Source organism: Primulina eburnea, chromosome 2 (assembly GCF_022965805.1).
Source record: "Primulina eburnea isolate SZY01 chromosome 2, ASM2296580v1, whole genome shotgun sequence".
In the NCBI taxonomy this organism is placed as follows: Eukaryota; Viridiplantae; Streptophyta; class Magnoliopsida; order Lamiales; family Gesneriaceae; genus Primulina; species Primulina eburnea.
In genome coordinates, this window is record NC_133102.1 from 31,877,432 (window position 1) to 32,021,610 (window position 144,179).

Below are 144,179 nucleotides of genomic sequence, written 5' to 3' on the forward strand. Positions count from 1 at the left end.
TGTTTATTCTTGGACACCCCATTCCCTCGGGGCAGGCCTCAGGTTGGACAGCTCAGGAGGAGCAGGAGGAGGACGTTGAGTAGCTGGTTGGTTTAGTTTATCGGTATTGTTTTGATTCGATATGGTTGTATTGGGTATTTTTATTTTGAGTTATTCTAGACTTCGATTGAGTTGTATAATCGGTATTTTTGTTGACTTTTTCCGCTGTTATCTCTGATTATTGTTGATTAGGTTATTTGCATGCTTAGTTTTTGATTAGTAGGTGATTCTGGAACGGGTCACTACATTTATGGTATCAGAGCATGCATACGATTTTGGGATATAGATTCTGTTTTGGGATTTCCGTTGACCAATTTACTAGTTTCCCTATTCTATGTTGTAGCAATGGCTGACCACTTTGGTGATGAGAGTAGTCAGGGAAGTGTAGGTCGTTGGGGTGACCAGGACGATCGTAGGCGTCATCGTGAACATCGTCATCGTCGGGATGGTCCTAGGCGTTTCGATATGCATCGTTTCATTCAGATGGGGCCTAAGCCTCTAGTTGGTGGAGAGACTCCTGATGATGCTGAGGATTGGATAGAACGCATGGAGAGTTGTTTCCGCGCATTCCAGTGCACCGATGAGCAGAAGATGGAGACCCTTAGTTTTCTTCTCGAGGGCCGTGCTCGCAGGTGGTGGCGATCGACTTCTGCGCCGATAGTTCAGTCGCAGGGTAGAGCGACTTGGGTCGATTTCCGTGCAGCGTTCATGCAGCTGTACTTTCCTCCAGCCCTTCGCCAGGCCAAGACGATTGAGCTCCTGAATCTGAAGCAGGGTAGTATGTCTGTTGATGAGTATCAGCAGAAATTCTTCGAGTTGTTACCCTTTGCGCCTCATATCAGTGGCAGTTCTGAAGCCAAGTACGATCATTTCCTTCAGGGCCTTAACCAGGAGATTTTTGATCGTGTCACCGTCTGTGATAATCCTACTTCTTACGATGGGTTGGTGAACCGGTGTCGCCAGGCAGAGATCAGTCTCCAGCGTGGTAGGGCTATTTTTTCTTCTAGACCTTCGCATACTTTGAGCCCTCGACCTCAGTCTTTCAAGAAGTCAGGTTCTTCTTCTTCTGGATCTGGATCAAGGTCTAGCGGTGATGTTCGCTTTGGTGAGAAGAAGGATGCTTGTGTGCATTGTGGGAAGAACCATCCATCGGAGCAATGCCGAGTAGCCGCAGGAGCTTGTTTTCAGTGCGGAGAGATGGGTCATATCAAGAAGAATTGTCCTCAGTTGCGAGGTGGAGCAGGATCTGGTTCTGGATCCCAGACGACTGTTCAGCAGAGGAGACAGGGTCAGGCAGTGGGTAGTTCGAATCTTCGACCTCGTGCCCAAGGTCAGGTTTTTGCGCTGAACCAGGATCAGCCTGAGATGTAATTGTTATACAGTTGTAATGAAGAATATTTGCAGTGTATTACAATGGTGTTTTATTCTCTTGCCTAGATTTCGAGGACGAAATCTTTTTAAGGGGGGGAGAATGTAGTAGCCCGAATTCCAAACTGGGTAATTAACGGATTAATGGTGATTAAGAAGGTTTAATGTGTAATTTTGACCGAGTCATGATCGGACGGACCGAAGATGGTTCAGAAGCACCGAAGAGTTCGGAAGGTCCGAAGTGAGTTCGGTGGATCCGATCATTAGGTGTCAAGAGTTGATCGACACGTGGGAGTTCGGAAGGTCCGAAGTGGGTTCGGTGGATCCGATCATGAGGTGTCAAGAGCAGCTGGACACGTGCATGTTCGGACGGTCCGAAGTGTATGATCGGAGGATCCGATCATGAGCTGTCAAGAGCCAATGGACACGTAGCGTTCGGACGTTCCGAAGTGTTGTTCGGAGGATCCGAACATGGCCTATAAATAGTGGTCGGATTTCCTCATTTTGACTCGCCAATTCAGAGAATTCCGTAGCATTTTAGTCGTTTCTGACAGGTTCTAGTCTTGTTCCGAGATTTGGGCACTAGCGGGGAGCTGCTGGTCTTGTAGCAGAGCTGTGCTCTAGTTAGGAGCTAGCGGCATCAGCGGGCTAGCGACGGACGAAGGTTTGGAATTTTATCAGTATTTATCTCAGGATTATCTAGTTAAGTCTGGTAGATAAGTTTAGTGATGGTTTTCACTTGATGAATAGGCTTGGTTTAGACCTGTTGTCTGGTTGTTCCAGTGGATTAGGATTGCTGTGATAGAGGTACGAAAGTACTATCCGAGATATCCTGGTTGAGTATACATTCATATATGTGTTGCATGATTATGTGGTGCATTGATATATGTCATATGATGCATGCTATTATGTCACGTTTATTACTGCACGTTGCATTTCATGTTGAGCCGTATTCTCCTTCGAGATAGCCTTTACTGTTGAGCTGTATCTCTTTCGAGATAAGCTATATCTTGGGGCCGCTCAGCCCTGTCTTGTGGACGCATGGACACCGAGAGTACACAGTGGCCGACGGGTCGGGAGGGCTTCGGTGGTCCGGGACATTTTAGGTCCACGTCTGTCTTGTAGTGGATGCAGTGACCCAGAGGTTGGACCGCGCGGCACTATCCACTTGGCGCCTCTAGACTGAGCATTGTTGAGATCCTTTTGTGATTCCTGTTTCTTGACTACCCCGGTATCATGATCATAGCATGTGCATTTCATATAGGTCTGTATACTCATACTTTTGTACTGGGCGTTCTTATCGCTCACGTCCTCGGTTTTGTTTATTCTTGGACACCCCATTCCCTCGGGGCAGGCCTCAGGTTGGACAGCTCAGGAGGAGCAGGAGGAGGACGTTGAGTAGCTGGTTGGTTTAGTTTATCGGTATTGTTTTGATTCGATATGGTTGTATTGGGTATTTTTATTTTGAGTTATTCTAGACTTCGATTGAGTTGTATAATCGGTATTTTTGTTGACTTTTTCCGCTGTTATCTCTGATTATTGTTGATTAGGTTATTTGCATGCTTAGTTTTTGATTAGTAGGTGATTCTGGAACGGGTCACTACACTATCAATGATCACAGTAGGTAGTGCTTGAGGTACAACTGCAGCAACAGTAGAAGAGGTAGTGGCAGTAGCAGTAAAAGCAGTAGCAGTAGCAACAAGAGCCTTGGTAGGTAGGCTTGAAGGCTCTTCTCCACTTCTTACTTCCAATTCGAACTCGTAAGCTTTCAGATCTGCAAATAAGTCGTGTAGTTCCAACTTGTTCAAGTCTTTGGACACTCTCATAGCCGTTGTTTTAACATCCCATTATCTGGGTAAGGCTCTCATCACCTTGAAGGCTATTTCTCTGTTACTATGCTCTTTACCCAGAGTTGTTAGCTCATTTACCAAGCTACTGAATCTTTCATCGAACTCTTTTAGAGTTTCACCAGCTCTCATTTTTAGATTTTCGAACTTCTGCATTGCTACAGACAGTTTGTTTTCTTTCGTCTGTTCATTTCCTTCACATATTTGATTGAGCTTTTCCCAAATATCTTTTGCAGTAGAACACATTTTGATCTTGCTAAAAGTGTTCTTGTCGAGAGTTTTATACAATATAACCTTTGCAACATTATCAAGGTTGGCCTTCTTCTTATCTTCACTGGTCCATTCACTTCTTCATTTTTCAACCATCTGCGGTGCACCCTCAGTAACAGCAACAGCTGTGTTAGGCTTTAATATTTTCAATGGACCATCTGTGATGACATACCACGTGTCATCATCTTGTGCTGCAAGATGAGCTTGCATTCTAATCTTCCAATCATCAAAATCTTCCTTAGAGAACATAGGGATCTTGCTAAAGTGTGCCATCTGTTGTAGATTTTCACGAACAAGAATAACCTGCTCTGATACCAATTGTTGAGGATCGAAGTTGAGTTTAGAGGGGGGGGTGAATAAACTCTACTCGTTTTTATTTCTCTTCTGATGAGGTACTAAAATCCTGTTAGAGATAGTAGTTTATCTTGTACGTATACCTTCACCTAGATTACAATAAAACGTGCGGAAACAATCTGATGAAGTAATTGAAAGACAATAAAAACAGTAGGCATCAGTTGTTTATGGAAGTTCGAAGATAAAATCTTCTACGTCTCCCCTTCTTCTGTTTCCAGAAGGTATAACTAAAAGACTTTGGAAATTACAGTACAACTCTTGTACACACCCACTTCAGAAGGACTTATACCTCAGCCTACTGAAACTCTTAGTTACTCAACTCACAAATAATGTGATACACAAAGTTCTGCAAAGACTCTTTTCAGAAACTCTTCCTGATAAAGTATAAGTGATGTAAAGATTGTGAAGAGTGTAAAAATCAGTAGCACAAGATGATCTTCAAAAGATCAGATATTAGCTATGAAGCGTGTGCTACTTTTCTTTGTGTTGAACTCTAAGTACTCAAGGAATTTCGAGATTGTCTGATCAGTGAAAATAGCTTTGATCCTTGAAAATGATGTTAAGCGAAGTGTCGTGTCGTATAAGGATTTGATCCATGTATATATAATCGACTGAGTTCAACGTTCACAATCAGAGGATGTCTCCAGATAACTGATACAATCAGCTTTATTACCAAAAGATGTTCCTGCAGAAAAGCTATAAAACAATCAGTCTTGTTTTATACTTAATTGGGTAAAGTGCATTAAATGACTCCGTATAGTATTTAATGCTGCAATTAATACTGGTACTAGGAACTTTAACGGTAACAATTAAAGTAGTAACGTTAGGCAACGTCTTCTACTGGTTCTGTATTTCTATCCTTTCTACTGCTTTAGTTTTACTAGACCAGTAGCTTCTGATAAGTGAGTCTACTGTTCTGGTCTGCTGGTTTTAATTAACATCGCCACAATAAAATTCATTTCTAACAAATAGCTTTGTTCTCCATAAATTTGGCAGCTGAGGTTTGTAAATAGCTCTATTCTCCGTAAATTTGGCAGTTGAGGTTTTAAATTAATATGGTTAATTATGTTTCAATATATTATGATTAATTTATTTTATTTTACATACATTGTATCTAAACTTATTGTTATAAAAATAATTATTTTATTATTATTTGTATTATTATTAACTTATAAGATACAAATAAGAAATACATTTTTTATTTTTAATCATAATTGTTGTTTTACATATGTTGTGCATAAAAAATTAAGTATTACAATTAATTTATTTTTGTATTATTATTATTAATTTATAAGATACAAATAAGAAATACGTTATAATTAATACACTCAACGGTGGATTATAATTAACAAACTACAGTGAAAAAGTCAAAAAATAAGTCACGATGTATACACTCAATGGTCACGATTAATACAGTTAATGGTGGATTATAATTATTATACTATAGTGAAAGAGTCCAAAAGCAAGTCAAGCTTGATTATGATTAATACACTCAACGGTGAAAAGTCCAAAACCTCAGCTGCCAACGTGACTTGCATTTAAAATTTTCTAACAACGCCTCTTCGAGAGGCGTGAAATCTCAAAACTAGTTTCTGTATGCGTGTTTATATAGGGTTATGAGTAAATTAAATAGCTCTGTTCTCCATAAATTTGGCAGCTAAGGTTTGTAAATAGCTCTATTCTCCGTAAATTTGTCAGTTTTAAATTAATATGGTTAATTATGTTTCAATATATTATGATTAATTTATTTCATTATTATTTTATTTTACATACATTGTATCTAAACTTATTGTTATAAAAATAAGTATTTTATTATTATTTGTATTAATATTAACTTATAAGATACAAATAAGAGATACATTTTTTTAATTTTTAATCATAATTGTTGTTTTACATATGTTGTGCATAAAAAATTTAGTATTACAATTAATTTATATTTGTATTATATTTGTATTATTATTAATTTATAACATACAAATAAGAAATACGTTATAATTAGCTATTTGTTGGTCGTGTTGCCATGATTGGCTTTGCTGTGAGTTTACTTGACAATCACATCTTCATTTGTTGGATCTCTGTCAATTACTAGATTGTGGCATTTTTTACTTGTGTCAAATGTCACGTGATTCAATTTGCAGGCATCACTTCTTGGAGAAGCAATTACAGGAAAGGGGATCTTAGCACAATTGAATTTGGAAACTGGGATTCCAATCTACGAAGCTGAGCCTCTTCTTCTATTTTTCATACTGTTCAACTTGTTAGGAGCCATCGGAGCATTAGGCGACCGCGGCCGATTTGTCAACGAACCTGCCGGACTTGACAGGGCCGTTATTGCTCTTGGGAAAGGCTTCAGGTCTACATTGGGTCTTGGTGGAGGAGGTATCTAACCATTATTTCACCGCTCTCTCGAAATTGTTTTAAAATCAGTTCTCTCTTTTGGTATTGAATAGTGAGTATACATTTTGAAATTGTGTGTAGGTCCTTTATTGGGATTCACGAAAGCCAACGAGCTTTTCGTTGGGAGACTGGCACAACTTGGTATTGCATTCTCAATAATCGGAGAGATCGTCACTGGAAAAGGGGCTTTGGCTCAGTTGAACATCGAAACCGGAGTTCCCATCACCGAGATCGAACCCCTTATTCTCTTCAACGTGGCCTTCTTCTTCTTCGCAGCCATAAATCCTGGCACTGGCAAATTTCTTACTGACGATGGAGATGATTGAATGTCATTGTTATCGTTACTGCTTAGGCAAAATTCATAACTGGATGAATGGCCTGTGTACTTTATTTTTATTTGAATGAAGTTCTGTGTTCAGAACCCCGATTCATTTCTAAGTCGATCTATCTTTATTTTTCTACTCTTTGCAAAGTATTTGTTTTGCAGTGATGTAATTCATAGACCAATACGACTTCTTAGTGAACCGTTTGATGAAAGTTAATTTGCCAAAAAAATCATTAGAATTCCAATAAAAAACATACTGCTAAATTCAGTTCAGCCTGATCAACCACGGCCGCGTTTGAATAACTTAAGCATTGCATTCGAGTGTTTCTGTGTCACATGAACACACAGCCCGTATCGAAACGACTTCACCTCTTCTCCGCGCACATGCATTTAGCTGCTTGGAGAGCAAAATAGGTGAGAATGATATCTGCTCCAGCTCGACGAAGACATAACAGAGATTCCATCATCACTTTCTCCTCATCAATCATTTTAAGAATCCCTCCAGCTGCCTTCCCTCCAGCTGCCTTGATCATCGAGTATTCACCAGAAACCTATGTACAAAAAAAGGTAAGTAAGTCACTCATTTTACTCGAACATCACAAATTGGGAGCACCCCATTACCCTTTCATCTCATTTTATGCTCGACCAGAAGCAAAACATTGGGAAATTCATTTGAGTTTCATGTGCCATTCAAACTTCGCCTATTTAAAAGAACTCCTTGTGATTTGGAATATGTTGCCAAAAACGGGGTATCTTTTTTTTTTTAAGAAAATGACCTCTTCAAGTATATTTCAAATACATTTGAGGAGGTCATTTACCGAGGTTATTTAACCAATTTCTCCTTGCCAAAACATGCATGCCTCACAATAATATGTCATCATGAACCTTTTTTCCCTCTCTTTTCCTTTTTAACTTGCATCTAACATCTAGAAGGCACCACTTTTCAGCCAAAATACATTTCCCGAATTTTAGCGAACTCAAAACATTTTAACCATTATCTGATATGCAGCGACTGGCAAAGAAAAGTAATTTCTTAAAAGCCTTATTATGTCCAAGTATGGTTGACCCGGCTTCACCTGCAATCAAGTAAAATTTAAAACGGGCTCATCAATTTAGACAAAGGCAAACTCTCAAAGAAATTAAAGACAAAGCCATACTAACCGGAAGAATGTCAGCTCCTTCGGCTTCATCCTCCTCGGCTTCGACCATTGCTTCTCTATAATTAGCAGGATTCATTTGATAGCTATTTTTGCATTCATGCAAAAAGCAAGTAAGGTTATTGCTAGTGAATTCCAAAACGAAAAAGCGCAATCAAGATTTAAAAATTAAGTTTGATGAGAAGATACATACGTTTTCTTGTCTCCAAAACGTGGATTCGAATCCAAAGCCTCTCTAAAAGGACCGTAAAATGAACTTGCATATCTGGAAAATGAGTCAACATTGTAGAATTGGGATCAACTCAAAGAACGCTAGGAGGAACGAATAACAAAATCCAGAGAAAGAGCATATATATCACTCAGAAACATATCGAAAAAGAATTCAAAATTTAATTGAAATTACCTGGGCAACTGCCTGCTTACACAGCTGACGCACAGTTTCGTCATTCATAATAACTCCTGCAATATATGGCAGTAATTCAAAAGTAACTCAAAACATTCTATCTTGTTCAAATGCTCAAATTATGTTCATTGTCCGTAATCAATATGATAGACAGCACAGAATGTAACATTCATAAAACTGTTATTAGTATCATATTCAAGTCTCTGATGATCAATCAATCTTTGATAATATTTCCAGACTTATCATTAGTTTTTACTTGTAATCTGGGTTCTTAATTGTTTTCCTGAAACACCTATTCTATATCAATCCGTTTTCTTTCATTTATTCCAAGGCAAGAATTCACCAAATTGACATAAGTATGTCTTACCATCTTCTCTAACGATGCCATCGTGCCCATCGGAAGAATATGGATATAAAGCAACATCAGTGTAGATAACCTACAAATATACATCTCAAAATTATCACATACAATAATCAAGATTTGATTAACTTAAAAAGACCATAATCAGAAACACATATATGACTCCATTGAGAAGAATAGCATACAAGATCAGGATACTTGTCTTTGAGCAGCCGTATTGTCCGTGGAACTAGCCCATTTTCATTGTAAGCTTTATCGCCTGTGGAGGACTACAGTAGAATCCAATCAAATCAAATCAACCACTATAATTTAACTACATTCACAATATGACAAAACTTCAAATAAGAACCTTCAAAGCATCTGGAACTTTTGGAAAGAGCACGATGCTGTTAACACCGACATCTTGTGCCTTAGCTACCTGTAAAATATGACCTTTATCAGAGCCTAACTATTGTAAGCCTTAAATCATGCACAGAAATAAATAGCAAAATAATGTTTGTTTACCTCTTCAACAAGTCCATGTCGCCATCCAAGCCTATAACATCCTGGCATTGCTTCAATTGGAGTGTCTTCCTCACCTGCATATCTTGTAAGAATAAGGACATATCAAGAGCATCTATGAAATATGAAAATAACAAAGTGGAATCAAAAGTTCTTTTTTCATTTTTTCCAAATTGTACATCAGCCAAAACATACCCTCATGAATGAAAAGAGGATAAACCAGATTTGCGGGACTTAAACTCGTTTCTTGGAATGCAGCCCTCACTACTGGGGAGCTCCGGTTCCGACGAGGTGGGCGATAAAGTCGCTGGACAAATATCATGATGGCTTAGATAGATCATAATAATTAGAAAATGAAGAATAGAACGCCTAAATTATTGATATAGATACCACCAAATTCACTACTGAACCACAAACTAAATTACTAGATATCAAGATTTGTCATATTTAAAACATTCTAAGTTCCAGGCAACTCATAATTATTTCTAGATTAAACCCTGTAATAAGCATATGTCAAGTATTGCAAAGCATTAGATCATAATTAAATGTGCATGTTTGAACCTAAATGACTGAAGCGGGGAAAATTGCATTCTGTTCGAGGAGTTAATAACCAAGGCAAGCAAACACTAAGACAATATTTGTAATCATATATTCGGATGGGCAAACCATCATTTAAGCGACTGCAAACCATCATATATTCGGATGGGCAAACCATCATTTAGGCTTGGAATTACCTTCTGTTCTGTTCTTTGAAAGCGTACATACGTAATGGTTAAAACCCACTTGTGATATTGTGCGCTTTGATCTAAGACCTCACAGCTTTAAAACGCGTCACAAGGAGTTGCTACACGCTCATTGAAATCCCCAACATCTCTCTTGTGGTTTAGCGATGTGAGATTTTGCCTAAGGGCCTTCACCCTCCCTTTCGGGACTCAGCGTCCTCAATGAGGTTTGCTCCACCATCTCAAACTCACGCGGGCTCGCTCTGATATCAAATTTCATGGCCCAACCCACTTGTGATATTGTCCGTTTTGGATCGAGGCCTCACGATTTTAAAGCACGTCACAAGGGTTTGCTACACGCTCATTTAAATGCTCAGCATCTCTCACGTGGTTTAGCGATGTGGTATTTCGCGTAATGGCCTTCACCCCCCTTTTCAGAACTCAGCGTCCTCAATGATATTTCCCCCACCATCCCAAACTCACGAGGAGTCGCTAGGATACCAAATGTCAAAGCACATCCCACTTGTGATATTGTCAGCTTTGGTCCGAGGTTTCACGGCTTTAAAACGCATCACAAGGGTTTGCTACACGCTCATTTAAATGCCCAACATCTCTCCCGTGGTTTAGCGATGTTGGATTTTGCCTACAGGCCTTCACCCCCCTTTCGGGACTTATCGTCCTCACTAAGATTTGTCCCATCATCCCAAACTTACTCAGAATCGCTTTGATACCAAATGTCACGGCCAAGTCGACTTGTCATATTGTCTGTTTTGTCCCGAGGCATCACTGCTTTAAAACGCGTCAAAAGGGGTTGCTAACGCTAATTTAAATTCACATCATCTCTCCTGTGGTTTAGAGATGTGGGATTTCACCGAAAGGCCTTCACTGTTTCCTTTCCTTCACCTACTTGGTATTTTTTCCATATGGGTTCGTATGCAATTTCGGTTTTTGAGACATGGTGACATGTCCATCCGAAACAGTAGAGGAGATATCTTTGGTCTTAAATAGAATACGTAGTGGTCTTGCAAATTTTCAAATTGACGTTGAAATTTCAATTTCTGCATACGGGGTGAAGAACAAAATCAGCCGACAGATGGAAGCTCGAATAAGTAGAGAACGCATCGAGATGGGTTTGTTCTATTCAAGTACGTGTATATGTTTTCATGTAATTATTTTTTGTTAACTTTATTTCTAATTTTATTATTTTTTTGTTAAAAATGTGTTCATCATAAGGGCGTGATGAATTTCATGCAAAGCATAATGAGTTTGAAGTACAACGTTGGTGAAAGAGAAAAAATAGCTTGTGTGCTCATAAGTCAAAACAAAAAATGTGCTTCTTTGTTTCATAATCTAAGGTGGTTAGGTGAGTACATATTTTTTTTTGGATCCTCATAATGATCCAAGGACACTTGCAGAATCATGTTTAGTGTGTTCTTATGAAAATATTTGGTCTTATACTGGTTTGTTAAATTGAGTTAGACCAACTTAGTTTTTGAAAATTCTAATGTGGGCCAGCTAGAGTGCATTTTTCTTCCCGAGGCCTCACGGCTTTAAAATGCTTCACAAGGGGTTGCTACACGCTCATTTAAATGCCCCGCATCTCTTCCGTGGTTTAGCGGTGTGGGATTTCGTCTAAGGGCCTAAATGTCACGGCCCAACACACTTGTGATATTGTCCACTTTGGTCTGAGGCCACACGGCCTTACAACGCGTCACAAGAGGTTGCTACATGCTCATTTAAATGCCAACATCTCTCCCGTGGTTTAGCGACGTGGGATTTCGCCTAAGAGCCTTCACCCCCGCCCCCTTTGGGGACTCATCATCCTCGTTGAGATTTGCCCCCACCATCCGAAACTCACGCGGAGTTGTTCTGATACCAAATGTCATTGCCCAGCCCACTTGTGACATTGTCCACTTTGGTCCGAGGTCTCACGGCTTTAAAACGCGTCACAAGGGGTTGTTACACGCTCATTTAAATGCCCAACATCTCTCCTGTAGTTTAGCGATGTTGGATTTCGCCTACGGGCCTTCACCCCCCTTTCGGGACATATCGTCCTCACTGAGATTTGCCCCACCATCCCAAACTCACGCGGAATCGCTCTGATACCAAATGTCACGGCCCAGTCGACTTGTCATATTGTCCGTTTTGGTCCGAGGCATCACATCTTTAAAACGCGTCCGAAGGGGTTGCTAATGCTCATTTAAATGCACATCATCTCTCTCGTGGTTTAGCGATTTGGGATTTCATCGAAAGGCCTTCACTGTTTCCTTTCCTTCACCTACTTGGTAGTTTCTCCATATGGGTTCGTATGCAATTTCGATGTTTTGGGATATGGTGACATGTCCATCGGAAACTGCAGAGGAGATATCCTTGGTCTTAAATAGAATATGTAGTGGTCTTGCGAATTTTCAAATTTACGGTGAAATTTCAATTTCTTCATATGGGGTGAAGAACAAAATCAGCCGACAGATGGAAGCTCGAATAAGTAGAGAACGCGTCGAGATGGATTTGTTCTATTCAAGTACGTGTATATGTTTTCATGTAATTATTTTTTGTTAACTTTATTTCGAATTTTATTATTTTTTTGTTAAAAAGGTGTTCATCATAAGGGCGTGATGAATTTCATGCAAAGTATAATGGGTTTGAAGTACAACGTTTGTAAAAGATAAAAAGTAGCTTGTGTGCTCATATGTCAGAATGAAAAATTTGCTTCTTTGTTTCATAATCTAAAGTGGTTAGGTGAGTACAAAATTGTTTTGGTACATCCTCGTAATGATCCAAGGACACTTGCAGAATCATGTTTAGTGAGTTCTTTTGAAAATATTTGGTCTTATACTTGTTTGTTAAATGAAGCTAGACCAAATTAGTTTTGAAAATTTTAATGTGGGCCAGCTAGATTTCATTTTTCTTCTCGAATTAAATTTGTGTCCATTGTATTTGTATATGTGCTTCGGTAATTTTTATGAATTGATTTGTTTGGCTAGGTTTTCAGTTAATCTTTTATATTTTTTCATGATTACTTTTATAGACTTTTTTAATGTTAACGTGAATTAGAAAATTATAACATATTTATGCCACATAATTGGTCATCAGAAAATAAAATTTTAGTTGGTAAACTTAAAAAATCGTGTTTTTATCAAAAATATGTTTAAAAACTCTCATTTTCTAATATGTTTAAAAATATTAAAAAGTCACTCTGATACCAAATGTCACGTCCCAGCCCATTTGTGATATTGTCCGTTTTGGCTCGAGGCTTCACGGCTTTAAAACGCGTCACAATTGGTCGCTACACACTCATTTAAATGCCCAGTATATCTCTCGTGGTTTAGCGATGTGGGATTTCGTCTAAGAGCCTTCACCTTCGTCCTCGCTGAGATTTGCCCCATCATCCCAAACTCACGCAGAATCACTCTGATACCAAATGTCACGTCCCAGTCGACTTGTGACATTGTCCGCTTTGGCTCGAAGTATCACAAGCGATGTGGGATTTCACCAAAGAGCCTTCACTGTTTCCTTTCCTTCACCTACTTGGTAGTTTTTCCATATGGGTTCTTATGCAATTTCGGTGTTTTTGGACATGGTGACATGTCCACCCGAAACAGCAGATGAGATATCCTTTGTCTTAAATAGAATACGTAGTGGTCTTGCAAATTTTCTAATTTACGGTGAATGTTGCGACTTTGATTGTTGCACTCCCAAGAGCAGGTTGTCCACAAGTAGTATAATTCGGTGAGTCCGAATATCGTATCCACAGGGAAGCTAAGGTAATTACAAGTCCACTACAATGTCTTTTTGTTTTTGTTTTTGTTTCTTTTTAATTTTAATTGAATCTTTAATGGGTAAATTTTAATTGTTCAAATTTAAATTTAAGTAGTTGAGATTAAAGGATCCACTCTTGGTATTTTAATAAAGTTAACATTAACGAACAATATTGAAATCCACTTAATAAAATGGTTCCAATATATTAAATAATCATATTTATATTATGTTATAAATTATAATCTTATAAGTACATAATATATACCAAAACTTATAAATGTGGTCAAGTATTTATTGTGCTATATATATTTGTAAACACTAAATCAAGGTTCCCACTTTAAATGGTTGGTAAAACCAAACAAACATTTAAATGGTACCAATAAATTAATACTATAATATATTCATATATAATAAATCAAGGAATCCAAGTTAAATGGTTGGTAAAACCAAACTAACATTTAAATGGTTCCAAGAATTTAATATTATAATATATTTATATATAATAACTCAAGGCATCCATTTTAAATGGTTGGTAATACCAAACTAACATTTAAATGGTTCCAAGAATTTAGTGTAACATATAGCAACAATAAATCAAAACTCCCACTTATAAGTAGGGTATAAAAATGCTTAAAGAAATAAATATAACATAAACAATAAATAATGATTAAATAATATAAAACATAGATTCTTACCTTATAATAACCTTATTATCATGCCAAGAGCTTCACCTTATCATCTCAACTTTAGGAAGTTAGCTATTCATTATTCAAAGTGTAAAACTTTGAATATGAAATTAACATGCTAATTATATTTAAATGAAGAAATAAAAGAAAAATATAGAGAGAAATATTATGAACTCAAAGATTTGTTCATAGAATGAGGGATATCTCAATACATTACAATGCACCCCTATTTATAGCCAAATTTGGGGAGACAACCACAAATAAAATATTATTTTTTACACATAAGTCTTCATTGGTGTTCCAAGAAATTAATATTATATTGCACATCACTTTTGACAAGCATCTTCTCCGAATTTTCTTCTTCACATAAAATGAAACATGTGGATAATTGAGTTGTCTAGTTGTGGTATTTTTTTCAGAATATTTGACCAAGTAGTTTGAGAGATATGGTCAAAATACTAGAGCATGGTAAAACTGCCACTCCTTCGGTAACTTTAATTGTTGCTTAATTTGATCCCAATTGTGAGAGGATTTTTATCTCATGCTTGCCACCAATATTGTAGATATTAACATCAACTTTCTACAGGTCCAAGAATCATCTTAATCCCATTTGCAACGCCAAGGTTATTCTTGTTTTATCGAACCTGTAAAAATAGTAAAAACTTATAATTACACAACAACTTATATTTTATACAATTTATTATAAAACATATAATATTTAAAAATTTAATAAAACAAAAACTATATATTTATATTATAAAACATTTAATTAATGTACAATTTTTATGTTTATCACACCTCCCAACCAGCTTATTGCTAGTCCCTAGCAATTTAAGCGTTAATAGCAATACAAAACATATTGATTAATTTAAATAGAAATGTAATCAGAACTATCTAAGTGTTTAAATAAAATTTGAAAACTGTCAAAGTTATATCAAGATCATCATAATTATAATTTATGAAATAATTTGAGATGATTAATTCAAAGCTTATTTTAGGTAGTTAAATGTACACGGCCTTCAGAAATTCCTAGTAAGAGTCTCAACTCCATATCCTCACAGGTTAATAAATGTTTCAATTTATGGCAACGATTTCTCTCATGGAGTTGGAATACAGATAAATGCTCAGAAAAATGGTTTACAGAATGCAGACAGACAAACGAGCCAAACTAATCAAAATATAGAAAATCAATTGATTTAAAATCCAGTTGTTCTTATTATATTTTTTTTTCCTGATTTTTTTTTTTTTTACATCATGGAATCAGACTAAGTTTATGCTTTTTGACCACATATTTATTTAATTTGTACAATGTATTTCTCTCTTTCTTTTTTTATTTTTTTTTTATTTTTTTATTCTTATGAGAGAAAAATGGGTCGCAGCATATAACTTAAAAATTACATAGATCTTCAACATCTTTCTTTTTGTATTTTTCTTTTTTTTTTCTTTTTTTTTTCAGGAAATATATATATTTTTTTTTTCAAAATAAGAACTCAAGATCTAAACAATAGATAGTCTCTCTCATGATCAATAAAGGCTCGAAAGCTGTTTTCTCAGTCCTCTCCACTCACTCACAAAATATGTGTGAGTTCAAAAATTTTAGGCACTCTTATAAGGTATATCTTGGGCCATATACTTTACTACCTAATTTTATCACAATGGTTAATCACTCAAAAAGATTTCATAAATCATATTTTTATATTGATCAGAATATTAAAAATGACCTTTTTTCAAATAAAATTTAAACATTCTTAAATAGATTAATGCATGTTCTAATTTAAATCTTTCAAATATGTAATGTATGACATTTTTGCAAAAAATTACTAAGGTACAAACAATAAACATGGTTTTATTTTAAAATAATATTTAATTTTTTTTTTTAAATTTGTTTTTTTTTTTTTTTATATGTGTTCTCCCCCCAATCGGAATATGACATTGTCCCTAATGTCAAAATAGCTATTAATAAAGAGTACATAATGAAAGAGATATCACCTGGAACTTTATTGAAGATAACAAACTGAAACAAACGCAAACCAATCCACGACTTTTGAATCAATGATCCAACTTCCTTTTCTTACTGCTTGATTGCGACCAATTGATCTTTGTTATCATCGGATCAGGCTTATGAACAAAAGCTTCCAAATCATCAATTAATTGATCGGCAGTCGAAGCACAGATGAGCATCCGTCGTGAATTTTCTGAAATGAAATTCTGTTCCACAGCTTTATCAAGAAATGTCAACAAACTGTCATAATAATTATTGATATTCAACAAGCCCACGGGTTTATTATGGATATTAAGTTGTGCCCAAGAAACAGTGTGAAAAATTTCTTCTAATGTACCAAAACCACCTGGTAGTGCGATAAAAGCATCAGAATTTTCAATCATTTGAGTGATTCTTTCATACATAGAAGAAACTTTTAATTCCTCCCCAATCGTAACACCTGTAATATTTCCTTCAGCTAAAGCTATAGGAATAATACCCAATACCTGACTACCTCCAAGATGAGCAGATGTTGAAACAGATCCCATTAACCCAATATTACCTCCCCCATATACCAAGTGAATTTTTCTCTCAGCCAATATCTTTCCAAGATTATTCGCTGCTTCTACAAACACTTCATTTTTTCCAGGACTCGACCCACAAAATACACAAATATTTTTCAATGTTTGTGCAGAGGATCCAGTCATGTTTTTACTTTCCTTTTTTTTTTTAATTTTCCTCTGGTTTTACGTCCAGAAACGGCTTCAACGCCTTCTATGAGTCGAGGATATGCTTCCCATCCAATTTTCTTATAAATTGGCAAACAGGGTCTTTTTTAGTCAGATTCCCAAGACTATGACGCTCATCTTGAAATTGTTTCCATAAACGGAGAAGTTCAATATGCACATGTCCACTAGAATGCGTCTCAAGAGTCAATAAGATGTTATCTAAAGACTCCTTACTCAGCCCATTCTTAATGAAATCAATTTTATCTTCTCTGTTATTGGAAACACATCCCAAAGATCTGCATCGTTTGTCACAAGTCCATCTTGCACACTTATGACAAACCCCTAAACTTTTGGCCCTTCGTTTTTTCGCATAAGTGCTTTTTCCTAATCCAGGCAAATACCGAATAAGCAATGATTGTGGAACTTCTCCTCCTAATCGGACCTTAGCTTCTATTACAAGACGAATATCTTCTGGAATTCCTTTTTGCATTAGTAATCTCAATCTTTCACACCTTCCTGCATAAATTTTTCTTAGAACATTTTCAGAAACAGAGGGAAAATATTTACAAATTTTTGAGAGAATTTCATCCATTTTGAAAAGAAAAGAAATGATTTTTTTTTTTTTAAATTTTTGTATCAGCAATTGTGGGAAACTGATTTAACCGACTATGAGAGTCACGGAGTACCGTTATCCGCCATTTAACCGGGAAAATAAAAAGATTAAGAAAACCTGAAATAAAAACAAACAATAATCAAATGCAACACAAAAAAAAAAAAAATCAAGGATCAGAAAGGGAAATAAACTCTTCTTGAAATATTTCATTTTCCAAAAATGGTTTAAGCCTTTGTCCATTCACTTTAAAAACATCACCATTTTTAGGATTTTCAATATCCACAGCTCCATAAGGATACACATGCTTTATAACATATGGGCCTGTCCATCTTGATCGTAATTTTCCTGGGAATATGTGAAGTCGAGAATTATAAAGCAAAACTTTTTTACCAATCTCAAAAGATTTTCTAAGAATTGTTTTATCATGAAATGATTTGATTTTTGCTTTATAAATCCTTGAATTCTCATACGCATCATTTCTGAGTTCATCAAGTTCATTAAGTTGCAATTTACGCAATTTGTTGGCATCATCCATGCTTGAATTTAAAGTTTTTATCGCCCAATAAGCTTTATGTTCCAATTCCACAGGCAAATGACAATGTTTTCCATAAACCAACCTATAGGGAGACATATTCAATGATGTTTTAAAAGCTGTTCGATATGCCCACAGTGCATCATTAAGTCGCAGAGACCAGTCTTTTCTATTTGAGTTAACAGTTTTTTCCAAAATTTGCTTTATCTCCCTATTAGCTAATTCAACTTGTCCATTTGTTTGAGGATGATAAGGAGTTGTTACTTTGTGAGTAATACCATATTTTTTCATTAATGAAGCAAATGGTTTATTAACAAAGTGAGTTCCCCCATCACTTATCATAGCTCGAGGAATTCCGAATCTACTAAAAATATTTTCTTTCAAAAATTTGATGACGATTTTATGATCATTTGTTCGACATGGAATTGCCTCTATCCATTTGGAAACATAATCAACTGCAACTAAAATATACAAGTATCCAAACGACGGTGGAAAAGGTCCCATAAAATCTATTCCCCAACAATCAAATATTTCAATTTCAATGATAGGATTCAAAGGCATCATTTTTCTTTTTGAAATCGCACCCAATTTTTGACAATTTTCACAGATCTTGCAGATTTCGTGGGTGTCTTTAAACAAAGTGGGCCAATAAAATCCACACTGCAAGATTTTTGCAGCTGTTTTCTTTGAAGAAAAATGTCCCCCGCATGCTTCTGAATGACAAAATTTAATGACACTACTTACCTCATTGTCGGGTATGCAACGTCGAAAAATTTGATCCGGACAATACTTGAACAGATACGGATCATCCCAATAAAAGTTTTTTACCTCATTCAAAAATTTTCTTTTATCTTGGGAACTCCATTGCGGTGGCATTTTTCCTGTCACAAGAAAATTTACTATGTTAGCAAACCAAGGTGTAGTAGTAACTGAAAATAGATGTTCATCAGGAAAATTATCGTTAATTGGTGTCATTTCAAAAGATGATCCTGTTACTAGTCTCGATAAATGATCGGCTACGACATTCTCGGTTCCTTTTTTATCTTTGATTACAATGTCAAATTCTTGGAGCAACAAAATCCATCGTATCAGTCGTGGCTTTGCATCCTGTTTGGTCAACAAATATCTAATAGCAGAATGATCAGTAAACACGATAGTTGTTGATCCAATCAAATAAGAACGAAATTTATCTAATGCAAATATTACAGCAAGTAGCTCTTTTTCAGTTGTGGAGTAATTCATTTGAGCATTGTTTAAAGTTCTACTTGCATAATATATCACATAAGGCTTACCGTTTCTTCTTTGACCCAATACTGCACCGACTGCATAATCACTCGCATCGCACATGATTTCAAATGGTAAAGACCAATCAGGAGGTTGCATGATAGGAGCTGATGTTAAATGTCGAATGATTTTATCAAAAGCATTTTGACATTCTTGAGTCCACTCAAATGCACTGTCTTTTGTTAAGAGGTTACAAATGGGTTTAGAGATTAAACTAAAGTCCTTTATAAACCTCCTATAAAATCCAGCATGTCCCAAAAATGAGCGAATTTCTTTAATGGTTTTTGGAGGGGGTAAATTGGCAATGACATCAACTTTTGCTTTATCGACTTCAATTCCATGAGATGACACGACATGTCCCAAAACAATTCCAGAAGTAATCATGTAATGACATTTTTCCCAATTTAAAATAAGACCTATTTCCTCGCATCTTTTTAAAACTTTTTCCAAATTTTCAAGACAATTATCAAATGTATTCCCAAAAACAGTTAAATCATCCATAAAAATTTCCAAACAATTTTCAACCATGTCGCAGAAAATGCTTAGCATACATCTTTGAAATGTTGCTGGGGCATTGCATAAACCAAATGGCATCCTTCTGAATGCAAATGTTCCAAAAGGACATGTGAATGTAGTTTTTTCTTGATCTTCGAGTGCAATGGGAATTTGATAATAGCCTGAATATCCGTCAAGAAAACAGTAGTAGGGATGACCTGCTACTCTTTCTAAAATTTGATCCAAAAATGGTAATGGAAAATGATCTTTTCTAGTGGCGTCATTTAATTTTCTATAATCAATACACATCCGCCAACTAGATGGGACTCGACTTGTTAACAATTCACCTTTTTCATTTTTTATCACTGTGATGCCAGATTTTTTGGAACTACTTGTGTTGGGCTTACCCACTTACTATCAGAAATAGGGTAGATAATTCCAACATCAAGTAGTTTGAGAACTTCAGTTTTCACAACATCTTTCATGTGTGGATTTAATCTCCTTTGTGGTTGTTGAGATGTTTTTGCATTTTCTTCTAAGTGAATTTTGTGTGTGCAAATTAGTGGATTAATGCCCTTAAGATCTTTTAGTGTCCAACCAATTGCATTTTTATGTCTTTTAAGCATATCAACTAATTTACCTTCTTGATTACTTGAGAGTTTGGAAGAAATTACCACCGGATATGTTTCATCTTCTCCAAGAAATGCATACTTCAATTCTTCTGGCAAGGGTTTTAACTCCAATACTGGTGGTTCGTCTTTGTTCTCATATTTTTCATCAAATTCTTTCTCTGATCCTGGTAACGAGTGATACCTGAAAAAATCGTCAAGATCAATTTCAATATTTTCTTTAACAGTTTCAATTGAACAAATATCTAATTGATCACGAGTACTCCCTTCTTGAATGTTTTCTTCCACAAGAGTTTCAATAAGATTTTCATCTTCACTTTCATCTCCTTTGTCATGTGGTTGCTTACAAAGATTAAAAACATTGAGCTCCAAGGTCATGTTACCAAATGACAACTTCATTATTCCATTCCTGCAATTTATAAGAGCATTAGAAGTTGCTAAAAATGGACGACCTAAAATTACAGGAATTGCATTACAAGCTTCAATAGGTTGTGTATCTAAAACTATGAAATCGACAGGATATACAAAGTTATCAACTTGGACCAACACGTCTTCTACCATACCTCTTGGCACTTTAACAGATCTATCAGCAAGTAAAAGTGTTACCGAAGTAGGTTTTAACTCGCCTAGATTGAGTTCTTGATAAACTGAATATGGAAGTAAATTCACACTAGCTCCAAGGTCAAGCAAGGCTTTTTTAATCTTTCGTTCTCCAATAATACACGAAATAGTAGGACAACCAGGGTCTTTGTATTTCAAAGCATTATTATTTTGAATGATTGCACTTACTTGTTCGGCTAAAAATGCTTTCTTTTTCACATTCAATTTTCTTTTCACAGTGCACAAGTCTTTCAAAAATTTGGCATATGATGGTACCTGTTTTATTGCATCTAATAAAGGAATATTAACTTTTACTTGTTTAAAAATATCATATATATCAGAATTCAAATTTGATTTTTTTGTATTTTTCAATGCATGAGGGAATGGTGGTGACACTGTCTGTTGAACCTCCTCTTCGCAAGTTATGGGTTCCACTTCCTTACCCTTTGGAGTTGATTTATCATCATCTTCACAAGGTTCAAGAATGGATTTTTCCACAACCTTACCACTTCGAAGGGTAATAACAGATTTTACCTGATCCATCGGTTGAGTTCCAGAAGTTCCAATTTGTGTATGATGATCCTTGGGATTAGGCAGAGGTTGTGAAGGAAATTTACCTTTTTCATGAACATTAAGTGCAGATGCAAATTTAGCAAGAGTATCTTTCAAGTCTGTCATGGTTTGAGCAGTTTGAGTATTGATAGACTCTTGCTTTGCAATGAAAGAATTCAATGTATCTTCCAAATTTCTTTTCGGCGGAGGAACATAAGGTGCATAATTTTGAAAATTTTGTTGATTTTGAAAATGTGGTTGCGGAAATTGTGCAGCATTATCATTCCTCCAACTAAAATTTGGATGATTTCGCCAACCTGGATTGTAATTTTGAGAAAATGGTTCAAAATTTGGCCTTTTGAAATTGTTCAAAACATTGGCTTGCTCATGGAGACATTCTTTAAAAGAGGGCAAAGTGGGACAATCTTTTGTAAAATGATCACTTGTATCACAGATGTGACACACAATTTCTTGAACAGATTTTAATTGACCATTCTTTTTCAATTCAAGTGCCTCAACTTTTCTTGCCAAAGAGGTAAATCTAGCTTGAAGATCATGTTCATCTTTGAGAGTGTACATACCTCCACCAGATGTAGGAGATTGAATCTTGTTTGATGGTTCGATTGTACCTATAGTGTCCCAATTTTGAGCATTTTCAGCTAATGAATCGAGATACTCAATTGCCTCGTTCGGATCTTTATCTTCAAATGTTCCATTACACATAAATTCAACCATTTGCCTATCTTTAGGTGTTAAGCCTTCATAAAATTGAGAAACAACTCTCCAAATTTCAAAACCATGATGTGGACAAAGATTAAGCAATTCTTTGTATCTATCCCAACACTGATAAAAAGTTTCTCCTTGTTTTTGAGTGAAAGTGATGATTTGCCTTTTGAAAGAATTTGTTCTATGAGATGGAAAAAACTTTTTCAAAAATTGTTGTTGCAATTCATCCCAAGTTCGAATGGATCCCGATCTAAGATTTTGTAGCCAAGTTTTATCTTTATCTTTTAAAGAAAAAGGAAAAAGCTTAAGGCGAATGGTGTTCATGCTACAATTTAGATCATTATATGTGTTGCACACTTCTTCAAACTCTCGTAAATGCATGTATGGATTTTCAGAATCTAAGCCATGAAAGTTGGGTAAAAGTTGGATAATACCAGGCTTAAAATTGAAATGAGATGCATCAGGGGGAAAAACTAGACATGAAGGTGCACTAGTACGTGTAGGATTCATGTGATCTCTAAGTGTTCTTCGTCTATCATGATCATGTTGAGATTGAATTTCATCTTCATTTTCTTGGATGGGTTCTTCCGCCATGTTTAGTAAAAATAAAGGGTTATTTCGAATGAGTCGACCACTAAGTGTACGTGACCAAATGCTCATGCAAATGCAAAACAAAAAGAAAAAAAAAACACACAAAAGCAATAAAAAGAAAAATAAACTTTAAACAATATTAAATAGACTTGAAATTAAATTATACTTCCCCGGCAACGGCGCCAAAAACTTGTTGCGACTTTGATTGTTGCACTCCCAAGAGCAGGTTGTCCACAAGTAGTATAATTCGGTGAGTCCGAATATCGTATCCACAGGGAAGCTAAGGTAATTACAAGTCCACTACAATGTCTTTTTGTTTTTGTTTTTGTTTCTTTTTAATTTTAATTGAATCTTTAATGGGTAAATTTTAATTGTTCAAATTTAAATTTAAGTAGTTGAGATTAAAGGATCCACTCTTGGTATTTTAATAAAGTTAACATTAACGAACAATATTGAAATCCACTTAATAAAATGGTTCCAATATATTAAATAATCATATTTATATTATGTTATAAATTATAATCTTATAAGTACATAATATATACCAAAACTTATAAATGTGGTCAAGTATTTATTGTGCTATATATATTTGTAAACACTAAATCAAGGTTCCCACTTTAAATGGTTGGTAAAACCAAACAAACATTTAAATGGTACCAATAAATTAATACTATAATATATTCATATATAATAAATCAAGGAATCCAAGTTAAATGGTTGGTAAAACCAAACTAACATTTAAATGGTTCCAAGAATTTAATATTATAATATATTTATATATAATAACTCAAGGCATCCATTTTAAATGGTTGGTAATACCAAACTAACATTTAAATGGTTCCAAGAATTTAGTGTAACATATAGCAACAATAAATCAAAACTCCCACTTATAAGTAGGGTATAAAAATGCTTAAAGAAATAAATATAACATAAACAATAAATAATGATTAAATAATATAAAACATAGATTCTTACCTTATAATAACCTTATTATCATGCCAAGAGCTTCACCTTATCATCTCAACTTTAGGAAGTTAGCTATTCATTATTCAAAGTGTAAAACTTTGAATATGAAATTAACATGCTAATTATATTTAAATGAAGAAATAAAAGAAAAATATAGAGAGAAATATTATGAACTCAAAGATTTGTTCATAGAATGAGGGATATCTCAATACATTACAATGCACCCCTATTTATAGCCAAATTTGGGGAGACAACCACAAATAAAATATTATTTTTTACACATAAGTCTTCATTGGTGTTCCAAGAAATTAATATTATATTGCACATCACTTTTGACAAGCATCTTCTCCGAATTTTCTTCTTCACATAAAATGAAACATGTGGATAATTGAGTTGTCTAGTTGTGGTATTTTTTTCAGAATATTTGACCAAGTAGTTTGAGAGATATGGTCAAAATACTAGAGCATGGTAAAACTGCCACTCCTTCGGTAACTTTAATTGTTGCTTAATTTGATCCCAATTGTGAGAGGATTTTTATCTCATGCTTGCCACCAATATTGTAGATATTAACATCAACTTTCTACAGGTCCAAGAATCATCTTAATCCCATTTGCAACGCCAAGGTTATTCTTGTTTTATCGAACCTGTAAAAATAGTAAAAACTTATAATTACACAACAACTTATATTTTATACAATTTATTATAAAACATATAATATTTAAAAATTTAATAAAACAAAAACTATATATTTATATTATAAAACATTTAATTAATGTACAATTTTTATGTTTATCAGTGAAATTTCAATTTCTGCATACGGGGTGAAGAACAAAATCAGCCGACAGATGGAAGCTCGAATAAGTATAGAACGCATCGAGATGAATTTGTTCTATTCAAGTACGTGTATATTTTTTCATGTAATTTTTTTTAAACTTTATTTCGAATTTTATTATGTTTTTGTTAAATAGGTGTCCATTATAAAGACGTGATGAATTTCATGCAAAGTTTAATGGGTTTGAAGTACAACGTTGGTGAAAGAGAAAAAGTAGCTTGTGTGCTCATAAATCAGAACGAAAAATTATCTTCTTTATTTCATAATCTAAAGTGGTTAGGTGAATACAAAATTTTTTGGTAAATCTTCATAAAGATCCAAGGACACTTGGAGAATCATGGTTAGTGTGTTCTTTTGAAAATATTATGTCTTATACTTGTTTGTTAAATGGATTCAGACCAAATTAGTTTTTTGAAAATTTTATTGTGGGCCAGCTAGAGTTCATTTTTTCTTCTCGAATTAAAATTGTGTCCATTGTATTTGTATATGTTCTTCGATAATTGTTATGAATGAATTTATTGGACAAGGTTTTCAGTTAATCTTTTACATTTTTTCATGATTATTTTTATAAACTTTTTTTATGTTAACGTGAATTAGAAAATTATAACATATTTATGCCACATAATTGGGGATTAGAAAATAAAATTTTGGTTGGTAAAGTTAAAAAGTCGTAGTTTTATCAAAAATATGTTTAAAAACTCTCATCTTCTAATATGTTTAAAAATATTAAAAAGTCGCTCTGATACCAAATGTCACGTCCCAACCCACTTGTGATATTGTCCGTTTTGACTCGAGGTCTCAAGGCTTTAAAACGCGTCACAAGGGATTGCTACACGCTCATTTAAATGTCCAGCATCTCTCCCGTGGTTTAGCGATGTGGGATTTCGCCTAAGGGCCTAAATGTTACGGCTCAACCCACTTGTGAGTACAAATTTTTTCGGTACATCCTCGTAATGATCCAAGGACACTTGCAGAATCATGTTAGTGTGTTCTTTTGAAAATATTTGGTCTTATACTGGTTTGTTAAATGGAGCTAGACCAAATTAGTTTTTGAAAATTTTAATGTAGACCCAGCTTGAGTGAATTTTTATTCTCGAATTAAATTTGTGTCCATTATATTTTGTATATGTGCTTCGGTAATTGTTATGAATGGATTTGTTTGACTATGTTTTTAGTTAATCATTTATATATATTTGTCTCGCTCGAATATTAGAATCAAATCTCCACCATTCTGAATATGCCTCCATATGTTTCGAATAACATATCCAAATTTCAGCAAAATCCAATGGTTAGTTTTTCATTTATAGCTTTCGTAAGAAAAACTGCTCAGATTCTAGACGGGAAGAACATATCTTCGGTTTTTCGTCCATGAACAGGTAAAAACGACTTCTAACCTGATCCTCACCATTCATAATATATTTGACTTACTTGTGAATATAATGTTCAAGTGTGAGCCCGATCCAACTGTTCAATAAGGCACAAAGAATTTTTTAAACGGCTGATTTTTCTGGCGATGTGCTGCTACGTTTTCGAAGTGTCAGGTGCATAATTATTCTATGATTTTTGAATTCTTCATTTTTTCTTTTAGGTCTAAGGTAAGTGGGCTTGTTTTAAATATTTTATTTCGATTATATGCATTTTTTCGTTCTTGAAAATTCGATCGAGTGCAAATTTCCATGATCTCTGTCATTGACAAGCCGCTTCGATGCATCCTACTACCACTTGCTCCACTGCTGCTTGCTCCACTTATAGTTACTGTAAAAAAAAAAAGACAATATCATCCAAACAATTTTATGTATTCTTGGTGGAGTGTATTGATGATTCACATTCCTCTTAAATAAACATCACACACACAATATGAGATGTAAAGTCCGTAATGAAAGAATTTTTTTTAAAAAAATTTGATGGCCGAACAAAATAAATTTTATTAGAATGATCAAACATTATAAAATAAAATTTGGTAAGGTGAGAAATAAGAAGTTTCTGTAAGAAATAATATAAAGATTTGGTGGGTGAAAAATAAGAGGAAGATCGATGAATATTTATAGAGGGACGGAATTTTACGAAAATTTGAATTTTTTTTAAAGAAAAATTCATAATCACTTTTTTAAAAACATCTGCAAAAATTGATCGTATTTGTACGTAATTTGAATTTCCATCAAGTTTATTTACATCGTATTTGTACGTAATTTCCGAGATTAGTCGAATGTTGATGATAATCAAAAAAAATTGATGGCCGAACAAAATAAATTTTATTAGAATGAATTTGATGGCCGAACAAAAAAAATTGATGGCCGAACAAAATAAATTTGATGGCCAAATAAAAAATTTATGAAAGACGATGAAATTTTACGGTTGGTGTGACTAACACATTAATTTTACTAACACATTAATTTTACTTATAGTGAAAAAGTCCTAAACAAGTCACGCCGGATTATAATTAATACAGTTGAAAAGTCCAAAAGCAAATGCATTTATAATTTTCTGATCACGCCTCTTTGAGAGGCGTGAAATCTCAGAAGAAGCCATAAATTGGCAGCTGAGGTTTCTTCGGCTTGAAACACACATTTACAGAAAATTTAAAATGTCAATTGCCGTGCATAAATGCCCTTCCCCCTCCCCTAACCCTTGCACTGTTCATTCTCATTCACCCAAAATCATCCTCAGTTTCCTTTCCTTCTTTTCCATATGGATTCTTATAAAATTTCGGTGTTCTGGGACATGGTGACATGTCCACCCGAAACAGAAGACGAGGTATCCTTCGTTTTAAATCGAATACATCTTGGTCTTGAAAATTTTCAAATTCACGGGAAAATTTCGGTTTCTGCATATGGGGTGAAGAACCAAATCAGTCGAGAGATAATAGCTCGAATAAGGAGAGAACGCATCGGGATGGATTTGGTTGACTATGTTTTTAGTTAATCATTTATATATATTTCTCTCGCTCGAATCTTAGAATCCAATCTCCACCGTTCTGAATATGCCTCCATATGTTTCGAATAACATATCCAAATTTCAGCCAAATCCAACGGCTATTTTTTTATTTATAGCCTTCGTAAGCAAACTGCTATGATTCTAGACGGGAAGAACATATCTTCGGTTTTTTGTACATGGACAGGTAAAAACTACATTCTAACCTGATCCTCACCATTCATAATTTATTAGACTTACTTGTGAATATAATGTCCAAGTGTGAGCCCGATCCAACGGTTCAATAAGGCACAAAGAATTTTTCAAACAGCTGATTTTTCGGGCGATGTGTTGCTACGTTTTCGAAGTGACAGGTGCATAATTCTTCTATACTTTTTGAATTCTTCGTGTTTTCTTTTAGGTCTAAGGTAAGTGGGCTTGTTTCAAATATTTCATTTCGATTATATGCATTTTTTGTTTTTGAAAATTCGATCAAGTGCAAATTTCCATGATCCCTGCCATTGACAAGCCGCTTCGATGAATCCTACTACCACTTGCTCCACTCATAGTTACTGTAAGAATAAGACAATATCATCCAAACAACTTTATGTATTCTTGGTAGAGTGTATTGATGATTCATTTTCCTCTTATATAAACATAACGCACACAATATGAGACGTAACGTCCATAATTTTCTTAGAAATTAATGAAAGAATTTTTTTAAAAAAAATTTGATGGCCGATTAAAATAAATTTTATTAAAATGAATTTGATGGCCGAACAAAATAAATTTTATTAGAATGAATTTGATGACCGAACAAAAAAAATTTGGTGGCCGGATAAAATTTTTTTTACGTCTCTGAATGAGACAACAAGGATTATTTAGAGCTAAACAAATCTCACGTCACAAGAAACGTAAAAATACACATAAGATGAAAGGTACCAGATATTAAAAACAAGATTATACCTCCACTGTCTGCACACGGTGAGCTTTCCAATCGACAATCCCTCCGAACTTTGAAACAGCAGCTTTCACGGATTCAAAAGGGGCTGCTGTGTCGATTTGACCTCTTTCAAACTCTGAACTACGGAGAAGTTTAGACTGTTGCGCAGATTTTGAACTCCCACTAGAAATTGAGGGTACTTTCAGATGGGACCGCCCAATGCTAGCATTAAGATAAATGTTTCAGAAGGAGATCAGTGAAAACAAATACAATAAATGAGTCTCACTGTATAATTAGTTTCGCACCTATATAAAGAGGAGAGCATTGAAGACAAAAGAGAGAGAGACCAACACAACCCTAGAAAAGAAAGGGCACGCTAAATGCTTATCATCTTTCAAGAAGCAAATCAGCCCAGAGGGACACTTCAACGTGTTGTAGAAGCTCATTTCCCATAGTGTGTGAGAACATCCTTGTTCAGTTCTCACACACGTACTCTCTCATAACCACTCAAATACAGTCTTGCACAAAGAAGTTAAATTTGTGTATGTAGTCTTTGACACATAGACGTTAAAGAAGTGTTGGCTGGAAGGTGCTGCCTTCAGTCTAGACTAAGAGTTCAGTTAGGCAGTGGGTAAGTACTAAGCTGGGTGGGTTTGTACAAGTAATGGTATAAATCAAAGTCTTCTAGTGGATCCTACCCGAGATGGAAGAAGGGTTGATGTAGGAGCAGTTGAAGTCTCCGAACATTCATAAACATATCTTGTGTATTTAACTAATTAACTACTGTTTTCAAACTGATTTGATCCGTTAGAGCATCATTCGGTTCAGTTTCTTGCCATAACTGAACTGATATATGCGAGAACTGATCACTTGCTTTTCAGTTATTCAGTTTATATAAGTTAAAATGTTTCTAATTTAACAGTATTCTTTACGAAGGATTACTTCGAGTTTCTTACGCTTGGTTTTTACCCAAACTCGATTTAATTCATCGGTGTTAACATTCTTAGAACACGAGCTATTGCATCTTGTTGGAGAATATTGTGTTTGAAGCATTTTCGAAGGTGCTAGCACACACGATCCTTCACTTATCCTTCAAAAGTATCATCATTTTCATCACTTATCAAAATCATGCATATACGTAATTTTTCCTTAAACTCAAGCATGAAACGTATTTTTCATAATTTCATAAAAATAATGTTCGTTATACAAAACATTTAAATAAAGCATGTAAAATTTTGCTCAGGGCGCTGCCAGGACAAAAATCAAGACTCAGGCGCAAAATGACCATTTTGCCACTTGAAGCCCAAAATGACCATTTTACCCCTGAACCTCTAAATTTCGACCCGAAGCTTACCAAATTCCTTAAACACCCCAAACCATAAAGATAAGCCTTCGGTAAACGTAAACTCGAGCTCATTTCAGAACTTATACAATTCGTTTTAAAACTTGGACCGGGGTCCTGGTTTTAATCCGAATACCCCCGAAACCTAACCAAATTTTTCCCAACTCAAAACATGACTTGACTCTACTTGTCCAGCCTGAAAACTAGGTATTCGAGACCCTTTATGACACCCAAAAAATAACCGAAAGCTGCTGGAAAATTTCTGCTCAACCTAGTTGATAACTAGCCGCGACCCTAGCACTAAACCACCAACCCTACCCTAACCAGCTGGGACCAGCCCCTTCTAGCCCAGCTTAGGACCCTTCTGTACCGACCTAAGTACCACCCTCAGTTCCATGTACTTGCGTCCCTAGTTTCACCAAGAAACAATCAAACCTAGCCACAAACGTAGTCTATGCACCTTCTAGCTTTAATCCACGCATGGTCACGCTACTAGCTGACCATGGAGTGCCCCGAGCTCTTGTCACGGACCAATCATGTCCTTAACCAGCCCCTGGAACTAGCCAAGCCCCGCTGCACCTCACCCCTTACCCAATCTAGCCATATCGAACTCGAACGACCATATCACCAATCGCCCTCATGCATCCTCACCTAAACCACTCAAGCTTCAACTCCAGCACCTAGGTCCCTCCATCATGGACGTGTCCAGTCCCCTAGCAGCGTAGATCAACAGCCCCTTACACAACAATTCAAGAAAAACGTGAGTTATGAATGAAACTATGTGTATTTCGTGAAACACCTTTGTACAAAAGAAGCTACATGATAAATCCATGAGTTTTACTGCAATTACATATACGTCAGCATATATATGGTGTAAAGGATGAGAAAAAGAGATACATGGCATGTCTTATCGTGTATATGCTCGCAAACGTGAAGATACACGCGTTGAAGAATCACCGGGGGAGCGGGGAGGAAGCTTGCTTGAAATAAAATGGAGGAAATCGATGGCTATTGATTTTTTTTCGCAAGAGCCTAGGGGAGGCTGTTGGAAATGGGGTGGGTGGCTGCTGAGGGTTAGGGGATGATTAGGGTTACGTAATCTAGGTTTAAGTTAATATAATAACCTATTAATGGGTCCTTAATAATATTTTAAAAGGATGAAAAGAATTTGAGGCCGATAAACATTAAAAAAAACCAACAAGCCAATAGCACTCCCGAAAAATATTTTGTTTGGGTACTTTTTTGAAAATATTGTCCGAACCCCAAAAAAAGTTCTCTGATTCGTTAAAATTTGGGTACCGATTAAAAATATGACCCGATGAGTAAAAATACCCACCAAAGCCCAATTTTCAAAAATCACCCTTAAAAACACTACATAATTATTAATTAATATTAATCATCCAATAAAAATATTTTTCCCGATACTCCCAAGTCTTTGTCCCTCGTTCGAGCGCTAAATGCAGCTTAAAACCCTAATGCATGAAACTTTAATAAACCATGAATTAAAACACATATTCATGCAATAAACATGCATTTAATGCATTAAAACCATTTAATAAAAAATACATGAAGTTTGATAACTTGCATGCATGTGGTTCACCTTGACTTTCAAATTTTTGGGATGTTACAAAAACATTATCAGAAAGGAAGGAACTTTAAAACCGCTCACTTCATATTTATTTACAATAAACCCACAATTGTACACATCAATGAAATCAAGCAGTTCAAAAACAACAAAGTATAACTTAAAAAGACAAAAAATGCCGATAAAAATCGAACTTTTGGAGTGAGTGAGAACAAACCTGAATGTGAAAATGACGTGAAGAAGAGAATGTGCTTCCTCTGCTTTATCTTTCTTTGAAAAACAATTTTATATATCAAATAGCTCAAACTCAACTAATATATTTCATAAAGTAGGTTTGATCATGTTTTGGGCTAAATAAAAATTTAGCATAGGCTAAGATTATTATTTGTCTTAAACAATTACATATATCTTAAAAATTAAGCTTGGGTTGGAGCCCACCCTAGTCTTTGGGCTTGTTTCGCCCCTGCTAATCATTTGTATGATTTGATCCAAATATTGGATAAAAAATCATTTGTAATTGTTTAATCTCTTATCCTTCGTATCAAATGGTTGTGAGAGTAATATTCATTTAACCACCACTTCGAATTTTCATAAGATGAAACTAAAAGTGTAATAGGGAATCACAATAATATTAGAGTAAGTTCCCAACGATCCAACTTGTGGGTTAATGTGGGGACCCGGACGCTAATCAAGTTCTTAATCATCATTGGGACTAATTAATTAATTAAAACAGGGTCTAAATTTTTTTTTTTAAAATACGGAACGTAGTGACATACAACATATATACATATCAGTATATAAAATACAAATACTGAATTTCAACATTTATTCAAACTAGGGTTTAAAACTAAAGTCAAGTGTTTAACCCTACATCTAGTCCAAGTCCGGTGCCACCACTCTAATCACGATCTAGCTCTTCATCTCTTCGACCCTGGACCTGTCCCACCTGTTGTCAAGTACATATACAGACAAGACAGCAGCCGGATATACCGGTGAGAATATAATCCCCAGTATAAATCAATGAAACATGCAATCATATAAACAATATAAAGCATGTAATCAGGTAACATGAATATGAATCCAAATCTGAAACATAAACAATATTAAATCAAACTGTCGACACATAATTCAGACTAGACTCCATCCTAGTCTAGGGATCCCGGTTTCCAGATGTGGTATTCCTATATCGAATTCCGTAAAGGATGGAACCATAATCTCTATTACTCGATATAACCAGTGCCCAGGTATTCCTATATCGAATTCCGTAATAGAAGAATTCCAATACCTTTACTCGATATAACCAAATATGGTGTTCCTATATCGAATTCCGTAATATATTCCATTACTCGATATAACCAAACATCCAGTGTCCTAACCTAACCGTCAAGGACTGTAGCTCTATCGCTAGCATCCTATCTTGAGACATAGTGCAATGTGCCGTGGCGATACCACCACTATCCGGCACTTCTGTCACAAGATAACTTGTCTAATACCTGTCATCTAAATACAAGAGAACAAGTACATTAATCAATGTAATGCAAATATCCATGCAATAAAATAAAGTATGTGATTTAGGGAAACCCAAGTCTAAACCGACTCAAGTCCATCTCCCAATACCACATTGACTTATACCTTTCGTTGCAGTCTCGGTTTCCTGCTCAGTCGAAGTCCTGAATTCACAGTCTGTCTGGTAATCACAATATCAATAATCTCATATCAATATACCTCCCAAATCGATAACAATCTGATCAATCTGAATTTAATTCAAAATCAACGGCATAACAGTATCATTTCACTATTCCCGTCAATATCATCTCAACATCTATCAATTACAATCTATAACCCATATCCAATATAAACTGTAATCGATTCATAATCCAAATCTGTCCGGTATAAATCAATATACCCTAAAAATTCATAACAATTCCATAATCAGTCCGTTTCTAAATCTGACTTCGATTCTATGATGTCTAACATGTCAAGAACATCATATATGAATCCTATTCAATTATGACAATAGCATAATTTCAAAGCATGTCAAAACGTAGCAAAACTTACGTCAAAGTGTAGCCTACGTCGATAGGATTACAGTACTGAAGTCGGATTACAATTCAGACGGACGGATTTCTCAGAAAAGGCGTAAGGATTTTCGGTGAACTTTCCCTGACTCTTTTCTCGATTCTTACCTTTTGTTTCTAAAGAAAATGCAAAGATATACGTATATATATATCAAGTTTGCATGTTAAGCGACGCGTCACATTTTCATGAATCTCGGCTGGCGCTCGAGGCGGTAATAAACTACCGCTCGAGCGCGGCAGTTTCTGTCCGATTCCTTTCGGATTACACATTGGCGCTCGGGCGGTCAAAAACTACCGCCCGGGCGCCACTTCTTCTGTCCAAGATGTGTTCCTATTGGACTTTGGCGCTCGAGCGGTCATTTCTTACCGCTCGGGCGCCAATGTTTCTGTCCAACAATTGCACCCTTCAAATATAATTTTTATTTCGTGTCCCGATTAATCCTTTCGTAATCATATCAAATTATAAATCAATAATTACCGATTACTAGGATTAAATTTCCGGGCATTACATTTCTCCCCCCCTAAGATACGATTTCGTCCTCGAAATCACAAGCAATCTATCATATCAACAAGGAGTATATACAGAAATGTATTCGAAATTTACATCAGTGAAACAATGCTGGGAATTCTTGTCTCATATCCGATTCAGTCTCCCAAGTGGCTTCTTCAACACCATGACGAGTCCATTGAACTTTCACAAGAGGAATCATCTTTGTTCTGAGCTGTTTTTCTTTACGATCGATAATCCGGATCGGCTTCTCGACATAACTCAATGTCTCATCCAGCTCAGTCTCGTCTGGTTGAATAACATGGGAATCATCAGGGAGATATTTCCGCAGCATTGATACATGAAAAACATCATGTATTCCAGATAATGAAGGCGGCAAAGCGAGTCGATAGGCACGATCTCCTATCTTTTCTAGAATCTCATATGGACCCACGTATCGTGGAGACAATTTCCCTTTCTTCCCAAATCGCACAACACCCCTGAAAGGAGAAATCTTCAGGAATACTCGGTCTCCTGCCTCAAATACCAACGGTCGTCGTCTGAGGTTGGCATATTTGGCTTGTCGGTCCTGAGCTGCCCTCATTTTATTCTGAATCAACTTTACTTTTTCATTCATATCTCTGATCATGTCAGGTCCAGTCTCAGGAACTTCAGAGATATCATCCCAGTAAAGAGGCGATCGACATTTCTTTCCGTACAACGCTTCGAATGGAGCCATCTCAATACTCATTTGATAACTATTGTTGTACGAAAATTCACAAAGTGGCAATGCATCCTGCCAACCAGTGCTAAAATCAAGTACTACAGCTCTCAGCATATCTTCCAATGTCTGAATCGTACGCTCTGACTGTCCATCAGTCTGTGGATGATATGCGGTACTCAAATGCAACTTCGTACCGAGAGCTTGCTGCAAACTCTGCCAGAAGTGCGAAGTAAACCGAGAATCACGGTCTGAAACAATCGACTTCGGCACTCCGTGCAGTCTGACAACTTCCTTGACGTAGATATCGGCCATCTGATCGTATCTGTAGGTCATCTTGTATGGAATGAAACATGCCGATTTGGTCAATCGATCAATCACGACCCAAATCGCATCATAACCTCGGGAGGATCTCGGTAATTGTGTCACAAAATCCATGGAAATATGATCACATTTCCATTCAGGAATAGACAAACTCTGTAACAATCCTCCTGGTTTCTTTCGTTCAGCCTTCACCTGTTGGCAATTCAGACACTTTGATACAAATGTAGCAATGTCTGCTTTCATTTGTTTCCACCAATATTGTGTCTTCAAATCATTATACATTTTCCTGCCACCAGGATGAATGCTAAATCGACTGTTGTGTGCTTCTGTCAGTATCCGCTGTCTCAACTCCGAAACATTCGGTACAACAAGACGATTATTCATATACAAAGTACCATTTTGGACCTGATATTCTGACCGATGTCCAGCTTCGATCAAAGCAATCGACTTCTGCACATTCTGATCAACTCTTTGAGCCGCTTTAATTTTCAAAATCAGCTCTGGTTCCGCTTGAATAGTATATAATCTCATTGGTCTCTGATCTGTCTCAAATACTAATCCAGATAAACAGCAGTCTTCAATCAAATTCGAAACACCTATCGTCGATAAGGATAGTGCACATACCTTTCGACTCAGCGCATCTGCTGCTGCGTTGGATTTCCCTGGATAGTATTTAATCTCACAATCAAAGTCTTTCAATAAATCCAGCCATCTTCGCTGTCTCATATTCAACTCTGATTGGGAAAACAGATATTTCAAGCTTTTATGATCAGAATAAATTTCGAATTTCTCACCGTACAGATAATGTCGCCATATCTTTAATGCAAAGACTATAGCTGCCAATTCAAGATCATGAATTGGATATCGAGTTTCATGGGGTTTCAACTGTCTCGAGGCATAAGCAATCACATGCCCCCGTTGCATCAATACACAACCCAATCCTCGGTGAGATGCATCGCAGTAAACAACAAATCCACCAGTGCTTGAAGGAATCGTCAACACAGGAGCACTGGTCAATCTCTTCTTTAGCTCAAGAAAACTGGTCTCACATTCCTCAGACCAGACAAATGGAGCATTTTTCTGAGTTAGCTGAGTAATTGGTTTGGCAATACTCGAGAAATCTTGAATAAAGCGGCGATAATACCCCGCCAAACCCATAAAACTACGAATTTCTGGTACAGATGTCGGTCTTGGCCAAGAAATCACTGCCTCAACCTTACTGGGATCAACTGATATACCATCTCCGGATATAATATGTCCCAAAAATATCACCTGTTTCAACCAGAACTCGTATTTCGACAATTTAGCATACAGTTTTTCTGCCCTCAAAATTCTCAACACAGTCCTCAGATGATTAGCATGCTCAATCATATTCTTTGAATAAATCAATATATCATCCATGAATATGATAACAAAATCATCCAAGTATTTCTGAAAGACGCGGTTCATCAATCCCATAAATACCGCCGGTGCATTCGTCAATCCAAATGGCATGACAATAAATTCATAGTGTCCATACCTGGTTCTAAATGCAGTCTTTGAGATATCAGAGTCCCTGACTCTCAGTTGATGGTATCCCGATCTCAGATCGATCTTGGAATATACAGATGAACCCTGCAGCTGATCAAATAAATCATCAATACGAGGCAATGGGTATTTATTCTTTACCGTTGCTTTGTTCAGCTGCCGGTAGTCGATACAAAGTCTCATCGACCCGTCTTTCTTTCTCACGAACAGTACTGGAGCACCCCAAGGAGATACACTCGGTCTGATATATCCCTTGGCCAATAAATCCTCCAACTGTTCTTTCAACTCCTTCAATTCGATTGGTGCCATCCGGTAAGGAGCCCTCGAAATCGGAACTGTTCCTGGCATCAATTCAATGCTGAAGTCTATTTCTCGAATCGGAGGTAATCCAGGAATCTCATCCGGGAAGACATCAGCAAATTCACACACCACTGGCAAATCTGCCAATGATGGGCTCGTTTTCAGTAGATCAATTGAATATACCAGGAATGCTTCCGCTCCTTTCTGTAATAATCGTGTCATATTTATGGCAGATATCAAAGGAATTCTAGCTCTAGAACCCTTACCATAAAATTTCCACTCCTCAGCTATCTCAGGTCTGAATCGAACTATCTTGTGGAAACAATCGACTGTAGCTCGGTACTTGGTCAACATGTCGATGCCGACAATACAATCAAAATCAGATAAACCAAGAACAATACAGTCTAAATCAATCGTATGCCCGTCGTACTGCAGTATACACGATTTCACAGATTTCACCGATATCAAACCTGTTCCTAACGGAGACGTGACAGATACTACAGTAGCTAAGGACTCAACAGGCAATGCATGACTCAATGCAAACCTCTCAGAAATAAAAGTATGCGATGCACCCGTATCAATCAGTACATATGCAGGATAACCAGAAATAAAACAGTTACCTGCAACTACATCATCAGGTGCATCTTGTGCATGCTCCTCGGTCAAAGCAAAAACTCTGGCCTGCTGTCTCGGAGGCTCGCTCGCGATCTGGCCCCCTCCTGGCCTCTGCTGTGACAGAGTAGACGGTGCTGGCTGAAAGGAATGAACGGCAGAAGATCGTCTCCCTGCCTGAGCCACGGATCCCGATGACTCAGCTGCCTGAGATCCCTGGGCACTCCTCTGGGGACACACTCGGGCAAAGTGTCCCTGCTGTTTACAGATACGACAGCTGCCAACTACTCCTCGGCACTGATCTGTGGAATGTCTCCCTCCACAAGTACTACAGTACGGTCCTGCATAGCTCTGGCTCTGACCGGTCTTTCTAGAGCCACTCGAACTGGACGAAGTAGTCCCTGATTTCTTAAATTGCTTCCCTCTAGCCTTCAAGAAATCCTTTTTCCCGGTACTACTGCTGCTGCCTCCTTCAAATCGAGGAGGTGGTTGTTGCTGTCCCGGTGCTGGAAGCACAAATGAAGCCTCTCTCTGCCTCATCAAGCCTGCCTCGGCTCCCTTGGCTCTGTTTAGGGCATCGGTGAAGTTGTTGGGCCTCTCAGTATTTACCAGCGTAAAAATCTCAGGATTTAGGCCATTTATGAACTGGTCTGCTACGGCCTCATCATGCTCAGCGACATGGGGAGCGAATCGAAGTAGTGTAGAGAACTTAGCCACGTAGTCCTCAATGTTTAATTGGCCCTGTTTCAAGTTTGCAAATTCGGCTCCCTTGTCCTTCCTATACGATACTGGGAAGAACCGCAGATAAAATTCAGTCTTAAACACATTCCAGGTAATGGCCGTACCTCGTTGTTCCAATGTCCGTTTCGTCGTGATCCACCAATGTTTAGCAACGTCATGCAATTGGTGTATTATCAGTTTTGCCCTATTTTCCTCCGTATACTCCAACGAGTCAAACAGTGATTCAATGTCGTCCAACCAACTCTCACATTCCATGGAGTTCTCCGTACCTTTCAAAGTCGGTGGATGAAATGACTGAAACCGTTTCAGCAATTTCTCCATTGCTGTAGGTGTCACATCCATGGGAGGATTCGAGGTACTCCCCTGTTCTGGCATTCTCCTCGGAGGCATATCTGATAACCAAAAGGGTTAGCAATTCCAACAATAATCCTATTTCAAGACTCCCTGGATCATCTTACAGCTGATCCTTTCCAATAATACACAATACCATATCAATAACAGATAAGTCAGGTAACATGTATTAAAAAAAGAATCATGCTAGCAATCAAAAGCAAGGAAAGAAAATCTCATTCTACCCCGCTCACTAGCTCCTATCTCAATCTCAAGGATCTATCGCTCTGATACCACCTGTTGTGGGGACCCGGACGCTAATCAAGTTCTTAATCATCATTGGGACTAATTAATTAATTAAAACAAGGTCTAAATTTTTTTTTTAAAATGCGGAACGTAGTGACATACAACATATATACATATCAGTATATAAAATACAAATCCTGTATTTCAACATTTATTCAAACTAGGGTTTAAAACTAAAGTCAAGTGTTTAACCCTACATCTAGTCCAAGTCCGGTGCCACCACTCTAATCACGATCTAGCTCTTCATCTCTTCGACCCTGGACCTGTCCCACCTGTTGTCAAGTACACATACAGACAAGACAGCAGCCGGATATACCGGTGAGAATATAATCCCCAGTATAAATCAATGAAACATGCAATCATATAAACAATATAAAGCATGTAATCAGGTAACATGAATATGAATCCAAATCTGAAACATAAACAATATTAAATCAAACTGTCGACACATAATTCAGACTAGACTCCATCCTAGTCTAGGGATCCCGGTTTCCAGATGTGGTATTCCTATATCGAATTCCGTAAAGGATGGAACCATAATCTCTATTACTCGATATAACCAGTGCCCTGGTATTCCTATATCGAATTCCGTAATAGAAGAATTCCAATACCCTTTACTCGATATAACCAAATATGGTGTTCCTATATCGAATTCCGTAATATATTCCATTACTCGATATAACCAAACATCCAGTGTCCTAACCTAACCGTCAAGGACTGTAGCTCTATCGCTAGCATCCTATCTTGAGACATAGTGCAATGTGCCGTGGCGATACCACCACTATCCGGCACTTCTGTCACAAGATAACTTGTCTAATACCTGTCATCTAAATACAGGAGAACAAGTACATTAATCAATGTAATGCAAATATCCATGCAATAAAATAAAGTATGTGATTTAGGGAAACCCAAGTCTAAACCGACTCAAGTCCATCTCCCAATACCACATTGACTTATACCTTTCGTTGCAGTCTCGGTTTCCTGCTCAGTCGAAGTCCTGAATTCACAGTCTGTCTGGTAATCACAATATCAATAATCTCATATCAATATACCTCCCAAATCGATAACAATCTGATCAATCTGAATTTAATTCAAAATCAACGGCATAACAGTATCATTTCACTATTCCCGTCAATATCATCTCAACATCTATCAATTACAATCTATAACCCATATCCAATATAAACTGTAATCGATTCATAATCCAAATCTGTCCGGTATAAATCAATATACCCTAAAAATTCATAACAATTCCATAATCAGTCCGTTTCTAAATCTGACTTCGATTCTATGATGTCTAACATGTCAAGAACATCATATATGAATCCTATTCAATTATGACAATAGCATAATTTCAAAGCATGTCAAAACGTAGCAAAACTTACGTCAAAGTGTAGCCTACGTCGATAGGATTACAGTACTGAAGTCGGATTACAATTCAGACGGACGGATTTCTCAGAAAAGGCGTAAGGATTTTCGGTGAACTTTCCCTGACTCTTTTCTCGATTCTTACCTTTTGTTTCTAAAGAAAATGCAAAGATATACGTATATATATATATCAAGTTTGCATGTTAAGCGACGCGTCACATTTTCATGAATCTCGGCTGGCGCTCGGGCGGTAATAAACTACCGCTCGAGCGCGGCAGTTTCTGTCCGATTCCTTTCGGATTACACATTGGCGCTCGGGCGGTCAAAAACTACCGCCCGGGCGCCACTTCTTCTGTCCAAGATGTGTTCCTATTGGACTTTGGCGCTCGAGCGGTCATTTCTTACCGCTCGGACGCCAATGTTTCTGTCCAACAATTGCACCCTTCAAATATAATTTTTATTTCGTGTCCCGATTAATCCTTTCGTAATCATATCAAATTATAAATCAATAATTACCGATTACTAGGATTAAATTTCCGGGCATTACAGTTAAGCTTTATTGACTCTAATGTAAAAATAATCTTTATTTTAATAATATTTTATATTTTCATCAATTTATGGCATATTTTTTATTTGTATACTCATGCAAGTTACATAGATAAAGTCCTTGAATATATTATAGATACCATGAGATATACCTCTCAATTTAAGATCATGAAACTCATTAGGAAGTATATTGTATATTCTAAACTGTTTCTTAGTCTAATCAACCGTCTAAAATAATGATAAAGTTCGCTTGATATTGAGACTAATTAACATATGTGATCTAAACATCATATTTCAATGGTAAGGGTATGGAGATGTCTATTCATACATATAGATGATCATCTGATGATGCACTGAACAAACCTCTATCGGACTGTTCAAGTAGTTATCACTTATCGAGTAGAAAAGTTAGCATTTATAATTATACATCATTAGTTCTTTGACCCGAGAGAACATAGAGGCTCTACGTACTAGAATGAACTTTGATCTGTCTACCAACTCCATTAAAGATCACCGGGTGGCGAGGTTGGGTGTAGTTTGGAAATACGTAAAATAAAATGCGTTGTTGTCCGAGATTCATCACTTGCCTACGGGTGAAGATATCCAATTAATGGTATGAGAGCTAGTTTTTTTTATCTATCGTATGATTTTTTTTTAATTCGTGTTGAGTTTATTATTCCAATCTGCTGAAGAATTTTCCATAAATTGAAATGCCATGTAAAAAAATTTCAGAACACAAAAAAATTTGTTAATTATTGCGGCTGCCCGGAATTGTTCCAAGCAGCATGTGTTCACAAGGGCTGCTCGCGGGCCCTTGCAAATCTTGGCAGTGGCGTCTGCCCAAAACGATTTTTTTTAAAAAAAAAACGTAAAAAATTTCACGGGCAGGGTTGTTCGAATACCCCTGAATACCTCTATCTGAGCTGCAGGACAAAGTATCGAGAAGTAGGGGGCAAGGGCTAAGGGCTGCCCAAGACGATCTCGGCAAATCTCCAGACCACAAGATCGATTCGGTATTGGGTCCAAGTGCGATTTTATAATTTTTCAAATTTTTTGAGTCAAATTAATATTTTATGAAAATTTTATCAAATTAACTCCTGAAAATAAATTTTGATAAAGTTATGGAAATTTTCTTGTCAAATAAATAATTAGAATTAAATGTTAATTATTTAAGGTAAAAAGTATTTTACAAGAAATTTAATTTTTAATGAATTAAATGAAGTAACATAAATATATTTATTTAAATTATTAATTTATTTCTAATTATGACGGTCAGTGATAATTTACAAGATACATGATTTGTTGATAATATATGATATTATGGATTAATATAATATTTGATATTATATTGTCTAAAGATGATCTAGAGCCATGAACAATATACTAGATGTGTTAGGATATTTAACATGTTATGTTTTTAATTATTTGATAGTTCTTTAGAAGGGGCCTAGTTTATAACTCGTTCTCACTCCTAAATTTGTATCTCAGATTTTGACCATCCTTTATTATTTACAATGCATGTGATATATTATAAATAATCAGTATATGTGTTATTACTGATACAATAACATGAGTTGCGTGAATCCGACGAGCATACAAACAAACATGACACGAGATTGTAAAACTAATGATGAGACAAATTTTAAAATTAAAATTCCTCATTTTGGATAAGATCCAAAATTTAAATCAAGCTTATTAAAAGAAAAATTAAAAGAAATTCAAATATTTCCTTCCCTTCCATAAACAGTGGTTGCATGATCAACACTACCCGAGCTTAGTATCTTTGTTATATTATTGGGAATGTCTGGACCTCAAAAAGCTCTGACTTTTATTGACATAATTGATATAAATTACGTGGAACCCTCGTGACTTCGGCTTATATTATTGGGGATGATCATGGTGACTTTCCTCTGAGGTTCAACATTGATATGTCGGGATCGACACGTGAAGAGAAAGGGGATCATATTAACGGGCCCTCCTAAAATGTAAGGCAAAAATACGTGAGGGTTGCAATAAAAAGCAATTGGCTCTACCTTTTCAAAAATATGATTGACTGATATTATTCAAGATCATAAGTTAGCAATTGGGCCTTGTGTACTCACTAAAGAAATTGGATTTCCCGTTTTAATCAGAAGGCGGAAAAATATCAAAATAGTGGGAGACAATTCATAAAAAAAAATTCATATTTTGTCTTACAAAATATTTTTAAAATAGACTCGTAGTGCCCATATCGAGTCCTAAAATCCATCTTGTGAACATCTGACTCTCTTACTTTCAGCTGGTGATATCCTGAACAAAGGCATATCTTCGAAAACACTGATGCTCCTTGTAGCTGATCAAATAAGTCATTGATTCTAGGCAGGGATACTTATTCATGAAGGTGATCTTGTTCAGCTCTCTATAATCAATCCAGAGTCGCATGTTGTCGTCCTTCTTCTACACAAACAATTAATTCCGGTGCGGCCCATGGAAAAAACTCGGGCGAATAAAACCTTTGTCTAGCAAATCCTAAATTTGATCTTTCAGATCTTTTATCTCCGTAGGTGCTAGATGATAGGGTGCCTTCGAAATCGGCATTGTACCTAACGTCAACTCAGTAGAGAAATCAATCTTTCGATCTGGTGGAATGCCAGAAACATCCTCAGGAAAGACGCAAGGAAAGTCTCTGACAACCTCAACATCCTCTAATCTCTGACCGACTGCCTTTGATATTGATACAATGCTTTCCAAAAATGCTTGGCAGCCTTTGTTCAAAAGTTTCCTAATATAGATACAGGAGATAAAGTGCGGCATATGCTTGTTCCTTGCTGCCTCAGAAACAAAATACTTACTGCTTGGTGGTCAAATAGACACCGACCTCTGTCGAAATCCGTCGAAGCTCTTTCATGAGACAAGAATGCCATCAAAACCGTTCAAGACTAATAAATTCAAGAATTTCTAAAAATCATAACTCATAATTCTCTAAAATTATTCCTATAAATCCTTAAAAGTATCCAATTACGCAATTTGAGCCACATAATTTCGAAAAATTTCATTTCGGTCCTTGAATTTAACAAATTAATCCAATTCTCACCCCAAAATTTTGAATTACTGCATAAACGCCCTTAATAATTGTCTTTCTTCAACTCGGGCCCTCAATTTTTGAAATTCATAGATTTCACCCTAGGAATTTCGGTCACCTCAAATTCAGTCCTTAAAAATTTCACTAAGTCGCAACTCCGCCCTCAAGATTCTTAAATTAATTCCATTGGACCCTTAAACAAAATAAAGTTGGCATTTTATGTCCAAATTATCTAAAATTCAATATCGTCCCTTAAATCCATCTAATTAGAACATGTAATCTACTTTCTACTAAGTTCTTGGTTCCAAATTAATTCTACCAACTAACTCAACATTTCATGCAATTCAAGCAATATAAAAAATGTTAAGTACATAGGTTACGAGTGATAAATGTCATGTATGGCTCCGCTTCTGCACCTCGGCATGCATAACATAAGCCCTGCAGGTAGTGGGTCCGTTGTTCCTCTGACTATCAGCAACCTTGTGACCCTCTTCCTTGCAGATGACACACTTAAACGTCCCCAACATGCATTTACCTTGATGGAAACGGTTGCATTGCTTACACGGCTGTCTCACCTCCTGCTTTAGGCACCTGGGTTCTGAGGGGGCTTATGCTGCCCCGGCTTCTTAAACTTACCTTGGGGCTTCTGCTGCCTCTGATTCCTAGGAGGCCCTCAAAACTGCTTCTTGAGGGGTTGTGAACTCTGCTAAGCCTAGTGCCTTTTCCTCTGCATCTCCACATCTATGTATCTCAAAGCCTGCTCCACCTGAAAGTCACAAGCAGTGACATCATCATAATTCATCGGCCTCGTCTGAAACATTAACAACTTAAATATGCTACTAATTTTTTTATGAACTTAATTTCTAAATTTAAAATCTTTCTTGCATGCAATACTGCTGAAAAATACACCTTTTAAAAATGATCGGAATCAAATAACAGATAAAATACTGCAGTTAAAAATTGCTAACTCGGCCATCATAAATGTACGTAAAAATAAATCAGGTAAAAATCCCGATAACTAACAATATGAAAAAACCAAGCGTAATAAATTTTCACGTCCACTCTAAACTCATAAAGCGTGATGTACGGAAAATATGGTCCTCGGGTCATGTGCACGCATCCAGCCCTGCCTATTCAGAATTCGGCACCTCTAGCCTACTCATCAACATGCTCACATGCATCATTCACACCTAGTGAGTCAAAAGACTCAACACACCTGTAATGTTAATAGAAAATACATATACCTAGCAAGCAACAGTGAAAATTATTGTAATAAAATACATTTCATGATCTTAAAAAAAATTAGCGTAAACATATCTTGAAACAAAACGTGTCAAATCATCATATATTTATGCATTTACTTAAATTGAATTCAGTTCATTAGTCGTGACTTTCGTATCGGTTCTAATCGTGTAAGTTCTATCGTATCAAATCTATTCGATGTATTCATCTACACATAACCGTGGTACCCGGCGACGGGGACGTCAACGATAGCGTTACCCGTCCACTGAGTCTTAGTCTCAACTCATTGTATACATTTATCATCTATCATAACCAACTTCCATCCTTCATAGACATTATCATTTTCATTACCTATCAAAATCATGCATATACGTAATTTTCTTTAAAACCAATCGTGCAACATAATTTTAATAATTTCATGAAATTCATATATGTGATACATAACATTTAAAAACATGATAAATTTGTGCTCAGGGCGCTGCAAGGACTAAAAATTCGACTCGCGAGCAAAATGTCCATTTTACCACTGAACCTCAAAATTTCGACCCGAAAAGCTCACCAAACTCCGTAAAACACCTCAAAACTTATATAAAATATTTGTTAGACATAAAATTGAGCATGTTTAAAAACTTAAACGATTTTTTTTAAAACTTGGATCGGGGGCCCCGGTTTTAACCCGAATTGACCCGAAACTTAAACAAATTTTTCCCAACTCAATTCATGTTTTAAATCTACCCAACCAGCCCTTAAACACCACGTTCCAGCCCACGTAAACCCCACGAAAAAAAGACCAAAGACAGCTAGAATTTATTGCACCAAAAATCAAAACCCTAGTCGCGGCTTCTGGACCAAAACATTGAACTTACACCTAACCGGCTAGGTCCAGTCACAAACCAGCCCTACTAGACCATTGCAGGACCCTCCTGGACCAAACCATCTCAAGGACTCAGTCCCATGCACGCCTCAAACGCAAGAACACCCGAGTCTCGACCAAAGGCATAAACTGTGACCTATCGCCCTTCCTCACGCTCGATCGGCTTCAAGGCTGGTTCCAGCAATGGTTTAGCCCTCCAAGGCCGTGTCTCATACCCACCAGGGTCTAGTCCATGGCTTGGTTCAGCCCTTGCACCTCCGGGGCTCAGCCTTTCACCCGAGCTACTCCCAAAACGAGCAAACTCTTCGGACAAACACCCTCGGTCCTCAGCTTAACCCAACCAACACTCAACTCTAGCCTCAAGACAACACTTTACCACCGTGTTCTACCCCTTAGCACCAAAAACTCGGCATCCCATTGCACAATTACATGAAAATGTGAGCACTAAACACAAAAATGCATATTCATGCCGAAAACATATATAAAACCGAAACCCTATGCTAGCCGAATGAATCCGCATTCATATACATATGGTTCGGCAATAATATTGGCGTGAATGAATAGAAAGAGAAGAAACATGTGTACCTTAGCATTTAAATGATCTAAAGCTTTAAGAACAACGCGCGGGACGTGAACTGAAGAGGCGGGGATAAGTTTTCTTGAATAAAAAACAATGTCCATGACTTGATGCTGCAAAGATGTGGGGGAGCTGTTGTTGGGAGGGTATGGGCGGCTGCAAAGTGGGGAATATGTTTAGGGTTGCTTAACGGGGTTTTTAAATAATTTAATAAAGCACTAATGGGCCTTAATATGAAAATTATGTGATTTTGATCCCATTAATCTTAAAAATAAACCCATCGAGTCGAAAAACACTCTCGAAAAATATTTCGTTTAGGTACATTTTTTAAAATATTTCCCTAGCCCTCCAAAAGTCCTCCGATTCAATAAAATTTGTGTACCGATTAAAAATATGACCCGACGAGTAAAAATATCCACCAAAGCCCAATTTTTGAAAAAACACTTAATAACACTTAATATTAATTAATTAAAATTAATTATTCAATAAAAATATTTTTCCTGATAGTCCTTAGTCTCTGTTACTCGTTCGAATGCGAAATGCACCTTAAAACCCTAATGCATTAAACTTTAAAATAGTCAGAAATAAACCCTAATCATTCAATAATTATGCATTAAATGCATATAAATCATTGAAACAAATATTTTAAATAAAACCCTACACTGTCTGCATCAGGTTACGTAGTTTAAATTTCTTGGACCTTACAACTCTCCCCTCTTAAAACAAATTTTGTCCTCGAAAATTAAAACATACCGAATAACTCCGGGTAGCAACTCCACATCTCGGCCTCAATATCCCCAGTAGCCTCCTCCTCGGAATGATTCAACCACTTGACTTTGACCATGTGGATCACCTTGGTCCGTAGCCTCTCTCTTGTCTATCCAATATCTGTGTGGGTGTCTCCTCGAATGAAAGGTTCGGTGTCAGCTAAAGTGCCTCATAGTTCAGCACATGAGAAGGGTTCGACATGCACTTTTGCAGCATAGAGACATGGAACACATTATGAACTCCCGCCAGGTTCAGCGGCAAAGCAACTTTGTAAGCAAGGTCCCAACTCTCGAACGGTCCGATGAATCTCGAGCTGAGCTTGCCCCTCATCACACCCTTCATTGATGCAACCCTAAAAAATATGTGATCTCCTATTGCAAACTCATGATCTATACGCCGTTGATCTGCATAACTTTTCTGACGGCTCTGAACGGTCCTCATCCTGTAACAAATCCTTACCACTAACTCTGCGGTCTGCCTGACAATATCCGGCCCCACTTCTGCCCTCTCTCCTACATTTTCTCCCATACAATGCCTCATATGGAGCCATACCAATCGATGCCTAGTAAATGTTGTTGTATGTGTGCTCTACAAGAGGTAACATCGGCTCCCAGCTGCCCTGGAAGTCGATCATGCAAGCTCTGAGTAGGTCCTCAAGAAACTGAGTCACCCTCTCTGACTTCCCTTCGGTCTGATGATGGAAGGAGGTATTGAATAGCAGTTTAGTACCCAACATCTGATGCAGACTCTTCTAGGATGCAGACGTGAACCTCGGATCCCTGTCTGACACAATGGACACTTGAATCCCATGCAGTCTGACTATCTCTCTTATGTAAAGTTCTGCGTACTGAGTCATGGTGAAGGTCTTCTTGATCGGTATAAAATAAGCTGACTTAGTTAGCCGATCAACAATAACCCATATAATGTTATATCCTCGAGTAGTCTTTGGGAGCCCTGTCACGAAATCTATGGTGATGTTCTCCCATTTTCACTCGGGAATCGGGAGTGTCCTAAGCTTGCCTACAGGTATCTGATGCTCTGCCTTGATCTGCTGACATGTCAAACACTCGGAGACTAATCGCAAAATATCTCTTTTCCTACCTGGCCACCAATAAAGAGACTGAAAATCCTTACACATGTTCGTACTCCATGGATGGATGGAGTACAACGTGCGGTGGGCCTCGCTCAAGATATATGCTCTCAGGGAATCACTGTGAGAAACCCACAGTCGTTCCTTATATTTGACTATGACATCCACTACTGAATACAGCTTCCGGCCTTTAACCTCATCCCTCTGTCTCCACTTCTATAACTGCTTGTCAAATGTCTGCCCTGCCCGAATTCTGTCTGTCAATTTCGACCGCCCTGTCAGGGTAGCAAGATTTGGGGCATCGCCCCGAGCATAAACTGCAGTGGTATCTGTGCCGAAAAATGAACAATCACTGTGTTCACCCTGCTCAGGACATCTGCAACCACATTAGCCTTACTTGAATGGTAGCTAATGTCACAATCGTAATCCTTCACTAGCTCTATCCAGTTCCTCTGTCTCATGTTCAGCCCTCTCTGTGTGAAGAAGTACTTCAGGCTCTTGTGGTCAATGAAAATCCTGCACTTCCCCCATACAGGTAATGTCTCCAGATCTTTAGGGCAAATACCAATATTGCTAGCTCGAGGTCATGAGTCAGATCATTTTTCTCATCGAACTTCAATTGTCGAGACGCATAAGCTATATCTTTGTCCTGCTGCGTCAACACTACGTCTAAACCAAGCTTTGAAGCATCTGTATATATCACAAACGCACCCTGCCCCGATGGCATTGCTAGAACTGGTGTTGTGGTCAATGCTTGCTTCAGTTTTTTAAAGCTCTCCTGACACTCTAGTCCCCAAATAAACTTGGCATTCTTCTTCGTCAAGGCAGTTATAGGCACTGCAATAGAAGAGAAGCCCTGAATAAACTTTTTCTAATATCCAGCCAATCCCAAGAAGCAACGGTTCTCTGTCACGCTCTTAAGAACTGGCCAATCTCTGACTGCCTCAACTTTACTGGGGTCGACCTCTATACCATCTCGAGATACAATGTGGCCCAAGAATGCCACTCCGTAAAGCCACAACTCACACTTACTGAACTTGGCATACAACCATCTCTCCTGTAAAGTCTGTAGTACGATCCTCAGATGCTGATTTTGCTCCTCTCTGCTCCTCGAACTGACCAAGATTTCATCTATGAAAACTATGACGAACTGGTCCAATTATGGCTGAAACACACGATTCATGAGTTCCATGAAGATCGCTGGAGCGTTTTTCAGTCCGAAGGGCATCACCAAAAACTCATAGTGCCCATATCGCGTCATGAACGTCGTCTTATGCACGTCAGACTCTCTAACCTTCAACTGATTGTATTTGGATCGGAGATCTATTTTCGAGAATAACGATGCTCCCTGAAGATGATCAAATAAATTCTCAATCCTCGTCAATGGGTACATGTTCTTGACCGTGACTCTGTTCAGCTCTCTGTAATTGATGCAGAGTCGCATATTGCCATTTTCTTCTTGACAAATAGAACCGACGCGCCCCATGGAGAGAAGCTGGGGCGAATTAAACCCTTATCTAGAAAGTTCTGAATATGATCTTTCAGCTCCTTCATCTCTGCAGGTGCTAGACGGTAGGTTGCCTTAGAAATCGGCATTGTGCCTCGCATAATCTCGATAGAAAAATCCATCTCTGTGTCTGGTGGAATTCCTGAAACATCGCCAAGGAAAACACTTGGGAAATCTCTGACCACATCAACGTCCTCTACCCTCTAGCTGGCTGGCTCTGACACTGATACAATACCGGACAAAAACGCCTGGCAGCCCCTCATCATGAGCTTCCTCGCACACATGCAGGAAATGATGTGCGGCACCTGTTGGTGTCTGGCTACCTAAAAAATAAACGGAATACCACTGGGCGGTCGGACATATACTGATCTATGTCGGAAGTCTATGACAACTCCGTTCAAGGAAAGCCAGTCCATACCAAAAATAATATCAAACTCCGGCGATGGTAGCACAATCAAGTCTGTCCGCACCGCATATTTCGGTAATCGAAACTACAATTCCCTCACAATCAGGGAAGTGAACATCTGATCCTTGGATGGATTCGATACACTGAATCGTGGATCCATCGCCACCGGTATGATTCCTAGTTGATGGACGAACGTCTCGGATATAAACAAATGTGTAGCTCTGGAATCTAGTAATGCATGCATGGCTACATCTGAAACATATATCCTTCATGCAAGAAAACATACCATCAAATCTGATCGCGTTGAAACTTAAAAAAATTTCTATCAGCATTTATCCCAAAATCCTCGAAACACAAGTGTTCCTCAAAAGTTTCGAATTTTAATCCTCAAAATTTTCGAAATTACGAATTGACCCTTAAAGTTTTCGAAAATTCACACTTTGGCCCTTACAATTTCTCGAAATTTGCCATCTTTTTCCCAAATATTATCGAATTTAGCCCATGAAACCGTAAAATTCTCGAAAACTAAGAATTAAATCCCAAAAATTCATTAAATTCAAAAATAGCCCATTAAAATTTCGATTTTGCTAAATAGGTCCTCATATTATCGGTTATTACAATTAGGTCCCTAAAATTCTCTATTCACACAATTTAATCCTTAAATCCAACTAGGCATAGAATGCATCCTAATTTACTCTATGTTGTCAATATCATAAATTAATTCTCATAACAAACATTTAACCCATGAAATCAAGCAAAAAATTAAAATATTAAACATAAGGGTTACTAGTGATCAGTGTAGAGTCTGGCTCCGCCTCTACCTCCTCTGCGTGCATCACATATGCTCTGCCGGTTGTGGGGCCCTAGTTCCTAGGGCACTTCACCGCTTTATGAATCCTGCTCGCAAATGAAGAATTTGTAGGTTACCCATAAACATTTTCCGAGGTGGAATCGGTTGCACTGCCTGCATAGCAGCTCCTTTGCCGGCTTCAGAGCCCTTGGTACTTGTGGTGGCCTCTGCTGACCAGGAATCTTAATCTGTCCCTAGGGATTTTTCTGCCCTTGCTGCCTCGACGTCTCGGTAAATTTCTTTACTGCAGCTGGGAGCTGGACTGGGTCTGATGCCTCTTCTTCTGCATCTCAAAGTCTATGTCCCTTAGGGCCTGCTCCGCCTGAAAAGCACAAGCGGTGGCCTTACCATAGCTCGCCGGTCTCATCAAAATAACGTCCAAGCGTAACGTGGGTCTCAAGCCATCTATGAAATGCCTCAGCTTCTGATCGGCATCTCTCACAATAAAGGGCACAAAATGACAGCCCCGATCAAACTTCCTGATAAAGTCGTCCAAAAACAAGTCCCCCTGGCGGAGACTCATAAACTCTCTCGTTAGGCAGTCCTTGAAGTCTGCTAGAAAATACTTGCCATAGAACACTTCCTTGAACTGATCCCAAGTGAGGGTAGCCAATTCCACTCCATTAGCGGTTTCCTCCCACCAAAGTGATGCATCATCTCTCAGCATATAAGTGGCGTGACTAACCCAGTCGCCATCCGTCAACTGCAGGTACTGGAAGTAAAGCTCCAAAGACCGAACCCAACCCTCCACTACATAAGGGTCGGTAGTACCCCCGAACTCCTTCAGGTTGAGCCGTCGAAACTGCTCAAAAATATCTGCATGAGGTTGAGGAGCCTGCTACACCTGCTCCAAAAGCCTAGCCATACCCTCCAGTACACGTGTAGCTGGCGGTGGCGGCGGTTGGCCTCTGCTGCCTCCTAAAATATCGTCACGTCAGTCTGTACTAGGGGCTCGTCTGGAAGCATGATATCTGAATACATTCCAAATTCTAAACGTAACACATCATGCAATTTAATCTAGTTTTTAAAACATTTAATCATGAAAGCAGCTAAACATGTCTGAAAATCGCTGTAAAATGTAAATCATACAGGTGATAGCAGTAAACTATTTAAAACATTTAAAACATAAAATCTTACAGACTTGAGGCTTAAAAAATGAGCTACAGAAGCTGGCGGTGGCGCAACCCTATACAGGACTCTTGCTCTGATAACAACTGAAACATCTACAACTTAAAAATGCTAGGAAATTTTTTTTTATAAACTTACTTTCTAAATTTAAAATTTTTTATGCATGCAATAATGCTGAAACATACACCTTTTTAAAATTATCGAAATCAAATAACAGATAAAATGCTGCAGTTAAAAATCATTAACTAGGCCATTATAAATGTACGTAAAAATAAATTAGGTAAAAATCCTGATATCAAAACCAAGCGTAATAAAATGTTCACATCCACTCTAAAATCATAAAGTGTGATGTGTGGAAAATATGGTCCTAGGGTTATGTGCGCACATCCAGTACCTCCTACTCAAAATTTGGCACCTCCAACCTCCTAATCGACATGCTCACCTACATCATTCACACACAGTGAATCTAAACACTCAACAAACCTGTAACATTAATAGCAAATACATATACATATCAAGTAACAATAAAAAGTATAGTAGTAAAATAAGCGTAAACATATCGTAAAAGCAGAACATGTCAAATCATCTCATCATATACTCATACATTTACTTTAATTGAATTCAATTAATTAGTTGTGACTTTTGTTTCAGCTCTAATCGCATCAGTTCAATCGTATCGGCTCTATTTGATGGATCCATCTACATATAACCATGTTACCCGACGACGGGAACGTCAGCGACAACATTACTCGTCCCTGAGTCTTAGCCTCAGCTCATCGTATACATATATCGTCGGTCACAACCAACTCTCATCCTTCATAACATCATCATTTTCATCACTTATCAAAATCATGTATACGTAATTTTCCTTAAAATCAAGCATTCAACGTAATTTTCATAATTACATAAAAAGTCATTTACGTGGTACATAACATTTAAAAACATGATAAATTTGTGCTCAGGGTGATGCCAGGACTAAAAATTTGACACGGGTGCAAAATGACCAGTTTGCCCCTGAAACCTAAAATGACCATTTTACCCCTGAACCTCAAAATTTCGACCCAAGCTCACCAAACTCCTTAAAACACCTCAAACCATATTTCAAATATTTATTTGACATAAACTCGAGCCTGTTTCAAAACTTAATCGATTCTTTTTAAAACTTGGACCGGGGTCTCGGTTTTAACCCGAATCGACCCGAATTTTTCCCAACTCAATTAATGTCTTAAATCTTCCCAACCAGCACTTAAACACACACATTCCAGCCCACCTACGACCCACGAAAAAAAGACCAAAGGCTGTTGGAATTTATTGCACCAACAATAAAAACCCTAGTCGCGTCTTCCGGACCAAAACATCGAACTTACACCTAACCGGCTAGGACCAGCCACAAACCAGCCCCTCCTAGACCACCCAGAACCCTCTTGGACCTAACCATATCAAGGACTCAGCCCCATGCACGCCCCCAATGCAAGCACAACCAAGGCTCTCAAGGCTGGTTCGAGCAGGTGTCGAGCCCTCCAAGGCCATGTCTCAGACGCACCAGGGTTTGGTCCATGGCTTGGTTCAGTCCCTACACCACCGACTCGGCCTTTCACCCGATCTACGCCCAAAATGAGCCAACCCTTTGGAAAAACACCCTCAGCCCTCAGCTTAACCCAACCAACACTTGACTTTAGCCTCAAGAAACCACTGTGTTCAGCCCCTAAGAATCAAAAACTCGGCATCCCCTTGCACAATTACATGAAAACGTGAGAACTCAACAAAAAAAATGCATATTCATTGTGAAAACATGTATAAAACTGAAACCTATGCTAGCCGAATGAATCCTCATGCATATACATATGGTTCAGCAATAATATTGGCGTGAATGAAGAGAAAATAAGAAACATGTGTTCCTTAGCACTTAAATGATCAAAAGCTTGAAGAACTACGCGCAAGACGTGAACTGGAGAGACGAGGGAAAGTTTTCTTGAAAAAACAAACAATGGTCGTGACTTGCTGTTGCGAAGACATGGAGAAAGCTACTGTTGGGAGTGTATGGGCGGCGCAAAGTGGGGAATAATTCTGGTTTTGCTTAATGGGGTTTTTAAAATAGTTTAATTAAGCACTAATGGGCCCTAATATTAAAATTAAGAGATAAAAGAGTTTTGAGCATGTTAAGATTAAAAATAAACCCATCGAACCCAAAAATACTCCTGAAAAATATTTCGGTAGGGTACATTTTTTAAAATATTTCCCTAGCCCTCCAACAGTCTCTCGATTTGATAAAATTTGCGTACCGATTAAAAATTTGACCCGGCGAGTATAAATGCCCACCAAAGCCCAATTTTTGAAAAACAGTACTCTTAAAAACACTTCATATTAATTAATTAAAATTAAACATTCAATAAAAATATTTTTTTCATAATCCCCAGTCTCCGTTACTCGTCCGAGTACGAAATGCAACTTAAAACCTTAATGCATGAAACTTTAAAATAGTCGCAAATAAACCCTAATCATGTAATAAATATGCATTAAATACATAAAAATCATTACACACATATTTAAATAAAACCCTAGATTGCATACATTCAGGTTACGTAGTTTAAATATCTTGGACCTTACATCATCAGCATAACTTCTTAGCGAATGGTAGGTCTGAGTCCATCCATGAAGTGTCTCAGCTTCTCTGCAGCGTCCTTAGAAATAATGGGCGCAAAGTGACAGCCCCTGTCAAACTTCTTTATGAATTCCGCAACTGGCGATTTCCCTGTCGGAGACTCATGAACTACCAAGTCAAACTTCCTCTGACGTCCAGGTTGAAGTACTTGCCATAAAAGAGGTCTTTAAACTGATCTCAGGTTATAGTATCTTGATTAACCCGGTGTGCTGCTCATTCCCACCAAAGACGCGTCATCCCACAACCTGTAGGTGTCACATCTAACCCTGTCAGCATCCGTCATGTCAGTATAACGAAAGTGCAACTCAAGGGACCTGATCCAACCCTCAGCCACAAATGGGTCAGTGGTGACGCTGAACTCCTTTGTATGTAGCTTCCCGAATTGCTCAAATATGTCCTGCTAAGACCTAGGAGCCTGCTTGGCTTGCTCCAATAGCTGAGATATACCCTCCAAAACTTGGGTAGCGGGATCTCTAGGTTGTGGTGGTGGAAAGCTTCTGTCATCTCCAGGGTTACCATCCTACCTGTCAGTGCTAGGAGCTCGTCTAGGAGGCATATTATTTGAACATAGTCCAAATTCTAAATGTAACCAATATGCAATTCAATATGGCTTTTAAATCTTAGAACTTTCAAACATATAATCATATCAACATGTACTGAAACGCGTAAATCATGTAAACATGTAGCTGATATCCTTAAAAAAACATTTAATGCATGTAAACATACCGACTTGAGGCTTGATGATTGGGATTCAGAAGCTGGCGATGGCACAACCCTCGACAAGAAACTTTGCTCTGATACCAACTAAATCGTCTACTACTAAACTATTGAAAAAATATACATTTTTTAAAAAAACAATTACTATTGCTGACCAAAAATACATACACGTAAATATTTACAATTCTAAACATACACCAAAATAAAACCAACTCCTGTATAAAATTGACTGCAGTTCAAATCATGAAAATGTGACCAACGGAAACGTTTACTGTTTAAAATAAAACATCAACATATTAATTAAAATCTACCAATCCGCAAAGCATAAAAATCATTCACATTTGAAATACTTTTTTAACCATAATCCTCATAAAATCATACATATAACATGAGGAAAAAATACAAGGTCATCGGGTTTCCCGTGCACCCCCAGCTCAGTACACTCTGTAACGCACATGGGCTGTTCCCGATTGGGCTTGAGTCCCCTCACGATTATCCCATTACCCATTACTCATAGAACTTCTCCAGCTCAGGCACTGGAGCTTTTGTCTTCCCAGGATTAGAACCCAAGACCTCCTGGACTTATATAGATCTTGGGGCAAAAGCTCCAGTGCCTGGGCTGGAGAAGTTCTATGAGTAATAAGTAATGGGATAACCGTGAGGGGACTCAAGCCCAATCGGGAACAGCCCATGTGCGTTACAAAAAAAAGCGCCTTTTTTGTAACGATCATGGGCCATTAGGCTGAACCAACAAAGGCCTCGGCCCATACCCACGCACCACTACTGGTCATGGGTCGTTAGGATGGTCGAGCATGGGCCTCGGCCCATGCCCATGCACCGCCATTCACAGAATATCCCACTCCTGGAAAGTGGTTTCTTTCTCCTTCCCCAACACTTGAACCTAGGACCTCCAGGATAAGTACCTAGATTCCTAAGTGTTGGTACCAGTTGAACTAATCGTCTCATTTTTTGGTTTAGTGGTTAAGTTTTTGTCAAGTTAAAATTATTTGCATGTGTCACATATTAGAATTATGTCGCAGCGAGCCTGGGAGTGATCCAACTCATCCAGTAAAGAATAAGGTTATAATTATATTACGTGCATAAAAATATAAAATGTTTATTTTTGAGATATATGCTATATGTCTTGTGGCCACCTTATGCTTATGGGTTTGGAAGTCGGTAGGCGCAACCGAGGACCTCTCCGCCGGGTGACTTACGACCGGTTTATGATTATGTATGGGTACGGACATCCAGTCCAAGGGCTGTGATTGATCTCTACCGCCCAGTATACTGTGGTTTAGTCTGATCAGGCGCTTACGCTATGTTATGGGCCACTAGCTTAGAAACATTATCTCTACCAGTAAAATTATGATATGTTATGACAGAGCTCTATTGAGCAAAGCTTTTACGTATGATTTTTTAGATATGCACGTAGTTATAATTATTCATGATATGATTTTTACCGTACGCTTTATGATACTTTATTTTTACGTTGCATGCGATTTTACAATATATTTACTTGTTATTCACGATATATACATGTTGAGTCTTTAGACTCACTAGACTTGATTGTGTAGGTATTGATGAGGTCGGGACCGCGGACGGAGACCAGTGAGCGATCTTGGGACAGCAGTAGTAAACCCGAGGACCTCATGATTTAATTTATACACCTTTTATTATGCAAACTCAGTTTTAATATGTTGGATTATTTTAAATTGATGTATACGTTGGATTATTTTTAAATTGTTGGTTGAAAACATTATTCGCTTCCATTGTTATTTTAAAGTTAATAATTATTTACATGCTTATTTTAATTAAATGAGATAAAATAATTATTTACTTAGAAAATTTTTAATAATTCCGCAAAATTATGAATACAAAAATACGGGCCTTTACACACTCAGTCCTTAGCACCTCCAATCTCTTCATCAACATGATCACCTGCATCAATCATGAATCATACCTATTGAGTCTAAAGACTAAACACATCTGAACTGTTATAACAAAACACGTATACATATCATGCAACAGTGAAAGTACTTTAATTAAAATAACTTTCACGATCTTCAAAAGCATAAACATAAACATAAACATATTCATATCATGTCATCGAAAATGTATACTTTTTCTTTTATAGAATTCAGATCATTAGTTGTGACTTTTGTATCAGTTGTTGGTCGATCGATCCATCTACGTATAACCATGGTACCAGGCGATGGAGACATCAACGACACTCTCAGCCGTCAACTGAGCCTTGGCTTTACATGTTTCATGTTCGTATTCGTATTAGTCATAACCAAGTTATCTCCTTCAAAAGTGTCCTCATATTCATCACTTACAAAAATTCATGTATATACATACATTTTCTTGAAACCAAGCATGCAACATATTTTAAGAATTTTTCATAAAAATTCCATATTCAAATAAGATAAACATTTTAAATATGCATTTTCAGTTGTCAGGGCATTGCTAGGACTACTACTCAATTCAGGTGCAAAATGATCATTTTGCCCTTGAAACCCTAATTTGACCATTTTTTATCCATGTACCTTAAAACTTCAACCTGAATCCATCCAAACTTATTGAAACACGTTAAAACATATTTATAATTATTTCTTAGACATAATTTTGCCCCTGAAACTCTAATTTGACTATTTTACCCTTGTACCTTAACTTCAACCCGAATCCATGCAAACTTATTGAAACACCTTAAAACATATTTATAATTATTTCTTAGACATAACTTGAGCCCATGCATTAAATTCTATAATTTTTTTTAAAACTTGGACCGGAATCTTGGTTTTAACCCGAATCAAACCAAAACGCAACCAAATTTTCCTAAACTTAAACAATGATTAACCACGCATGATCAGCCCTTAAGTAGCCTAATCCAGACCGTTTACGAGCCTCAAACACGACTGGACAGCTCCTGGATTTTCTGCACCAAAAACCCGACTACCTAACTACATGTTCAACCAATAGACTCGACCCTACCCCGAGACAGCCCAGACCAGACCCAAACCAGACCTTCCTAGATCACACCTAGACCTTCCTGGACTGATCTAACCATGGTCCCCTGTGAGGATTCGGAATTTCATATAAATAATGTAAGCAATCACACTCGAAATTAAGCTCAAAACTTTAAGCTTAAACATAAAACTCAACTATAGACTTAAAATTTCAGCTAACACGGCTCAAGGGAGTAACTCAAAAGCTCGAGGATTAACTCAAAAAAGATCTAAGCCATAAGAAACCGCAACAATCGAAGAGTCGTCATCAGAGGAGTAAACCACCAACTCATGAGCCCAATATTTTAGCTCAAGGAAGCTCATCCTTCTTGTCCTAAAAAACCTAAAATGGATCTAGGAGAAGAGCTAAAGGACTAGACAAAATTAATATGCAAGAAACGACCCTTAAGTTGGCAAAAATTAAAACTTGAGTTTGGATAATGTCTGACTATCTTAAGGCTACTTGGACCATCAACCTTGGGCACATGGAAGGGCACATTTTGGCTGAATGGAGGGCAAAGGAAGGGCCATTTTTCACCTATAAATACAATACCACATGCTGAAGAAAATCATTCCTAAAAGGCCTCTAAAATTTTGGCTCCCTCCCTACACTCAACCTCTCGGCCGACGCCATTGGAGAAGAAGAAGGAAGTTTTGTTCCGGCTATTGCGTGACATGAATTGCTACTTATATTGTCGTGAGGATCTTGTCCGAATTCGGTCACTGTTCGTCCAAGTTTTAACAAGTTTGAAACCGTACGTTTGAACTAACTGTATCCAAGTTTGAACAAGTTTAAAACCGTAGGTTTGAACTAACTGTAAGTGAGTTTTTGTTATGTAATCCATTGTATTTTAAAATTTGTGTAAGAATATCATGACATACTTGTTTGTGTGTCTAATAAATTTTTCGGAATTTGTTAAAAGATATTTTTAAAATTTCGATCAATGTACGTTTTGTGTCTTCTGTCTTCGATGACCTTTGATTTTGCTGAGTCTTTTCGAAATTCTGATTCGAGTTGTTTGATAAATCTGATATCTAGTATACATTGTTATGATTTGAGTTGGATATGGAACAACGATTTTAATATGGAACAATGATTGTAAATTCTTTATGGCCCCCATCAGTGGGAATAAAACTTGGTTCTGGCCCCCATCAATGTGTATAAAACATGTTGGAGCCTCACCCCTTAGAGGACTAACATATAAGGGACAATTTGACCAAGGATGACGAGATGAATAACAGTGTTTTGTTTGTCCGATTTGTTCTGTTCTGAATTGTTTTGATAGTCTCTGTTCTACATTTCGACTCTGATTTCGTCAATGTTCTGATATGATAAGTTGATATAGTAAGCTTTGAAAATTGTTTTAACTTATCATTATATGTATTTGAGGTAATCGATCGGCCCCTACTTTCTGAGTATTTCCCAAAGCACTCAAACTTATATCTCTTCCCAGCTAAGACTGAGGAACAAGTGAATGATGAAGATCAATAAACATTCTGGGGTTGTTGAATGCATCAAGAGATCTAGGATCAAAACTTTGTATTTCCTTCGTATTTCGCTTCCGCATTACTTGTGAGGCTCGGGGCCGAAGAGGGCGGGGGGTGATCGTCGGTGCCATGAGGTTGCACAGACAATGAGTGGCTCCTGGCAAGCTTCTAGATGGAGGGAACATGAATGAACTGATCTTACACCGGAAGGAGAGGGATTTTGTAACTGTTTAGGTATGGACTGTGAACTTGAGGAGGGCTTAAAAGATTTGATATGTAATACTCTTATCAAGAAGGTACATATTATTTTCGGTAGCTCATCACATAAGAAATCCAAAGTTAAGCATGCTTTACTTGGAGTAATTCTGGGATGTGTGACCCCTTGGGAAGTTTCCTAGGGTGCGTGTGAGTTAGGATATAAGCACGCTAGAAGGACTCGTCTTGGTACAGTGAGAATAGTCGTCAAATCTGGGGCGTTACAATTGGTATTAGAGCCGACATCTCCTAGTACGGCGCGGTTCAGGGACGAACCAAGCGGAAGATGGTGGGCATGTGAGACCGGGAGCCGAAGAAGGCGGGGGTGATCATCGGTTCCATGAGGTTGCACAGACAATGAGCGGCTCCTGGCAGGCTTCTAGGCAGAGGGAACAATGAACCAATCTTAACACCAGAAGGAGAGGGATTTTGTAACTGTTCAGGTATGAAACTGTGCAGTTGAGGAGGGTTTAAAAGATTTGATATGTACTACTCATATCAAGAAGGTGCATCTTCTTTTCGGTAGCTCATAACATAAGATCTCCAAGGTTAAGCGTGGTTGACTTAATGCAATTCTGGGATGGGTGACCTCTGGGAAGTTTCCTAGGGTGCGTGTGAGTGAGGACATAAGTACACTGGAAAGACTCATCTTGGTACAATAAGTATAGTCATCAAATCTGGGGCGTTACATTACTGGTGTAATTTTATTCTGTTGTCATTGTAAAGACAATATTTATTATGAAAAAGACTGGTTTTTGGCTATTTACTACGAGGCTTAATTGTTTTCATGAAAATTGATAAAAAATGCCGGATGTCACCGACGCCTCGGTCTTGGGGCATTACATCCCCAGCCCCATGCATGTGGACATTCGTGGACCACCCGAACAAGCAAAAACGCGCCCATTTTCACTCCTAAGCTCACGATCTGCCCATGGACAGCTTCCAGCCGTGTACTGACTGCCTAGTCAAGCAGTGAATGTTTTAGATACTGATCTGACAACGACTATTCTATTGTTTGAGGTACAATTGATAGTCACGCATATTCAGTTTTACTTTCACTTCAACAAGTATTTTGTATAACATGTGATTTGACTTCTTCATACTCTTCCAGCAGATATGTTTAATTTCAGGCTAGAACACAGTGATACACTTGATAACCAAGAAGAATTATAAATGCTCAATCCCCAAGACCAAAAACCAAACCTTGCGTTTCAAATTTTAAACTTGTTTAACAAATAAATTAACCCATATTTTTCCACTACTTATTACACATGATGACATTAACTTATTTAGGCTTTCCTAAAAAAAGTTAGAAGCCCACGCATTGTACAATGGTGCAGCAAATTTTACAGCAAAATGAAAAACTGTGAACGAAAGCTCAGGAAGATTTACTTTGGGGCCAAAAAATACAAGTTAAAAAATCACAATATTAGAGAACTGAAAGACATGTTTGTTTACAACTAAAATCTAAAATTGAAATTGGATAACAGAGGCGGGTACTCATTGACTAACATCAATGTGCAAGGAAACTCTAGATAGCATTTCTGTCTGCCCTGAAAGAGAATTACGGTAGGACCATCTCATAAAAGCTAGTCTGCCTTGATGTAAATTGGAGAACACAAACTCGGGCTCTCATAAATTCCGAAGCCCTGATCACATATGTTTCTCGAGTAACCTATTCACCAAAATTCTTCCATTTCACGTGACAAGGGACATTCACAGATCCATAGACGTGCAATAACTACCATACTACAATCAGAATTTGTCCATATTAACTAAAAAATCAAAAAGTGCCAGCATGTGTACTAGAATTGTTGCCAAAATTAAAAGTACAACCACTGTACGAATCTACAACGGGCAATAGATACAAAAGACTGCCAGCACCAACTAGACTTTAATATTTTTTCAAAATTATGGTTAAGATCACAAATTAGCCTTGGGTTTTAAAAGCTAACCATGAAGGGATCGCCAAGCAGAGCAAGGCATAATTATTTACTCCATGCTTCAAATCTTAAAAAATACAACCCAGTGTCCCAGAATATGTAAAATACTTCTACAGCTAAATATAAGATAACAATCTAATTTAAATAAAAATATATCGATAAACCAAAATACTTATCCTAACAAATTTATCATTAGGTGTTTTTCATTCACAATCTGGGATATTTGAATGTCCCTACCTAAGTTTCATGTGTTAGAGTAGATGTCGTACAAGCCAATGGTTGGCTAGGGAATTTATTTACTAAAGTGTAATAAAAAATCTTTATTTTAATACAATTTAACTTTTTATGGTCTTGTTTCACTTTATCTGTATACTCATGCAATCAGCATAGTTAAAGTTCTTGATTATACTTTAATACATATAAATCGTAATTCGATGTTGAAACTCATTTGTAAACATTGTATAATATAAATTCGTTCCTAGTCGATTCAGTCGCCTAAAACATGGATAAAGGTCGCTTGCGCTCTCGAGACTAACATCTATGATGTTGTGTACCGCGTTTCTTGGTAAGGGCATAGAGATGTCCAAACATGCAGATGAGTAGTCATATGATGATTATACCGAACATCCCTCCATCAGACTTTCCAAGTGGTTATCATTCATCGAGAGGATAAGTCTGTGGATATTATTGTACACCATTAATCATTATGACTCGGACAACACTAAAGCTCTATATGCTAGAGTTGTGCTTTGACTCGTTTACCGATTGCAGGAGAGTCATAACGTGACGAGATTGAGTACAGTTGCGACACATGTAGGAGCTAGTGCATTGTAGTCGGGAATTCACCGCTCACCTACAGATGTGGATATCCGATGTGATCTGATGGAATAATAGTGCATGGAATCTCTGGCCAGAGTATGAGATGTACGTTAGAGAAGGAGTTCTCCAGTTGCACATGCGATGCCACTATTTATTCTCAAAGATGTGTCACATAGTTATCGAATTCATATGCAACCCTCAATGAACCAATGGTTTCATATTTGATCGGGATATATTAAATGAAGGGATCATACTGTACGTTAATCATATTCGATTGGTTTTTGCAGGCACTATCAGTGATAACTTTGGAATCGTGGGACGATACTACTAGACGCTCTTACCATGATTCGATGAGTTTAATCAGAAATATGATTTCTGATATTCTCATGATCAATAGTTGATACATAGAACTGTGCAAATTAAGGTAAGCTCAAATAAAGGATTGTGTCCTGAATCACAAAAAATTGTGAACCCACAACTAGCTGTATCTCTGAACCATTGAAGGTCACACAAGCACTGGTTTACTTGTTCCCGTTGAGATAATAAATTCAATGAGTTGAATTTATAAGAATTAAGTTTGATATGATCAATCGATAAGCTTATAAATAAAGTTTATAAAAGCTTATAGAAATTTTGAGAGCATAACTAATAATGTGGGGACCCAGATGCTAATTCATCTTCTAAAATCATCATTGTAATTAAAATGGATCAATTAAATAAACTGAGTCAATTTTTTTTTTAAATACACAAGTGTACAAAATGTGACAACATGTGATAATAAATTTTATTTTATTTACAAGATCAAGTTTAATATCTCAACCTGATCCACAGTACAAACTTGTTTAAAATAAAACTATACAAACTAAGGTTCAACAACTAGATATCAAGTGCTGAAAACCAATTCCACTTCTGGGCCCGGATCTCCACTCTAACCTCGATCTCTCATCATCTTCTCGACCCTGATCTTGTTCCACCTGTTGTTGTGCACACATACAAACACAACAACAGCCGGATAACTCCGGTGAGAATATAATTCCCAGTATAAACAATGTATACCTGCATTTCATATAACAACATATACATAAGCATAGAACAGTTATCAATAAACAGGTATCATAATCTATAAAACATAAATCTATACAAATCAGTAAATCAAACTCTTTGACTCTTAATCTTTGACTCGATCTTATCTATGGATCCCGGTTCCCGGACTTTGTACATTATATCGAATCTCTATAATAGGAGTCGATCGAATCCTAAGCACATCGATATAAACCAAAAGTCCGATTACTTGGCACCTCTGCCAAAGACTCTTACTCTATATCTATCTTCTATTCTCTGCTTTTCTATAAACCAATAGAATAACAAAAATTCACAGAATTCAAATATATCAAAACAATAACTAATAAGTATGTGATTTTGAGAAACTCAACTCGTATCTAACTTGATTTATATCTCCCGATCTAACATTGGTTTATACCTTTATTTTCTCGGGGTTCGGCTTTGTTCTGTCTTTGAAATTTTCAATACCAATCTGGAATGACATTCAAGAAGGACAATATGATTATACAACTCAATCAAGACATGATTGATCAATCTCAATCTAATTCTGTTTCGACGGCATAACATCACAATCTCAATATATCCCGTCAATTCAATATCAACAGATACAAATCATAACTCATAGTCAACAACAACTAAATCTGATATTCTCAAAATCTGCATAATCTCAATCAAATCAAATCTGAAAAATGATAACAATTTCATATGACAACCGTTCTTTGATCCAATTTCGATTATACAATTACCACACTCTCAGAAACACATAACATAAATCAAATTATGATACCCCCAATACCAAATTTTTGAATCATACCCAAACATAAGAAAACTTACGTCTCTTTTAAGCTTTTTAAAAGAGGAGCATATACTAAACTTGGATCGAAAATCAGACGGTTGGATCTTTGCAAATCACAATCCTTAAATATGAAGAAAGTTTGCTTATGTATTTTCATGGAGGGTCTCGGTTTTCCTTGCTAATTCCTGAAGTGGAATGAAGACTTGATATATATACCATGCATGCCAAAGACATGTGGCATCGTTTTTTATGCAGCACGTCTCGCGCATATGCGCGACCATCACCGGCGCATATGCACGAGACTCTCTGTCTCTGCATTTTACATTTCACCATCTCGCGCATATGCGTGTCCCATGCTCGCGCATATGCACGAGACCTACTGTCTCTGCGCTTATACCTAAATCTTGCTCGCGCATATGCGTGAGGTCTTCTGCCTCGGCACATTGCAGCTCGCGCAAATGCGCGCCTCTTCTCGCTCATATGCGCGAGGTGTTCTGTCCTCGCACATATAAAATGTCTTCCTCTTGTCTTTCTCGGGATTTTCCTTCCATTATCACATCAATTCAACAATTAACAATTTCGGATTATAGTAATATAATCTCGGGCATTACAATTCCCCCTCTAAAATCTGATTTTGTCCCCGAAATCAGATGCCATCTAATCACATAGATAAGAAGTATAACAGAAGCTAAATAGAAAACTCACATCTATGAAACAACTCTAGGAATTTCTGCCTCATATCTGATTCAGTTTCCCAAGTAGCTTCTTCAATGCCATGACGACTCCACTGAACTTTCACAACCGGAATAGTCTTTGTTCTGAGTTGCTTTTCTTTACGATCAAGAATATGAATCGGTTTTTCAAAATAACTCAGAGTTTAATCAAGTTCTGCCTCATCTGGCTGAAGAACATGAGAAGCATCAGGAATATATTTCGGCAATAAAGATACATGAAAGACATAATTTATTCCAGATAGAGATGGAGGTAGGGCAAGTCGATAGGCACGATCACCTATCCTCTCCAGAATCTCGTACGATCCAATATAACGTGGAGACAAATTTTCTTTCTTGCCAAATTTGACAACGCCTCTGAAAGGAGAAATCTTCAGAAATAATCTATCTCCTGCCTCAAATACCAACGGTCGACGTCGAACATTGGAATATTTGGCCTGTCTATCCTGAGATGTCTTCATTCTTGCTGAATGAGCTTTACTTTCTCAGTCATATCTCGAATCATATAAGGTCTGATCTCAGGTACGTCGGAGATATCATCCCAATAAATAGGGGATCTGCATTTCTTGCCATACAACGCTTCAAACAGAGCCATCTCTATACTCGTCTAATAGCTGTTGTTGTATGAGAATTCACACAAAGGTAAGGGATCTTGCCAACTAGTGCAAAAATCTAGCACTACAGCTCTAAGCATATCCTCCAATGTATAGATAGTTCATTTTGACTGTCCGTTTATCTAAGGATGATATGCAGTACTCGGATGTAACTTCGTACCTAGAGCTTGTTGCAAACTGTGCCAAAAGTGCGAAGTAAATTGATGATCACGATCTGATACAATGGACTTTGGCACTCCATGCAATCTGACCACTTCTCTGAAATAAATCTCTGCCATCTGTTCATGTCTGTACGTCATTCGGTATGGAATAAAACATGCTGATTTGGTCAATCTGTCAATAACGACCCAAATAGAATCACAACCTTGGGAGGATCGTGGTAGCTTCATAACAAAATCCATGGAAATGTGATCTAGTTTCCACTCTGGAATGGATAAGCTATGCAACAGATCTCCTGGTTTCTTTCTTTCTGCTTTCACATGTTGGCAATTCAAGCATTTGGATACAAAATCTGCAATATCTGATTTCATCTGTTTCCATCAAAACTGTTTCTTCAAATCAATTTACATCTTTCTGCCACCAGGATGAATACTGAATCGACTACCGTGTGCTTCTGACAAAATATGATGTTTCAAATCTGAAACATTTGGCACAACAAGACTATTATTCACATATAACACATCATTACGAACCTGATACTCTGATCGATGCCTTGATCTGACCATCACAATCGATTTCTGAATATTCTCATCAACTTTTTGTGCTTCTTTAATTATTAAAATCAGTTCTAGTTCAACTTGAACGGTATAGAGTCTCTGACGCTTACAATCTGTCTCAAATACTAATCCAGAAATTCAGAAATCTTAAATTAAATTCGAAACACGAATCGTCGATAAGGATAAAGAATATACCTTTCGACTCAGTGCATTAGCTGCTGCATTTGACTTCCCCGGATAATATTTGATTTCACAATTAAATCTTTCAATAAATAAAGCCATCTTCGTTGTCTCATATTCAGTTCTGGCTGTGAAAATAGATATTTCAAGCTTTTGTGATCAGAATAAATCTCAAACTTCTCACCGTATATATAGTTTCGTCAAATATTCAATGCAAATACAATAGCAGCCAATTCAAGATCATGAATCGGATAGTGAGTCTCATGCGGCTTCAATTGTCTTGAGGCATAGGCAATAACATGTCCTCGCTGCATCAGAACACAACCTAATCCTCTGTGAGAATCGTCACAATAAAAAATAAAATCACTAGTACCTGATGTGATAGTCAACATCGGAGCATTGGTTAATCTTTTCTTCAACTCAAGACTGACTTCACATGCCTCTGACCAATCAAACGGATTATTCTTCTGAGTCAACTGAGTAATCGGCTTAGCAATACTGGAAAAATCTTTAATGAATCGACGATAGTAGCCTACTAAACCCATAAAACTGCGTATCTCTGGCACTGATGTCGGTCTAGACCAATTGATCACAACCTCAACTTTTCTAGGATTAACAGAAATACCATCTCCAGATATAATGTATCCAAAAAATACAACCTGTCTCAGCCAAAACTCACATTTCGATAATTTGGCATACAATTTCTCAGCCCTCAAGGTATTCAATACTTCTTAAATGTTCAGCGTGATCATTCAAATTCTTTTAATATATCAGAATATCATCAATAAAAATAATCACAAAGTCATCAAGATACTTCTGAAAGATACGGTTCATCAGACCCATAAATACAGCTGGAGAATTCGTTAAACTAAACGGAATGAATATAAACTCATAGTGACCATACCTGGATCTGAAAGTTGTCTTTGATATATCAGAATATCTGACTCTCAGCTGATGATATCCAGATCTCATATCGATCTTGGAATAAACAGAAGAACCCTGCAACTGATCAAATAAATCATCGATGCGAGGCAAAGGTTATTTATTCTTTACCGTAGCCTTGTTCAGTTGTCGATAGTCAATGCAGAGTCTCATTGAACAGTCTTTCTTTCTGACAAACAGTACTGGAGCACCCTAAGGAGAAACACTCGGTCTGATGTAACCCTTGGCCAGTAAATCTTCTAACTGATCTTTCAATTCTTTAAATTCAATCGGTGCCATTCTGTATGGAGTTTTAGATATAGGTACAGTACCTGATATCAATTCAATGTTGAATTCTATCTCTCGAACTGAAGGTAAATCTGGAATCTCATCTGGGAAGACGTCAGCAAACTCACATACCGCTGGCAAATCTGCCAATGAAGGGCTCGACTTCAGTACATCTATTGAATACACAAGGAATCACTCTGCTCTTTTCTGTAATAATCGAGTCATAGATAAAGCAGATATCAAAGGAATTCAAGATCTGAAACCCTTACCGTAAAATTTCCATTCGACAACCATTTCAGGTCTGAATCTTACAATTTTCCGGAAATAATCTACGGTATCTCCGTGCTTGGTCAGCATATCAATACCAATAATCCAGTCAAAATCAGAAAACCCAAGTACAATACAATCTAACTCTATCTCATTGCCATCATACTGCAGCATACAATGTCTAACAGAATTCACTGATATAAGACCTCTCCCCAAAGGTGAAGAGATAGATACTATAGCCGATAAAAACTCAACAGGTAAAGCATGTATCAATGCAAATTGCTCGAGATAAAAGTATGAGATGCACCTGTATCAATCAATACATAAGCAGAGTAACCACAAAGAGAACAGTTATCTGCAACAACATCATCAGGTGCTTCTTGGGCCTTTTCTCAGTCAATGCAATACCCTGGCATGCTGTCTCGGAGGCTGGCTAACAGTCTTGCTTCCTCCTGGCCTCGGCTGTGACTGGGTAGGTGCTGGCTGGAAAGAGTGAACATCAGATGATTGTATATCAGTCTGAGCCACTGATCCAGATGATTTTGCTCCCTGGGATCGTTGAGAACTTCGTTGTGGACAGACTCTGGCAAAATGTCCCTGCTCTCTGCAGATGTTGCAACTACCAAACACTCCTTGGCATTGCTCGGTGGGATGCCTTCATCCACATGTTCTACAATAGACCTCTGTATAACTCTGGCTCTGTCGTGAACCACTGGAGCTATATGAACTGCTTCCTGACTTCTTAAATTGTTTCCCTCTTGCTTTCAAATGATCTTCTTCCCACTGCTTAAACTGCCACTCTCAAATCTGGGTGGTGGTTGGTGAAATTGAGGGAAAGTTTGTTGCTGTTTCGTTGCTGGTGCGACATACGAAGCTCCCTTCTGCCTGATCAGGCATGCTTCATCTCTTTTTGCTCTGTTCAAAGCATCAGCAAAATTATTCGGTCTCCCAGTAAATACCAGTGTAAAAATCTCAGGATTCAGCCCATTAATAAAGTGATCAGCCACTGCTTCATCATTCTTAGCAACATGTCGAGAAAAACGCAGCAAAGTAGAGAATTTAGCCACGTATTCTTCAATATTCAATTGACCCTGTTTCAGGTTGAAAAACTCTACACCCTTGTCTTTTCTGTACGATACTGGAAAGCATCATTGATAAAATTCAGTCTTAAAAATTTTCCAAGTAATAACCGTACCTCTATGATCCAAAGCCCTCTTGGTTGTAAGTAACCAATTCTTTGCAACATCATGCAACTGGTGCCCAATCAATCTGACTCTACGCTCATATGTATAGTCTAATGAATAAAACAACATCTCGATACCATCAACCCAACTCTCACAATCAACCGACGTCTCAGTTCCTTCCAAATTGGTGGTTTGAATGACTGAAATCTCTTCAACAGTGTTTCCATAGGTGTTGCTGTAACATCCATTGGATTATTTGAGGTACTACCCTGTTCTGGGATTCTTCGAGTAGGCATACCTGATCATCAAAATGATTAGGGATCAAGTCTAACAAATCTGTCTCAGTCCTCCTCTGATCATCTTACCTCTGATCAAGAATCGGTTCTGATTCATTCTCAAATAATACTCGTTTCCAATTTATAAAGCAGTAACACATGCTAGCACCACAATAGCAGGAAAGAAAACTCAATCTACCCTGCTCAATATCTTCTATCTCAATCTAAGGAACCTACTGCTCTGATACCACCTGGTGTGGGGACTCGGACGCTAACTCATCTTCTAAATCATCTTTGGATTAAAATGGATCAATTAAATAAATTGGGTCAAATATTTTTTTTAAAATACACAAGTGTACAAAATGTGACAATATGTGATAATCAATCTTATTTTATTTACAAGATTAATTTTAATATCTCAACCTGATCCACAGTACAAACTTGTTCAATATAAAACTTTACAAACTAAGGTTCAACAACTACATATCAAGTGCTTAAAACCATTTCTACTTTTGGGCCCGGATCTCCACTATAACCTCGATCTCTCATCCTCTTCTCGACCCTGATTCTGTCCCACCTGTTGTTAGGCACACATACAAACACAGCAACAGCCAGATAACTCCGGTGGGAATATAATTCTCAGTATAAACAATGCATACATGCATTTCATATAACAATATATAAAAAAACATAGAACAGTTATCAATAAACATGTATCATAATCTATGAAACATAAATCAATACAAATCAGTAAATCTAACTCTTTGACTCGACTCTTATCTAGGGATCCCGGTTCCCGGACTTGGTACATTACATCGAATCTCTACAATAGGAGTCGATCAACTCCTAAGCATATCGATATAAACCAAAAGTCCAATGACTTGGCAGAGTTGCCAAGTACTCTTTCTTGATATCTATCTTCTATTCTCTGTTTTTATTTAAATCAATAGAATAATCTCAAACATTCACATAATTCAAATATATCAAAACAATAACGAATAAGTAAGTGGTTTTGGGAAACTCAAGTCGTATCTAACTCGAGTTATATCTCCCGGTCTAACATTGGTTTATACCTTTCTTTTCTCGGGGTTAAACTTTGTTCTGTCTTTGAAATCTTCAATACCAATCTGGAATGACATGCAAGAAGGACAATATCAATATACAACTCAAATCAAGACATGATTGATTAATCACAATCTAATTCTGTTTTGACGACATAACATCACAATCTCGATATATCCCAGCAACTCAATATCAACAGATACAAATCATAACTCATAATCAACAACTACACAATCTGATATTCTCAAAATCTGCATAATCTCAATCAAATCAAATCTGAAAAATGATAACAATTTCATACAGTATTCGTTCTTCGATCCGGTTTCAATTATATGATTACCATACTCTCAGGAACACATAATATAAATCAAATTATGATTAAATTTTCGAATCAGACCGAAACATAAGAAAACTTACGTCCTTTTTAAGCTCTTGACAAGATGAGCACAAAACTAAACTCGGATCGAAAATCAGACGGTTGGATCTTTGCAAAATCACAATCCTTAATATATGAAGAAAGTTTGCTTATGTATTTTCATGGAGGGTTTCGGTTTTCCTTGCCAATTTCTGAAGTGGAATGAAGACTTGATATATATACCATGCATGCCAAAGACATGTGGAATCATTCTTTATGCAGCACATCTCGCCCATATGCGCGACCATCACCGACGCATATGCGCGAGACTCTCTTTCTCGGAATTTTTCATTTCACCATCTCCTGCATATGCGCGAGACCTACTGTCTTTGCGCTTATACCTAAATCTTGCTCGCGCATATGCGTGCCCTTTCTCGCGCATATGCGCGAGGTCTTCTGCCTCGGCAAATTGCAGCTCACGCATATGCGCGAGGTGTTCTGTCCTCGCACATATAAAATGTCTTCCTCTTGTCTTTCTCGGGCTTTCCCTTACATATTCACATCAATTCATCAATTAATAATTTCGGATTAGAGTAATATTGATGTAAATCCCGATACGAATAAATAGCAAACACGATTAAAACACAATCGCACCCTCTATTTAATTACGACAATAAGACTCGTGTGTTTTCCCGATCTTTTGAATCAAGTAATTGATGTGTTATTCACCTCTAAACTATAAGAGTTTAGCAACAAATAAACACGAGGATAACAATAGAAATTTGATACGAACCTTCGAAGAATGACGCCTACGACAATCCGTACAAGCACGATCGACAAACGCCACAAAGTTATAAACTTTGATAAGTTTGATTTAATTTGACAAAGCTAAAGCCTTGAAAATTTGAGAGAAAAATCTCAAAAAAAGTTTGAATAAACTCAAAATAATATATGTATTGTCTGTAAATTTTCGTCCAATATATGTCTTATATCAAAAAGATAACAAGGATCTAGTTTCTTAACAAAATAAAACTCTAAATAAGGTAATTTTTCTCGGCCAAAACTCTAGGACACGGACCCCGTGTGTGCCTCCATGTCCGGGTCCGTGTACACTCGGGTATAAACCTCAGCTGGAAGCAAAGGACACGGACCCCGTGCTCACCTCCGCGTACGGGTCCGTGTAGACACTGTCTTCGCCAATATAGTAGGGCACGGATCCCGTGCCTCGGTCCGTCTTCAGGTCCGTGTAGGCTCTGTAGTTGCTCATCTCGGAGTGTAAAGGGCACGGACCCCGTGTGCAGGTCCGTGTCGGGGTCCGTGCAGACTCGGCCGATGCACACAATGCTTGAATCATGTTCCTTTGGCCTCCACACGCACTCCCACGCATCACGATCCCTTCATGCTTGCTCATGACTCCCTGTAGTGCCTCCTTGAACTTCTTTAGTCGTCCTCTCGTGACTGGTCCTTCCGGCAACTGCATCGGATCCCATGCTTTCCTTTGAGCTTGACCGTCCGTGTTTGCATCATCCTCCCCTTCTTGAAGAGGATTTGTCCTCAAATCTAGTTCGTCACCTACATCAAACAACGACAAGTCACTAACATTAAAAGTAGAACTAACATTATACTCACCTCGCAAGTTGAGTTTGTAGGCATTATCATTGATCCTCTCAAGAACTTGGAATTGTCCATCGCCCCTAGGTAATAGCTTTGAACGACGCTTTTCAGGGAACCTTTCCTTCCTCAAGTGCAACCAAACCCAATCACCTTTCTCAAACACCGCCTTCTTCTTTCCTTTGTTGGCTTGCTTAGCATATTGTTCGTTTCTCTTTTCAACATTGGCTTTGACCTTCTCATGCAAACTCCTAACAAATTCAGCCTTCTTTTTGCCATCCATGTTTAACCTTTCACTCACAGGTAAAGACATCAAATCTAACGGAGTTAAAGGATTAAAACCATACACAATTTCAAATGGCGAATAATTGGTAGTAGAATACACGCAACGATTATATACAAACTCAACAAATGGCAAGCAATTTTCCCAATTCTTTAAGTTCTTTTTAAGGATAGCACGTAATAAAGTTCCTAACGTCCTATTAACTACCTCAGTTTGACCATCAGTTTGAGGATGACAGGTTGTAGAGAACATTAATTTAGTTCCAAGTTTAGCCCACAGTGTTTTCCAAAAGTAACTTAAGAATTTAACATCACGATCAGAAACTATCGTTCTAGGCATGCCATGCAACCTAACGATTTCTCTAAAGAACAAGTCTGCAATGTTAGATGCATCATCCGTCTTGTGACAAGCAATAAAGTGTGCCATTTTAGAAAACCTATCCACAACAACAAATATAGAGCCCCTCCCCTTCTTTGTCCTAGGTAACCCCAAAACAAAGTCCATAGAGATATCAACCCAAGGTTCACTAGGGACGGGAAGTGGTGTATATAATCCATGTGGTTGTGTCCTAAACTTAGCTTGTCTACAAGTTATACACTTCTCACAAACACGCTCAACGTCACGTTTCATGTGTGGCCAGTAGAAATATTCATGCAATGCACTCAAAGTTTTAGCCACACCAAAATGTCCCATTAAACCACCCCCATGTGCCTCCCTAACAAGTAGTTCACGAATGGATGACTTAGGGATGCACAACCTATCTTCTCTAAACAAGAAACCCTTATGCAAGTAGAATTTATCATGTGGACCATGCATACAAGTTTCAAACATCTCTTTAAAATCATCATCTAGCACATACAATTCTTTAACAAGCTCAAACCCCAAGATTTTAGATTCCAAAGTAGAGAAAAGCACATACCTCCGTGATAGTGCGTCGGCCACTATGTTTTCCTTACCTTGTTTGTACTTGATGATGTAGGGGAACGTCTCTATGAACGCCACCCACTTGGCATGCCGCTTGTTCAGATTTTGTTGACCCTTAAGGTGCTTTAGAGATTCATGGTCCGTATGGATCACAAATTCTTTAGGCCTCAAGTAGTGCTGCCACGTCTCAAGAGTCCTCACAAGTGCATAGAACTCCTTGTCATACGTGGGATAGTTCAGCGCTGCCCCATTGAGCTTCTCACTAAAGTACGCCACCGGCCTTCCTCCTTCCATCAACACGCCACTAATACCTACACCTGAAGCATCACATTCAATTTCAAAGGTGTTAGCAAAATCGGGTAAAACAAGTAATGGAGCATTAATCAATTTTTGCTTAATGAGATTGAAGGACTTCTCTTGCTCCTCGCCCCAATGGAAAGGAACGTTCTTCTTGATTACCGCTGTCATAGGTGCCGCTAGTGTGCTAAAATCCTTTACAACCCTCCTATAGAAGCTTGCAAGACCATGAAAACTTCGAACTTGACCAACAGTAGTAGGCGTTGGCCAATCTCGAATAGCACTTACTTTGTCCTCATCAACTTGAATACCCTGTGAACTTACCACGAAACCAAGGAAGACAAGTTTGCTAGTACAAAAATCACACCTTTTCAAGTTAGCATATAAATTTTCAGCCCTTAATGTGATTAGAACAAGCCTCAAGTGGTTAACATGCTCATCCAAGTTTTTGCTATACTCTAGGATATCATCAAAATAGACCACAACAAATTTTCCTATGTGTGCACGCAAAACATGATTCATTAACCTCATAAAGGTGCTAGGTGCATTAGTCAAGCCAAAAGGCATAACCATCCACTCATATAACCCATATTTAGTTTTAAAAGCAGTTTTCCACTCATCACATTCTCTCATCCTAATTTGGCGATACCCACTCTTCAAGTCAATCTTGCTAAAAATACAAGAACCATGCAATTCATCTAACATATCATCTAGTCTAGGTATGGGGTGCCTATACTTAATGGTTATGTTATTGATTGCTCTACAGTCAACACACATACGCCATGAGCCATCTTTCTTAGGAACTAATAAAACGGGCACCGCACAAGGTGACATGGACTCACGCACAAACCCTTTATCTAATAGCTCACTTACCTGTCGTTGCAGCTCCTTAGTCTCCTCCGGATTGCTCCTATAAGCTGGACGGTTCGGCAAGGCACTCCCGGGCACCAAATCAATTTGGTGTTCAATCCCCCTCAATGGTGGTAAGCCTTGAGGTAGCTCCTCCGGAAATACATCGTCAAATTCCTGCAATAGTGAAACAATAACGCTCGGAAGGGATCCGGCTATATCACTTGTGTTAAGAAGGATCTCCTTGTAAAGAATTAACACAAGTGGTTCATGTGTGTGCAACAATTGTTTCAACTCACCTTTCTGGGCCATGTATGATTTCTTTTTGGCCTCTTTCCTCTCTTTTTCTTTCCTCTCATTTTTCTTTTGTATGGCTACCTCACTCTTTTGATCACTCTTTTTTTCAGCCATTTCATTTTTGTTTTCAAAGGCCATTTCACTGTTTAGTTCACTCTTTTTTTCGGCCTCGTCTCTCTTTTTCTTCTTCAATTGGTCCTCCAACACTTGCTTTGGGGACAAAGGAAGTAATACAATGTGTTCTTTTTTCAAGACAAATGAATAATGATTTTTGAACCCATCATGATTAACGTGCCTATCAAATTGCCATGGTCTACCCAACAAAATATGGCAAGCATGCATGGGCACCACGTCGCACAAAATCTCATCCACATACTTTCCAATAGAAAAGGACACTTGAACTTGCCTATTTACTTTCACTTCCACACAATCATTCAACCATTGAAGCCTATATGGTTGAGAGTGTTTTATTGTAGGCAATCCCAATTTTTCCACCATCTCAACACTAGCCACATTAGTGCAACTTCCCCCATCTATGATTACATTGCAAACCCTACCATTCACAAAACACCTAGTGTGGAACAAATTCTCCCTTTGGCTAGCCTCCTCATCCTTGACTTGGGCACTCATGATTCGCCTAGTCACTAGCGCTTCTCCTATAACCGCTCCATATCCCTCATCGGGATCCTCCAACGCAGGCATATCATCATCACTACCCTCGCCATCTCCCTCACTTGAGATTCATACTCACCATAATCATTCAAAAACATTACCCTCTTATTAGGACACTCACTAGCAATATGACCCAACCCTTGACATCTAAAACATTTAGTATCTCTAGAACGAGTAGAAGGAATTTCAGTTTTACCTTGCACTCCGTGTCTAGGTGCCTCTTGCTTTGTCTCAATCTTAGGCTTGTTCACCACTTTGCTATCATCACGCTTTGCTACATTTGGTCGCCAAGAAGAAGACGTACCTCCAGTTTGGTTGGTGCGGCCAACTCCACGTCTTTTGAGTTGTTGTTCCACCTTTATGGCCATTTGCACCATCTCGTCAAGGTCCAAGTAGTGCTTAAGCTCCACTTGATCTTGAATCTCCCTGTTCAAGCCACAAAGAAAACGAGCCATGGTTGCCTCACTATCCTCCTCAATATTGGCCCTAATCATGACTACCTCCATCTCCTTATAGTAGTCCTCAACACTCTTTGACCCTTGCCTCAAAGTTTGTAGCCTCTTAAACATCTCCCTATAGTAGTGATTAGGCACAAACCTCTTCCTCATGACCCTCTTCATCTCATCCCAAGACTCAATGGGTCTCTCATTATACCTCCTCCTAGTGGTCACTAATTGATCTCACCAAATGAGAGAATAATCTAAGAACTCCACCACCGCCAACCTAACCTTCTTTTGCTCGGGATAGTGGTTGCATTCAAAAACAAATTCTACCCTCTTTTCCCACTCTAGGTATGCCTCCGGATCAGACTTCCGATGGAACGATGGAATTTTCATCTTAATGCTACCCATGTGACCATCTTCCCTAGTCTCATCATATCTACCCCGCATGGCTTCCATTTTTCCTCTACCAAATCCTCTACCTCTTCCATTCCTACCCCAATTCTCATTTTGACTCTCATCGCCTCCTCCCAGATCATATTTCTCATCATCTCTACCCAAATCCCTAGGCTTAGGTTTACCCCCACTAACCCTCAAGTTTATCCAACCTCTCATGCAACGACTCCATTTGGGTCGTCATCACCCTACTAAAATCCCCAAACAACGCATCTATTTGGGCCTTAGACAACCCCAAATTCGAACTACCTCCTACCTCCCTCTCCATTTAATGTCATTTTGTACCTGCAAGAAATGGTTAGTAGAAATAAAATAATCCTCACCCAAATGCTCACGGTCACTCCAAAGAAATTGACTCGTCTTTTCTCACAATTTTGTTTGCTCACAACAAATACTCACCGTTCACTCCAAAGAAAAGTCACTCGCACTCAAGTGTATCACTCAAATTTTGAAAGCTCTCTTGGAAGTGCTCAAGCTTTGTATTCTGGGTATATCAAACAATCAAGGTTCAAACTTGTGAACAAATGCGACCGACTCACTTGGACTGTGTAGACAAGAAATTTGAATATAGGGAATATTTTTTTTTTGACTGTGAGAGACGATTGAATATGACTCTCTAAAGGGAATAGACCAATATACCAAAACAATTGTGTAGGCAAATTTTCGAAATTTTGTACTTTTTTTTTTAGGCTGAGTACAACTCGAAAATCCCAAAAAAAATTGAAGAAAATTGACCTAATTTTCGAGAAACACTGTTTCACGAAAATTGAATAACGATAGAACGAAACAGATCTGAAAACGATTGAAGAAATAACACAGATCTGAAATTTAACAAGATAACTTACTTGAATTCAATAAACATATGCTCTGATACCAAATGATGTGAATCCCGATATGAATAAATAGCAAACACGATTAAAACACAATCGCACCCTCTATTTAATTACGACAATAAGACTCGTGTGTTTTCCCGATCTTTTGAATCAAGTAATTGATGTGTTATTCACCTCTAAACTATAAGAGTTTAGCAACAAATAAACACGAGGATAACAATCGAAATTTGATACGAACTTTCGAAGAACGACGCCTACGACAATCCGCACAAGCACGATCGACAAACGCCACAAAGTTATAAACTTTGATAAGTTTGATTTAATTTGACAAAGCTAAAGCCTTGAAAATTTGAGAGAAAAATCTCAAAAAAAGTTTGAATAAACATAAAATAATATATGTATTGTCTGTAAATTTTCGTCCAATATATGTCTTATATCAAAAATATAACAAGGATCTAGTTTTCTAACAAAATAAAACTCTAAATAAGGTAATTTTTCTCGGCCAAAACTCTAGGACACGGACCCCGTGTGTGCCTCTGTGTCCGGGTCCGTGTACACTCGGGTATAAACCTCAGCTGGAAGCAAAGGACACGGACCTCGTGCTCACCTCCGCGTACGGGTCCGTGTAGACACTGTCTTCGCCAATACAGTAGGGCACGGACCCCGTGCCTGGGTCCGTCTTCAGGTCCGTGTAGGCTCTGTAGTTGCTCATCTCGGAGTGTAAAGGGCACGGACCCCGTGTGCAGGTCCGTGTCGGGGTCTGTGCAGACTCGGCTGATGCACACAATGCTTGAATCATGTTCCTTTGGCCTCCACACGCACTCCCACACATCACGATCCCTTCATGCTTGCTCATGACTCACTGTAGTGCCTCTTTGAACTTCTTTAGTCGTCCCCTCGTGAATGGTCCTGCCGGCAACTGCATCGGATCCCATGCTTTTCTTTGAGCTTGACCATCCGTGTTTGCATCAAATATAATCTCGGACATTACAGATAAAGACAGTCAAAGGAGTACACCTGCCTTATTTGGACATTGGTGATCTCGAAATTAAAGTGTGCATCAGAATAACAAATAAGTTGAAAATGTCACATTGATGATGTTGGATCGTCGATCGGAATTATGATGAGATTAAAGTAATGGGAGCATGTAACATGGGCTTGTCAGAGTATAAGCTCATTATACTAATTTCAAGTTCAAATGGGTTTTAATGATTAAATTATATTTTAATTGAGTTAAAATATAGCCCATTAAGTTTTTATAAAATATTGTATTGATCTATGTAATATAAAATATTCATTATACCATAATTTTGAAACTTTCACAAAAAAAAATAATTTTGATGCATGATATTCTCAAATAAATATGCATTAATCGAGATTTGCCATGATATGATATGCATTTTGAATCCTTATTTAACTTGATTAATTAGATTAATTAAGTAAATTAAGGATTAGAAATAAAATAATGATTTTGATTATTATTTAAAAAGGGCATCCTAAAGTTTCAAAATCGAGATTGGCAAAACTTGGCATGCAATTTTAGAATCTTTAATTATCTTAATTAATGAGATTAATTAAGTAAAAATAAGATTAGAAAATATAATAATGATTTTTTATTATAATGCATGTAGTTCTTTTTCGGTGGAAATGATATATACATTAGAAGTGCATGCATTCGAGAAATTCAGTTTTTTAGAATAAAATTTTTTTCTCTCAAAATGGTTTTTGAACCATTTTGTTTTCTTGATCTCAAACGCAAAAAATCTTCTAATTTTATAGTGAAAATTCGAAAAAGAACAAATAATCCGGTCGTGGACCTGATTCGGAGATTGAAAAACGTTCGTAGGTATTTACAATAAGAGCTACGTCCGCTAATATTGGTGTAGTAAGAGTCAAATTAAAATTATCTACCAAAGGTATAATTCTTTAACATCCTATGAATGTTTATTTTTAAAACCATACGAGGCTCAAATATATCTTGAATGTCAAGATCTAAATTTTTTTAAAACTTCCGCTGCTTTTAGGTACGAGAAAACCGATATCCCAATGACATCGATACGGGCATAAGTATTGTTAAGGTGACTTGAAATGGTTGGGCCAAATAAATCGATTCAGCAGATGGAGGCCCAATAAGGAAGTCAAGCCTAACGGGTATATCAGGAGAAAGGTCAATACAGTTGGCGGGGATTGTTTCTGGTTTTCTTCTTGGTTAACGATTAACGCTCAAAAGGAGAAGAGAGAGATTCGAGAAATCGTCAACTGAGATTGAGTCCAGGTGAGAGCTGAAATACTCCATTGAATTCATCTATACAAGCGGCAAGAGAGAAGAGTGTGGGAACAAAACCTCAGGGCTTTAACATTCTTGGGACTCTCGGGAATTGGGTTTGTGATAGATTGAGTATTAACAAGGATTTGTTGTAACCTGTAAACTTTCTCTGGTTCAGTAATAAGATTTGTTTGCCTCTTCCCGTGGACGTAAATCACTTGTGATCGAACCACGTAATTGCCCTGTTCTTCTTTTACTTCTTGTGTTTGGTTCAAGATCATTGTGTGATCGTTGTTGTTTGCGATCTTGGAGTGAATTCTGTGTAATATCAAAATCTCTTAGACCTTCATAACAAGTGGCGCCGTCTGTGGGAAACGATCCATATCGATGGGGTCTACAAGATTTGATATTGAACGATTCACAGGGCTAAATGATTTTGGATTATGGAGGGTAAAGATGAGGGCCATGCTGGTTCAACAAGGAGTTGTTGAAGCATTGAAGGGAGAAGCAGCTCTTTCAAAATCTCTAAGTGAAAAGGAGAAAGCAGAAATCTTTGATAAAGCACACAGCTCCATAATCTTGAGCCTAGGGGATAAAGTCCTTAGGGAAGTGGCAAGGGAAGAATCTGCTAGTGCAATATGGACAAAACTTGAGTCTCTCTACATGACAAAATCTCTAGCCAACAGACTCTATCTAAAACAGAGGCTCTAATCTTTCAAGATGACAGAAGATAAGACTATCTCAGAGCAGATTGATGAGTTTAACAAGATCATTGATGATCTTGTGAATATTGATGTAAAACTGGAAGATGAAGATAAAGCCCTGCTATTGCTGAATTCGATTCCAAAGCTATGATCATTTTAAAGATGCTATGCTCTATGGAAGGGAACAAACCATATCCCTTGATGAAGTTCAATCTGCAGTGAAGGCTAAAGAACTGCAAAAGAAAATTTAAGGAAAAGAATCGAATGCTGCTGATGGCCTATTTGTGCAAGGTAGGCCAGAAAAGCGTGAACACAAATGGCATAAGAAGGCTAAGTCCAAATCAAGATCAAACTCATCAAGAACAAGCAGTAATAAGAATTACAAGACACCTTTTAAATGCTATCATTGCCACAAGCAAGGTCATATTAAAAGGAACTGCCCTGAAAGTAAGAAAGATCATGAAAGAAAGGAGGATGGTGAAAGTGATGCTGTAATCTCAGATGGTTATGAATCAGCAGACGCACTAGTGGTTCATCAAACTGCAACAAACAAGGAATGGATTCTTGATTCGGGTTGTAGTTTTCACATGTGTCCTAACAAGGACTGGTTTGAAGTCTTGGAACCAGGGGATGGTGGATTAGTACTGCTAGGAATTAACAAAGGGTGTAAAGTAATTGGAACAGGTAACATCCGATTGAAACTGCATGATGGCACTGAAAAATTGCTTCAACAAGTCAGGTACATTCCTGAACTCAAGAGAAACCTCATCTCACTTGGCATGTTAGAAATGAATGGTCATACATTTAAAGTAGAAAACGGTTTGTTAAAGGTCATGAAAGGATCCCTGATCATCATGAAAGGAATAAGGAAAAATGGGTTGTATTCATTACTAGTAAGTACAGTGGTAGGAGATGCAGCCACCATACAAAATTCAGAAATTGGAATGGCAAGACTTTGGCATATGAGGCTTGGCCATGTTAGTGAAAGAGGACTAGTTGAATTGTCAAAACAAAACCTCTTGTGTGGTGACAAAGTAAATGGCTTAGAGTTTTGTGAATTTTGTGTTTTGGGAAAAGCCAAAAGAGTCAAGTTCACAACAGGAACTCACAAAACTACCAAACCATTTGAATATGTCCATGCTGATCTGTGGGGGCCTGCTCAAACACAAACTCATGGTGGAGGGAAATATTTCATGAGCATTGTAGATGATTTCTCAAGGAGAGTGTGGGTTATGATCTTGAAAAGTAAGTCAGAAACCTTTAGAAAATTTGAGGAGTGCACAAAATGAATGAAAACAAACTTGGATCTAATCTAAAACACCTAAGGACGGGTAATGGCTTAGAGTTTGTCTCGGATGAATTCAATGAGTTCTGCAGAAAATTGGGTATAACCAGGCACAAAACAGTCCCCTACACACCCCAACAAAATGTCCTAGCTGAGAGGATGAATAGAACACTATTGGAAAGGGTGAGGTGCATGCTATTAAATGCTGGATTACCAAAATTTTTTTGGGGTGAAACTGCTGTAACAGCAGGTTATCTGCTGAATCGATGCCCCTCTGTGGCTATAAACTGTAAGACACCAATGGAACTGTGGTGTGGTAAACCAGTAGACTACAGCCACTTAAAAGTGTTTGGATGCAGGGCATACTCTCATACAAGACAAGGAAAACTTGATGCTAGGGCAAAGAGGTGTATTTTTATTGGCTATCCTCAAGGAGTCAAGGGTTATAAACTGTGGTGTTTAGAACCAAGTGAACAAAAATGTTTCATAAGTAGAGATGTGATATTTGATGAAACTAAGATGGGATATCCTATACATAACCAGAAACAAAATCCCATAAATAAGACAGATTCAAGGGAATCCCAAATTGAGGTGGAGCTTCAAGAGTTAAGTCCACAGAAAAATGATCATATTAGTGGAACAGAAGCTGAAGCTCAAGAAGAGGAATTACAAGAACGTGAGGCTGATGTGCGAACTGATGAAATCAAGACTTATGCTCTTACAAGAGACAGGCAGAGAAGAGTTATTAATCCACCATTGAGATATGGACATGCTGATCTTATCTCCTACGCATTCAATGTGGCAGAGTACATTGATTATGAGGAACCAAAAACTCACAAGGATGCTTTAAACAGCAAGGAAAGAAAGCTCTGGAAAGCTGCCATGGATGAGGAAATGAAATCACTAGCCAAAAACAGAACCTGGACACTTGTGAATCGGCCCAAAAACCAAAGGATTGTGGGATGCAAATGGATCTACAAGATAAAACAGGGAATCCCAGGAATTGAAAAGGAAAGGTATAAGGCTAGATTAGTAGCCAAAGGGTTTTCACAAGTGGAAGGAGTTGATTTCAATGAAATTTTTTCACGAGTGGTTAAACACACCTCCATAAGATTAGTTCTTGCTTTAGTTGCTCAATTTGACCTTGAGCTGGAACAATTAGACGTTAAAACAGCTTTTCTACACGGTGAGTTAGAAGAAACAATTTATATGAGCCAACCGGATGGATACACCATGGCTGGAGATGAAAACAAAGTCTGCCTACTAAAAAAGGCCTTGTATGGACTTAAGCAAAGTCCAAGGCAGTGGTACAAATGCTTTGATGATTTTATTTTGAAGAATGATTTTACTAGAAGCAATCACGACAGTTGTGTTTACATAAAAAGAGTTCATGATAGGATAATGGCCTATTTACTCTTGTACGTAGATGACATGTTAGTAGCAAGTCATAGTAAATCAGAAGTTCAAGGAATCAAAGCTGTACTCAGCAGAGAATTCGAAATGAAGGACATGGGAAGTGCCAAAAGAATTCTAGGCATGGAAATAATAAGAAACAGAAAAGATAGGACTATTTTTCTTACACAAGGGCAGTATCTTGAAAAGGTTTTGCATAGATTTAATATGCACAAGTCTAAAGCTGTAACTACTCCACTTGGGCACCATTTCAGACTCTCAGCAGATCAATCACCACAAAGTGAACAAGAAAGAGCAGATATGGCAGCCGTGCCATATGCAAGTGGTGTTGGGAGCATCATGTACGGTATGGTGTGTAGTAGGCCAGATTTGGCACATGCTGTGAGTCTCATCAGCAGGTTCATGTCAGATCCAGGACGAAATCATTGGGAGGCATTGAAATGGTCACTAAGATATATCAGAGGCTCAGCTGATCTGGGGTTAATGTTCAAGCAACAGGAAACAAAAGAGAATGCTCTAACAGGATATGTGGATGCAGATTTTGCTGGAAGTATTGATACAAGGAAATCTCTGACAGGATATACATTCACTATGTTTGGTACAGCTGTAAGTTGGAAGTCAAATCTTCAGTCGGTTGTGGCTCTTTCTACTACAGAAGCAGAGTATATTGCGGTTTCAGAAGCCATAAAGGAAGTAATATGGCTACAAGGGATGGTTGCAGAATTGGGAATCGAACAAAGTGGTGTTAAGGTATATTGTGATAATCAAAGCACTATACACTTAACCAAACACCAAGTTTTTCACGAAAGGTCCAAGCACATTGATGTGAAAATGCATTTTGTGAGAAATGTTATCAGCAAAGGATGTGTGAAGGTAATAAAGATACCTATAGAAGAAAATCCAGCAGATGCACTCACCAAGTCTCTACCTACAGCTAAGTTCAGGCATTGTCTGAAACTAGTCAATATACGTAAAGCATGAAGCCCACAAGGGCTGGCTGGAAGGACAAACATTTTTGTTAATGAAGCCATTTGCAAGTCAAGGTGGAGAATTTTTAAGGTGACTTGAAATGGTTGGGCCAAATAAATCGATTCAGTAGATGGAGGCCCAATAAGGAAGTCAAGCCTAACGGGTATATCAGGAGAAAGGTCAATACAGTTGGCGGGGATTGTTTCTGGTTTTCTTCTTGGTTAACGGTTAACGCTCAAAAGGAGAAGAGAGAGATTCGAGAAATCATCAACTGAGATTGAGTCCAGGTGAGAGCTGAAATACTCCATTGAATTCATCTATACAAGCGGCAAGAGAGAAGAGTGTGGGAACAAAACCTCAGGGCTTTAACATTCTTGGGACTCTCGGGAATTGGGTTTGTGATAGATTGAGTATTAACAAGGATTTGTTGTAACCTGTAAACTTTCTCTGGTTCAGTAATAAGATTTGTTTGCCTCTTCCCGTGGACGTAGATCACTTGTGATCGAACCACGTAATTGCCCTGTTCTTCTTTTACTTCTTGTGTTTGGTTCAAGATCATTGTGTGATCGTTGTTGTTTGCGATCTTGGAGTGAATTCTGTGTAATATCAAAATCTCTTAGACACTCATAACAAGTATCGTATACGATACAAATACAATTACAACGATATGAAAATTTTTGGAAATATAAGACACAATATGACTGAGATCCAACATGTTAGAGTAGGTGCCCGTCGAGCCAAGTGTTGGCCGAGTGTTCACAATGAAACTCTATGTATAAGCAATCTTTATTTTAGTAATATTTGATATTATTATTTTGGCGCATCTTTATCTGTATACCCATGCTAGTTGCATAGATAAAGCTCTTGAATATACAAATAGTAGAAAGAATATGAGATGCTCATATGATGAGTATCATGAAACTCATATTTGTAATACTGTATATTCTAAACGGTTCCTAGTCGATTCAGCCGCCACTAAGAAGGATATAGGCCGCTCGAGTTAGGGACTAGTATCTGCGATGTGAGTACCATGTTTCATTGGTAGGGGACATTGTGATGTCCGAGCATGCAGATAGGTGCTCCTGGTAGAGTGCACTGAACAACCCTCCATTAAAGGACTTTCCAAGTGGTTCTCACTTATCGAGTGCAAAAGTCCTGGTTTATGGTTGTACAGAATTAGTCCTTATGACCCGGGACAACATTGAGACTCTATGTGCTAGAATTACACTTTGACTTGTTTACCGACTCTCATGGGGTCATCAGGTGGCAAGGTTGAGTGTTCTGTCGAAACACATAGGAGTCGATGCATTGTAGTCGGGGATTCACCGCTTACCTTCGGGTATGGTTATCCTATGTGTTATCATGTGTATGTAGGTTGAAATCTCTGGTCAGAGTATGGTTGTAATTATGAAAGGGGTTTCATAGATTACACCTGTAGTAGCCCGAATTCCAAATTGGGTAATTAACGGAGTAATGGTGATTAAGAAGGTTTAAGGTGTAATTTTGGCTATGGTCATGATCGGACGGACCGAAGAGGGTTCGGAAGCACCGAAGAGTTCGGACGATCCGAAGTGTAGTTCGGTGAATCCGATCATAGGTGTCAAGTGTTGATCGACACGTCATTTTCCATGCATGTTCGGACGGTCCGAAGTGTATGATCGGAGGATCCGATCATGAGCTGTCAAGAGCCAATGGACACGTAGCGTTCGGACGTTCCGAAGTGTTGTTCGGAGGATCCGAACATGGCCTATAAATAGTGCTCGGATTTCCTCATTTTGACTTGCCAATTTCTTGAGTTTTGCCTCATAGTTGAGAGGATTTGGAAGGTTTCTAGGGTTAGTTGTTGGTCGAGCGATAGCCAAGAGCTGCCAGGAGTAGTAGCGTAGCGGCGCCTGAGTTTCAAGGCAATCGACATCAAAGGGCTGTCGACGGACGAAGGTAAACCCTAAACCTTTGGTAGTACTAGGGAGTACTGGTTTTGCTAGTCGAGCATGGTAGTATTGATTGAGTATGCTTTTGATGCGTAGGCTTGGGCTAGACTTGATTAGCGGTGTTGCGTAAGGCTAGGCTTGCTGTGATAGAGGTACGAAAGTACTATCCGAGATATCCTGGTTGAGTATACATTCTTATATGTGTTGCATGAGTATTTGCTGCATTGTTATATGTCATATGATGCATGCTATTATGTCACGAGTTATGATGCATATTGCATATCATGTTGAGCCGTATCTCCTTCGAGATAGCCTTTACTGTTGAGCTGTATCTCTTTCGAGATAAGCTATATCTTGGGGCCGCTCAGCCCTGTCTTGTGGACGCATGGACACCGAGAGTACACAGTGGCCGACGGGTCGGGAGGGCTTCGGTGGTCCGGGACATTTTAGGTCCACGTCTGTCTTGTAGTGGATGCAGTGACCCAGAGGTGTACCGCGCGGCACTATCCACTTGGCGCCTCTAGACTGAGCAGTTTGAGATCCTTTGTGATTCCTGTTTCTTGACTACCCCGGTATCATGATCATAGCATGTGCATTTCATATAGGTCTGTATACTCATACTTTTGTACTGGGCGTTCTTATCGCTCACGTCCTCGGTTTTGTTTATTCTTGGACACCCTATTCCCACGGGGCAGGCCTCAGGTTGGACAGCTCAGGAGGAGCAGGAGGAGGACGTTGAGTAGCTGGTTGGTTTAGTTTATCGGTATTGTTTTGATTCGATATGGTTGTATTGGATATTTTATTTTTGAGTTATTCTAGACTTCGATTGGGTTGTATATCTATCATTTGTGGTATTTCCGCTGTTATCTCTGATTATTGTTAATTAGGTTAATTGCATGCTTAGTTCTTGACTAGTAGGTGATTCTGGAACGGGTCACTACAACACCATTGATGCAACTACGACATGACACATAGTATCGATTCATTGACAACTCTCGATAAACCAATGGTTGTCGAATCGATCGGGATATATGAGTTGAAGGGACCGTACTGTACGCTAACCATAATTGAATGGTTCTTGCAGGCACTATCATTTGATACCTAGGGAATCATGTAAGCGATGCTGCTAGGCGTTTAACATGATTGGTTGGGTACTATCAGACTTGAGTTCTAACGTTCTTGTTATCAAGGTGTTGATAAATAAGAATGGAGCAATTGGGGTATGCTCATATAAGGACATGTTTAGTCCGAATCACATAGAGATGTGAACCCACGGCTAGTTGTATCAGTGAACCATTGAGGGCCACACAAGTACTAGCTTTCTAGATCCCGTTGAGAAGTAAAAGTAGTTCAATGTGTTGAACGGCTTATGAAGGAGTTTATAAGCGTAAGGAAAAATTAGAAGTATGACTTCTATAAAGGAGAAAATAGTTCAATGTGTTGAACGACTTATAAATGAGTTTATAAGTGTAAAGAAAAATAGAAGTATGACTTCTATGAGAGAAATGTAAATTTTAATTTATGGAAGTGTTCCTAAATTAAAATTTGGCCAAGTGAATAATGTATTTGAAAATTGTGATTTTCATAAACATTATTATGGACTAAATTAAATTAATTCAAGTGTTGAATTAATTAAGCACTAGTGGACCTAGTAGAGTCCAAATAATTAAATTAATTCAAGTGTTGAATTAATTAAATTATATTGAGTCTTGTAGAGCTCAATTTAAATTAATTATTTAACTAGTGGGACTTGGGTAAATTCAAGTAATGTTTAATTAGTCTCAAATTTGTTTGAGATAATTAAATTTGGTCCATGGTTTTTATTTTGATAAAAAAACTTATAATATGCATGCATGGGAGGTGAAAGGTTGGGAGACTACTTTTTGAGTTTTCAAGGCATGTCATGCAAAAAGTGATTCAACTTTTCCCACAACCAAGTCTAGTCTTCCTTCTCTCCTCCCACACTCTCAATGGCCGAAACTTGACAACATTTTCTCTCCCATTTTTCTCTCATTTTTGTTCTTCAATTTGTTGAGGAACACCACACTTCTCTTTGAAAAATCCTCATATTTTTCTAGTGCAAAATATGAGGGGATCTACCTAGTTGGTGGTGGGCCTAATTTGAAGGAAAGATTCAAGGTAGGAGGAAGCTTGTAGATTTCTTCATGCCATACAAGAGTTAAGGTGTTTACACCTTAGTTGGAGCCATCATCAACCTCAAGAGGTTGATAGGTAACGATTTTCTTACACCCTATGTATGACATAGTTGTGTTTTTATATTTGCTACATGAAATGTGTGGTGGCCGAAATTTTTTGCTTAAAAATTGGATTTTTTTACTTCCGTTGCGCTTCCGGTCACCGTAACCGATCCCCTTTCAAGTGGTATCAGAGCTATGGTTACGATTTTGTGTAGCAAATACAAGATATTATATTGAGATTGATTTCTAACCGCATGAGAATGAAATTTGCAAGAAAAGTCAAGGATTTTTGGGGCATGTTTCGGGCAGCAACATGCTGCCCGTTTTGGGCAGCTCGGGCTGCCCGAGGGGCTGCCCATTTCGGGCAGCTAGGGCAGCCCGAAGAGCTGCCCGAACACCCCTATGTTTTAATAAAAAAAAATTTTTTTGTTGCCGGAATCCGGCGACGGAGCTCTGGCGACGGCGATGACGGCTAGGGTTTCCAAAAGTGTTTTGGAATATCAAAGTGTCATGGGCCTTGAGTTGTTGGGCCATGGGATGGCTAACATGTTTGTGAATTTTAAATGGGCCGAAAATGTTTTTGGTGAAAAATGAGTTTTTGGGCCCTTAAGTTTAAAATTACAAAAGTTGCAAATATTTTCTCATGAAATAAATATTTTAAGTTGGACTTTAAATATTTATAGTAAATGGTGATTTACAAGAAATTCGGTTATAAATAAATTAATTGGAAAGTAGACAAAGGTGTTTGTATACTTTGTTAATTTAGTTTATAATCGTGGCGGTTAGTGATTGGATCAAGATATATAATATTGGATCAATTAATTATTGTGATAATTAATTGATGGTGTATGATATGTGATATTATGCATGAAGGATGATCAAAAGCCCAAGCCCAATTTGCTAGGTGTATGCTAGGATATTTTGTGTTGAATGATTGTAATAATTATCAAATTTAAAGTGGGCTTGGTTTATGGCCCGTTCCCACCCCATGAGATGTATCCCTATTTGCCATGGATATTTATTTGTAAATATTAGTATAGTGGATGATCAAGATTGGAAGATGGTGGCCATGATGATTATGAAGATCGAAGACATGTAAATATTGGAAGCTTATGTAATAGTTGCATTTGCATCCCGTGCATTTCCCTAGGATTGGACCTAGGCCCGTGTTTAGCTCACACGGTCCGTTAGTATTGGGGCGATTGATCATCCTTGTTTGTTTACTGTTTATAATATATGCATGATATGTTATAAATAATGAGTATGTGCGTTATTATTATGATAATAACAAAGTTGCATGAATCCGGCAAACATGCGATCAAACATGGCGAGCTTTTAAAATAAAATTAATGATGAGACCTTTCAAAATTAAAAACCCTCATTTTGAATAAGATTCAAAATTAATATCAAGCCCGAAAAGGGGAATTATAAATTTGTTTATAATTTCCTTGTCTTCCATCGACAATGGGTGCATGATGAACGCTACTCGTACTCGGGGCTCGGCTCATATTATTGGGGGAGCTTTGGGTGCCGAAAGGCTGTGACATCCATTGACATGGTGATGTGAAGTACGTGGAACTCCCATGATTTCGGCTCATATTATTGGGGGAACTCATTGCGACCGTCCATTAAGGTTCAACATCGATGGGTAAGGCTTGACACGTGAAGATGAACGACGTCATATTATTGGGTCCTAATCAAACGTGAGACAAAAGTTTACGTAGAGGGTTGCATTGTGATGCAATTGGAAACTACCTTTTAGGAATTGTGATTGGCTGATATTATTCGGGATCATAATTCGCTAATTGGACCTTACGTACCTACTGAGGAAAGGAGTTTCCCGTTTTCACTAGAGGGTAGTGAAAGATGTCAAAACAGTGGGAGCACATATTTATGAAGTAAAAGTCCAAACTTCATATCTTACTAAATATTTTAAAATAGTGATCAACATTTATCTGTTTTTACTTTTCAGTACAAATTGACAATGTCTTCGATTCGCAATCCGATATCCATAATACTCGACAAACACATATTAACTGGACCTAATTACCTCACTTGGATAAGAAACCTGAAAATCGTCTTGAATTCGGAAAGGGTAGCATATACACTGACTGAGTCGCCCCCTGTTGAGGCTCCGACTGACTGCAATCCTGAGGAATTGCAGGCTTACAAGGAATGGTGTGACCATGACTTGATAGCCAGGTGTTATATGCTGACTTCTATGAATGATGAGCTGCAGAGGCGTTTTGAGGATGCAAAGAGTGCTGCTGACATTCATTTGCATCTCAAGGAGCTCTTCGGTGAGCAAACACGGCCTCTTAGGCATGCTACCGTCAAGGAGCTGATCACTTTGCGCATGCGAGATGGGGCCTCGGTCCATGAGCATGGCCTAAAGTTGATTGGGCTCGTGGACAAGCTCGTTGGCATGGATATGATCTTGCCTTCGGAGTTGACCACCGACGTGTTGCTCTTATCCCTGCCTAGCTCATTTGATCCTTTTGTGGTGAACTTCAACATTAACAAGATTGAACCGACCCTTGAGGAGTTGGTGAATATGCTTGTTACGTTTGAATCCACCATCAAGAAAGAGAAGTTGGTTCCTTATGTCGGTTCTTCATCTGGTACGAAGATTGATCCACATGGGAAGGGAAAGAAGAGTTCTTTCCAACGTCCCAAGAAGAACGTGCCCTTGTTGAGGCAATCTCCGAATCCCGTTGTGGCAGCCACACCAGTTAGGGCTGACAAGACTAGTGATGTTTGTTATCACTACAAGAAGCCTGGACATTGGAGGCGTAATTGCAAAGAATATCTTGCCCAGAAAAGTTCTGGAAATGGTATGTTCTATATTGAAGTAAACATTTCAGTTAACTCTACTTCTTGGGTATTGGATACCAAATGTTGATCACATCTCTGTAATGAGTTACAGGTGATGGGAAGAAGTAGAAAGCTTAAGGAAGGTGTGACCTTCTAGAGGATAGGCAATGGAGCAAGAGTTGCTGCCAAGACCTTAATAAATGTTTACTTATTGTTGAACAATGATTTTAAGTTGTTTTTAAGAGATGTTTTGTTTGTACCTTTTTGGTGAAAAACATTGTTTCCATTTCTATTGTGATAAAGATGGATATTCTTGTTTATTTAGCAAAGGTGTTTGCAAAATTTACAAGAATGAATGTTTAATTGGTACTTGAGAACTTGAAAACGATCTCTATAACTTAAAATTAAAAGATATTCCATTAAATGTCCATTCAAAGGCATACACCATATAAGATATGGATGGGTAAGCCTCCTAAGTATTCTTATCTTAGAATATGTGGTGCCCTGCTTATGAAGCAGGTAGTGGGAGATAAATTGGATTGTTGATCCATTTTATGTTACTTTGTGGGATATCCAAGGAATTTAGTTGGATATCACTTCGATCATCCCCAAGAAACAAAAGTGTTTGTTTCTAGGAATGCAACATTTTTGGAAAAGGAATTTTCTATTGGATAGAAAAGGGGAGATGATAGAACTCAAAGAGGTTCGAGAGACACCCACAATTATAGAACCCACACCCGAAGAGCCAAGTGAGGAGATACAAGCTCCTAAAAGATCCGAGAAAGTCTCGAGACCACCTATGAGGTATGGTCAGCTTCTTGAAGAGGGCCATGATGAGCCTAACCATGGATGTGATCCAAGGACCTTCAAGGAAGCGTTATCTGATGTCGATTCATCCAAATGGCTTGAAGCGATGGAATCTGAGATGAATTCCATGCATTCGAACCAAGTGTGGGATCTCATGGATCCACCTGAGGGAATTGTTCCCACAGGGTGTAAATGGATTTACAAGAGGAAACTTGGGGCGGATGGGAAGGTATTGACCTTCAAGGCGCGATTGGTGGCAAAAGGATATACTCAAAGACAAGGAGTTGACTTTGAGGAAACCTTTTCACCAGTTGCAATGTTCAAGTCTATAAGGATATTGCTACCATGGCTGCATAGTATGACTATGAGATATGGCAGATGGATGTCAAGACAGCCTTTCTTAATGGGGATATTAAGGAAGTGATTTACATGTCTCAAACCTGGAGGGTTTACATCTGTCGGAAGTGAGCATATGGTATGCAAACTTCAGAGATCTATTTATGGTCTAAAGCAGGCATCTAGGAGTTGGAACCTTAGATTCGATAGTACAATCAAAGAGTTGATTTACTAAGAATCCTGAGGAACCCTATGTGTATAAGAAGGTCAGTGGGAGTGTTGTGACATTCCTGGTGTTGTATGTTGATGACATTCTACTCATTGGGAATGATGTAGGAATGTTGCAATCAACTAAGATATGGTTAGCGAGTAAGTTCTCGATGCACGACTTGGGTGAAACATCTTTTGTATTGGGAATACAGATCTATAGAGATAGATCGAGAAGATTGCTTGGTCTCACCCAGTCCACATACATTGATACCATCGTGAAGCCGTTCTCGATGGATGAGTCCAAGGGAGGACATCTACCAATGTGTCATGGCGTGCCCCTATCCAAGTCTGTCTCCCAAGACTGATGCAGAGATAGTGACGATGACACGCATTCCGTATGCTTCGGCAATTGGTAGCATCATGTATGGGATGATATCTACACGTCTTGCCGTGGATTTCGCACTAAGTATAGTGAGTAGATATCAATCGAACCCTGGTCTTCCACACCTGAAAGCTGTGAAAGACATCCTCAAGTAGTTGAGAAGGACCAATAAGTTGTTCTTGGTCTATGGGGTGGAGAACTGAGATTGGAAGGCTATACCGACTCTAGCTTCCAAAGCGATATCGATGACTCGAAGTCAACCTCTGGGTTTGTATTCATGCTCAATGGTGCTGATGTCTCTTGAAAGAGTTCCAAGCAAGACAATATTACGGATTCCAGCACAGAGGCCGAATACATTGCTGCATCAGATGCAGCAAGGGAGGCTGTTTGGATAAGGAATTTTGTCTAAGAGTTAGACGTCATTCCTAATGGAGTTGCTCCTATCCCGGTGTTGTGTGACAACACGGGAGCTTTAGCTCAAGCAAAGGAGCCAAGGTCTCATCAGAAGTCCAAACATGTATTGAGGAAGTACCACATCCTCGGAGAGATTGTGGGAAAAGGAGAAGTGTCGATTGACACAGTCGGCTCCGCAGACAATGTTGTTGATCCACTAGCTAAGCCTTTACCTGGACCATTATTCGACAAGCATCGCGAATCAATGGGTTTAAAGCATATGGGTAGTTGGCTCTAGTGCAAGTGGGAGATTGTTAGAGTAGGTGCCCGTCGAGCCAAGTGTTGGCCGAGTGTTCACAATGAAACTCTATGTATAAGCAATCTTTATTTTAGTAATATTTGATATTATTATTTTGGCGCATCTTTATCTGTATACCCATGCTAGTTGCATAGATAAAGCCCTTGAATATACAAATAGTAGAAAGAATATGAGATGCTCATATGATGAGTATCATGAAACTCATATTTGTAATACTGTATATTCTAAACGGTTCCTAGTCGATTCAGCCGCCACTAAGAAGGATATAGGCCGCTCGAGTTAGAGACTAGTATCTGCGATGTGAGTACCATGTTTCATTGGTAGGGGACATTGTGATGTCCGAGCATGCAGATAGGTGCTCCTGGTAGAGTGCACTGAACAACCCTCCAGTAAAGGACTTTCCAAGTGGTTCTCACTTATCGAGTGGAAAAGTCCTGGTTTATGGTTGTACAGAATTAGTCCTTATGACTCGGGACAACATTGAGACTCTATGTGCTAGAATTACACTTTGACTTGTTTACCGACTCTCATGGGGTCATCAGGTGGCAAGGTTGGGTGTTCTGTCGAAACACATAGGAGTCGATGCATTGTAGTCGGGGATTCACCGCTTACCTTCGGGTATGGATATCCTATGTGTTATCATGTGTATGTAGGTTGAAATCTCTGGCCAGAGTATGGTTGTAATTATGAAAGGGGTTTCATAGATTACACCATTGATGCAACTACGACATGACACATAGTATCGATTCATTGACAACTCTCGATAAACCAATGGTTGTCGAATCGATCGGGATATATGAGTTGAAGGGACCGTACTGTACGCTAACCATAATTGAATGGTTCTTGCAGGCACTATCATTTGATACCTAGGGAATCATGTAAGCGATGCTGCTAGGCGTTTAACATGATTGGTTGGGTACTATCAGACTTGAGTTCTGACGTTCTTGTTATCAAGGTGTTGATAAATAAGAATGGAGCAATTGGGGTATGCTCATATAAGGACATGTTTACTCCGAATCACATAGAGATGTGAACCCACGACTAGTTGTATCAGTGAACCATTGAGGGCCACACAAGTACTAGCTTTCTATATCCCGTTGAGAAGTAAAAGTAGTTCAATGTGTTGAACGGCTTATAAAAGAGTTTATAAGCGTAAGGAAAAATTAGAAGTATGACTTCTATAAAGGAGAAAATAGTTCAATGTGTTGAACGACTTATAAATGAGTTTATAAGTGTAAAGAAAAATAGAAGTATGACTTCTATGAGAGAAATGTAAATTTTAATTTATGAAAGTGTTCCTAAATTAAAATTTGGCCAAGTGAATAATGTATTTGAAAATTGTGATTTTCATAAACATTATTATGGACTAAATTAAATTAATTCAAGTGTTGAATTAATTAAACACTAGTGGACCTAGTAGAGTCCAAATAATTAAATTAATTCAAGTGTTGAATTAATTAAATTATATTGAGTCTTGTAGAGCTCAATTTAAATTAATTATTTAACTAGTGGGACTTGGGTAAATTCAAGTAATGTTTAATTAGTCTCAAATATGTTTGAGATAATTAAATTTAGACCATGGTTTTTATTTTGATAAAAACCTTATAATATGCATGCATGAGAGGTGAAAGGTTGGGAGACTACTTTTTGAGTTTTCAAGGCATGTCATGCAAAAAGTGATTCAACTTTTCCCACAACCAAGTCTAGTCTTCCTTCTCTCCTCCCACACTCTCAATGGCCGAAACTTGACAACATTTTCTCTCCCATTTTTCTCTCATTTTTGTTCTTCAATTTGTTGAGGAACACCACACTTCTCTTTGAAAAATCCTCATATTTTTCTAGTGCAAAATATGAGGGGATCTACCTAGTTGGTGGTGGGCCTAATTTGAAGGAAAGATTCAAGGTAGGAGGAAGCTTGTAGATTTTCTTCATGCCATACAAGAGTTAAGGTGTTTACACCTTAGTTGGAGCCATCATCAACCTCAAGAGGTTGATAGGTAACGATTTTCTTACACCCTATGTATGACATAGTTGTGTTTTTATATTTGCTACATGAAATGTGTGATGGCCGAAATTTTTTGCTTAAAAATTGGATTTTTGTACTTCCGTTGCTCTTCCGGTCACCGTAACCGATCCCCTTTCACAACAAATATTAAAAAATATATAAATATTATATATATTTATATAAATTTAGTATTAAAAATTGTAAAGATAATTCCCATCGTGTCCATGACATATGGTAGCCGTATCCAAGACGTATCTGACTGGTGAAACCCACACAAAGTCAATGACACGGATTTTCTCATATCCGACACGTGTATCGGCGTGTCTTATCCGTGTCCGATAATTTAGAAAAAAAAATTTAGGAATATCCATGCTACATAGGTCCCTACTAAATGCTTGATTGAAAAGTATTCTGCATGTTTTGGAATCCAGGCAACCATGATAAAAGGGTCATAGGAGAAGTCACAATGACACGAAACATTATCATACAAGGGATAAGAATCAACAACCTGACAGAGCATCGTTTTCTCCAAAAAAGGGTCTAGGAACTGCACGATCAATATAAATACCCACCCAGTGGGAACATATCCTAGTAAACTTGTGAAGCAATCAATCAATTTGAACTGCGTAAACTCCAGCAAGGAAATTATCACAACTCTCACAAGAAGAATAAAAAGGAACTGCACCAGACCATAGTAGATGCTACTAGCCTACTACCATGTATGCACAAGAGCCACAAACACAGATCCATGAAAGCATGTAAACAGCAATGTGCCTACTTCCAGCAGAAATGCCCAACCGATACACAATCCTAAAGTGAAAGAAGAAGAAACGAGCTTCACAATATTTTCCAGTACCGTTCCAGAAGACCAATTGTCCTTAAATGACCTTGCTCTTCATCCAACCGCTTTTCCTAGCTCTGTTTAGGTTTTGTTAACATGCCGCCACCACTATACCACATCCATTTCATAAACTCATCAAAATCGCACTCTGTTAACCAAAGTTCTTAAATTCGCTAGGTGCTAGCCCAGCGCGTAGCGCCTAGGCGGGGACTAGGCGCCACTAATCAGATTCTACGGCATCAAAACATAATAAATCACATTCTAGAACTTCAACACAACAACATTAAATTTAAAATTCTTTCAAAATATTCCCTACATAGTCTAATGTGTCATCTCAAGAAAAAAAGAAAGAATTCATATTTCTTCCAAACTTCAAATTTAAATATAGGAAGTTTTAATTTAATGATTACACTGCTAATTGAATATCACAAATTTATTCAACTTCTTCTTCTCCGAAATTTTCAACAACTTGTTCTTTATCGGAAACAAAATCAATATCATTGTGATCATCATCTTCTTTTTCGGATTCAAAATCATCCTCGTGAAGTTTTCTAAATCTAGAGTTTCTTCGGGTTGTAAATTTTCATCAGCCCCAGTTGCTTCATCAACTAATTTCCAAGTGAGCCCCAAACCTAGTTCAACTTCATTTTCTTCTCCAGTCTCCATCATCCACAATTCAACCTTGTGCATTTGAAGCATCTTTTTCAAGAATTCAAACAATTTTGAACAAACCAAGCTCAAGCCTGATACTGTTTGGTTTGGTTTGGATCATTTACATCCCTATTCTTCACCATCCACAATTCAACCTTGTTCATTTGAAGCATCTTTTTCAAGAAAGACGTCGACGTTCCGTTCTATCTCTCTTTTTTGCTTGTTAAACAATCTAGAATGTGGACACATACTAGATTTTTCAACATATTGACATCCAACCTATTTCTTTTCTTTGTATGAATCTAAAAAAAACCGAAAAAATAATTAATATAGTTAGGAATATGAACATACACTTTAAAAATTATTAATAATTTATTTTAGTTAAAGTTTAAACTTACTCCTTCAAATGCACTTTAATTTCTTTCAAACCCAGATGAACTTGTAGTTAATGAAAGAATCAACAATGCCACTCTTCGTAAGTTGGGTGTGTGAGCATCGACCATGTGCATGGATCAAATGTATCGTCATTTTTTCACATGCTTTTGCAGCCAATACATTCCCAAATAACAAAGTCTTATCTTTATATTTTGCCAATCCCTTGTTAATAATTGTATCTTGCAGTTCAAACTCATCGGCATGCAAAATTTCCATGCATTCAAAAATACCTGCCGCGACCTCTCCATAAAGAGAAATAGAACTATCTTTGTAGTAGAAGTATGGATTCAACAAAAACGTTGTGGTATGAAATGATGCATCAAGTCTATCCTTCATTTTTGACTCAATAATCACTATGATAGATTGATAATTTGATTCGACATTGTTTAGGGCCACCTTTATATCTTCTTTAGCCCGAAGAAGCTCCCCATATAAAAAGCTCATGGATAGCTTTCTATCCCCGTCAATAAGAGAACTCTTACCAAACGGGAAATTTTTTTTAAACAAAGTGCCACACCATTCCAAAAACTCATGCTCATCACATTAGAGTAAACCAATTTCCCTTTGTTTGTCTTTGACCATTTACAATTCTCCCAAATATCTCTTGTAAACATAGCCCTTAAACTAGAGAATTTTTCTCAACTTAACTTTGCAATGTGAGGAAGTTTGATGCAAACCTGGTAATTCCTGGCCAGACTATATCTCTTTTCTTCGTAAAACTTCTCATCGATGACAAAGCCTTATGGTGAGCATAAATGAAAATTGTAAAAGATTTTGCTTGGTTGATAATCTTTTTAAATCTTGGAAGCTTGCCAATACTTTCAAGCATGAGATTAACAGTATAAGTTGCACATGAACTCCAAAAAATCCTAGGTCGCTTTTCTTTCATCAATTTAGTTGCAGTCATATTGTTGGTGGCATTGTCTGTTACACTTGTCAACATACTCAAAAATAGTCGCATCCTACTTGGTCAACACACTTGTCAACATACTCAAAAATAAGTCTAGATGTATGTGCCTTGTCTGAAGACTCATTCGACTCTAAAAATACAGTAACCTCCTTGCAATTAACACACAAATTTAATATGCTTCTTCTTTTTCTATCACTCCATGCATCTGTCATAATCGAGCACCCATTATTTGCCCATTCTTCTTCGTGCTTCTTCAACAGTTGTTTTGTTCTTTCCACTTCAGCTTTCAAAAGTGGCTCTCTAAGTTGATATTGAGTTGGAGGCCTAAACCCTGGCCCAAATTGAGCTACTGCCTCCATTAGTTGCTTGAAGCTCAAGAGCATTGAATGTGATTCCATTTTCATAAGCCCATCTCCCAACATATTGTTGAACTTGTTGAGTTCTCTCTTTGAAAAGAGCCTCATTTATATTTTTTTGGTGAAACACTTTACTCCCTCTTGAAATTACATTTTCTGGAGCAATCATGGATGCATATTGGAGCCAAGTAGATGAGGTTTTTTAATTCCATCCATCCCTTCAATTTCATCATCTTCTTCTTCGTCTAGAGAAATATTCACTTCTGCTCTACAACTTTCTTCTCCTAGTATTTTTTGTTTTTCTTTTTGTTCCTCGCTTCTAAAATAGCATGTTTGCACTTATTACGATCTTCTTGAGATGCATTTCGACAACCAGATACATTTCCAGGTATATTTTTTATGTGATCCTTGATTTTATACACTCCACCAGACATCATTTTCCCACACAACTTACATTTAACTTTGTCGAGGTTCTTAGGATCAATCAACAATCAAAACTCCCATCCGATGTCATTTGACTTTTTCTTAAGAATCACAGATTTAGGCTGAGTGACGGATGCAGTCGAGGATGGATTGCTCGCCATTGTTACCCTCCAAATCTTGCTGAATACAAAACACTTGAACCTTTTCAAAAATAGACCTGCACCAAGAATAAAATATGTAACAGCAATAAACCCTTTTAGGAAGCTCACTTTTGTCACCTCATTTTCACTGAGTTTAAGCTCTTAGTCAAAAAGTGCAAATCATTGCTCACTTAAGTTGATTGATAAGAAACCTAGATTATAGATCAACAGTAATACATTATAATTTGATGTGGCAACACCACACAAACAAATGATTGTACCAGAAAGCTCAAACAATGCACGACCATAGATATATCTTGATGCACTGTCTACTGTCTATACATCATAATTTTTAATGAAAAAGATTCACCATTTTGCCAATAATAAACTCAAAACTCGTGGAAGAAAGTTAATAAAAAACTCAAAACTCAAAAGACCAAATTTTTGTCCCTGCGAATAAAAAAGAAAACTTTGGCCAATAATCAGAGAGAAAAATATATGCAAGAAAGCGAGAAGAACGAATAACTTGAGTCTTTGGAACGAGAATGAGTCCTGGAATGAGAAAGAATTTCTGGAACGAGTAGTCCTAGCCGAGAAGGAGTCTCTGGAAAAAGACTCTGAAAAATAACGACAAAGAAAGAAAGGCAATAGACCTAGTGAGCCCAAATTGTTTTTTGCTGTAAATGGGCTTCTTAGCGAATCATTAAATTTTAGAAGCCCAAATTTTTTTAAAAACAATTAGGCCCGCCTAGCACCTTATCTGTAACGTCCCGAAAATTTTAAGATCCACGTGAACCACATGCGTGCAAGTTATTAAATTTCTTATGTATTTTAGTTAAATGGTTTTAATTGCATGAATTAAATATAGTGTGCATGTTCACACATTTAAAATGTACTTTTCTACATGACTACATAAACTGTATTTTTAAAGGTTATTCGATATAGGGGTGAGCATTCGGTCGGTCGGTAAACAACCGAACCGAATTAGCCATAACCGAATCGAACCAAACCGAAATATTAAGCCATAACCGAACCGACCGAATTATTTTTCATAACACATGAAAACCGAACCGAATTAAAACCGGTTAATTCGGTTGGTTACCGAATTAACCGATTAGTTTTTAAAAAAATTGTGATTTAATTTTAATTATATATAAAAAAAATCTTGAATGCTACAATATACACAAATTCATACAAACATAAAATCACACACATCACAAATGTATAAATTTTGTTTGAACACAGTTAATATATATTATATCGATTTTAAAATAAAAAATATATAAAAATTGATAAATAATAAAAATTTATTGATTAATAATATTTATTATATCGTTTAATTCGGTTAACCGATTTTAAAATTTTGAAAATCATAACCGAACCGAATTAACCCATATAACCGAATTTTTTTTATTTTGAAAACCGAATTTCCGAAATAACCAAACCGAATTTCTGAATTGGCTCGGTTCGGTCGGTTAATTCGGTTTAACCGAAATCTCGCTCACCCCTAATTCGATATGTGATCGAGAAACGAGACCAAAAATTGAAAAATGAAAAATGTTTTTATTAAATAATTGTTTTTAATTATTTAAAATAAGGTTGATGCTTTATGTTATTTCTGAAAATAAGGAGTTTTGAAGTGATTTTATATGCCGAGACGAAATTTTTATCGATATTCGATTTTTAACAAAAATATGAACTTTTTGAGAACTCGACTAATACTTTCACAATCTTTTCTAAATAAAATATTTTAAATATTTAATAAAGTGCTTAATGGACCTAGGCTTGCACTTGAGTTTTAATTAAAATAAAAAGCCATCAAACCTCACAATTACATACACAACTCACGCACACCACACACACAAACACAATGACTCCTCTTGGCAGCCACCAACAGCAAACTACAAATATTTTTGAAGAAGAAAAGCCATGGAAATTGAAGGAAAAATCAGCAATCTTTCACCCCACATCTCCTTGCCGACGTTCTTCGTATCGCAAGCCGTTTTTCGTGCGTAATATATGCAAAGGCATGCCTTAACTTTCTTTCAAACATCTTTCACACCATATTATGTATATTTGACTAATTTTACATGAAAAATATGTTGCACAAGTTTTATTATCGTTTTTATGCCATGACTTCCCTAAAACTCATGTTTTTATGTTCTAAAACTTGTGATACTGATGCATGAAGGATCTGCCATCATAGAGCTATGATAAAGGATGAATTTGAGAGGGTTTAAGGGCCTATACAAGTTGACACAAGGTCTGACATGGGGGGAGGAAAGGGTTACTCGAAAATAGAGTCCTTTTGTGCAAGGACTCTTCAACGAGGACTCTTCGAGGGCCAATGTTACTAGCTGTTGTTAGGGTGTGTCTAGGAGACCAAAAGGGGCTGGAGGATGGTCCTTGATGGGTTGTGAAAGGGCTGGACACAAGCTAGGAGATGGCTAAATTTTTTGGAGTTTGAGGGAAGCTAGATGTTCGGTTTCTTCTTCCTAGGTGCAGGGGCTGTTAGCTTCGGTTAGGGCTCGTCCAGGGGCCCCAAGAGAGTTGAGCCATTATCCTAGGTAGGCTGCACGATGCTAGGCGTGAAGGATAGGGTAATCGCACGATGTTGAAGCCACGAAAGCTTGAAGGGGTGCGTTTGTTTGGGTTGCAGCTTCCAGGCCGGTTAAGTTCGGTCCAATAGGTTGCATATGGTTCGGTTAGGGTCCTGAGAGGGTGGCCTAGGGTCTTGTCATGGTGGTTAGTGGCTAGGTACGAATTGGTTCATGGTTAGGGAGGCTAGGGTTTTGTCAAGTTGTGACAAAATTTTTCAGTGGTTGTTTTAGGTTGTTCATGGGCCTTGATTTGGGTTGAATATGGTTTATTTTGGTGTGCAAATTTGGTAAAGTTTGGGAAAGTTACGAGTCAAAACTGAGATGCACGTCTAAGTTTAAAAACGAATCGAGAAATTTATCGAAAAGCTAAGTTTTAGGCCTAAGGAATATTTTTGGGAGTGTTTTAAGATTATATGTTAAGTTTGGAATGATTTGGGACGTTGTTTCGAGGTCTAAGAATAAATATGAAAAATTATGCTTGTAGGGGTAAAATAGTCATTTTACACCAGAAAATAGTAAACGTCATGGCAGTGTCCGGAATGCTGTAAAATATGTTAATATGATTATTTTAAATGTTTATGGAATTTTTTGATGAAACGCTAACAATAAAAATATGTTACATTCTTGGTTTAAAAGAAAAATAATTATTATATGCATGAATTTTATAAAGTGATGAAAATACGAAATGTTGAAGGAAGTAAAGTAATTGTGATTATTACGATAATACGTAAGGTCAAGGATCAGTTGATGGGTGAGAGTGTCGCTGATGTCCTCGCCGCCAAGAACTGTGGTTACATGTAGATGGATCCATCAACCCTTAATACGAATACGAAAGTCACAATTAACGATCTGAATTCAACGAAAGGAATATGTATATGTATATGATGAATATGAATATGTTTATGATGATATGTAAATGTTTTATGTTTATGCATGTTTATGAAAATGTTATTTAACATAAAAGTATTTTCATTGTTGTATGCGATTATATATGTAATATTTGTTATCAAGATTATGGTTTGCTGAGCCTTTAGACTCATTAAATGTAATCGATGCAGGTGAGTTTTATAATAATGATATTGAAAGTCTTGATGATTGATCTGACTGGACTTAAGGCGCACATAACCCGAGGACAAGCGCTAGTTTTTCCGCACTTATGATTTAAAAGTTTATGTTAATGATTTTTGCGACTTTTATTATGCTTTTGAGTGATTTTTGAGAGGTTGTTAGTTTTAGCTTTATTGCTAAGTTAGGATTTGCAAACATATGACGATTTTCTGCTTTAAACTATTTTCTTTAAATTTCAAGTATGGTTAGATGTTTAATTTTAAAATGGTGAAAGGTATTTTAAAGTATATATCTGTATATTTCTAAATTCGGCCGATTCTTGAGAGGAAAGAAAAAAATTTCTAGTACTATTTAAAAAAACGAGTAGTGAACGTTTCATTATCGGTGCAGCTGCCCTGCGCCTAGCGCCTAGGCCGCAATTTAGAACACTGTTTTTAACCAATCAAAACCCGAAAGGGTTACAAATGAAAGGACCCCAAATCCAGGACACTGGAAATTGTCAAAGCTATGTGCACAAAAGTGCCTGTAGCTAGGGGGCTGTAGGAAGCATACACAGTAAGCATCAAAAGATTCAATAGCTTTCACAGAATGGCGCATACGATCTATAATTCTCAGCAGAACTCTTATGCTGCACCACAAAACCTCGGCCCGCTGAACGGATTTTGCACCACCACGCAGAACAGTCCTTCCAAAGTAATGACCACGGGTTCCCATTATGAATGTATAGAATATTGAAGAAAGTTGGAACTGCATAGTAATAAAGTCCCAGAGAGTACTCGGATTGCCAAATTAAAGTGAACTTTGCACAACCATCGGCAAGGCAGTAGAGAGACCAAGTTGGATTATGAATTGCTGGTTCAATATTGTACCAAGTGAATTATCGTCATTGGTATTATTTGCTAATACAGAACCTTTTATCCACTCAAGGCAAGATAAAGCCAGCCCAACAAAATGGCATACACGGTAAGAATAATCATCATGGTATTGAAGACTGTAAAAGAATGAGAACATTCTAAAGAAGTCCAGCCTATGACCCAATCTGTACACATCTCAGCTCAGAATTTGTTCATCATTTCCTCCGGCAACCTTAGCTTCAAACATAGAAATTTGATTTAGCCCAACATCCCTTCCCTTTCCTACTTGGATATATTTATGGCGAGTAACATTTCCTCCTCACAGTGTGCAATTGAATCCAGCAAAAATATCCTCACCGATATCAATCACCGCGTGAGTTAAGCTGCACAAAGAATAGTTCATCAGATATTGGGGAAATGGATAGAGAAGCCTATTGAGGAATCAACTTGGGAAGATGCTGAAGATTTTGCTGTGCAATTTCCTGCTTTCAATCTGGGGACAAGACCGGTCTTGAGGGGGTGGGAGTTGTTATGGGTGAAGAGGGAATGGGCAAAAAAAAAAAGAGACAGGACCATTATTAGACATGTTTATGTTAGAAAAAATAAAAGAGTCCCGCGTGGACAGGAAAATATGTTGGGACAAGAGAGAGTGATAGGGAACAGGGATTGTGGAGAATATCTTGTACATATGACAACTCAGGGTTTCCAGTAACCACAGCTCAAGATACTGTAGGTTTATATTCTACATTGTCTCGTGATTATACACATTACTGGTGCTGAAAGGAAAGGCACAAGTAAAGCAAAACATCCCTCCAGTGATACTGAAGAAGCTAGCACTTTGGTAAAAAAAAGAATCAGGAAACCTTTGTTTCTAAGTCTTATTAAAAAGATTTACAATGTTTAGTAAGCTTATTCAACACATCAATCTGAAACAACACAGTCTCTTCGCACTTTAATCTACCAGAACTATCGCAGCTCCTTAAGTATAGGTACTATATTGTCCCGGAGAAATACAAAAATGCAACATCCATGTCCGTAGCCAATCGGATATAAGATATCAAAGATGATACTTTGAATGGTATACATGCATATTCGCCGATGCTCTGAACAAGTTCAACGTTCACAATTCATTAACATACAAGTAGTTACCCAGCACTTCTGCATTAGATAGTGCATCTCATCACTGTATATCAGATAAACGAAAGTCCAAAAATTTAACAAAATAAGAAATTGGAGGACATCTCTTACCTAATATAATTGGTCATTAGGTCCATTGCTCTCATCCTGTAACGGAAAATTTAAAGAATTTGGCAGCATAATACTTGTTTGAGAATGCAACCTACTCAAACATTATAAACCCAAATGAACACAGTAACAAGTGAACATAAAGAAATTTAGTTGAGAGCGTGAAAAGAAAAGAAAGAAGGAAACAAATAAGGTAGCATCATTAACTCACCACTTGCACCATATTCAGTTGCATCTTATATAGTGAAACACACCATCCCGGTTCAGCAACTAGCTAAGATATTGAAAATAGTGAAATGACTTCCATAAGAAGAAGATATGATTCCCATTACATAACTCCGACATGATGTCATCCCCATTTTGTCTCTTCTTGGAACTAACATATATCAGCAGGTTGGTTTCCACCAACTGGTTTGTCAGTTTTAGACATTTCCTTTGCAAGCATTACATAAGTCTGCTTACTAATACGGCAATTCTGGGATTTCATCGTGTGAAGAAGATTCGAGCACAATTTTGATTCCCCCTCTTTGAGCAGGCCATCAATCAAGATAGTCCACACAATCTCATCATTATTCCATTGTTTCTCAAGCATGTTCTCAAACATCTCTTTAGCCTCTTTCCCCCGTTCACTTTTGCAGAGAGCACATATAAGTGCTTTATATATTGACAGGGGAGCCTTGAAGCCAGCAACAGTTAGCAAATTCAGTACATCAAGAGCAGGTTCAACTCTCAGATTCTTGCAATAAGCACTGATCAGAGAACAATATATTGCTTCATTAGGACTTAGTCCTTTCTCTTTCATGTATTTAATCAACTGATCTACCTCATGAATTTTGCCATCCTTACACAGACCGGAAATTAAAGTAGAATATGTATCAACAGAAGGTTCACAGCCAATCTCAGTCATCCTTTCCAAGAGAATACATAAGGTATCCAAATTAATAATCTCTTCAACTGAGAAATTGCTATTTACAGTGTTGTGTTCGTCCACAATTTTCTCTGAAATCATAAGACATTCTTTCTGCAACCCTTTGAGCAGCACAAGGTAAGTCCTATAGTTGGGTTCACAGCCAGCATTAATCATCCGATGAAGCAGTGAAAATGCATGACGTAGTTTGCCATGAGTCAAGAACCCATCAATCAGTGAAGTATATGTCACCTGATCAGGATATATGTTTTTCATCTCCATTTCTTTTAGTATCATCTCTGCATCATCAACCCGGCCTTCCAGACACAATCCATAGATTAACAAACTGTATGTATACAGGTTTGGTGAGTACCTTCTTCTCTCCATTTCATAGAAAATTTTGAAAGCAAGACTAATTCCATCATTCCTGCAGAGTCCATCTATTAAAGTTGTATATGTGATCACACTAGGAATCAACCCATTTTCTGTCATCTTATTGAACATTTGAAACAATTCAAATAGCTTTCTGTCTTTGGATAACCCATTGAGAACAGCATTGTAAGTTTCAATATTTGGATGCAAACCAGTCACGTGCATCTTTCCAAATAAAATCAATGCCTTGTCAACTTTTCCTTTTTTGCACAAACCATCAATCAAAGTGGTATAAGTCACCAGATTTGGGAACAAATCTTTCTGCATCATTTCCTCAAATAGTGCAAAAGCTTCATCAAGGGGACCTCTTTCACAATAACCAAAAACAAGTTCAGAATATGTCCATTGATCTGGTTTGCATCCATTTTCCTTCATCACCTCCATCAACCTCCTAGCATTATCCAGATGACCATGTTTAACATACCCATCAATGATTGTGTTGTATGTAACTATATTAGGATGAGGTCCAACCTTCAGCATTTCATCAAGTAAAACCATAGCCCTTTCAACATTTCCAATCATGCAGAATCCTTTCATCATGGCATTATAAGTTTCTGTGTTTGCCAAGTGGCTGCGTCGATCCATCCCATAAAAGATTTTTAAAGCATTATCTAATTTCCCTCTCTCACAAAATTCATTCATCAGTGCATTGTACGTAACGGATGAAGGAACCAAACCATTTCTCACCATCTTGTGGTACAATCCTATTGCTACCTCCGCTAGACCCATCTTTGCCAATCCACTTATCAGAGATGTATATGTCTGCACATTAGGAATGCAACCTCTCTTTTTCATTCTAGCAACAAGAGCAAAAGCCTCATCAACACGCGAAATAGCGAGTAATGATGTTATGGGAACCGTGTATGAGTACACATTTGGTTCGATACCATTCTTGATCATCATCTCCATCTTCCACAAAGCGTCATCAACTCTTCCATGATCACATAGCCCATTTATAAGCGTGTTATACGTCACCGCATTTGGGTCAATCCCTTTTGCTACCATCTTATCAAAAACACTGAATGCTTTATCCAACATTCCATTCCTACAATGCCCAAGAATCAAAGATGTATAAGTGAACACATCTGGAAGCATTTCAAACTGATAAATGTGACTCATTATAATCCCAGCCTCCTGTACCTTCCCCTTCTTGCTCAAAATATTGATCATTGCATTCAAAGTCAATAAATTAGGTCTGATCCCATTGCTCAGCAATTCTTTATACACATTCTGGGCCTCAACGACCATTTCAAATTTGTTAAATTGAAGCAAAAGAGTATTATAACTATATAGACTGTAAAAAAGTCCCATCTTAGTGATCTCATTCAATGAATCAGCAACCATCCTAATCTCTGCATTGTTTTTACAAGCTTTAATCATCATGATCCTAACATGGTCTGCGGGGGCATATTTCTTATCCTTCAAAAGCCTGTTCAACATGGATATATAACAGCTCATATCATGTTTGTAAAAATGCTTCTTTGAAACCCAGAAAAAGAACCGTAGAACTGAGTCAGTGCAGCTGTGGGTATCGATAATTTTCACGACGTGATAGGGCTTTAGCTTTGAAGTCAATGATTCAAGTTCTGAGCTTTCCGCCCATGGGATTTGCACATTGGATAATAATTCACGGACTCTACACACAAGATTCGAGAAGTCCTGATCTTCACGTCCCCTCTGATTATAAAGGTTGGGTTTCGAGGACAAACTGAGAAAAGGGCAGCGCCTGCAGCTGAGAATTAGAAGCGGATAATTGAGTTTAAGGGGCTTTACCATTTCCAGAAAACGCACCACCGCTGCTTGCGTGAATGGTGGCAGAGGCAAGAGAGATCGTCGATTGTCAATGCAAAGATGAGGAATGCCGTAAACGCTTGTGCTGCCACATTGATATAGCGACGAACGTGGAAGAGAGAGAGCGAGAGCGAGAGCAACGCAGGTTGCCGAAATGTGAAATCGGAAATAGATGTTCGTATTAGCACAGAAAAAGTGCTAATTGCGAGGTTTAGTGTTAAAACTCTGCCAACAAAGTTAATAATTTTAAAAATAATTAATCACTATATGGTATGGCTTGGTTCAAGGACGAGATAAGCATAATAATTATACATATAAGGAAAACAATATGAACGATTAAGCTAATTAACATATTTTGATTAATCATAATATGTTTGGTTTAGTATAATTTTTTAGCTTAAATTTTGGTGATTATAAATTAAACTTATTCATCCAGATTAATGTCGATTACTCAAAGGCCCGAAACTACCATAATGAACTTTGCTAATCTAAGGAAAGAATTGATATGATAAATCTAAAATGAAGTAAACTAATCTGGACCAAGTTGTCTCACATCATACTTAACTGAAAACTTTCTCTGATTGTAATAGTAAGTTAGTGTTTGAGCTTATTTAGCAAGGACTGACAACTAGAATAAAGCATCCAGTGATTGCCTATTTCATCTAGTGTCTAACGAATTTGAAATTGTCAAGTTCTATACTTGGAAAGACGACAAAGACACATATCACTCACTGCAATATTGTCAGGCATCCAATTCAAATGTGAGTACCGGCCATATTTATGTACGTTAGATCAACACTTATAAAGGAGGATACACTAGATTCATTTAGAACAACTGCTACTCTGAATCCATCTTCAAGAATTCTCCAAATCGTCAGCATCTCTTAAAGTTTTATTTCAAGCTGATCTACATGCGAACAAAAGTTCTATTCGATCGATAAAGGATCATTCACTGTACATGTTTGTTCTCATTTATATTAGGAATTATTGAGCCTTAGCGTTTGTGAGAAACATTGTAGTTGTTAGAAAATTATTTCTGAACAGACTGAGTTAAGAGAATAGTTGCTTGGAATTTCAGCTCAATAAAGTTAGTGGATTGTGCTAAAGTTGGTTTGTGAAAAGAGTTGTATTAACCAAATCTTTTAGTGAAATCTTTTTTGAAATAGAAGGAGAGACGTAGAAGATTTATCTTTAAACAAACTCCTGCTCTAATTTAATTTGAATCACTTATCTTATTTGATCTGATTTGAGTATTTGTTCATTTTGTATATTGAGCTGTTCCGTACTGTAACGTACCGTACTTTTAAACTATTTAAAATTTAAGAAAAAATAAAAATTTTCTTAAATACAAAATAAACTTTCAAATTTCGATCATCAATAAACGGTTCATCCCAAATATCTGCAATAAAAGATATCACAAATAAAGTTTGCTTTAGAAAAACACTTGTTTAAACATCGTAAACCATAAGGTGAAATCAGAGTATTAAAATTTCATGCATAAAATCTTAAAATATAAGCGGTCCTCGGGTTTAGCCTCCTGCGTAGTCCAAGTCGGCTCATTGGTCCCCACCCCTCGTCTCCTCAAAGTCATCCTCAACTGCATCGATCAACTCTAGTGAGTCTAAAGACTCAACATTTATAAAATGGAGATTGCAAGTACTACATAATAAAACCACATGCATCTTTAAAGTAGGGATTCCATACTTGAAACTTGAACGTAATAGCATAAACATACTTGAAACTTGAATGTAGTAGCATAAACGTAGACATACCATCATAATATAACTTTTCTTAAATATACTTCCATCATACATACTTAAGCATATATAACATCATTTTGCGTAGAGATATGGTTCAAAGCTAGTGACCCATACATAAGTGTGCCTGACAGACTAAACCATAGTACTGGACTGACAGGAAAATCCACGGCCACATACATGAGATCCACTGTCATGCTTTACCGGGTGGATTGGTCCCTGGTCATGTTTTACCTCTTTCCAATCCTGATCTAAACCCGGTCATGCTTTACTGGGTTGGAGAGGTCCTCAGCCACGTTCACCGACTTCCGAACCCGTTTATAATTTGGTCACAAGACATTTAGCATACCTCAAAAACATAAAAATATTTTCTTTTGTACGTCGAACATACTTACTTGGCTTTGAAAGATACGTTGGATCTCGCTTGAGGCCACTGCTGCACATACTAACATGAGTTCGAATACCTATCTTGCATCACTTAGACGTATAGTCATGCTCACAAAAAAAAATGACAAATTTCCTTATGACATTCTAAATCTCCCGGGACTCGACCTCGTTTAATCATCGTGCTAAATCATGACATCAAACCCCAAAACAATCCCTAAAATTTAATGTAGATTTTTTTTAGGAGTACACGACCCCGTGTGAGGGTCCTAGTACGGGTCCGCGTAGATAATAGAATTTCGGAATTCGAAGGAAACAAAGGCACGAACCCGGTGTAAGGGTCCGTGTACCTACTGGAATCGTACACCAACGGAGAAACACTACACTTATGGCTTATTCCTCCTAACTTGATCATACAGACCGTGAACCAACACCTCGAGACCCATCCTAAAATGCTATGGCATTAACTTGGACCCATACAAACGCCCCAAACGACAACGCACCCCAAACAACGCAACACAACCCGTAAAACGGCATTTTGACACCAAAATGCATCCCTACGACTTCTAATGCAATCAATTGCCTATCGACGCAAACCAACACACCAAAAACAATCCCAACATCATACTCAACAACATACTTAAACACAACAGCAATCACCCGTCGATCTCCAATGAAGCCTGCAACAATAAAACTTCAAGAACGCATTTTCAGAAAATCGCAGTTTGAGCAGTCCCACAAAAATGATCATAACTCACTCGTTTATTGTCCAAAAATTACGATTTTACTGTCAGATCGAAGGTATCGAAAAGTTCTACGTTTATATTTTGAAAGTTTTCCAAAAAATTGAACAAAAAGTTGCAGTATTTAAAATGACAGCAAATTTTTGAGTTTCGAGATTTAAAATCGTTTCAAAATCGATCCCACAAATATTGCTCAAACTTTGCACAACATACATGATTTTCACGCATAATAAACTACAAAACATATAATATGACAAGATCGATGCAAGAATGAAAGAATATACATGTCTTTTGATATTTAAAATACCGAAGCGGGGATGATGCGAGGGACGATCCAGGACGAACATGGCACGATTTCTTGAAGAAAACTTAACGAGAATTGCTGGGAAAATTTGTAGTGAAAGGGACGGCTGCTTCACCCTCTAAGAACCCTATGTTTTCTTAAGATGAGTATTTTGGAATGGGAAGGAAATGAATTGTGTGTGTGCAAAATACCGATTGTGTGTATGTGTAGGCGTGAATGTGTGTGTGTGTGTGCTAGTGGATTAGTGGATTAGTGGGGAAGGAATTAAGGGATTAATTAGAATAATAAAATACTAATAATTAATATACTTGCTAAATAAAAATATTAATTCCCCAGTAATTACTAGCATCCCTACATTTAAAATAAAACACACAAGTGATCAACTTTTAAACGTTTGAAATCTCAAAATCACCTAATAAATAAATTAGGTTTTAAAATGTTAAAAAACTATTTAAAACATTTGAAATGCCCCAATCCTAGCTTAAAATAAAATACCACATTTTAAAATCGCCAAAATCGTCGCCGGTCTCTTTTCCTCGATCCTACATCGAATAATCTTCTGAAACATGAAACTCAAGAAAACATTTTAACGTGCATTACAAAAGCATAAATAATTTAAAATAATCGATTAATTAAGTCATGCATCGCTAAAAATCAATTTAAACATAAATAAACATTTGAAAATTTAATAAATGCATGAGTTTTACGTGTGCTGATTTTTTTGGGCTCTACAGTTCCTCCCCCACTTAAATAAATTTTGTTCTCGAAATTAAGTCTTACAAACAGTTTCGGGAAGCAATTCCTCATATCTGCATCGGTTTCCCAAGTGGCCTCATCCACTGATTGATTTAGCCACCGGACTTTGACCAGCATGGTTACTTTGTTCCGAAGTCTCCGTTCCTGTCGATCTAGGATTTGGACAGGTCTTTCCTCATACGACAGATCCAGAGTGAGCTCTAACGGCTCATATCTCAACACATGCGAAGGATTTGCTAGGTACTTGCACAGCATCGAGACGTGGAACACATTATGTACACTGACCAGATTCGACGGTAGGGATACATGATAAGCTAGTGTCCCAACTCTGTCAAGAATCTCGAACAGTCCAATAAATCTCAGACTAAGCTTGCCTCTCTTCCCAAACCTCATAAAACCCTTCATGGGTTTTATCTTTACAAAGACATGGTCACCTACGGCAAACTCAAGATCTCTCTCCTCTTGTCAGCATAACTCTTTTAACGACTCTGTGTGGTCTTCATCCTGTCTCGGATCTTGACCACTACATCTGCAGTCTGCTAAACAATATCTAGACCAAGTTCTCATCTCTCAAAAATCTCATCTCAATGAATCGGCAATATGCACTTCCTTCCATACAGTGCCTCGTAGGGAGCCATACCTATCGATGATTGGAAACTGTTGTTTTAGGTAAACTCCACTAGGGGTAGCTTTGATTCCCAACTCCCGTGGAAATCTGTCACACAAGCTCTCAACAAATCCTTCAAAACCTGGATCACTCGCTCAGATTGGCCATCTGTCTGAGGGTGAAATGTTGTACTAAATTGCAACTTCGTCCCCATGGCTGCATGTAAACTCTTCCAAAAGGACGATGTAAATCTCGGGTCCCTGTCGGATATAATAGAAACTGGGATCCCGTGCAATCAAACTATCTCTCTGATATAGAGCTCTGCTTACTGCGTAATGGAGAAAGTTTTCTTCACTGACAAGAAGTGTGCCGACTTAGTAAGTCGATCCACTATAACCCAAATAGCATTGGATCCTCTGACTGACCTCGGCAAACCAACAACAAAGTCCATGGTGATGTTCTCCAATTTTCACTCGGGACTATGGAGTGGCTTAAGCATAACTGCTGGCCTCTGATGCTCTGCTTTGACTTGCTGACAAGTGAAGCATTCAGACACAAATCGTTGGATGTCCCGCTTCATACCTGGCCACCAATACATGATATGCAAATCCTTGTACATCTTGGTACTTCTTGGATGGATAGAATACAGAGATATATGTGCCTCGGTCAGAATATCCTCTCTGATTGAATCAACACTAGGCACCCACATTCTCCCTTTGTATCTCACAATACCATCAGACACCGTGTAGAGTATATTACCCCTGGAATTGTCCTTCAGTCTCAATTTTTGTAATTGTTCATCTGAAGATTGACCTGCACAGATTCTGTCTAACAACAAAGACTGGACTGTCAGATTAGAGAGCTTAGGAGCTATGTCCTTATGATAAACCTCTAGGCTAAATATCTGAATCACTAACTGAAGATATCTCTGCACTGACAGCTGTGCTACGACTGCAACTCTTCTGCTCAAGGCATCTGCCACAACGTTAGCTTTCCTTGGATGGTATCTAATTTCACAATAGCAGTCTTTCACTAACTTCAACCACCGTCTTTGTCTCATATTCAGCTCTTTCTGTGTGAAGAAATACTTGAAACTCTTGTGATTAGTAAATATCTGGCATTTCTCGCCATACAAGTAGTGCCTCCAAATTTTCAACGCAAAAACAAGAGTTGCTAACTCAAGGTCATGAGTCGGGTAGTTCTTCTCATGCACCTTCAACTGTCTGGAGGCATAAGCTATGACCCGACCATGCTGCATCAACACTTCTCCTAATCCGATTTTAGATGCATCGATGTATAATACAAAATTGCCTTGCCCTGATGGCATGGCTAAAACTGGCGCTGAAATAAGAGCTTGCTTAAAAGTATCAAAGATCTTCTGACATTCATCACTCCATACTAATTTATCAATCTTCTTTGTCAATGAGATGAGTGGCACTGATATCGAAGAAATCCCTGAATGAATTTCCTGTAGTAGCCTGTTAAGCCTAGGAAACTGTGGATCTCTGACGCATTCTTCGTCTCAACCCATTCCTTAACTACTGCCACTTTAGCTGGATCCACCTCAATACCACTGCTAGATATTTATATGACCCAAAATGATACTTTCTCCAACCAGAATTCACACTTACTGAATTTTGCAAACAATTGGTGACTCTGCAAGACCTACAAAACTGTACCCAAATGCTGACGGTACTCCTCATGGCTCTTCGAGTATATGAGAATATCGTCAATGAACACTATGACGAGCTGATCTAGATAGGGCTGGAATACTCGGTTCATGAGGTCCATAAAAATTGCTGGAGTATTTGTCAGTCCAAAAGGAATCACCAAGAACTCGTAATACCCATACTTGGTTCTGAAGGCTATCTTATGAACATCTGTATCTTTTACCTTCAGCTGATAATACCCTGATCGAAGATCTATCTTAGAGAACACTGTAGCTCCGTGCAACTGATCAAACAAATCCTCGATCTTTGGAAGTGGGTATTTATTGTTGATCGTTACCTTGTTCAACTCTCGGTAATCGATACACAGCCTCATGCTCCCATCTTTCTTCTTTACAAAGAGCACTGGTGCGCCCCATGGTGAGAAACTAGGGCGGATGAATTCCTTGTCACGAAGTTCCTGAATATGCTGTTTGAGCTCTAACATCTCAGCTGGAGCTAAATGCTAAGGTGCCTTAGATATTGACACAGTGCCTGGCAAGAGTTCGATAGCAAACTCCACCTCTCTCTCTGGTGGAAGGCATGTGACGTTATCAGGAAAAACGTCAGGAAAATCTCTGACTACTGGTACATAAGATATCGACGGAGTGGGCATGTCAGGTGCTAAAATAATGCTAGCCAAGAAAGCCTGAGATCCCTTATGCATGAGTCTCCGTGCCTGCATGGAAGAGATCATGCGAGGGAAACTTCTCCATCGGTCTGGCTCAAAAAAGAAATTGCTTCATGCCCAACGGCCTTACAAACACTGATCTTTTCTGAAAATCAATGAGAACTATGTTCTTCGTCAGCCAGTCCATTCCCAAAATAATGTCAAATATTGACATCGGCAAAACTATCAGATTTGCATACACTAGGTTGCCCTGCAGTTCAAGATCGATGTCTCTGACCATGCTAGTAGCTGATAGCTCTTCCCCTGATGGGACTGTCACTAAATAGCTCATGTCGAGTCCAATAGACTTGACGTCCAGGTGATTAGCGAATGTCTCCGAAATAAAAGAGTGAGTGACCCCTGAATCTATCAAGGCCTTCGTGGCTACTGTCGTTACGAAAATCTTTCCAATCAACATAGTCGTGTCTGGGTTTGCCTCCTCTGCCTGCATGGTGAACACTCTCCCTGGGTCGCCTGCCGCCACTGTGGGCAATCATTCAGCATATGATCGTTGGCTCCACATTTGAAGCATTTGATCGATCCCGTTAAACACTGTCCCGATGCTGGCGGTGGCACTTCGGGCACACTGGGTACTCACTGGGCTTCTGTGGAGCCTTCAGTTGAGGAATAAGACCCTTGCCTTTCGGCGGTCCCTGAAATGGCCAATTTAACTGTAGAGGCCCGAAATTCGTACTTGAAAATTTGCAGAATAATTTAAAATTTTCTCTTTAAATACATAAAATGCATCATTCATAAAATATACTGATAAAAAGATTCAATGTTTAAAGTAGCAGCGGAAGTAAATAATGTTTTCAAAATAACAACTTAAAATAATTCAACCAAATAAAACTGAGTTTGGAATAAAAATAGCAAGTGCTGAAAATGAGGTCCTCGTGTTCCTACTACTGCCAATTAATGGTTAGGGATGAAGGGAAGGTCTACCGATTAAATGGGATAGAATGGCAAGATACAAATCTTCCTATCTAGAGTTTGAGAGATAAGGAAGCTTCTATGATATCAAGAGATTTTCTTGAGGGATAATTAATGGGATGTGGACGAATTCTAATCTAGATGCAAGGTATAAAATTGCTAATTTAATAATTATTTGGTGATTTAAAGGTGGAGGAATTATCTCCCAAGAAAAGAATAACGAATGATATCAAATGGTGAGTTGTCCAACCAATAACAAATCTTTTAAATGGGGGCCAAATTCTACTAAGTAAATGGGGTGAGAATATTGCTAAATTATTAATTGTTGATGATTAAATGTGAGGGAATTAATCATACCAAGGAGAGGATAAGGAAAGGGATCAATAATGGTGAGTTGCCAAATATTTAAATCCTATAAAGGGGTGGCCAATTTCTAGAATAAAAATGGAGAGAAATATTGCTTAATTATTGTATTTTAAATCTTTAAAGTTTTATCTACCCATTAAGTATTTTAGTGAATTAATAAATAAATTATTGAACCTAAAAGAACTTATTTACTACTTATCTCAAATTACTTAAATAAATCTTTTAAACATTCTTTTACATTAAATTAATTTATTATTTATCTTAAATAAATTCTAGGAATGTTTTCTTATTATTGAATTTTATCTCAATACTCCAACTCCAGTCCGGCCTCACTTATTTAACTGAAAAGATAGAAACTAAACTACTGCATAATATAATTAAATTTAAAGAAAAGAATTTAAATCCTCATGCATAAAAATCATTTTAATTTAAATAATAGTAATTATGCATGGCTTATACGTAGTCTGGTTTACGGGTTCTACAACTCTCCCCCCTTAAAAGAAATTTCGTCCTCGAAATTAAAACTTACCGAATAACTCGGGATACCGACTCCTCATCTCTGGCTCATACTCCCACGTAGCTTCCTCCTCTGAATGATTAAGCCATTTGACTTTCACTCGTTTAACCAGCTTGTTCCGAAGCTTCTTCTCATGTCTGCCTAATATTTGCACTGGTCTCTCCTCATAAGACAGGTTCGGAGTGAGTTGCAACAGCTCAAAGTTCAAGATATGCGAAGGATCCGCCATATACTTCCTCAGCATAGAGACGTGGAACACATTGTGTACTCCGGCCAGATTCGACGGAAGAGCAACACGATAAGCTAGCGTTCCAACCCTGTCGAGGATCTCAAATGGTCCGATGAATCTCAGACTGAGCTTTCCTTTCTTCCCGAACCGCATGACACCTTTCATAGATGCTACCTTCACAAAAACATGGTCTCCAACGGCAAACTCTAGGTCTCTCCTCCTCTGATCCGCATAGCTCTTCTGTCGACTCTGAGCAGTCTTCATCCTATCACAGATCTTGACTACTACATCGGCAGCCTGCTGAACAATCTCTGGACCCAATTCTGATCTCTCCCCTACTTCATCCCAATAAACCGGCGATCTGCACTTACGACCATATCGTGCTTCAAACGGAGCCATACCTATAGAAGACTGGAAACTGTTGTTATAGGTGAACTCTACCAATGGCAAATTCGACTCCCAACTCCCTGAGAAATCGATGACACAAGCACGAAGAAGATCTTCCAAAATCTGGATAACTATCTCTAACTGACCATCTGTCTGAGGGTGGAAAGCTGTGCTAAACAACAACTTCGTACCCACTGCTGAATGCAGACTCTTCCAAAATGCGGAAGTGAATCTAGGATCTCGATCAGACACTATAGAAACAGGAATACCATGAAGTATGACTATCTCTCGGATATACAACTCTGCATACTGAATCATGGTGAAAGTCGTCTTAATGGTCAACAAGTGCGCTGATTTGGTAAGACGATCAACAATCACCCAGATAGAATTTGATCCTCTGACTGACTTTGGCAAACTGGTCACGAAGTCCATGGTAACATTCTCCCACTTCCAATGGGGAAGAGGAAGAGGCTTGAGCAAGCTTGCTGGTCTCTGATGCTCTGCTTTCACTAGCTGGCATGTTAGACACTCGGATACAAAACTTCTGATATCCTTCTTCATTCCTGGCCACCAATACAACAACTGCAGATCTTTGTACATCTTCGTACTCCCAGGATGAATAGAGTGCGGTGACATATGGGCCTCGGATAGAATATCTACTCTAATAGAATCACTGCTAGGAACCCACATTCTGTCTCGGTATCTCACAATACCATCGCTAACTTTATAAAAAACACTGCCCTTGGCCTCATCTTTCTGCTTCCACTTTGCCAACTGCTCATCTGCTGACTTACCACTGCGAATACGGTCTAGAAGAGAAAACTGAATCGTCAAAGTAGATAGACGGGGAACTCTACCTCGAGGATAAGTCTCTAGATCAAACCTCTGCATCTCAGACTGAAGAGGCCTCAAAATCGCTAGATAAGCCATCACTGCGACTTTCCTGCTCAATGCATCCGCAACTACATTAGCTTTACCCGGGTGGTAGCTAATGTCACAGTCATATTCCTTCACTAGCTCCAACCAACGCCTCTGACGCATATTCAGCTCTTTCTGCGTAAAGAAGTACTTGAGGCTCTTATGGTCGGTAAAGATCTGGCACTTCTCTCTGTACAAATAATGCCTCCAGATCTTCAAGGCAAATACTACGGCTACCAACTCTAGATCATGGGTAGGGTAGTTCTTCTCATGGACTTTCAACTGTCGAGAAGCATACGCTATCACCTTCCCATGCTGCATCAATACTAAGCCTAGACCGAGCTTCGAAGCATCGGTATACAAAACAAAGTCGCCGGGCCCTGACGGCATGGCCAACACTGGCGCTGAGATAAGAGCTTGCTTCAAAGTATCGAAGCTCTTCTGACACTCATCACTCCACACAAATTTAACATTCTTCTTTGTCAATGACGTGAGTAGAACTGCGATAGAGGAGAATCCCTGAATAAACTTCCGATAATATCCTGCTTGCCCAAGGAAACTACGGATCTCTGATGCATTCTGCGGCACAACCCAATCTCTGACTCCTGCAACTTTCGCTGGGTCTAGCTCAATACCACTGCTAGAAACGATGTGGCCTAAGAACGCCACCTTCTCTAACCAAAATTCACATTTAATGAACTTCGCGAATAGCTTATGCTTCTGCAAGGTCTGCAAAACTGCAGTCAAATGTCTGCTGTGATCCTCTTGATTCTTTGAGTACGAGAAAGTCGTCTATGAATACTATCACAAACTGATCAAGATACGAATGAAATACGCGATTCATGAGATCTATGAAGATCGCTGGCGCATTCGTCAAATCGAACGACATCACAAGGAATTCGAAATGGCCATATCGGGTCCGAAAAGCAGTCTTGGAAACATCGGCGTCTTCCACCCTCAATTGGTGATAACCAGAACGCAGATCAATCTTTTAGAAAACTGAAGCTCTCTGCAACTGATCAAATAAATCATCAATCCTCGGAAGTTGGTATTTGTTCTTCACTATAACCCTGTTCAATTCCCGGTAGTCAATGCAAAGCCTCATCGTGCCATCCTTCTTCTTCACAAACAAGACTGGCGCACCCCATAGTGAAAAACTCGGGCGAATGAACTCCTTGCCAAGAAGTTCCTGAATCTTCTTCTTAAGTTCTGCCATCTTTGTCGGTGCTAATCGGTACGGTGCTTTTGAGATCGGACCGTACCTGGCATAAGTTCAATAGAAAACTCCACCTCTCGCTCGGGTGGCATACCAGAGACTTTATCAAGAAAAACGTCTAGAAAATCCCTAACAATTGGGACATCGGAGGCTGACTGACTGGTGTCTCGGGAACGGATACAAAAGTTGCCAAAAACGCTCGACACCCTCTATGCATGAGCTTCCTAGCCTGGACACAAGATATCAAACGCAGTAAATGAAAGTACCTGTCTGGTTCGAATAATAACTGCTCCATCCCAGGCGGTCGGACTAGAACAGATCTCCGCTGGAAGTTGATCAAAACTTTGTTTCTTAATAGTCAGTCCATCTCCAGGATAATGTCAAACTCTGGCATCGGCAAAACGATAAGATCCGCATAAACAAGATTGCCATGAAGCTTGAGTTCTATGTCACGGATCACATTAGTAGCTGCCATCTCCTCTCCCAAAGGCAGTACTACTGAATAGACTATATCTAGCCCAATGGTCTTGACCTTGAGAAAATTAGCAAAGGTTTCCGAAATGAATGAATGAGTAGCCCCTGAATCTATCAAGGCTTTCGTAGCTGAACCTGCTAAAAAATTTCTTCCAGAAAGGTTGGAACGTCAAGCTGAACCCAATAATCACAAAAACTAACCTGTAGACATGCGAATGCCAGAGTTCTTCTAAACTAAATTCCCGAAAGTATCACTGATTAGAGCATGCAATCCTATCACATTTCTAAGTTCAAAATCTTAATCCAGATTCCCAAAACATTTAATTTCAAATATTAAGTTAAAGCTTTAAGATACCTGTAATGCCCGAAATTCTTGTTAATATATCTGAATGGATTATATTGTATAAGTAAGAAATGCAAGAACAGAAGGAGAGAAACGATGTGGCGAAACTTGAATTTATTGCCAAAGTAAAACCGCACCCGCGGTCCAGGAGCCACCGCACCTGCGGTGCTTGGACAGTAAGTTGGAAAAATTTTCGTAGCACCACCGCACCTGCGGTACTAGACAGAGCGCACCCGCGGTGCTGCTACAGTAGGGTGACCGCACCCGCGTTCTAAACCCAAGCGCACCCGCGGTCGAAGCTTTCGGGAAATGTAATGTATATCAGAACACTGAGCGCACCCACGGTGCAAAACAGACCGCACCCGCGGTGCGACGTGCAGTGCAAAGAATTGTGCTATCTACCATGAACTCCTTCCTATATTATCCACCGATTGACAGATAGCCGGAACATATTGTCCAGATAGTAGAAGATATTTGTGGAGTTGTAGTGCTGGATGTTAGCACTAATTGATAGGATTTATTATCACGGAGTGACAATAGCTATCAGTTTATCATATGGGTAATGAGATAATTATAGACAAGACATTATACAGTGAATACTACAGAATTCTTCTGAAGAAAATTCGAAGGAAGATGAAAATAGTTTAGAATAAACAGATTTAAGAAACCAACGTCGGATGATGACGATTAGTATTTGAAGCTGAAGCCTGTATATGTCCTTGATTGGGATAAACAGATTGGATAACAACTACTGGTATTGTTTTGTTATGAACTGTGATTGGTTTACACGGATGTTGTATAACCAACATAGCAAGATTGATTCTGTCAGAGTTAGTTTAAGAAGTATTATGATAGCATACTTCATGAATTCTTATTCCAGATTGGTATCGGATGTTTGAGTTTTGATTAAACTCTATTAAACAACTCTTCTAGTATATCTGAATTGATTACTTATGAGTTCGAGGACGAACTCAGATCTAAGAGGGGGAGAAATGTAATGCCCAAAATTCTTGTTAATATATCTGAATGGATTATATTGTATAAGTAAGAAATGCAAGAACAGAAAGAGAGAAACGATGTGGCGAAACTTGAATTTATTGCCAAAGTAACACCGCACCCGCGGTCCAGGAGCCACCGCACCCGCGGTGCTTGGACAGTAAGTTGGCAAAATTTTCGTAGCATCACTGCACCCGCGGTACTAGACAGAGCGCACCCGCGGTGCTGCTACAGTAGGGTGACCGCACCCGCGTTCTAAACCCAAGCGCACCCGCGGTCGAAGCTTTCGGGAAATGTAATGTATATCAGAACACTGAGCGCACCCGCGGTGCAAAACAGACCGCACCCGCTGTGCGACGTGCAGTGCAAAGAATTGTGCCACGTTTTATGTTATTGCATGGATATATATATATATATATATATATATATATATATATATATATATATATATATATATATATGGAGCTCGGTCATTCTTCAGGGAGAGAGAGAGGAAATCGAGGGTTGGGAGAATACTTTGAACTCTTGAGCTTAGAAATCAAATTTGAAGACATCCGTGTATCAGAATTCGAATCCGAACGCAGTATTGTGTTCTTCTCGCTACGAGCTACCCAAGGACGTAAGTTTCATTACGTTTTGAGATGATTTGGAAATATGATAATGTCAGAATTGAATATGAATCAGATATGATGTTTCTGCTACCGTAGATACTGTATAATTGAAGTCAGATTTCAGAATAGACTGTTTATGCAATTATTATGATTTTCGAAAGATATTGACTACGATTTTGATATCAGAATTGTGTATCACTGATTTTGAATATACTGATATTGAGATTATGAGTTATGGTATTATATCTGTGATGTTGAGATTGATGAGATATTAAGATTGTATTGTTATACTGTCGAAACATCAGGAGATTGATATTGATCAGATTCAGTATTGATTTAGAATGTATTGTGATATCGATGACATGGATTAGATTGTATCTTCTTCAGACATTGGTCAGATTATGTACTGAATTGAGTATTGATCAGAACATGTTGTGTATTGAGTTATTCACTAATACAGCGTATTCGATATTGTCATTTCAGATTGATATGGACAGATTTGAATACAGGTCATCGTCTTCGTCAGACAGGGACGACAAAGGTATAATTCATGTGATATTCGGGAAGATACAACTCAATTGAGATCCCATTTGAGTTTCCCAATAAAATCACATACTAGAATTATTGTTGTTTATTTTATGATATGATTTTGATGTGTTTATAGATGTTATATTCATATCCTTTGAAATGTGTATGCTTTGTGTATAGATTAATATTCATTGCATATAAGATAGGAAAGTCTTGACAGAACAGTCAAACTTCTAGACGTTCGGTGATATCACAGCGTAGGGGAAGATCAGTCTCCTATTGTAGATGTGGATACAGATCAGACCGAAGTCTAGGAATAAGACGTACAGTCACCCCGAGTGGTAGGCTAGGTGACAGATCGCGACGTCTTATTCACACCGGGATCCTTAGAGTTATAATTGAGTCGAGTCTAGACATGATTTGACTAGAACTGCATGCGTTTATGGATGTGGTTTCATAGACTATGAAACCCATTTTTATTGCTTTCAGTCATGATAGCATGTTTTTATGATTTGATTTGAATAGCATGTTTAGCTGATTTGAGTTGCATGCTTATTTTGAATTAATTTCACAGATTATGAAATCTATTGCTTTTAATTTTATTCATGATAGAATATGTCATGATTTACTTTATGTATATGCATGGTTACCATGTTTTATACTGGGATTTATTCTCACCGAAGTATCCGGCTGTTGTCTTGTTTTGTATGTGTGCATGACAACAGGTGGGACAAGATCGGGGTCAGAAGATGATGAGAGAAGACGAGTTTAGAGTGGTGATTCCGGACTTATTGTAAACCTGGTTTAATACTTGAATTTAATAGTTAAACCTTAGACTAATTTGATCTAGAAACATGTTGTACAAGATTTGTATTATTATACTGGTTTGTATAATACATTGATTCCATTACCTTCCGCATTTTAAAAGAAAAATTTTTAGACCCTGTTTTATCTTAATTGATAATTAAATCCCAAAAGATGATAAATAAGATGATTAGCGTCCGGGTCCCCACAATACCTGTCATGAGCATGGCTTCTGTGTTCGTCTCCGCTGCATGGAGTGCAAAAACTCTGCCTTGGGTAGGCAGACTCCCCTGTGGGTATTGCTGCAGCAAGTGGTCTGGACTACCACACTTGTAACACTTCCCTGAACCATACATACATGCTCCAGCATGGTGGCGTGTGCACCTAGGACAGACTGGGTGCTCAAAAGTCCTCGGGACTGCGCGTCCCCACTGCTGCTGTTGTCCTCTATTCCTGGGTGGGCCGTGGAAAGGCCTCTTTTTTTGGGGCTGCTGTTGAGGAGGAGGGCGGTGTGGCACTAGGACTGGTCGCTTGCCCTGGCGGTCTCTCTCTATATCGGCTTATCCTGCTATGCAGCTAGAGCTCTGGAGACAGCGACATCATACATAGTAGGGCCAGCCACCCTAACATCACGGCGCAAGATCGGCCGTAGACCATCCAGAAAGTGTCTCAGCTTTGCTTCGGCATCGTTGGCAATCAGGGGCACAAAATGGCAGCCCCTCTCAAACTTACGGATGAACTCTGTAACGGTCATATCTCCCTACATCAGGGTAATGAACTCCCTGGTAAACCTGGAACGCACCTCATCAGTAAAATAATTCGAGTAGAATACCTCGGTGAAGCGCATCCAGCTCAGAGTAGCCAAGTTCAGGGCTACGGATGCTCCTTCCCACCATAAGTGGGCATCTCCTCCAAATAGATATGTCGCACAACGGACCTATCCTCGTCTCTAAGCTCCATGAACTCGAAGATAAGCTCGAGGGATTTAATCCAGCCCTCGGCGATCATGGGATCTGCAGTCCCTGAAAACTCCTTCAGTCTCATCTTCATGAACCGCTCATAGGTAGCCTCAGGCCCTGCCGGCCTGGTTGGCACAGCATTGTTCCCCACAAACTGTGTAAAGAACTGAGTCATCCTAGCTAACATCTGAGCATTCATGTCCGGTGGAGGTGGAGGTGGTAATTCTCTCTCCTGCCTCTGATTCTCACCGTTCTCCTGGCGAGGCTCATCATCTCTCGTGCGCTCAAGAACGCGTCTAGGAGTCATAATGTTCCATACATAACCAATACGTAACTAACATGCATAATCTCTATTATTTTGTTAAATTTAAATAAATACTGCGTAATCAAAATCTGAGCGTAAAATATTTCATGAAAACATTTTGTTAAAATATTTCATGCTTTAAAAGAAATGCGTAAACATAAAACTTACAGACCGAAGACGTGACTTTGTGAGCTTCTCGAGGTCAGTAGTAGTACAACCCTATATAAGAACATAGGCTTTGATACCAACTGTAGAGGCCCGGAATTCGTACTTGAAAATTTGCGGAATAATTTAAAATTTTCTCTTTAAATACATAAATGCCTCATTCATAAAATATATTGATAAAAAGATTCAATGTTTAAAGTAGCAGCGGAAGTAAATAATGTTTTCAAAATAACAACTTAAAATAATTCAACCAAATAAAACTGAGTTTGGAATAAAAATAGTAAGTACTGAAAATGAGGTCCTCGGGTTCCTACTACTGCCGACCCAAGATGGCTCACTGGTCCCCGCCCTCAATCCCGACCTCATCAGTACCTACAACAATCAAGTTTAGTGATTCTAAAGACTCAGCATATATATCATAGATAACAAGTAAATATATCATAAAATTTCATGCCATGTAAATATTTCATATCATAAAGCGTAACGTGAAAATCTTGTCATGAATAATTATAAATACGTGCATAACTGAAAAATCGTACGTATAATGTTTGCTCAAAAGAGCCCTGTCATGAAATAGCATATCATAATTTTCTGTTGAGAATATGTTCTACGCAAGTGGCCCATAACATGAACTGAATCGTCTGATCAGACTAAACCACAGTATACTGGGCGGTAGAGATCATCACAGTCCTTGGACTGGATATCCGTACCCATACATGAACTTGAACCGGTCAGTAACCACCAGATTATGTAATAATCCCATAAGCTGCAATCCCATGAGTGTGAAGTGGCCACAAGACATATCGCATATATCTCAAAAATAAACTTTTATATTTTATGCACGTGATATAATTAAATTCTTGTGTTATTTTACCAATTGGATTGGAACGTTCCCAAGCTCGCTCCGACCTAATTCTAACATGAGGAATATGCAAATAAACTCGACTTGACCAACATATCAAATCGAACTAAAAACGAGACTATTACGCCCAACAAACTTAATATTTAACCATGACTCCATACAAACCCGAACCGACATCGAACCATCATTTAGTCATTATTAAAATACATCTAAAATACTAGAAAATAATTAACAAGGGCTGTAATACACGAAAATTATGCATGGAGGCCAAAATCATGAAACGATCTTTCGAGAGTCACTTTGGCACCTTGCATCGTAAATTCTCGTACGACCTCCAAACTTAACCAAATTATGAACAGCCAAAAACATGACCTTCCTAACTCAATAAGGCACTGTCCAGTCCAAGACCATAGGCTAAAAGCCAACCAAGAACTCAAACGAGCCTCTGAACCGAAGCACAAAGTTGCTCTCAGGAAAATTACAGCAACATCTGTTGCGCTTCCTTGTGTCGTTTGCAAGGCTAATGGCCATTGGGGCTTGAAACACTGACCAGAGCCTCTTACCAACATCCTAAGGTGTGATTTGAACAATGGCTAAGGGCCCTAGGACAGCCACAATCCAAGAACACCAGAAACATCGCCACGCTTCCACCCGAGAGCCCAACTCTGCATGCGTGGGGTGTAGCGCTTCTCTTGGTGTCTCGGTCACTCCAATGGTCATATGATCGACCATGGCTTGACCTAGACATCATGAGGTATTGTGTGAGCCATGGCTAAGGGCTAAAAAGCCAACCAAGATCCACACCAACCTCAAAACCGAAAAACCAACTCACACAGCAGAAATCAGAATTTGAAAACCGATGGGGCACTGTTCTTGTTTGTTTTAAAAACCGACGGGAACGTGAACCAAGCCATGAAAGAGCATCTTGGTCATGTCCTAGACATGTCAAGGAAGGGTTCCAACCATGGTTACAGGCCCAAAAGCCAACCAAGATTCGAACCTCCTTGAACAATCCAAAAACAGAATTTTCGAGACACAACAATTGCAACATGAAGTGTTGCTATCAAAACTCGTTGCTGGGGGGAGGAGGGACTGGAACCAATGGACTAACACCTTCCTAACCCATTCTAGATTGTTTCTAAAAGCCCTGACCCCCTTGAAATCGAGCCAACCCTGCAACCACAAAATCAAAAAAACCGTGAAGGCACAAGAGGAAGGCCGAAAAAAATCTGTACATGTTTTCGAAAATAATGTTGTCTTGATTTCGGTTTTGCCATGAAATCGTGATCATGTAATGTTTAAAAATATTTATATAACTTGATGAAGAGCAAATGAAGATATAGACATGCCTTGGAAATTGTTTTGAAGAAAACAAAAATGATACGACGACACGGCGCGGCGGAGACGGAGTGTTCTTCTTTTGTTTTTCTCTCTACTTTTCTCGGAGTGTTCTTCTTTTGTTTTTCTCTCTAATTTTCTCTCAAGCCTCACACGATTTTCTCTCTACTGAAAATGCTCTGAAATTTTGAGAATGAGGGGGAGGAAAATGGTTAGGCATGAAGGGAAGGTCTACCGATTAAATGGGATAGAATGGCAAGATAAAAATCTTCGTATCTAGAGTTTGAGAGATAAGGAAGTTGCTATGATATCAAGAGATTTTCTTGAGGGATAATTAATGGGATGTGGCCGAATTCTAGTCTAGATGCAAGGTAGAAAATTGCTAATTTAATAATTATTTGGTGATTAAAAGGTGGGAGAATTATCTCCCAAGAAAAGAATAAGGAATGATATCAAATGGTGAGTTGTCCAACCAATAACAAATCTTTTAAATGGGGGCCGAATTATACTAAGTAAATGGGGTGAAAATATTTCTAAATTATTAATTGTTGATGATTAAATGTGAGGAAATTAATCATACCAAGGAGAGGATACGGAAAGGGATCAATAATGGAGAGTAGCCAAATATTTAAATCCTATAAAGGGGTGGCCGATTTCTAGAACAAAAATGGAGGAAAATATTGCTTATTTACCCATGAAGTATTTAAGTGAATTAATAAATAAATTATTGAACCTAAAAGAACTTATTTACTACTTATCTCAAATTACTTAAATAAATCCTTTAAACATTCTTTTACATTAAATTAATTTATTATTTATCTTAAATAAATTCTAAGAATGTTTTCTTATTATTGAATTTTATCTCAATACTCCAACTCCAGTCCGATCTCACTTATTTAACTGAAAAGATAGCAATTAAACTACTGCATAAAATAATTAATTTAAAGAAAAAAATTTAAATCCTCATGCATAAAAATCATTTTAATTTAAATAATAGTAATTATGCATGGCTTATACGTAGTCTGGTTTACGGGTTCTACATTAACTGGGGTCGCTGCTATTGGTGTTGCTGAGGTGCGTGATAGGGCCTCTTGCTCTGCCTATCGACCTCAATGTCCCTCTGGTCCTGCTCTGCTGCCAAAGCTCTCGACACGACAACTGCATAAGTCGTAGGACCAGCAACCCTGACATCACGGCGCAAGATCGGCCGCAACCCATCAATAAAATGCCTCAGCTTCTCCTAAGCATCATTCGCAATCAGGGTAAAAAGTGACACCTGCTCTCGAACTTCCTCACTAATTCAGATACGATGTTGTCTCTCTGACACAACGTCTTAACCTCCCTAGTGAGTTTGGATCGTACTTCTTCAGTGAAGTACTTGGAGTAAAAGACCTCCTTAAAGCCATCCCATGAAAGAGTCGGAAAGATTCACCGACACGGAGGCGCTCTCCCACCATAGCCTGGCATCCCCTGTTAACAAAAAGGTGGCACATCTAACTTTGTCTGCATCCTGCAGCTCAATGAAAGCAAAAATCACCTCGATGGCATTAACCCATCCTTCAGCTATCATCGGGTCAGTTGTCCCCGAGAACTCCTTTGTATCCATCCTCCTACACCTTTGGTAGACTGCCTCTGGCCTAGGCCTCGCCCCTATTTCCACTGTAGCTTGGTTCCCCGCAAATTGTGCGAAGAACTGAGTCATCCCTGCAAGCATCTGAGGCTGCAAATCTGGGGGTGGACGAGGAGGCGTGACCCTCTCCCCATGCTGGGCTTCCCTATTCTCATCGCCTGCTTCACGCACAATCCTACGTCTGGGAGGCATACTGTTCCAACATTTATCCAACACGTAAACCCAACATGCAAGAACATAACATCAATATCATAGGATGCACGCAGTTTGAATTTAAATATACACATGCTGAAATCATAACTGGATATATATTACATGAAAGAATTTAAAACTTACACACTTGTGGTGTGACTTCGTGAGCTTCTCGCAACTGACAATAGGCATAACCTTCCCAAGAACCCCGCTTTGCTACCAACTGTCAAGTACCATACTTTTAAACAATTTAAAATTTGCGGAAAAATAAAATTTTACTAAATACAAAATAAACTTTCAAATTTCAATCATCAATAAACTGTTCATCCAAAATATTTGCAATAAAAGATATCACAAATAAAGTTTGCGTAAGAAAAACACTTGTTTAAACATCGTAAACTATAACGTGAAATCAGAGTAATAAAATCGTCATGCATAAAATCTTAAAACATGGGCCGTCCTCGGGTTTAGCCTCCTGCGAAGTCCAAGCTGGCTCATTGGTCCCCACCCGTCGTCTCCTAAAAGTCATCCTCATCTGCATCGATCAAGTCTAGTGAGTTTAAAGACTCAACATGTATAAACAGAAAATAGCAAGTACAACATAATAAAACCACATGAATATTTAAAGTAGGACTTACATGCTTGAAAATTGAACGTAATAGAATAAACATACTTGAAACTTGAACGTAGTAGCATAGACGTGCCATCATCATAAAACTTTTCTTAAACATACTTGCATCATATATACTTGAGAGTATATAACATCAATCTGCGTAGAAATATGTTTCAAAGCAAGTGACCCTTACATAAGTATGCCTGATCACACTAAATCACAGTATTGGGCTGACAGGGAAAATCCACTGCCAAATACATGATATCCCCGGTCATGCTTTACTGGGTGGATTGGTCCGTGGTGATGCTATACCGTTTTCCAATCCTAATCTAAACCCGGTCATGCTTTACCGGGGTGGAGAGGTCCTCGGCCACGTTCACCGACTTCAAAACCCGTTCATAATTTGGTCACAAAACATTTAGCATTCGTCAAAAACATAAAAATATTTTCTCCTGCACGTCGAACATACTTACTTGGCGTTGAAAGATTCATTGGATCTCGCTTGGGGCCACTGCTGCACATACTAACATGAGTTCGATTACCTATCCTGCATAACTTAGACGTATAGTCATGCTCAAACCCAAAAATGCCAAATTTCCTTATTACATTCTAAATCTCTCGGTAATCATCGTACTAAATCATGACATCAAATCCCAAAACAAGCCCTAAAATTTAATTTAGAATTTTTTTTTATGAGTACACGGACCCCGTGTAAGGGTCCGGGTAGATGCCGGAATTTCTCATTTCGAAGGAAACAAGGGCACGACCAAAAAGTTACGGTATTTAAAATGACAGCAAATTTCGAGTTTCTAGATCTAAAATCGTTTCAAAATCGATTGCACAATTTTTTGCTCAAACTTTGCACAACATACATGATTTTTCACGCATAATAAACAAAAAAACATATAATATGACAAGATCGATGCAAGAATGAAAAAATATACATGTATTTTGATATTCAAAATACCGAAACTATGATACCAAAGCGGGGATGATGCGAAACGATCCAGGACGAACGTGGCACGATTTCTTGAAGAAAACTCAACGAGAATTGCTGGGAAAATTTGTAGAGAAAGGGGCGGCTGCTTCCCCCTCTAAGAACCCTAAATTTTCTTAAGATGAGTATTTTGGAATGGGAAGAAATGAATTGTGTGTGTGCAAAATACCGATTGTGTGTGTGTAGGCGTGAATGAGTGTGTGTGTGTTAGTGGATTAGTGGGGAGGGAATTAAGGGATTAATTAGATTAATAAAATACTAATAATTAATATAATTGCTAAATAAAATTACTAATTCCCCACTAATCACTAGCATCCCTACATTTAAAATAAAACCACAAGTGATCAACTTTTAAAGGTTTGAAATCTTAAAATCACCTAATAAATAAATTAGGTTTTAAAATGCTAAAAAACTATTTAAATCATTTGAAATGTCTCAATCCTAGCTTAAAATAAAAAATCATATTTTAAAATCCCCAAAATCGTCGCCTGTCTCTTTTTCTCGATCCCACATCGAATAATCGCCTGAAACATGAAACTCAAGAAAATATTTTAACGTGCATTACAAAAACATAAATAATTTAAAATAATATGATTAAATAAGTCACGCATCGCTAAAAATCAATTTAAACTTAAATAAACAATTTGACAATTTAATAAATACATGGGTTTTGCGTGTACTGATTTTTTTGGGCTCTACACGTACGGTATTAGTTTAGTTGCTCTACATATTAAGTTTGATAAATGGACTTTAGCTATTCACACGGTTTAAAGTTGACAAAAATTAGCATAATCCTAACAAGTAGAATCAGAACACTTTTTTCCGATCTCTTAATATCTGATATACTTCTATGGCTTCTTTTAATAAAATGCATGTGTTTTCAAAAGAAAAAATATGATGACTAGAAAATCCTAATTCAGGCACATCAGTCAACTCGAGATGATAACATGTGGTATGAAACGTCCACTACTCGTTTTTCTTTAAAATATACTAGAATTTTTCTTACTTTCTTTTCTTAAAATACTTTAGGCCGAATATGCTTATATATGTAAATACTTTACACCATTTAAAATAACATCACCGACTAATTAGTTGAAAATCCAAAATGCATTACAAAACATAAAATCATAGGATGTCAACCAAACCTAAAATTAGTATTTTCAAAATAAAATATAAGCATCTTAAATCCTCTCAAAACCCTTCATAAGTATCAAAAGTAATGAAATTCTTTAAAATCATACTAATGCGGAAAAACTTACAAAGGTCATTGGGTTATGTACATCATCAGTCCAGCCAATTCAACCATCAAGTCCTCTAATATCATCAAAATCATGCCCACCTGCATCATTTACACATAGTGAGTCTATTGACTCAGCAAACTTTAACAGTTATAACAAGTAATACATTTACATTCACATGCAACAGTGAAAATACTTTTAATAAAACATAGCTATTCATGAATATACATATTTTAAATAGTTTTCCTTTCATCATATCATTTTCCTTTTATCATAACCATATACATATACATTTCTTTTAAGGTGAATTTCGTTCATTAATTATGACCATCCTTTCATCATTTGGTCGATTGATCAATCTCAACTGTAACCATGGTACCAGGCGGCGAGGTAACATTAACCACTTTTCCGTTATGTTCCTTGGCCTATAGTCGATGGGGACATCAGCAAAACTCTCACCCATCAACTGAGACTTGGCCTTACATATTATCATATCCTTTCGATGAAAATTCGATCGTCGACCTCCCTCTGGGGCCTTCTCCCATAAACAGGCTCCCTCTGAGGCCTTGTCCCTCACAAATCCCTGTTTCCTTACTGTCACAATTAATTCACTTCCTTCAAAACATTTTTCCTCGTTTCCATAACTTTATAAAAATATATGCAATAATATCATTTTATTTTAACCCAAGCATAAAACACATCTTTTAGCATTTATCATTTCCATAATAAAATTTCATAATCTTTCAAAATAAAATTTTAACAATCATTACAGCATTCAGGCCACTGCCAGGAAGTCTAACATTTTTCAGGTGTAAAATGAACGTTTTGCCCCTGAAACTCTAACTTTCCCAATTTACCCTTAGACCTTAAAACGACGACCCAAATCCATACAAAATTATCATAATACCTTAAAATACACCCATAAGCATTTCTTAGACATAAAATTAAGCTCCTCGATTAATTTTCCAATTTGTTTTAAAACTTGAACCTACATTTCGATTTTAACCCGAATCGACTCGAAACTAAAATTCAAACCTTACCAAAATTAAACCATAGCTCATTAACACCTAAACATGCCTTTTACAACCCAAATCAAGCCAATTAAAATCTTGATCAACCCTAGAAACTTGCTAGAAAATTCTACACTAAATCGAACCGAACCCTAGCCCTAGCCCTAGCCCTAGCCAAGTTCAAGCCCCCTCGATCCTAGCCTTTAACCACCATGTCCAAACCCTAACCAACCCTATTAGGACCATGACTGACTCCTAGAGACCCTACTGGACCGAGCTTAAGAAGCCTACCATAATTAGTCCCACATGGTGCACACGCCCAAGCCTCACGCCACAACCCCTTTCTCTCAAAACCAGTCTTTCCACAATCAACCTAGGACCATGGCTAAACCCTATTTGGCCCCTTAAACATGTCCCTACAGTAACTGGTGCCCTGCTCCTCCCTATCCCTCAAAACAGAAACCCTGGTCCCATAAAAATCAAATTTTCGTTCAGCATGTTTCCCTATCCTATCCAGCACATAAACATTCATCTATGCACCCTTAATGAAACATCTACTACTCGTTTTTATTTAAAATGTACTAAATTTTATTTTTCTTTCCTAAGCTTTCGGCCGATAATAAATATATGTAGATATATTTTAAAATACTTTTGCACTATTTACAATAAACCAACCAATCTATTATTTAAAAAACCAAAAGAACGCAATTCAAAACATGAGATTGTAAATTGTCAACCAAACCTAAAACTAGAATTTTTCAAAATAGAGTATAAGCTCTTAAATCTCTCAAAAATCACTTAAAATCATAAATTCATAAAATATTTAAAGTAACTTAAATCATAAATATAATTGTGGAAAACTAGCGATGGTCTTCGGGTTGTGTGCACCTTTAGTCAAGCAATTCCAACCATCAAGTCCTCCATAAAAATCATACTGGCCTGCATCAATCACGCCTAGTGAGTTTAATGACTCAGTAAATCTTAATCATGATAACAAATAGTACATATAAAATCACATGAAAAATGATTTTAGTACATATACTAATAGTTTTAGGTAACCCGAAAGTAAATCTTAATCATGATAACAAATAGTACATATACTATGACTCGTCAAGCGAGCTTTGGCCTTACATATCATTATGTTGGAAACTTAATTTCGGAGTTTGACAAATTGAGCGTGAAAAGGATGAACAACTGATCAAGAAAACTTAGAGTAACTGAACTAAAACAAATCGTAAACTGACGGTTGCCCAAATTGAAGATTAGTGCGTATTTAAGGCAACTCAACTAAGCTAACTGAACTACATATTCAACTAGATCAGTTAAACTACAATCAATTGAGAGAAATCAGTTATCCTATCGGCTTTGTCAGTTTATAAATCAGTTGACACATCATCAGTTAAGGAACGTAGCTATCAACCGACAATTGTACAAGAGAAGACTGCAACGCATGGTGGGAACTCGGCTTATCAGAAAAGCTACAGTGTACGATTGTCAGAAGAATGTTGATGTGGCTATACAACGTATATAAATATTCAAATGGATTTATGTTACCGTTAGAAGAAAAGACTATAAATAGCCGAAAAGATCAGCTGAGCAAGAGCAATCTGTAATCCAGAATCCAGAAATCGAGCAATCAGTTATAAAACAAAACTTTGTGCATACTCTTTCAGTTCTAAATCTCTCAAAAGCTCACGCTTAATATACATATTCATAGCATTCAAAGCTATACTTCGAGCTTAAAAACATAAACATTTTATAGTATATTATTTGATCTTGTAGAGATCAGTTGTGCTAAGTAGTTACTTATCAGTTGAGTATTGATAAACTGTATTGAAACTAAGAGTTTCAGTTTGGCATCGTTAAGTCCAAAACTGAAGTGGGTTTGTACAAATCGGTGTATAGATCAAAGTCTTTTAGTAAATATCATATCTTCGAGATAGAATTGATGATATAAGAGTATTTGAAATCTCCGAACATCCACAAACCTTGTGTCCCTAATTTTAGTTTTTATTCTATCTGTTATTCAGTTTATTTCCGCACTTTCATTAGTTAACTGATTGATATCGACAAACAAGATTCCTGACTTCAGTTTAGCACTAAACTGATTCATTATTTGAAGAAGTTGTGAAAACTGTTAAGTGTTTATTCAACCAACCTACTTCTAAACACTTCTTCACTCTCAATCGATCCTAAAAAGTGGTATCAGAGCAGTTTAATCTTGTTCCTAAATATTCCTACCTACAAAACTGATTATCACGTCTTCTTTCAACAAAATTCCAATGTTCTCCACTGAAGAATTTGACGATTGGAAGATTAGAAGGCAAGCTCATCAAGCTGCACAAGATGATGATATGTGGTACGTTAACACTGATGAACCTATGAAAATACTGAATCAGTGCACCACATCGCATTGAAAAACAAGAAAAGAATGGACTGCAGAAGACAAGGAAAAAGCCAATTTGGAAAATTTGGCTAAAGATATCTTGTTCAAAACGCCAGATAAAATTTCTTTCAGCAATATAAAGATGTGCAAGACTGCAAAAGAAATCTGGGAGAAGTTAATTCAGCTTTGCGAAGGCAATGAGCAAATCAGAGAAAATAAACTCTCAGTTGCTATTCAGAAGTTTAATAATATCAAAATGAAGACAGGAGAATCTATGAACGAATATGATGAGAGATTCAGCATCATCATAAACGAACTGAATGCGCTTGGAAAAGTATATTCAAAGAAAGAAATCACGCTGAGAGTGGTCCAAGGTCTTCCCAAGGAGTGGGATGTTAAGACCATGGCCATGAGAGAATCAAAGGACCTGAATAAGGTTGAATTACACGATTTATTTGCTGATCTAAAAGCCAATGAGTTCGAGTTGCAAACAAGAGAAGGAGAACCTTCTACACCAACAGCTACAACTGCTCTTAATGTTGTCAAACTGTAGTGCAGTTGAGAAAACTGCTGATCAATTAAGTAATGATGCAAAATGTCATTATTTTTCAAAAATTTTGGAAGATTCATGAGAAGAAATCAAGGTTCTTTTGAAAGACAATATCAGAAGAATAACACCAAGGAATAACCAAATGCTTGCTACAACTGTGGCAAAACTGGACACTTTATTGATGACTATCCTAAGCAAAAGAAGGATAGTCGATGCTCAGCTGAAAAGGGAAAGAAGTCATTTGAGCACAGCAGAAGAGCCAAGGATGATAAGAAATAATTCAAAAAGAAACACGAAGTTCTTCTAGCCAAGGAAAGTAAATCCAAATGTGCAAAAACTGACAACGATGAATCAGAATCTGAGAGCTTGAACAGCTCCAGCGATGGAGAAGAATTGAAATGTATGATGGCTAATGACACAGAACTGGAATCAACTAGTGAACACGTATTCGATTTCATTTCAACTGAATTTACACGAGATGAACTTGTTTCTACATTACATGAAATGGTCAATGAATATCACAAGCTTGCTCAATCATTTGAGAAAGCCAAAGCAAAAACAAATTGATCCCAAAGACAATAAAACTGAAACTGATGAATCAGTTGAAATGTTGAGTCTTAAACAGGAGATTGCTGAGCTGAATTCCGAAAGAAGCAAAAATCAATCTATGATTCAGAAGTTAACGCGTGAGATTTCAAAGCAAACTAATCTTATTCAGGCAGGGAATAAATCATCAGTTGCACTAGTTGAAATGCAGGATATGCAAAAATCAGTTACTGATAAAACTTGTTTAGGCTTTAGCAACCAAGATGAAATTTCTACCAATGATACAAAGCCAGAACTGAAAGTGTGCAAAGGGAAATATATTCACTTTCTCAAATCAGTTGTGGTACAAGAACAACCTGAGTCAAGTAGACAAATTGAGCAGCCTATTGAAAAAAATAACGAGTTTAAAACGTATGGAATTGGTTATAGCCATAAGAGTTCAACTGATTCGCGAAGCTGGACATCTAAAAGGTTCCATTATAAATACCGGAACTATCCTAATGGCAATTCATTGCTATAATTGTAAACCTGTTCAGAAAATATATAGTCTGAACAACCAGTTTAACAAGGATAAAGCACATATTCTTTCATCTGCACACAACACACCCAGCACACACAAGCTGGGAAAAGCCATTTGAAACACAGCAACTGGAAAGTCAGTTAGACTGATCCAAGTCTGGGTTCCTAAAGGACTAATAAGTTTAGTTATGGGTACTAAAATTATTCATTGTGTGTGATTGTAGTTATGTACGTCAGCCAAAGATTCAATTTGGTATCTGGACAGTAGTTGCTCGCGACGTGTGACAGGGAATGAAAATTTGCTATCCCAGCTGATCAAATACACTGGTCCAAATAATAGTTTTGGAGACTTTCAAAGGTAGAACTGTGGGTAAGGGTAAGCTTATCTATGATAACTTTATCATTAAAGATGTTTTACTAGTTGAGAACTTGAAGTATAACTTGATTAGCATTAGTCAGTTATGCGAATACAATTTCTCACTTCAGTTCAATAGACACACTTGTACTGTTAGAAACTCAACTTATGAGATCATTTTAACTGGAAATCGTTGTGGGGATACTTACAAAAGTTGGACTGATCAACCTATTGCACCAGTTTGTTATATAGCTTCAAAATATTCTAAAAACTGGTTGTGGCATAAAATGTTGAACCACTTAAACTTTGAGTCTATTGCTTATCGGAGTACCATGATCTTGTAAATGGTCTTCCTAAGATCGAATTTTCAAAAGATAAAATTTGTTCATCATGTCAGTTTGGTAAGCAAGTAAGATCTTCATTTAAAAACAAGGGTAGTAAATCTTCATCCAGATGCTTAGAATTGCTGCATATGGATCTTTTTGGTCCGATACCAGTAATGAGTTTAAGGGGAATGAAATACACCTTGGTAATTGTTGATGATTTTTCAAGATTTACTTGGGTTATCTTTTTAAATCAAAAGACCAAACTACTGCACAATTGGTTAAACTTTTCAAAAGATTATTAAATGAAAAATCAGTTGGTATTGACAGAATAAGGTCTTATCGAGGGACTGAATTTATCAATCAAAATCTTTCACAATTTTTAGAAAATACTAGGATAAAGCATTAGCTCTCAGTAGCAAGAACTCCTCGGGAAAATGGTGTAGCTGAGAGAAGAAATCGAACCTTTAAATAAGCTACTAGAACAATGCTTGCTGATTCTGGTACTTCTAAGAGGTTTTGGGCAGAAGTAGTAAACACTGCATGTTACACTCATAACAGATCAATTATTAAAAAAATTCATTTAAAATGCCATATGAGATTTGGCATGGACATAAAAAAAAGTGTGGTATCTTACATCAGAACATTGGGCTGTAGATATTTTATTCACGATAATGGCAAAAATAATTTAAAAGCATTTGATGCATCCTCGGGTTATGTGCACCTTCAGTCCAATCAAGTCAACAATCAAAACCTCCCATGACATTATTATCATAATCACCTGCATCAATCACACCTAGTGAGTCTAAAGACTCAACACATCATATCCTTGATAACAAATAATACACATAAAACCACAAGCAACAATGAAAATACTTTTACGTAAAAATATCATTTTCATGTCAAGCATAACTTCCAAACATAAACATTTTCATTAACATTTTTCATATCATCTTCAACATATTCATGTACATATTAGAATCAACATATACATATTCCATTTTCCTTTCGTTGAATTCAGATCGTTAATTGTGACTTTCGTGCTTGTCTATGTCTACGTGTTGGGCGATGGATCCATCTACATGTAACCAAAGTACTGGGCGGCGGGGACACCAAAAATATTCTGAACGGTCAACTGGGCATTAACCTTACATATTAACATAGCATCGTATACATATACATATTTGTATCCACGGAAACACGATCGTCGGGCTACCACTTGGACCATAACCCTCTCGATATCTCCAACATATCATCGTGTTAGTCACAATTACTTCACTTCCTTCAACGTTTCATATTCTCATCACTTTATAAAATTTAAACATGAATATAACATTTTTCGTTTAAACCAAGCATGCAACATGTCTTTTAAATGTCCATAATTAAACCATAAAAATTCATAAACATGTTAAAAGAAACCTTTTAACATATAAAAATACATAAACATCTATAATCATTGAAAATAATCATTTTAGCATATAAAACAGCATCATGTCACTGACATGACGTTCACTAATTCCTAGGTGTAAAATGACTGTTTTACCCCTGAACGTAAAATTCACGGTTTTGACATTTTCTTAATTCCAGTGACTCTAACATGTCCCAAATAATTATTTAAGCCTACACGAATTTTCTCATTTTTTTTATTTAGCTTAAATCGAGGACCTTTAATTTATTCTTTAAATAATACGTATTACCGCATTTTTATCCCGAATTAAACCAAATCTTAATATAAAACTCTCAAATTAAAAACTTAGACTTTTAATAATTATATGAGTTTAAATATAATTTTCCATAATTTTATCGTGCATTAATCTAGGCGTTTCAATTAATTCTTTAATTAACGTTTCATGTGTCGATTAAATCCCGTATAAATCCAAAACTCGTTATTTTGATCCCAAATTTTAATTATAACATTTTTATTATTTATTCTACCCTTCCAAGTCATAAGACACACCCGTGGACCCATGGATTCAATTTTAGTTATTAAAATTTCGTTTTTGACACACCAATTTATTCGAGCCATAGTCCAGCCACCTCGAGCCAAACCCGTGAAAACGCACCTAGGTACCCTCCTGACCAAGCCCAGCTCCAAGAACAACCCCTGGCCTAGTCACAAACCTACTGAAACTTGACCCGAATTCTGCTCGTGTGTGTGTGTGTGTGAGACCCCTAAGCACATAAGGACTCCTAGCCAACCTAGGACACTTCCAGCTAAGCCACCACCGAGCCACCTGACCCTAACCTTCCCTGGACCATGCCCAGACCAAGCCTAGACCAGCCCAGCCCCTAGAACCCAAGCAGTGATCCACTGAACCTTGACAACAACCTCACGCACCACTTGCTGCAAAGAGCTTCTCCCTCACGTTTTCTGTGTTTGGCTCGAGACACCCTGCACCAACTCATGACCAGAGCTCTAGGCACCTTCCTGGACCTTAAAACCCATAGGACTCGACTCCAGCTACTAGAACCGAAGCCACAACACAAGACACAAGAAGCAGCCGAGAAACCCACATGAATATGGACCATACGTTTCTGTTGCTAGGACCTAGCCAACCACTTCAGACCTTGAATCATCCCCTTGTGCCCCTTCTTAGGACCCTAAGGACCTAACCTAGCCCAGCCAAAAGCCTCTGGCCGAGGCCTTAAACCCTGCGCAAGTCTGTTGTACTTGCGCTCCTACCTCGATCACCTCTCGGGTGGACCCAGCCCCTGGTCTTGAGTCCTAGCGTGGCCAGGACTCTTCCCCAGACTCCTACCATGACCCAGCCATGTTCCAAACCAAGCCATTCAAAGCCTAACCCCTGAAACCAGAACCTTGGCCTCAAAACGCAAGCCACTGCTCCAGTTTGTTTGTTCAGTGTGCAGCGTGTTTCACGTGTGGCTTACAACCATATAATTTGAATAAACATGCCCCTCTTAATCCTATAACATGGCAGCCCCTTTAGGAACATAAAAATCATGTTTTGTTTCACATATCATGCTTTAAAAATTCATGTTTGATGCAGTGCATCTTGTTTTTCATTCAAAACATAATTAAATAAATACTATGGTGTGATGGATGTTTGAAGGAAAGAATATGGCGTGCCTTTGCGTATTTAACACACGAATTTACGTTGATCAATTGCGAAGAACGCTGACGACAGGACCTTGGCTTGAAACCCTTGAAACTTCGAATTTTTCTCTTGAATATTGTATGTATGTGTCGTGTATTTGGGAAAATTTTGGTGTGGAATTCTGATTGTGGCGTGAGTTATGGTGTTAATGGAGAGGGTTTAACATATTTTATAGATAATTAATCCTTAATTAAGCTTAGGCTCATTAAGCATACAAATTAGGCCCATTAGTGCCTAATTAGAATTTAATTAAAATATTAAAATATTTTTTTAAATAAGTTTGTGAATTTATTAATTTATAAGCCAGATTGCCAAAACGTTCGAATTTTTGTTGAAAAATCAACACCGATAAAATTTACGTCTCGACGTATAAAATCACCTCAAAACCCCTTATTTTCAAAAATATGAAAAAGTGGTTGCTCGCGACATATGACAGGGAATGAAAATTTGCTATCCCAACTGATCAAATACACTGGTCCAAACATTAGTTTTGGAGACAACTTCAAAGGCAGAACTGTGGGTAAGGGTAAGCTTATCCATGATAACTTTATCATTAAAGATGTTTTACTAGTTGAGAACTTGAAGTATAACTTGATTAGCATTAGTCAGTTATGCGACAACATTTCTCAGTTCAGTTCAATAGACACACTTGTACTGTTAGAAACTCAACTTATGAGATCATTTTAACGGGAAATCGTTGTGGGGATACTTACAAAAGTTGGACTGATCAACCTATTGCACCAGTTTGTTATATAGCTTCAAAATATTCTAAAAACTGGTTGTGGCATAAAATGTTGAACCACTTAAACTTTGAGTCTATTGCTTATCGGAGTACCATGATCTTGTAAATGGTCTTCCTAAGATCGAATTTTCAAAAGAGAAATTTTGTTCAGCATGCCAGTTTGGTAAGCAAGTAAGATCTTCATTTAAAAACAAGGGTAGTAAATCTTCATCCAGATGCTTAGAATTGTTGCATATGGATCTTTTTGGTCCGATACCAGTAATGAGTTGAAGGGGAATGAAATACACCTTGGTAATTGTTAATGATTTTTCAAGATTTACTTGGGTTATCTTTTTAAATAAAAAGACCAAACTGCTGCACAATTGGTTAAACTTTTCAAAAGATTATTAAATGAAAAATCAGTTGGTATTGACAGAATAAGGTCTTATCGAGGGACTGAATTTATCAATCAAAATCTTTCAAAATTTTTAGAAAATACTGGGATAAAGTATGAACTCTCAGTAGCAAGAACTCCTCGGGAAAATGGTGTAGCTGAGAGAAGAAATCGAACCTTTAAATAAGCTACTAGAACAATGCTTGCTGATTCTGGTACTTCTAAGAGGTTTTGGGCAGAAGTAGTAAACACTGCATGTTACACTCATAACGGATGAATTATTAAAAAAGTCATTTGAAATGCCATATGAGATTTGGCATGTACATAAAAAAAAGTGTGGTATCTTACATCAGAACATTCGGCTGTAGATGTTTTATTCACGATAATGGCAAAAATAATTTAAAAGCATTTGATGCATCCTTGGGTTATGTGCACCTTCAGTCTAGTCAAGTCAACAATCAAAACCTCCCATGACATTATTATCATAATCACCTGCATCAATCACACCTAGTGAGTCTAAAGACTCAACAAATCATATCCTTGATAACAAATAATACGCATAAAACCACAAGCAACAATGAAAATACTTTTATGTAAAAATATCATTTTCATGTCAAGCATAAATTCCGAACATAAACATTTTCATTAACATTTTTCATATCATCTTCAACTTATTCATGTACATATTCATCAACATATACGTATTCCTATTTCCTTTCGTTGAATTTAGATCGTTAATTGTGACTTTCGTGCTCGTCTACGTCTACGTGTTGGGCGATAGATCCATCTACATGTAACCAAAGTACTGGGCGGCGGGGACACCAAAAATATTCTCAACGGTCAACTGGACATTGGCCTTACATATTAACTTAGCATCGTATACATATACATATTTGTATCCACGGAAACACGATCGTCGGGCTCCCACTTGGACCATAACTCTCACGATATCTCCAACATATCATCGTGTTAGTCACAATTACTTCACTTCCTTCAACGTTTCATATTCTCATCACTTTATAAAATTTAAACATGCATATAACATTTTTCATTTTAACGAAGCATGCAACATGTCTTTAAAATGTCCATAATTAAACCATAAAAATTCATAAACATGTTAAAAGAAACCTTTTAACATATAAAACTACATAAACATCCATAATCATTGAAAATAATCATTTTAGCATATAAAACAACATTCAGGTCACTGACATGACGTTTATTAATTCCTAGGTGTAAAATTACCGTTTTACCCCTGAACGTAAAATTCACGTTTTTGACATTTTCTTAATTCCAGTGACTCTTACATGTCCCAAATAATTATTTAAGCCTACAAGAATTTTTTCATTTTTTTATTTAGCTTAAATCGAGGACCTTTAATTTATTCTTTAAATAATACATATTACCGCATTTTTATCCCGAATTAAACCAAATCTTAATATAAAACTCTCAAATTAAAAAATTAGACTTTTAATAATTATTTGAGCTTAAAAATAATTTTCCATAATTTTATTAAGCATTAATCTAGGCGTTGCAATTAATTCTTTAATGAACGTTTCATGCGTCGATTAAATCCCGTATAAATCCAAAACTCGTTATTTTGATCCCAAATTTTAAACATAACATTTTTATTATTTATTATACCCTTCCAAGTCATAAGACACACCCGTGGACCCATGGATTC

General features: G+C 37.8%; 6 protein-coding genes, 1 long non-coding RNA gene and 1 pseudogene across 11 annotated transcripts; 1 reads left to right on the plus strand and 7 right to left on the minus strand.

Annotated features, from left to right (window-relative positions):
• The first annotated feature begins 5,877 nt into the window (after positions 1-5,877).
• Positions 5,878-6,736, plus strand: LOC140824650 (photosystem II 22 kDa protein 2, chloroplastic). Its single transcript, XM_073186207.1, has 3 exons — positions 5,878-5,913; positions 6,017-6,257; positions 6,357-6,736. Exons 1-3 carry the CDS (start codon positions 5,899-5,901, stop codon positions 6,599-6,601), a joined length of 501 nt encoding a protein of 166 aa, XP_073042308.1. The 5' UTR covers positions 5,878-5,898; the 3' UTR covers positions 6,602-6,736.
• An 843-nt stretch (positions 6,737-7,579) lies between these two features.
• LOC140824651 (uncharacterized) lies at positions 7,580-8,063 on the minus strand. Its single transcript, XR_012116419.1, has 3 exons — positions 7,951-8,063; positions 7,762-7,843; positions 7,580-7,676 (listed from the first exon to the last, which is right to left on the minus strand). It is a non-coding gene; the product is annotated as an uncharacterized lncRNA (long non-coding RNA).
• Positions 8,064-8,120: 57 nt separating this feature from the next.
• LOC140824212 (delta-aminolevulinic acid dehydratase, chloroplastic-like) lies at positions 8,121-9,344 on the minus strand. The gene is made up of 6 exons (XM_073185807.1): positions 9,218-9,344; positions 9,026-9,099; positions 8,871-8,939; positions 8,707-8,790; positions 8,528-8,597; positions 8,121-8,216 (listed from the first exon to the last, which is right to left on the minus strand). Exons 1-6 carry the CDS (start codon positions 9,342-9,344, stop codon positions 8,140-8,142), a joined length of 501 nt encoding a protein of 166 aa, XP_073041908.1. The 3' UTR covers positions 8,121-8,139.
• A 163-nt stretch (positions 9,345-9,507) lies between these two features.
• Positions 9,508-49,936, minus strand: LOC140824213 (uncharacterized). Its single transcript, XM_073185808.1, is given in 12 exon segments — positions 9,508-9,519; positions 17,077-17,348; positions 18,872-18,924; positions 18,957-19,233; positions 19,351-19,409; positions 21,368-21,576; positions 21,670-21,970; positions 23,090-23,133; positions 48,804-48,923; positions 49,016-49,287; positions 49,351-49,600; positions 49,682-49,936. Coding segments are annotated over 12 exon segments (2,124 nt in total).
• A 19,636-nt stretch (positions 49,937-69,572) lies between these two features.
• On the minus strand, positions 69,573-77,237 carry LOC140824214 (uncharacterized). Its single transcript, XM_073185809.1, has 8 exons — positions 76,680-77,237; positions 76,114-76,632; positions 75,673-75,978; positions 74,024-75,594; positions 73,314-73,663; positions 73,121-73,256; positions 70,004-70,227; positions 69,573-69,946 (listed from the first exon to the last, which is right to left on the minus strand). The coding sequence occupies exons 1-8, from the start codon at positions 77,235-77,237 to the stop codon at positions 69,573-69,575; spliced, it is 4,038 nt and encodes a 1,345-aa protein (XP_073041910.1).
• Positions 77,238-98,924: 21,687 nt separating this feature from the next.
• LOC140824215 (uncharacterized) lies at positions 98,925-99,740 on the minus strand (annotated as a pseudogene).
• Positions 99,741-104,175: 4,435 nt separating this feature from the next.
• Positions 104,176-109,242, minus strand: LOC140823030 (uncharacterized). 5 transcript variants are annotated; one of them, XM_073184099.1, is made up of 3 exons: positions 106,113-109,242; positions 105,905-105,940; positions 104,176-105,039 (listed from the first exon to the last, which is right to left on the minus strand). In XM_073184099.1, exon 1 carries the CDS (start codon positions 109,014-109,016, stop codon positions 106,278-106,280), a length of 2,739 nt encoding a protein of 912 aa, XP_073040200.1. In that variant the 5' UTR covers positions 109,017-109,242; the 3' UTR covers positions 104,176-105,039; positions 105,905-105,940; positions 106,113-106,277. The 5 variants fall into 5 exon arrangements, with proteins under 5 accessions (XP_073040200.1, XP_073040198.1, XP_073040202.1 ...); XM_073184097.1 differs by having other exon boundaries at positions 105,905-105,995; XM_073184100.1 differs by lacking the exon at positions 104,176-105,039 and adding an exon at positions 105,047-105,814.
• Positions 109,243-115,754: 6,512 nt separating this feature from the next.
• LOC140824216 (uncharacterized) lies at positions 115,755-116,409 on the minus strand. Its single transcript, XM_073185812.1, has 2 exons — positions 116,050-116,409; positions 115,755-115,967 (listed from the first exon to the last, which is right to left on the minus strand). Exons 1-2 carry the CDS (start codon positions 116,407-116,409, stop codon positions 115,755-115,757), a joined length of 573 nt encoding a protein of 190 aa, XP_073041913.1.
• Positions 116,410-144,179: the final 27,770 nt, after the last annotated feature.

Excerpts from the sequence above, each read along its gene's own strand:
- LOC140824650 (XM_073186207.1), top strand. Across the intron at positions 6,258-6,356 it reads ATTGGGTCTTGGTGGAGGAG|GTCCTTTATTGGGATTCACG; the intron begins GTATCTAACCAT and ends AATTGTGTGTAG.
- LOC140823030 (XM_073184101.1), bottom strand. The coding sequence starts at position 109,016 with ATGGTAAAGCCCCTTAAACTCAATTATCCGCTTCTAATTCTCAGCTGC.
- LOC140824214 (XM_073185809.1), bottom strand. The coding sequence starts at position 77,237 with ATGAAGAGGGTCATGAGGAAGAGGTTTGTGCCTAATCACTACTATAGG. Across the intron at positions 73,664-74,023 it reads AGGGGCTCTATATTTGTTGT|TTATTCGCCATTTGAAATTG; the intron begins TGTGGATAGGTT and ends TTCTACTACCAA. Across the intron at positions 69,947-70,003 it reads GAGGGCTTTGGATCATAGAG|TATCGTACAGAAAAGACAAG; the intron begins GTACGGTTATTA and ends GATGCTTTCCAG.
- LOC140824216 (XM_073185812.1), bottom strand. The coding sequence starts at position 116,409 with ATGCAGGCAGAGGAGGCAAACCCAGACACGACTATGTTGATTGGAAAG. Across the intron at positions 115,968-116,049 it reads TTCAGAAAAGATCAGTGTTT|GCACGGAGACTCATGCATAA; the intron begins GTAAGGCCGTTG and ends TCTTCCATGCAG.
- LOC140824212 (XM_073185807.1), bottom strand. The coding sequence starts at position 9,344 with ATGATATTTGTCCAGCGACTTTATCGCCCACCTCGTCGGAACCGGAGC. Across the intron at positions 9,100-9,217 it reads TCCTCTTTTCATTCATGAGG|GTGAGGAAGACACTCCAATT; the intron begins GTATGTTTTGGC and ends CAAGATATGCAG. Across the intron at positions 8,217-8,527 it reads TGGCATCGTTAGAGAAGATG|GAGTTATTATGAATGACGAA; the intron begins GTAAGACATACT and ends CATATATTGCAG.